Below are 115361 nucleotides of genomic sequence, written 5' to 3'. Positions count from 1 at the left end.
CCCCATACATATAGTGTCAGTCAGAAGGGCCTGATTGGTGATGAGCGAATTTCATATTTTGAAATTAGTTTGTGTTTCGTGGTAAAAGCAGAATTGCGTTATGGATTCCGTTACCACGGACCATAACGCAATTCCATGACGGAAAGCATAACGGAATGCCTTTAGAGGCATTCCGTCATAACAGAAGTCTATGGGCTGCAAAACGGATCCGTTCTGTTATGCAGGGGAGTCCTATCCTGCATAACGGAAACGGGACGGATCTGTTTTGCAGCCCATAGACTTCTATTATGACGGAATGAATAACTGAATGCCTCTAAAGGCATTCCGTCATGGAATTGCGCTATGGTCCGTGGTAACGGAATCCATAACGCAATTCTGATTTTATCACCAAACTAATTTCATGACATGAAATTCGCTCATCCCTAGTCCTGATGAAATTGGTGGGGGCATTTACAGTTGAAACCAGAAGTTTACAGACACTATATAAAAAGACACAGATACATGTTTTTCTCAATATCCGACATGAAATCAGAATAAACCTTTCCTGTTTTTGTCAGTTAGGATTACCATAATTATTATTATTTGCCAAATGCCAGAATAATGAGAGAGATAATGTTTTAAGGCATTTTTATTACTTTCTGCAATGTCAAAAGTTTACATACACTAAGATTACTATGCCTTTAAACAATTCTGGACTGCCCATATGATGATGTCATGTGTTTGGAAGCCTCTGTTAGGTTTGTTGGTGACATCTGGGTTAATTAGAGACACACCTGTGGATGTATGTAAATGCACACCTGATACACACTGCTTATTTGTGTAGCATCATGGGAAAGTCTAAAGAAATCAGCCAAGATATCAGGAAGAGAATGGTGGACTTGCACAAGTCTGGCTCAACCTTGGGTACAATTTCAAGATGCCTGAAGGCGCCTCGTTCATTTGTACAAACAATTATATGCAAGTACAAACAAGATGGGAATGTCCAGCCATCATACCGCTCAGACGGGTTCTGAGTCCCAGAGATGAACGTTCTTTGGTCCGACATGCGCATATCAACCCAAGAACAAAAGCAAAAGACCTTGTGAAGATGATGGTGGAAGCTGGTAAGATTGTGTCAATAACCAGTGTGAAATGAGTACTGGATCAACATGGGCTGAAAGGCCCCTCTGCCAGGAAGAAGCCATTACTCCAAAAGAAATGTTTATTAATGTTTGAAAATGCACCCAGGAACAAAGACCTACATTTTTGGAGACGTCCTGTGGTCTGACGAAACTATAATTGAACTTTTTGGCCATAATGACCATCGTTTGGAGGAAAAAGGGAGAAGCTTGGAAGCCTAAGAACCATCCCAACTGTGAAACACGGGGGGCGGCAGCATCATGCTGTGGGGTTCTGCTGCAGGAGGGACTGTCGCACTTCACAAAATAGATGGTATCATGAGGTAAGAAGATTATGTGGAAATACTGAAGCAACATCTCAAGACATCAGCCAGGAAGTTAAAGCTTGGGCGGAAATGGAATCTTCCAAATGGACCATGACCCAAAGCATACTGCCAAACTGGTTACAAAGTGGCCTATTGAAAATGTATGGGAAAAGCTGACAAGGCAGGTGCGAGGAAGGCGACCAACAAACATGGCTCAGTTACACCAGTTTTGTCAGGAGGAATGGGCCTAAATTCCGAACAACTATTGTGAGAAGCTTGTGGAGGGATATCCAAAACATTTGACCCAAGTCATACAGTTTAAGGGCAATGGTACCAAATATTAATGAAATGTATGTAAACGTTTGACTTTGCAGAAAGTAATAAAAATGCCTTAAAACACTATCTCTCTCATTATTCTGGCATTTGGCAAATAATAATTATGGTAATTCTAACTGATCAAAAACAGGAAAGGTTTATTCTGATTTCATGTCAGATATAGAGAAAAACATGCATCTGTGTCTTTTCTATAGTGTCTGTAAACATCTGGTTTTAACTGTAAACATTAGCTTAGGGGTTCATGCACATGAACAGGTTTTTCTTCCTTTTCGTTTTTTTACAGGTCCGTCTGCGGAACAATTCATTTTAATGGAGCTTGTCTATATGTTCGCTCCGCAAAAAAACTAGAACATGTACTATTCTTGTACGTTTTGAGGACAAAGACAGGCATTGTTACAATGGATTCACAAAAACAAAAAAACAGACGTCACATGGATGTCATCCGTTTTTCTTTTCTCCTATAACAGCAGTTTTCAGGAGAGGGTCTGGCATTTTGGATTTCAACACACCTGAATTTTTATTTTATTTTTTTAATCTCTCAAGAGTGATAAGACACTGGCAAAGCTATCTGGTAGCGGCCTATTACCCCCTCCCAATTGAGAACACATGCACACACGTCTGAGCCAAGCATGCATGTGTACAGGGTGAGGTCAAAGACAGTCGTTGACAGCTATTTTTACTAATCCCTCATGCACACAACTGTATCCGGTTTGCGGATTCCTGGCTGTGTGCACGCTATCATTTTCTTTTTTAATTCAATAGAAAGACCCTATCCCTTTCCGCAAAACAGGCGAGAATAGGACATGTTCTTTTTTGCGGGGCCGTGGAACGGATGTGCGGATGCGGACAACACACGGTGTACGGTCGGCACCTTTTGCAGTCCTATTGAAATGAATGGATCCATATCCAATCTGCAAAAAAATGCGGATCTGATGCGGACCAAACATTCGGTGGTGTGCATGAACCCCAAGGATAGTTTTAAACCTGCAGCTGTCCTCTCTGTTTCGGAACAGGACACCAGCAATTGGCCAGAAAAAACTGTTGCGTGCAGCCATTTATGTCCAACCAATTCCTGACATATTTTCCGGCCCACATTATAATCAATAGGGTCTGGCCGGCAGATGTGAAACTAACATAAGGTGTATGATCACCTTAAAGGGGTTTTCCATGTTTTTGGACATTTTAAAATCTGAAGCCAAGCATGCTGTACCTGTTGAAAAAAAAGCACCTCACTCGCTCACCGATGCTCCATTTTGTCTCTCTTCTGTAGTTTTCCAGTCCTTGTCTGTAAACTACCAGATGGATGAGGTCACGTGCGATGCTGGGATGGGAGCCGGAAAGGAGCGGCTGGAAGCTTTTTTTTTCAAACAGGTACAGCGGGCTCGGCTTCAAATTAAAAAAACTTGCAAAAACCTGGAAAACCCCTTTAAGAACCTCTAACCTCCCTTGTATCAGCATTTCAGCTCAAAAATCTCCTGGGAAGACTAAGAAGAGCACAATATAAGAAAAAGTCATTTGCAGCTTTTATATCTCATACTGGAGTAATACACAAACACATCACAAATTATAAAATATGCATCATATATATATATACTCCATTAGATAAAGGTTTTATTAAAAAACGATTCTCATCGGTCGATTTTATTTTCAACCCCCTGAACATAAAATACTGTCCAAATATAACAAGATGTCGGGTGCGTTGAAGACGACGGTGTGTGAACACACCAGAGTGCAATAATGCTGTAGAAGCCGAGCGAACACCGTGGAAATAGAAAAGAACTATGGTCGCGTCTCGTGCAAATATTGCTATATATTACTATTAAAAAAAAATTAAATATTTCTGATAAACGCCTATGTACGGTCAGTGCGTCCGCAGCGGGATAAATAACATTTAGAAAGCAATAACTTATTCACTAGCATAGGTAACAAAAAAAAAAAAAAGAAGGGTATATAAAAGTTACAGGCAGCATGCCCAGTATATGATCTCAGAGCCAGACGTATCAGGCAATCGTGACAATAAATATGTATGGTATGAACACGCCATGCTTCACCAGGGAGGAGAGAGAAAGCCATACTCCACATTGCGCATCGGTTGCCTTCATCGAACTGGGATTTGGTGGGAAGCGCGTGCATTTCTGCAAGCTCTGTTCAGATGAAGGGATACTCCGAGAAAAAAGTCTGCTATGAATCTGCTGCATGTGACTATACCCTAACACTTAAAGGGGATGTCCCATCGAGCTGTTTGGGACCAGGCATCGGAGTTTATGGAAACAGCCGAGCGGGCGGACGCTCCACCGTTTCCGTATCCCCCATTCTAGTGAATTGGAGCTACGCTAACATAACGTGCTTTTTTTATAACTCCCGGGAAGCAGCGAGATGGGTCGACCCCTTTTAAGGGGCTGCCCCAAATCCTATTCAAAAGCATTCTGCTTCCGACAACTGATCATCACCGGTCCAGTTGTCTGAACCCAATTAGCAGTAGGGGAGATGTGGGAAGCCGCACATAGGACGTCTTATTACATACAGTCCATTCAAGTGAATGAGCAACCATATTGGTTGCACCAAGCTAACTCAAGCAGGGGCTGCCCTTTCCACTGGACGGCTCAACTGTAGGACCCCCACCCCTCAACCAGGTTCTGTCAGAGACAACTCCTTTCAAAAAGTCTCCTCTCCTGGAACCCCTCCAAACAGCAGCCAGTCCTTGAAAAATAATATTTCAGATGAATTGGCGGCCCTCCAGCTGTTGCAAAACTATAACTCCCAGCATGCCCTAATAGCTGTAGGCTGTCCAGACATGCTGGGAGATGTAGTTTTGCAACAGCTGGAGAGACGCAGGTTAGGCACCCCCCCCCCCCCTCCCCTAAAAGAACAAATGGACGGGCGATGCTTCATGTGCAACCCCTTTGAGATGTTTTACATCAATTCTTGCTATTTTACATGGAAATACTAAACCTCTATATTTCCAAGCTCAGCGTCTCCCCCATTATCCTATGCTGCTTTCAGACAGGAATGTAGACGCTCACTTTGTAATTAGAGATGGTGCTCACCAGCAACTTTCCATTATTTCCCATTATGGATCCATACTTTAGCATTCGCTGTCTCAGATGGGGGAAAACATGGTCTCATAATAGAAAATGTGGTCGTGGAACAAACAGGTGATGCTTTCGTGCCTCGACGGAGGGTACACACATCTTCTACATTAATTGGCTCCCTAGGCACGCTGGTGACCAGAAAAGGTCTATTTGTCCACATTTACGGAGGACATTTATCACGCCAAAAGTGGTGTAAAGGTTTTGCAAGTCTTGGTGCATAGCTTTTGTGCGCCATAACTTGCAACCTTCCACCACGTGGTGTGGGTCCAGCTCCTTTATTATGTTCCACGCCGGTTCAGTCTGTCGACCTCTACATAACTTTGGTGTTTGATCCGGCAGCGAAGAGGGACGTGAGACCGGTGTGGAAAATGCTGGTCTTAATGAATGGTCCACCATAGTGCATCCACCGATGACAGACTTCTATGTAAATATGTCTTGCCCATGGACGTAATGTATGTAAAGAGACAGACCAGTACAGGAGGGACCAGAGCAATGCTGGAGATATTATACAGCAGCTTCACTTACACCCGGATAATCCCTTTAAATACTAGGGACGCCATTACAACCACTAACTCGACCCCAAGACTGTGAATTATGGTACTTGTGATTTTCTAGAAGTCATGGCGGGGGGACATTTGCATCGTGTGACTCCTCTCTACTCCTGAGTTTAGTGTTGAATCCACTTGTGCAGCACGATTAGCTCATTGAGGATTATTTTAGATTATAATGCATAGTCCTGGCAGGAGGAGTCACTTTTTTTACGCCGTGGGGAAGTGGAGGACTTTGTAGGAGAAGGTGAGGCGGTCCCAGACGACTCATTTCCACCGTCACCTGGCGACGAGCTTAAGTGAGGTACTTGAGAAACCTTCCGTCTGCTGAGGAACGCGCCTTCGAAGCCGCTTTTTTTCCTCGATTCAGACTTGAGTTCACTTTCTTCCTCCACGATCCTCCTCCTGACATCGGCGCTCTCAGGATGGCGGATGCACTCGCCAGCGCTCTCCATACACTTGGTCGGTTTTTGTGCCGTTGTGGCTTTCTTATCGAGGAGGCAGCTTTCGTGATCACTTGGTCGCATCTCATTTTTCGGAAGCAGATTCCCATTTTCTGGGTCACCCCTCTCGATGTTGTTTTTGTTGAAGCTAAAGTTTTGGAAATCCCGGTAGCTGTGGAAGCTTTCTGTACGCCGGGCTCGTGCCAACAAGGGGCTCTCGCGGTACGGTCTCACAGAGCCGTAAGTGGCGGTTTCATGTATCGTCTCATGATGAAGTTGTAAACTATAAAAAGTATAAAAATATAATTTTTAGAACAAAGTAACTTTATCAACTACAGAGAAGGACAAAAACTACAACAAATAGCGTGGGCCTCAAACTGATGAGAAGCAGTAACCTCCCAGAATCTCGCCCCCTCTCGCTCTTAAAAGGTTGTCTGCCTGGGATAATCCCTTTTTTGTTACAAGAAGCCCCAACAATATACTGACACCCTACTGTTGGGATGACCACCAATCACCATGAAAGGGGTTATCCGATATCTAAAATATCCCCCCCGTATGCCTGAGCCAAATGTATGGATTATACTTACCTGCTCCCTGGCGCCTGCATCGCTCCAGATCCGTGCACGGCCGCCGAAGGGAGGGAGCAGCCAATAGCAGGCCGCAACGGAGACGAGCCCCCATAGATCAATGAAGATCATTGTGGGTCACAGAAGGGGATACTACTACTGATCAGTTTGTTGTCAGACGGAATTCTAACATAGTGGAGAACCCCCTAAAGTAAACAATTTACAACTCTGCTTTGTACAACATGATGACATAAGCTTAAAAACATACCTGGAGCTAGAATCTCGTAGGCGACTTTGGTGAACCACAGAGGTGGCCGGGCTGATATTCGGTGTGGCGCAGCGGGAAGCACTCAGGTCACACTGGTCTAATAACTTTAGGAGCTCTTCCTCCGTTGGGCCTCCAACATCTAAAGAGAAACCAATAATTAAGTAAAAACGAAGGGATTCTGCTCACTGACCCACGACCTGCCTGTTCTCTTCCTGTACCTTTATCTTCCGTCTTTGTCACCATATCCATTGCGGTTGTAAGGTCCCACATTTGAATACTTCCATTCGAGTGTCCTGTAAAGAGATAGCGCCGGGGCCTGGAGCCCATCCGGCTCGATCCTTCACATTCCCGGACAGTAAAACATGTGATGGTCGTGCAGTCGACTGCTTGGATTTCACAGATTCTGCATGAGGAAACATCCAGTTCTTATATTCTTATTTATAGGCAATTATATCGTAGCAGGCAGATTGGAGGGACAATAAACTCAGAAAATGCACACAAAAAATAACATTTCACACTCTCTTCCTTTCCTTTGACTCTAGTTTATCTCGCATAACAATTAAAACTGGAAAAATATAAAGAAATCTTCTCGATGCGTTATAGGAGATCATCCATGTCTTGTGTCTGGCTGTAAGATAACTGACTGCAGTAGTAGCCTTCCCCTCTGCCCTGTCTGCAAGTAAGACAAACGTATCATTAATGAGGACATGCTGTAAATGTCTAATAAACGTGGGTCCCACCTGAGACCCCCACCTATCTCGAGAACAAGAGTCCACTGAGCCCAGTCTCACAACTGCTGTGAACAGATAGGTGGCTGCCCATATGCGCCTCTCTCCATTCACTTCTATGGAAGTTGCAAAAATAGCTGACTAAGCATGAGGATAAATGTCCAAGATGGGAATAACCCTTTAAGCCCTGACCTTTGTTTAAAGGGATTCTGTCATGACATTTGAGGCCTATAACCTAAACATATGGCCAGGTCCCTACTAATAACCCGAATCCGAAACTGACCTTATTAAATGTGCCTGTGGCTCTATTAGCACATAAAACAGGTTTTAATAACCTGTCAGTCACCTACCTAAGGTGCCCAAGGGGACGTCGCGTCATACAGGGTGCCCGGCTGCAGCCATCTCCGTCTGGTGCCCAGCGCCGCCTTCCCACTAGAAATCGCCGACCTCCGTTTCTATAGAGCCGCCTTCCTCACCTCAGCACCGCCTCCGAAATCGTCTGCTCCCTCAGCCAGATCCTGGGCGTGCGCACTAGGTATAACCTGATGCGCCCGTGCGGACTCCTGGCAGTGGCCTCGTTGAGCGAATTGCGCATGCGCCGTCCGGCGCACTTCGCTCAAACCTGCCTTGACCGCCCTTATTGCAGCCATCCTCTCACAGCCGCGCGGGATCTGGCTGAGGGAGCGGACAATAGAAAGGGAGGCGGGGATTTCTAGTGGGAAGGCGGCGCTGGGCACCAGACGGAGATGGCTGCAGCTGGGCACCCTGTGTGAAGCGACGTCCCCTTGGGCACCTTAGGTAGGTGACTGACAGGTTATAAAAACCTGTTTTATGTGCTAATAGAGCCACAGGCACATTTAATAAGGTCAGTTTCGGATTCAGGTTATTAGTAGGGACCTGGCCATATGTTTAGGTTATAGGCCTCAAATGTCTATAACCTAAAAAATGGGAAACTGGCCCTAGTGTCTGAGATAGGAAAATTTCACTGTGAGCCTCACTGGAGAGGGGCTGATGATGTGACGATCACTGTATAACACTGCGTAATATGCTGCTGCTACATAAGCAATGGAAAATAGAATACATTTTTAGGTTTATTACTTTTAAAAAAAAAAAAACACACAAAAAAGGTTCTGGTTACCTTTTTCCAGTTGAAGAAAGCCTAACAAACAACTTATTAGTTATAGGAACCACCTTCTGGATAAACACTTGCTGGTCGTCTCGTTCTCCAAAAGGCCCTGGAGGAATATTTGGAAATGAATTTACTTAAAGGTGTTATCCAGGAATTTTCTCGCCCACCTCCCCCAGGTGCCTGTGAAGAGAGCTACACTTACCTGCAGTTATATCCTGGGCTGTCTTCACTGGACTTCTGGTCTTAGCCTATCAACTCCTGCATGGAAGACCGGCCTCAGCAGCAACGGATCATGTGGATCATGTGACGCTTGGAGACACATCACTGTTGAGGCCAGTCATTAACTGCAGGAGGAGTGCAGTGAAGATAGCCTGGGAGCCATGGAGGGGGTAAGCATGCATCTCTTCACAGGTACAGCTTGGAGGGGGGAATTAAAAAAAAAATTATAATTCTGGACAACCCCTTTAATTATGAATAACAAATAGGAATAGGACCCCAAGCTATAACAGTGTGCACTCTGAGAACTTCATTTAATCTAACATCATAGGGACCTGATAAATGGAGGATTATCACAGATTATGGACCACGGCATGGCCATAGGAGCATTTCATATTCCTGACTTCTAAGGGTAGAGCCCAAATGAATACCCTGATATTATCACATAATCTGCTGCTAGCTATTTTATATTTAAATAGGTGTTCCAGGAATTAAACATGGATGACCTAGGTTATCAATATGTGATCTGTGGGGGGTCCAAGTACCACCACCTCCGCTGATCAGGTGTTTAGCGGGGGCGGGCCTAATCTGGATTTAAATGGGTTTTCCAAGACTTTACAACTGATTACCTATCATCAGGATAGGTCATCAGTATCTGATCGGTGGGGGTCCGACACCTGAGACCCCTGCCAATCAGCTGTTTGTGAAGGCAGTAGCACCACTGCCTTCTCTCGGCTTTTCCTAGGCCAAGGGACAAGTTCATCGGTCACATGGCCTAGGCGCAGCTTGGCCCCACTGAAGTGAATGGTGATGACCTGCGATACAAGCGTTATACAATGTGCGGCGCTGTGCTTGGTGAGCTGCGAGAAGGCCATGGCGCTCACAAGAGCGCTGGTGCCTTCTCAAACAGCTAATGGGCGGGGGTCCCGGGGGTCGGACCCCCATTGATCAGATACTGATGACCTATCCTGAGAATAGGTCATCAGTTGTAAAGAGTTGGAAAATCCTTTTAATACCTGTCCAGGACTCCATCAGTCCAATAGCGGTGATAACATAGAAATGAATGGGATCCCAACACTGCTGGATTTTTTTGCGACTCGCGCTGCGATCCCATTCATTTCTATTGGATTGCCGCTACTCGCAGATCCTGGCCTCGACCTGTGTAACCGTAACCCTTACAGTCTGTAATAAACATGTATTCATGCCGCTGCTTGCTAGGCAGCACCCGAACTTGCTTGGGACTGTCGCCTAACCATAACCATGCACCAGGAGCGTATGTAATATACAATATAATTACCACTGTACCTATATCATTGCCTGAAGAATAGCTGCCATGGCTCTCTGTCTCCTCCAGGGATAGGATTTTGAAGGAGGCGAGTGGCGTTGACCCAGGCTGGGTGGAGATCATTCCTCTGAAGCGAGTTACTGTCCAGGTCCGGACATGGTTATTGTCCGCACAAACTAATGTAAAACACAAGAACACATACATGACACTTGACTGCAGGGACTCCCCACACAGGATATATATATATATATATATATATATATATATATACACTGTACACAACCACCCACATTATATATATATATATATATATATAGTTTATACAATTAGTGCTCTGCTCCCTGTGATAACTGTACTTTTCATGTTATGGACATCCCATACTGTACATTACAATGGCAGATATCAGCCCTGTGGAAGCGAATGATAGTAACAAGGTACCTGACACCAGGTGTTTCTCTGACAGCATGATCTTCGTCACCGGGCTCCTGTGCACGGTAAAGGTCTGGAAGAGCTGTGGGCCGGAGCCTACGGTCTCTGGATGCTGCACAATCACCCGGACCGCTCCAGAGCTTGTGCCGTAAGCGATCTCTATCCAGTTTCCACTGACACCTGGCAGAAGTAGGAACAGATTTATTGTACGATTATCATGTGTCAAGATTGCATTAAAGGGGCTGTCTCACCTTAGACATTGGTGGCATATCGCTAGGACATGCCACCAATGTCAGATAGGTGTGGGTCCCACCTCGGGGACCTGCTCATCTCTAGAATGGAGCTCTGAAACGAACGGAGGGCAACCGCGTGGCCTCTCTCCGTTCATTTTTATGGGAGTACGAAAAAAGCTGAGCATCGGCTATTTCCGTCAGTCATAGAGGTGAATCAAGCGGTGCTTGCGCAGTGCGCTCTCTATTCATTTCTATGGGACTTTCGAAGATAGCCAAGCGCACTCGCTCAGCTATTTTCAGAACTCCAATAGAAATAAATGGTGAGCACAATGCACATGCGCAGAGTTCTCTCAGGATAGGTCACTAATATCAGATGGGTGGAGGTCCGACACCCCGCACAGGTCAGCTGTATGAGAAGGCAGGGCGCAGTTCCTTTCCCTTCACGGTTTATCTGCTCGTCGTCATTGCAGCAGGTGTAACTACAAGCTCTGTAGTATTCAAGTGTACAGGAACGAGCCGTCCTATAGAAGTGAATAAGAAGGCTTGTAGTTACACCTGCTCAGCGCTGTGATGATGGCGAGCAGGTAAATAATTAAGGGAAGGCTGCACTCACGCGGAGCGCGGCCTCCTCTTCAACCAGCTGATCAGCAGGGGTGCCGGGTGTCTGATATTGATGACCTATCCTGAGAATAGGTCATCAATAAAATAAAATCTTGGAAAAGCCCTTTAACTGTGAGGCATAAATAAGCCTTTCTTTCAGGGGTTCGAAGGGATGCAAATGAGCTCTTAACAAGCTCTGCCTCTGATGCCTCCAGAGGTAAGGAAGCTATTCTATAAGTCAATGTTCGACCCTTTAAACAGGCCTTGAGACATGACTCGGATATTAAATAAGCCAGCACCTCATCTGCAGACCGCTGTTTCGTGGAGATTCTACCCCTTTATTATTAAAGAGGTTGTTTTATCAGGAAAACTCCAACTTAGACCGAGGCTTTCCCAGTGATCGGGCCATTATCACAGGGTTTAGCTTCACGAGACTGTTTATTTCCCTTGACCACATACCAAATAATGGCCCATCATGTTGTGCATGGATTACAATGTCCATATGAGAAGACACTTGTGTACAGGGCTCAGAATAAAAAAAGCACATTGTAAATGTTATGCCCACTTCTGGCATCAGGTTTCATGACTGCATTATGGAGGAGATCTCAGAGCCTGGCCCATACTCACTCGTTTTCGGGGTGAGGTAGACACTCAGTGCAGTGATGGCATCGTTGGAGGGATCGTGGTACAATTCCGTGACCAGAAGATCATTGTCCTTCATACGTAGTGGGAACTTCTGCATATCTGTAGTGATAAAATAACCAGAGAAACCAAAGCAATGTCACAACCTTGACTAGAAAGGGGAAACTTAGAAGCCTTCAGAATCAAGTGCTCCTCGATGGAGCTCCTCTGCGTCCTGTTGCTTTCTTCTGAATGATGGAGGCAGAAGCCCAAAACAGTCCAGCTCCTGCATTCTAATGACCAGCAGAAGTCACGTCATGGCAGTACTGACCGATGAATAGGTCTGACCGGTGGCTCCCATTTATGTCACTGTATAGGCATGCGGGGCATAACTCAGACATGCAAAACCCCCATTTCCCCATCAATGGCGCAAAGCCTTCTTTCTATTAATTTGGATTCCTTTCCAGATTCTTTCCGAACAGTTATAATTCACATGATCATAGCAACCAGAACAAAAATCCAAACCCTCCCCCGTTATTGTGAACTCCGTTAACGACAATTGTCTCTATGAGATGATCAATGCCTCAGTCTCCAATAATCTAGTAAAGTCCGAGGCTAAGTGGCATAACTGGCTTAACCCCCATTTTAACAAAGTTTCAATACTATTGTGATGTCGAGCATACAACTCCTTGTCAATCTTCTTAGTTATTTTGCATTTTTGGTTACTATTTAATTTGGTCAAGTTTATCATATTGTAACGTTTCTTCATATTTCCTCCCTTTTACTGGGACTACAAAGGGTCATGCAAGATTAGACTGAGGTTTGGAAAAAAGTAATGCAATACACATTCTTGTATGTAATATTTTATTTTATTATCGGAAACAATAAAACAAGTTTAAATAAACAAACATACACAGCGTGGCCGTATATATCACGTCACATCCATCGATTACATGGTTCTGGTGCAGCTCAGTCCTGTTCAAGTGAATGGGATTGATCTGCAATACCAAGCACAGCCACTATACAATGTTTGGCGCTGTGGCTGGTATACTATGAAGAGGCCGCAGCCCCTTCAAACAACTGACCGATGGGGATACCAGGAGTCAGACCCCCATGATAACATATTGAGTGTGGATCACCGATATTCAACTCCTGGAAAAAGAAACTTGGTATACCGAAAAATATTGGTAACCAAAATAAAAAAAATCAATTACAGGTAGGAGTGTGTATAAAAAAGAAAAAAAAAACTATCACTCGCCTTATTCTTGCTGTAGCTCCTGGCCCCACTGGACCGGAAGGGGCAATGTTTTGTTCCCCTTCATGAGCCTGCTGCAGCTAACCATTGGACTCTGTGGTCACGTGTGGAAGGATGGCATGTGACCACAGAGGCTCAACAGTCACGTGATCTTCTTGCACTTGTGATGAATGGGAGCGGAATGTCATTATTCTGTTATGGCGGGGACGGAAGCAACGGCGCTGGACTTTCAAAAGGAGAGCGATAGGTTTTGATTAAATTTTTTTACATCCCCCACCTGTAATTGATTTTTTTATTGTGGGTGGACAATCCCTTTAAAGGATTTAAAATACAAATACCACAGAAAGGATCACACAATACCTGCTTACCTATATAATAGATTGATCCATTGTTACATCCCAGGAGAAGAAATGATCCAGCGGTGTCGTAGCTGGTGATAGGAACCACATCTTGTACCTGTGGAGGGAAGGATCTACATATAATGGTCCCCAGGAGTTACTGAAGGTCTGAGATGCAGGTGGTTCCTCAGGCCTCATGCACACGATGCATTGCGGCCCGCAAACAGTGGGTCCGCAATATACGGGCAGTGGACACTATCATGGATGCAGACCCATTCACTTGAATGGGTTCGCAATCCAGGAGATAAGGTGCAGAACAGACGCACGAATCGGAAGGCCACGGAAGCACTACAGAGTGCTTCCGTGGGTTTTCAGTCCGTGCCTCCGCACTGCAAAAAAGTAGCGCACACAGACTGTCAGATGTGGATCATGGACCTCATTCAAGTGAATAGGTCCGCTTTGCCGACAGCAGGCAGACAGTCAGTGCCCGTGCATTGCGGACAACAATTTGTGATCCGCATGGCGGGCAAGGCCGCCACATGGTCGTGTGCATGAGGTCTCAGAGAGTCTTTGACAATGGAGACTTTGAGATTATCACAGATCATCGTATTATCAGCTGCTTCCATTGTAAGGTCAGGAGACCAGGTATAGAAGCTCTCGTGTGAGAAGAAATCCAGAGGATGGGAAAAAAAATAACGACACAAGGGGCCGGAAAAGTAGAGGGCTGATCCCACCATCTCCTGTGGTGGAAACCAATCACCGAGGCCTCAATAATAGGGAGCGAAACCATATCATGGGCCTTGTGGATGAAGATGGTGGAACCATGAGGACCAAATGCTTTCTGCTGGCAACATGAGAATATGGAAAGTTACTCTGATTCTTATAACCAAAAAACTAGAGCCCCCATACATATATCAGGGTGTTGTGATCCGACCCAGCAGTTTGCAGCAGGACTGGCCAACAGTCTAACATGTATCAAGAAGTCCTGACTCTAGCGACAGATGAAGTCAGGGGGAGGATTGGGCGAGCTGAATTTTTGATCCTTTTGTTCTCGTCTGGCAGCAGGTTTCTCCACATGCTGTATGTGTATGGGGGAAGTCAGGAGAGAGATAGTCGTCTGTAAGGACGCCTTAAAGAGTAACCAAACTTTTATACTAACTTTTAATATGTTGTCCCTAACTGCCTAAAAAATAATTTTTCTAATATACTTTATTAATTTTCTATTCACCATACTTTTTCATCCCTAAAGCGCACTATTAACTGGTGCGCTAAAACTCTGTTCTCCCTACACTGCTGAGCTGTCAGCAGTGTACAGAGCTCTCATTTTATGAATGGGCCCGCAGCAGCGCAGGGAGTACGGGCAGGAGCGCATATTGGACTATCAGCACTGCATGTTCTCTTAGCTGAGCGGAGCAGGAAGAAGCAGGAGCCCGCTCCGCTCAGCTATTCCTGGCATAGTAAATGGGTACAGGGTACCCATGTGCTATGCCAGCAGTTAGTAATAGTCAGAGGAGCACGGGCAGGAGCAGCAATATGCGCTCCTGCCCGTACTCCCTGCGCTGCTGTGGGCCCATTCATAAAATGAGTACTCCGTACAGCGCTGAAAGCTCAGCAGTGTAGGGAGAACAGAGTTTTAGCGCACCAGTTAATAGTGCGCTTTAGGGATGAAAAAGTATGGTAAAAATAGAAAATTAATAAAGTATATTAGAAAAAGATTTTTTAGGCACTTAGGGACAACATATTAAAAGTTAGTATAAAAGTTTAGTTACTTTAGCTACTTTCACACTGGCGTTTTGAATTCAGTTTGTGAGATCCGTTCAGGGCTCTCACAAGTGGCCCAAAACGGATCAGTTTTGCCCCAATGCATTCTGAATAGTTAAGGATCTGCTCAGAATGCATCAGTTTGGTTCTGTTCCGCCTCCATTCCTCTCTGGATGCGGAGCCAAACGGATCCGTTCTGACTTACAATGTAAGTCAATGGGAGCGGATCAGTTTTCACTGACACAATATGGTGAAATTGAAAACGGATCCGCCTCCCATTGACTTTCAATGTAAGTCAGGACGGATCCGTTTTGATCCTGTTCTTCATAATGCAAAGGGATCCGCACCTAACGCAGGTGTGAAAGTAGCCTTACTCTTTAAAGGACTCGAAAGGTGAATTAGGGCTCGTGCAGACGACCGTATGTATTTTGCTGTGTGCAAAACACGGAGCGGAGAAAAAAAAAAATATATAAAAAATGTTGCGGATCCATTTTAAGAATACCTGTCCTTGTCCTATTGTTGTCTGTTTTGAGGACATGTTCTGTTTTCTATTAGGGTGAACGGACTTGCGGACATACGGATACGGAATGCACACGGAGTCATTCCAATTTATTTGCGGCCCCCATTGAAATAAATGGTTCTGTATAAGGGCCGGAAAAAATAAATTAAATAAAAAACGGAACGGACACAAACAAAAAAATACGTTTGTGTGCGTGAGCCCTTAGAGGAATATTAATGTATTACACAAACCAGTTTCATTTCTCGGGTGAATCAGTCATTTCTGTCATTATAAGGGATGCAGCAGTTCTACCGGGATTCCGCAGCGGCAAAATCAGCACCAAACAGTGTGGATTTTGTTGCAAAAATACAAGATTGAAATCTGTGGCAAAAACCTGCAACATTAATCTGAAATGAATTTTTTGTGGATCTGTGAAAATCTCATCCACTTTGCTGCTCTTGTTAACGCTCTGGATTTTGTCCATGCACTTCCTATATGGGAAAATCCATAGCGTTTTCGCTACCCTAACAGCATGGTGTGAACAAGTGCACAATTGTGTCAAGTGATGGCAGAAACACACAGGCGAGTTCAACGCGAGAAACTCGCAGCGTGTGTCATTGTGAGGTCCTGTTCTGACCTCCGCTCCTCTGACGGGATCGCACAGCATTATAGCGATTGATAAGGCTCTGTGACCCCGAGAGTCCTGGAATCTAGTGATTGACACTGACATAATGCTGTCAGTGTAATGCAATAGATTCCAGGTCTCACAGGGACACACAGCCTTATAAATCATTATAATGCTGCGCGATCCCGTCAGAGGAGCGGAGGTCAGAACAGGACCTCACAATGACACACGCTGCGAGTTTCTCGCATTGAACTCACTCGTATGTGTCTGGCCTAAGTGTTCCTCTCTGTGACTTACCTGCCAGTGCTGAGTGACGGCGTTCCACACCCCGACCTTCCCTGTATGACTGGTCGCAACCAGCTGGTTACCAATAAAGAACAGCGCATCCACTGGCACGCCAAGGTTGAACACACCTAAAGAAATGAATATACATGAAGAACGCCACACACAAAAGTAAGGAAAACACCCCAAATCGTCCCTTTCCAGACTGTACAAAAATATCTATACAAATGCTGTGTGTGAATATAAAACCGTACCAATAATCCGGCTCAGCTGGATTACCAGATATTCATCAGCCTATTCTACACATACACACACCGTACAGTTTTACCTGCTTCTTCACCAGCTCTAATACAATGCTGTTGGCAGTACCAGCATGGACACCAGAGCACCGCCACGTGCGCATCAATGGCAGCGCTTGCACTGGGAACACAAACCCTGAAGGGTCCTGGACCGATGAAGACCCAGAATATGCAACTGCGGTGGATACAAGCCATTTCCCAGCATTAGGCCTCTATCGCACATCAGTGAATCACGGACAGCACACGTAGCCACTGTCTTTAATGCGTGTTTTCACACATTAGTGGGTTAATGCGGATCGTGGATCTGTGCTGGCGCCATGGAAGCATGCCCTATTTTGTGCATCACGTACATTACAGTCTATAGGTCCATGAATCCGTGTTTGGTCTGTGGTTCTCACGGATCGCTTCTAGGAGATGTCATTTTCAGCCTAGCAGCGTCTGTGGAATACGGATGACATATGACACATGGAGAGCAAAAAAAACGGACACCCAGACCAAACACGGATCCTTCATGGATGAACCACTGACCACCTTGTCACGGAAATGTGAAGGAGGCCTTATTCGGCCTGAACTGTCACATTGCTGATAAACTCTTCTGCATGGCCGCCATGTAATACTCTGGAACTGGACGATCACTTTATGCGCAGGACACATTATGAAAGGCGTTGTCGCCGATAATACAACCTCCTTAACAAGCATTACAGGCTGCAGAAGGCACCGATAAAAAAAAAATAATAATAATCAGAATAATAAAAAGCAGATAAAACAAGGAGGAGAATTGATTACTCCAGTAAGCTGAAGGTTCAGGAAAATCAAGAGAGACAGCGGGAATGGGCAGAAGGAATTTAAAGTGTCACTCCTGCTTAGTCTCTTCCATCGTGACTGCTCTCCGCCGGGAGCAGGACGGTATAAGCAATGACATGCTCCTGTCTTAAGGGGCCCTCTCCGTAAAATACTGCTTATAGCTGCAATCTGCTGCTGGTGTCTTCGGTAAGTAATATTGAAGGGCCGGCTGCCTGGGGGACAGCTCTATCACAGAGATGCCAGGCTTTGTAATTTTCCTTCCAAGCCGTTCCCGAGGTCTGAAGTGTTTGTTCGCAGTCTGTAAAATAATCCATTTGTTGTGGAGGCGAGCACCTCGGGGCCCCCACGACGATCATTTCCAAGCATCACAATCAAATCCAAGTAAAAAGGCACTTCATTATTAAATAAAATGGAAACCTAATTGCGCTGGATACAAGCAATTTCCCGGCATTTCACCCTTGTGCCCACGGTTCTGATTGTTCTGCCAGCTCCAAAGAACTTTATTCCCTCTTACGTGGCTGAGAAATGGACCTGATATTAAAGCAGATGATCAATTTCTTTTTTATGTACTTTTAGGTATTGAAAGGACTTTAGTTATTGTGGTGTTGCCCGCTGCGTGGCTCAGCTGCCTGCTCCAGTTCGGGTGAATTAATTTCTTCTCTGAGGCCTCGGCGCAGACGGATAACGTCTGGAAACGCGACGACTTCTAGTAAACATGGCTCTTCTGGGGACGGCTAGGAATGTAACCACTCTGTCTACAAGGTGCGGGCGGGCGAACCAACACTCGGCTCGACTAGATGACTTTTTAATAGACGAATTCTCCGTGTTTGAGGGTAAGAGACACAATTATGTCTCATGCTGCAACTTACCAATACATTTCACTCCTTGATTTATGTGATCCTGGCTGCAAGATGGATGTGGGAGATCCCTGCATAGACGGGATATGTACTGGGCAGATAGGACTGTCCATGCAGAGTAGACAGGGCTTTGATTATACTAATAAATGAAGCTAAACAAAGCCTTGTGAAAAGTGATGGATCCTACCGTCTGCCAGTAACTGGTGCGACTCACTGAAATGATTGATGGTCTGTCCTTAGGATGGGTCTTTAGAGGAGTTGTGCTATCTAGGACTTTGATAGCATAGGGTTCCACCTCTGAGTGGCATAGGGTTCCACCTCTGAGTGGCATAGGGTTCCACCTCTGAGACCCACACATCTCTAAAACAGTCCCCCAAAAGTAAAGGAGAGCATAGCGTGCTCTGCATTCATTTCTATAGGAGTTCCAAACAAAGTTGTCCACTTTTGGAAGTCCCATAAAAATTATAGGGGTTGTCAGCAATGTCATAAATAAAAAATAAAGCACTGTAAATCTGATGGTCAAAAATATATCTATCTATCTATCTATCTATCTATATATATATATACACACACTAAACAAGTTTTAGGCAAAAAGTAAATAAAAAAAATATATTTTTTTTTTCCTCATTTCTCTCATTCTGGTCTGGCCCTTTGTTTACATTCAGTTGCAGAGCTATGGGGGCATGTAACAGCAATCTCTAAAGGTTTTCCTTATGAATATTTGTGGGTTTCAATAAAAACAGCCCTGTCCCTCACCCTGCTCTGTAAAGGGAGTGAATAAAAGTGCTCCCCTGTCTGCAGTCTGACTGCTGGGATACTCATGTTGTATGTGTGGGACTACAAGTCCCAGCTGTACAGTATAATGACATTGCTGATACACAAAGGATCTTTTCCCGACCTGTTCATGTGCAATGCTCTGCAGACACCAGAAGAGTACAAAGGAGAGAACTCCTCCAGTTTTTGTCAGCACAGCCTCCAGCCCTGAGTGTGTAATGCTGATGGTAGAAGGAGTTAAACTTTGCTGAAGAATCCAGTGGGAGGAGATACAGGGCAGACAGCTCAGCCAGCAGATCAGGACGTGCAGAGGGCGCGGCTTCTGGCTCCAACCAGCACAGTCTTCACAGTGACGCTATGTACACAACCTGCTCCCCAGGCTTGTGGCCAGAACGTCATCAGAGCAGGAAAAGAAGCCGACATCACAGGTTGTGTGACAGATAGCTAGGAGAACAGATGAAGTAAGTGAAGATGTAGATGAAGTAAGTGAACTGAAAACACCTTACATTTTCTTGGACAACGCAAGCACTCAGCAATTTTAGGAACTCCGACAGAAATGAATGGAGGGCAGCTGTGGCCAATCACTTCAGGGTTCCTGTTTTGTAGATTGGTGCGGGTCTGACACTGGTGGCATATTGCTAGGATGAGACAACCCCCTTTAATATCATATGACTGGGGGTTTGACTCCCGCCACTCCCGGTGATCAGCTGTATGAATGGGCTGTTGCGCTCCAGAACCTCGCAGGTCCATGCACGGAGTACTTCAGCCCTACAATTAGGGTTGTTTCGGGTATCGAATTTTCGATACTTTTGTCTGGTATCGACCTCGATTCCCGGATTTGCCTTTTTTTCGATACTAGGCTTTGCTATTGCGCAGCCTAGTATCGCAGAACATGGAGCGCGCTGCTCTCAGCGCGCTCCATGTTCTCCTCATCAGCACAGGGGAGAAGGAAGCAGTCTCTCCTTAACCCCTGTGCCTCTGCTGCCACCAATGAGGATAGAGGGGCGGGCGCACTGCGCCACCAATGAAAGTAAACATACAAATCCCGGAGGCGGGTGCTGGCGTGGATCTGCGATCAGCGGCAGTTAACCCCTCAGGTGTTAATTATCAAGTGCACCCCCTCCCCCCTAGTATTAAAATTATTGGTGGCACATTGCGCCCCCTCCCCTCAACCCCCCAGTATTAAAATCATAGGTGGCAAAGTGAGCACCTTCCCCTCAAACCCCAGTATTAAAATCATTGGTGGCAGTGGCATCAGGGTCCCCTCATCCTCATTGGTGGTGCAGTGGCAGCTTCTGATCGGAGCCCCAGCAGTGTAATCCTGGGGCTCCGATCGGTTACCATGGCAGCCAGGATGCTACGGGGCTCCAATCGGTTAGCTACTGAAGCCCTGGCTGCCATGGTAATCTCCCTGCTGCTGTGTGTACTATGCACTGGGCAGCAGGGAGAGTGTGAAGTCCTATTCACCCTAATAGAGCTCTATCAGAGTGAATAGGACAAGGGGTAAAAAAGATCCCAGGTTCTAGCCCCTAAGGGGGGAAATGGTTATTTAAAAAAAAAGTAAAAAAAAAAAAAAAACACCAAGATATGAAGTATAAATCACCCCCTTTCCCAATTTTACATAAAAAATATCTAAATATCGCCACGTCCGTAAAGTCCAAATTATTAAAATAAAATAAAAAATGTCCTATGCAGTTAACGCCGCAACAGAAATTTTTTTTAAAAATGGCGCGATTTGACATTTTTTTTTGTCACCTTTGCGCCCCAAAAAACAGGATCAGACTGTTCTATTATGGGCCGGACGTTCCATAAAATGCGGAATGCACGCGGATTTTTTTGGCGTTTTATTTTTTTTCTCGTGGTATCGAATAGTAATTGAGTATTGCAATACTTTATGGTATCGAAATGGAATCAAAATTTTGGTATCGAAAAAACCCTAGCTACAATACCATTAACATTCACCACTTAGCCGTACTGTTCCAGTACCTGTACTGGAGCACAGAAGTCTGTTCATATAGAGCAGGGGTGCACAACGTTTCCTGGTTGGGGGCCACATTGCCAGACTGAACCAATGACGAGGGCCGAAATTAAAATTTTAAGGTGTATTAACAACTGAAATATTGTACTTATGGCATATTGAACACACATTATATAACATTAATGTCTAGTTACACTTCCAGGACTCCCATCTAATGGGAGAAATATATGAAAAATACATGTGAGCAGCCACAAGACATAGGCATACATGTCTGTTACCAGATGGTTGGGGGCCGCACAGAATGGTATCAAGGGCCGCATGTGGCCCCCGGGCCGCAGGTTGTGCACCCCTGATATAGAGTGTGTCAGGAGTCAGACCCTGTCAGTCAAGAGATTTCCTAAGGATAACTCATTAGTATTAGAGTCTTGGAAAACCTCTTTAAAAGGGTTGTCTCACCAAAGAGTCCTGCTCCCGGCAAACAATTGATTTTGCCAAGAAGGAGGCTGGCCAGGAATTTTTAGGGGAAATGTAGTATTACACGGTGGCTGTTCTCAAGGATGGCTGGTCATGTAATGTAAGAATTGGGGATCTAAGGCCTGCTCCCTGTTTCTCATTGTCCAAGAAGGGAACAATCATGTCCAGAAGACTCTTCTGGAGAAAGCCCCCCATAAGAGCTTCAGTATTATGTATGACTGGTCCAAATATCATCTGTAGTAAAGAACTGTAGAGCGGATCTGTCACATTGAACATGCGGAGCAGAGAGGCCCACTCAAGACTATGAATGGGATCAGTGGTAGTGATGAGCGAACCCGAACTGTAAAGTTTGGGTCCGTACCGAACTTTACTATTTTTGGTACCCGGACCCGAACTTTGCTGGAAAAGTTTGGGTTCGAGTTAGGGCATTTAATAAAGCTTGTTGAAAGGCTGCAGGGCAGCCAATCAACAAGCTTTTAAGCTGTGTGACCTTAGAAGCCATCACAGCCATGCCTACTAATGGCATGGCTGTGATTGGAACCCTTCAAGTGGATTGCAGATAACGATAGGGAATTTTCGTCTGCCCAAGAGAAAATCTTCCTTGCCACCTCTCCTAGAGGGTTGGATCTTGTTCCCCCTTGGTGTTTTAGATATGCTACCGTTGTTATGTTGTCGGACAGAACTTTTAAATGTTGTCCTTTTAAAAGCCACTCTCCTTCTTTTAGAGTCTTGAGGACTGCGTATAATTCTCTGAAGTTGGATGACTTTCTATTTATGTTTTCTGGCCCGGTACCCTGAAAAAAAATTATCTGCAATTTTTGCGCCCCAGCCCAAGGCGCTGGCGTCCATTGAGCTTCCACCAATTGAGATCGGTTTTCACCCTTTGTGGTATCAGGATCTTCCTGTCCAAATCCGTCTGATTTCCGTTCCATTCTTTCAGGATTCTTTCTTGAGTGGCCCTGGCTCCAAGGAACTGAAATCAAACAGGCAGTTAGATTTCCCAACAGACTCATAGCCTCTCGTATGGAGCATTTGCGAGATCTTTGGAACCCTGCAATCTTCTGTATAAGACTATATTTTCTTCCTCTGACCTGCCGACAATCAGGAAGTCGTCGAGGTAGGGGATAATAATTATTCCTTCCCTGCGAAGGTAAGCGACCATTTCCACCACTAACTTTGTGAATATTCTGGAAGAGATGCCGAACGGAAGTGCAACGTACTGGAAGTGGTGTAGGGTACCTCTCGGATCTTTTATTGTAAAGCATAGAAATGTCTGTGAGAGCTGGTGAATGGGAATGTGATAATAGGCATCTTTGGGGTCTATTGAGGACATGAACGCCACTTTTGGTATAAGCGGGATTGTGGATCTGATGGATTCCATTTTGAATCTTCTGTACAAAATGGATCTGTTTAGCGGTTTTAGATTTATTATGGTACGGAAAGACTGGTCGGGCTTCTTTACTAGGAAAAGTTTGAGTAGAAACCCTTCCCTTTTTCTAAATTTGGGACCCTCTGGATTACACATGAGCTTAAAAGTCCCTGAACTCCCTGCCATATCTTGGGTAATTCTGACCTGTTTTGTGACGAGGTCAGTAATCTTTTGGGGGGAACTGAAGAAAATTCTATCCTGTATCCATGAGCGATGATGTTTAGTGCCCAGTGATTTGATGTGATCTGCTTCCACGTAGATAGAAACCTTATCAGTCTGCCCCCCACCTTGGCGTCATTGTTTACTAGACTGTCTGTTTTGAGGGTTAAGGATGAAGCCCCTTCCTCTTCCCCCTTTGGGGTAGCTCCATCTGCGCGATTTTCCTTTTCCCCTATATGATCTCTGATGGGGTTGAAACTGCCGAAAAGGGTTTTTTCTTTGCATCCCTATCCTCCGGAAATCCTTTTTTCTTGTCAGCGGCCTTTTCCAATATTTTGTCTTGTGTAGGGCCAAATACAAACTCCCCTGAGAAGGAGATTGAACATAGCTTCTTAGCCTTTGAAGCCTTGTCACCAGACCAGGCTTTCAGCTATAAGGCCCTACGGGCGGCATTTGATAGAGCCGCATCCTTGGCGGAGAAACGAAAAGATTCCGCAGAGGCGCCGGCTAGGAAGGCCGTAGCGGATCGGAGTAAAGGGATTGAGTCTCTAATCTCCTCTCTAGGGGCTTTGTTTTTAAGATGGTCATCTAGTTCCCCTAACCAGATGTACATGGCCCTAGCCACGGATGTTGCTGCTATGTTAGCTTTTACGCTGAACATAGACGACTCCCAGGACTTTTTTAAAAACCAGTCAGCCTTACGGTCCATGGGGTCACCTAGTTGGGAGGAGTCCTCAAATGGTAATGCTGTTCTTTTAACCACCTTTGCCACCTGAATGTCTACTTTGGGTGTCTCATTAAAGCTTTTACATTTCAACCTGGTCAAAAAAAAGTCTGTTTCTAAATTCCTTAGAGACCCCCAGTCTCCTCTCCGGGTCTACCCACTCGTCCATAATGATCTCTCTTATGTTTTCATTTATCGGAAAAACAATTGATTTCTTAGATCTAAGGCCTCCGAACATCTTGTCCTGGACTGTGCGTGGTTTAGGTGTGTCCTCAATCCCCATAGTGGATCTGACGGCTCTTAATAGTTCCTCCATTTGTTCAGATAAGGAAAAATACTTTTTATCCTCTACTATGACCTCTCCCTCAGATAGAGGATCTTCCTCAAGAACCTGTTTAGAGGAGACCGAAATTTCTTCAGCCTCGTCTGCGTCAGAGGAGGACTGGACAGAAAGCTTCCGCTTTTTTGGAGGATGAAGGGTACCACTGGGAGTAGACATAGATGCTAAGGAGGACTTAAAGGGAGTCGGTCATCAACATTTCACCTTTGTAACGCTTCCCATAGGTTTCTAGCAGCCTTACAGTTAATAAAAACGTTACCTTTAGCATCAATCCTGGACTTATAAAACCGGCAAAAAACATCTTTGTAGCATATGCAAATGAGGGCTCGCAAGTGCCCAGGGGCGGCGTTACCCTCATAGGTGCCCTGCTAGCTCAGCCTTTTCTTCGCTTCCCCCGCCCCTTCCTTGCCTCCGCCCGCCCATCCTTTCCCTCTGACCGCCTATCTACTAACTTGTTGTTTCGCCGAGATCCCGCGCCTGCGCACTCAGTCCGTCGCCCGGCGCGAGCGCACTGCCATGCCCATTCCTTGTACGGCATCACAGTAATTAATGCGCATGCGCCGATGGACCGCCTCCTTTGTGGTGTTTTCGCGCCGTTAGCCGACGCATGCGCATTAATTACTGTGATGCCGTACAAGGAATGGGCATCGCAGTGCGCATGCGCTGGACGACGGACTGAGTGCGCAGGCGCGGGATCTCGGCGAAACGCGGGCAGAGGGAAGGAAGGGGCGGGGGGAAGCGAAGAAAAGGCTGAGCTAGCAAGGCACCAACGAGGGTAACGCCGCCCCTGGGCACTTGCGAGCCCTCATTTGCATCTGCTACAAAGATGTTTTTTGCCGGTTTTATAAGTCCAGGATTGATGCTAAAGGTAACGTTTTTATTAACTGTAATGATGCTAGAAACCTATGGGAAGCGTTACAAAGGTGAAATGTTGATGACAGACTCCCTTTAATTTTTATCCTGAATAAAGGATTTCATCTCCGAAAAAATATTTGGTTGTTCCTCCGTCCATATCTCAGACAGACAAGACTTACACAGTCTTTTCTTATAATTTTCAGGGAGCTTCTTAGAGCATGCATTGCACTTTAGTATCTTTATTTTTGACCTAGAGTCTTTTGTGCCCTGGAATCAAAGGAACAACCAAATATACACCCAGTTAGCGAACAGAGCTAGTACACTTGCATAATAAGAAATGTGGTGTCTAGCACTTAAACCCCCGCAGGGGACTCACAGTACTGGCGCTTGCAGAGGGATCCGGGACCTCCTGACAAGGAGTAGGTGTCTCAGACATCGCGGAGTGACTGCAGGCAGACGCTGAGTGAAGTCCTGCGATTCTTCCAACTTCTGGCGTCTTATGTCATCAAGCTGTGCCCCGAGCTGTCGGCTTCTTTATGCGCCGCACAGGCCCTTATCTCCTGCGCCGCACCTACTCCCCTGCCGGTCACCTGGTAAAGTAGAAGAGGACGCTGGATTCGCGTGCGTACCTCTGAGTGAATCCGGCGCAGCTGACTGCTTCCCCAAGAGGAAGGAGGTCTGCTGTCTGGGAAGGACCGTAGGCTCCAGCATAAGCCAGAACGAGGGTCCTTGATGTTCCTGCTGCCCAGTCTTAGCCCCTGCCGCGGGAGGACAGATGGAGATCCGGTAAAACCGTAGGCTTCTTCTTTCTTTCCACCCTCCACAAGGAGGGCTCTCTTCATGTGTTAACCCCCGTAGGGACAGGAAAACACTGAGGGGGTGGAGGGGTGGGGGGAATTTAAACTCTCTCTGTGTGTTCCTGCCCCTACAGAGGTCAAGGGTCAATGTCAAGGTGGATGAGGTGGAAAAATAAATAAATGGGGAGGGGAACAAAAACAATCTTGGCTATCTCCTCCTCCTCAACCTCCTTCTCCACTTTGACCTCCGTCATTTCCCTATCCACATTTGTTTGCAGAGCAATTGTCCTGCTCTTACTCCTATTTTGCTTCCTTTTGCAGCCCTCTAGCCCCAAAGTTTGGATCCCCATTGACTTCAATGGGGTTCGGTGTCAAGTTCAGGTTCCGAACCCGAACTTTGTGGCGAAGTTCAGCCGAGCGTGGCGAACTAGAACTTCCAGGTGTTCGCTCAACCCTAATGAGTGGTTACAGACAAATCAATCACTTCCTTAGGCCTCCTGCACACAAACGTGTGCTTCCCGTTGCCGTATTGCGGACCGCATTTGCGGATCCGCAATACACGGGCACCGTTCCGTGTGCATTCCGCATCACGGATGCGGACCTATTCACTTCAACGGGTCCGCAAATTCGGAGATGCGGAATGGAAGCACGGAACGGAACCCTACGGAAGCACTACGGAGTGCTTCCGTGGGGTTTCGTCCCGTACTTCCGTTCCGCAAAAAGATAGAACATGTCCTATCTTTTTGCGGAACGGCCGGATCACGGACCCATTAAAGTGAATAGGTCCGCAACCGCTGCCCCACGGACGGTGTTCAGGCATTGTGGCCTGCATTTTGCGGGCCGCAGCACGGCCACGGGGCGCACACGTTCGTGTGCAGGAGGCCTTAATCTGTAGGAAAGTTGTTGAGAATTACATTAATAAATCCATATAATCCAAGGATCTCTCCTGCTTCCTCCTCACAAGGTCCTTCATGAGGTTCATACATGATGGCTATGATACAGATATGAACTCCACAGCCCATGCTCTAGCAAGAGGACTCAACACACCCCAAAGAGATTCTGCAAACAAACCTTACCTATTTCATTTCCGCTGCTTCCATCCTGTATGCTCCAAAGGATGATGCTGCTCTCCGAGGCGATGGCCACCATCTTATCTTTATCACCGTGGGGACCCCCCACAACTTTTGCATTGAGAGCCACCCTTTCAATAGTCCAGTCTAGATAGGGGCTTGAGAAAACCTGCTGCCAGCCGGAGGACTCCTTTATTCTGAAGAAGATAAATTAACGAGGGTCGTTACACTATACAGGAGAAAGCACCTGATCATACAGAGCCCGACTGCATAGCAAAGCGATGAACTTCAGGTGCAGACACTGTTGGTGCTGACAGGACAACAGCGCAGGCGCTGCTCCCTGCTTCATTAGAGTGCCTGCTAGTGAAGCGCATGCACCGGAAGTTCTCCGCTTTGCTATTGAGGATGCAGAGGATTGTAAGGCTATATGTCGCTATGACGTACCAAAAATAGTTTGAAAGCTCAGCGACACTTTAAACTTTATTAAAGGGGTTGTCCAGTTTAGAAAACCTAACTCGACACACTCTACTACTGGTCTCCTCTGTTCAGGACCCTCATCTCCTGACCAGGGTGCAGAGGGATTACAATGCGCTCTCCTGCTGGAAGACCTGTCCTGCATTACACAGACAATCCACTGAGGTGAGCGGACACTCTGTAATGCTCTATTTCCCCTGAAGTGGCGCTGTAGGGAAACCAAACACTGCCTGGTATACGGCTACAGATCACAGCTGAGCGATGGCGGTCCCATCAGGGAGACACTTTGTGATCAGCTTATTGTAAACGACACCTTCTAACAAGTAGGGATTTTCCAAAGCAAAGACCTTTGTATTTTTTTTTTTTTTTTTATCACCACCCCTGATCCATACGTTTACCTGCCAAACTTCCAGTGTGGGCTGTTTCCTACAGGGTTACTAAATAAAAAAATAAAATAAAAAAATCCCTAGCCTATTCCAATGTGACCGCCACCTGACAAAGACTGCCCCCTCCAACTTCCAGCGACATCTTATAAGCGTAGTAGTAGGATGATACTGCGCATGTGCTGAGGAAGCGCTGCTTCATCTCCAAAGTTCTTGGCCAGGAATGGATGTGATGTAAGTGAGGTTGCAGAAGAGAAGATAGTGGATCCAGAAGGGCACATCACAGGCTGCAGGGACGGAGGAAGGAGCGGCGCTTCAGAGGGATTTCTTCTAAAAGACGTATTTTCTCGGGTACTAGTGAACCCTTTTCCATACAGTTGGCAGAGCCTGAATTTCCATCAACTTTGCCTAATCTTGTACAAAAGTCTTATGCACTCTAGCATTTGTAGGGATAGTGGAGGAGATCAACCACGCGTCCTACAGTGATTAGTACACAAAACAGATGGCGAGTCCGTAGAGTTGTAGCTCTAAGGGTATGTTCACATGTTGCAGAATCGCTACAGACCTTTTGCAGCACAAAAAAAAACGCACCAAATGGCACGTTTAGGTCGCAGAAATGCTGCTCATTTGAACCCTCTTTTCACTGCGGAGGGGGAGATCCGCCATAACAATCAGCAGCATAGATTGACACGCTGCAATCTGCACCACAGGCGGATTTTTTTTCTGCAGTATGTAAAATGAGAAATACTAGAAACTCATTCCCTTTGCTGGTACTGCAAAATGCAGCGCGCAATTCCTGAACAGAAAAATCGGCAGGCTTTCCGCAATGCTTGAAGTACGCTTTGGGACTGTGCATATGGAAGATTTCATTGCGGAAACCGCATCAAGTCACTTCTCGATGTGGAATGTAAACACCATACCATATGAACAGCAACACTGATTCCCACTGCAAAACAACAGCATGGGGACTTGACATGAAACACGTACTGCCACGTAATCATCACTAAAAGTGGTCACACACCTTCACTATTTGTCAGTCCACAGCTTCTCTTCCCCAACCCCCCACCGCCATACACATGCATGCACAACTAAAGCTTATATTAAAGCTGCAGATAATTGTTAGGATCATCGCTAACAAGCGTTCATATGAACACTCGTTAACCCTTTCATGACCAAGGGTCATTGATGCCCCAGTGTCCAGGTCAAAATGTAAAAATCTGACATGCGTCACTTTATGTGGTAATAGCTTTGGGAGGCTTTTATTTATCCAAACCATTCTGAGATTGTTTTCTCGTGACATATTGTACTTCATGATAGTCATAAATTTGAGTCAATATATTTCACCTTTAAATTATGAAAAAATCCCAAATTTACCCAAAATTTTGAAAAATTAGCAATTAAAAAAATTTCAATTTCTCTGCCTCTAAAACAGAAAGTGATACCTCATAAAATATTTACTACTCAACATTCCCCATATGTCTATTTTATGTTGGCATCATTTTTTAAATGTCATTTTTTTTTTTTTTTTAGGACGTTACAAGTTTAGAAGCAATTCTTAAAATTTTTAAGAAAATTTCCAAAGCCCACTTTTTAAAGGACCAGTTCAGGTCTGAAGTCACTTTGTGGGGCCTACATAGTGGAAACCCCCCATAAATGACCCCATTGTAGAAACTACACATCTCAAGTTACTCAAAACTGATTTTACAAACTTTGTTAACCCTTTAGATGTTCCACAAGAATTAAAGGAAAATGGAGATGAAATTTCTAAATTTCTCTCTTTTGGCAGATTTTCCATTTTATTCCATTTTTTTCGTTAACACATTGAGTGTTAACAGCCAAACAAAACTCAATATTTATTACCCTGATTTTGTGGTTTACACAAACAACCCACATGTGGTTGTAAACTGATGTAAGGGCGCACAGCAGGGCACAGAAGGAAAGGAACGCCATATGGTTTTTGGAAGACAGATTTTTCTGGACTGGTTTTTAGACACCATGTCCCATTTTAAGCCCCCCTGATGCACCCCTAGAGTAGAAACTCCCCAAAAAAGTGACCCTATTTTGGAAACTAGGGGATAAGGTGCCAGTTTTATTGGTACTATTTTGGGGTACATATGACTTTTAATTGCTCTATATTACGATTTTTGTGAGGCAAGGTAACCAAAAAATTGCTGTTTTGGCACAGTTTTGTTATTTAGAATTTTTTACAAGATTCCTCTGACAGGTTAGATCATGCGCTATTTTTATAGAGCAGGTTGTTACGGACGCATTGATATCAAATATGTCTACTTTGTTTGTTTGTTTCAGTTTTACATAATAAAGCATTTTTGAAAAGGAAATTATGTTTTTGTGTCTCCATTTTCTGAACGCCATATGTTTTTTATTTTTCTGCCGATAGTCTTGTGCAGGGGCTCGTTTTTTGCAGAAAAAGTTGAGGTTTTTATTGGTACCATTTTTGGGTAAATAGGATTTTTTGATCATTCATTATTACACTTTATGGGGCAAGGTGACCAAAAAATTGTCTGTTTTGGAACAGTTTTTATTTATTTATTTTTACAGCGCTCATCTGAGGGGTTAGGTCATGTGACATGTTTTATAGAGCTGATCGTTGGAGACGTGGCAATACCTAATATGTATACTTTTTCTTATTTATTTAAGTTTTACATAATAATGGCATTTCTGAAACCAAAAAAATTATGTTTTAGTGTCTCCATAGTCTGAGAGCCATAGCTTTTTTATTTTTTAGGCGATTGTCTTAAATAGGGTATAATTTTTTGAGGGATGAGGTGCCGGTTTGATTGGTACTATTTTGGGGGGCATACGCCTTTTTGATCAATTAGTGATTTTACACTGTTTTTATTTTAAAAAAATGGTGTTTATCGGACGGGGTCGATCATGTGATATATTTAAAGAGACGGTCGTTACGGACACGGTGATACCTAATATGTGTATTTTATTTCTTCATTTCATCTTTTTCTTTTATAGGAAAAGGCAATTATTTTTTTTTAATTAACATTTTTATTTATTTTTTTATTTTTACTTTTATTGTTTAAATTTTTTTTTTTTATCAAGTCCCTCTTGGATCTTGAAGATCCAGTAAGGCTGATGGCTGTACTATACTTTGCAATGCTCTTGCATTGCAAAGTATAATACTATCAGATTTCCTGTAGGTGGCAACACCGGACGCCTTTGCAAAGCATCCGGTTGCCATGGCAACCATCGGGCGCTGCCACGGCAGCCCCGATGGTTTCTAAGGGGTTACAGCAGAGTGTCAGCATACAGCTGATACTCGCTGCTGATGGCGGCGGCTCAGGAATGGAGCCGCCACCATCAAACACAGCAGGGGGACCGCATCGGGGGCAGCGCTGGAAAGGAGGGGGGGTATAGATGGGGGCAGGATGAATATATGGGGCGGGGAGGGGGCGGACCGCATCAGGGGCAGGGGCACCAGGACACATTACCTGATTTCAACAGCCACTTTTTCACTGCCGCGAACCGATTGGTTGGACCAACCAATCGGGTCGATCTCCGGCAAGGGACCACTCTGATTAGTCCCTTGCCAGCATTACTGCACTGTATGATGTCCGTGACAGCAGCAGGGCAGGGGCAGCTTTAATCCAAGCGTTTTGCAGCGCTTGGATTAAAGAACTGCCTGACGTCTATACACGTGCTAGCTGCACGGGGCATGTGTAATTAGCACGTATATAGACGGATTGCAGTCGGGAAGAGGTTAAAGATAATCTGGAAACGCTCATTCATGGGGTAATTGAAATCTTTTAGCAGGCTTAAGATGGATTTAGACCAGGAATGCTCAACCTGCGGCCCTCCAGCTGTTGTAAAACTACAACTCCCACAATGCCCTGCTGTAGACTGATAGCTGTAGGCTGTCCAGGCATGCTGGGAGTTGTAGTTTTGCAACAGCTGGAGGGCCGCAGGTTGAGCACAATAATTGTCCACTTTTTTGGGAACGTGCGGTTCCGATAATCTGGCCATCTAAATGTGTCGCCGATCTTTTAACGTCCTCATTTGTCGGCAGCATATTGTGCCGTGTAATCACAATCTGCTGCCGGCAAACAACTAGTCAGTATGGGGACTAGCGATGGCATTAGCGACTGCTCATCCCCATACTGAGGAGGAGATCACTGCATGTAATAGCAGTGGTCTCCTTTGCTAGCGAGCCGGCGATTGCCGGGAAGGAACGCTTCCTCTCTGCAGGTATAATATAAGATTAAAACACTTCTGGTGACAGCTTATCTCCCATGAGAACAAAGATTGGCATATGAGATCCAACAAGCCTGACCCTTTCCCCGTCATGTGCCACTGCGGGAAGAGTTGGGATACTAACGCACACATTAGGTGGTCGGCCAGTCCAGCCAAAAACCATGACACCAATATTGGATCAGCAGGGGCTGAATGTTTTAATACACTGCAGTGCACGTGTCAGCGCTGCGTTGTCTTCACGGCTTACATGTACGCTGACAACATTGCGGCATTCCTCTTCTACTCACTTGAATGGGACGGAAAGCAGGCAAGCAGTGAAGAGAATGCAGTGATAGCACCAGCGTCCGGGTCTCTTTGAAAAGCTGATCGACAGGGGTTCCGGATGTCGGACCCCCAGTGATCTCATATTGATAACCTGTCCTGAGGATAGGACGGTCATCAATATAGGAAACCCTACATCCCCTTAAAGACTTTTTATACAACTGTTGAGAATACATTGTGCAAACTGACCCTACTACAGGACTTAGGGCTCAGGCACACGACCGTGCCGTGTTTTGGCGGTCCCGCAAAACACAGATGCCGTCCGTGTGGGTTCAGCAATTTGTGGAACGGACTGCCCATAATAGAAATGCCGATTCTTGTCCGTAAAACAGACAAGAATAGGACATGTTCTATTTTTATTGCGGGGCCATGGAACGAAGCAACCGGTGCAGACAAAAAAAAAAAAAAAACAAGCGGCTTCGATGTGGAACCAAACAACGTTTGTGTGCATAAGCCCTTAGACTGCCTTCATCTCCTGAAGCATCTTTCGTGCATCACGAGAGCCCACTTGGGACCCCCCTATATAAGCAGAGCTGTTTTACAAGGCCTGTCTGTGGTGACGGTGGACAGGACAGCTACAGCAACTAGTTTGGTCGGACACAAACATATAAAGTTTGGGATAAGTTAGGCTCCTGTCATTTTTCACCCGAATCAATACGTTTTTTAGATTTTGTTACTCCAGACATGTCCACAAATCAAAGACGTCTCCATTTTTTCTCCTTCTGCCAACCACTTGGGGAGAGAGAAAGAGAAAAAAAATGGAGATGCTGCATTAGCCCCCACGCTGTTACTACCATTAATAAAAGTTTTGTCAGGTGCAGAGTTTTCTATTTTTCTTGGAGTCACCACGAGGCTGCCTGACTGTGACTGAAACAATTTGAAACGGCGAGCGCGGACGGACAGGTAATCCATTTGAAAAGCATTAGAGCAAGATTTTTGACAAATTTCAATAAACCCCTCACTGTGTTCACTCTATCACAGTTAGGTATACGAGCGGCGCGCGGGAGCCACTAAAATGGCCAATTTCAGACTTATTAAATGCTTTGGCCAGTAATGACACTAAATGAAAGGGCGGCGAGGGCTTCACTGCGTCCGCGGGCAAAACTTTATACAACCATCGTTAAGGGGTGAGACTGCAAAAAGTGCCCAAAACAGAGACACCATGAAGTCCTTGAGACCAATGTCAAGCCTCTGTTTTGTAACCGGCCCTCCGGTCACTTTTTATGTTAGGCCTGGTTCATACTGTGCCGCGATTCAAAGCAGAAATATTACCAAAGGGAATGTGAGTATCTGGTACACAAGGAATGAAGCTGCAAATTCACAGCGCTTCTTACCCGGGAGGGACGGCGCTTCTTACCCGGGAGGGACGGCGCTTCTTACCCGGGAGGGACGGCGCTTCTTACCCGGGAGGGACGGCGCTTCTTACCCGGGAGGGACGGCGCTTCCTACCCGGGAGGGACGGCGCTTCCTACCCGGGAGGGACGGCGCTTCCTACCCGGGAGGGACGGCGCTTCCTACCCGGGAGGGACGGCGCTTCTTACCCGGGAGGGACGGCGCTTCCTACCCGGGAGGGACGGCGCTTCCTACCCGGGAGGGACAGCGCTTCCTACCCGGGAGGGACAGCGCTTCCTACCCGGGAGGGACAGCCTTTCTTACTCTGTTTTCTGTAGTTTCAGAAAAGCAGGACATATCAGAAGTTTTGATCACTGGGGGTCCCACTGCTGATGCTCCCGCCGAACAGAACTGGAGGGGCAGAAACACTGTGTCCCTTTTGGCTGTGATTCTCTAGGCCAGTGTTCAGCAACCTCCGGCTGTCCTGAAACTACAACTCAAAGAATCCTCATTTCACTTCAGTGGGAGTTACAAGAACAGCTGAGTAAATGTGCATGCTGAGAGTTGTAGTTTCACAGCAGCTGCAGTGCCGAAGGTTGCTGATCCCTACTCTAGGCTATCATCTCCAACCCTCCTTGCTCGGTTTGCGTCTCAATGGAGAGCCGGTCCCCCACTGATCTAACCTTCTGGACATTACACTGTGACATGGCAGAACTTTTCAGAAACTAGAGGTGCATACACATTAGTGTTTACAGGGGTTGTTTGGTGTCAGGAGATCAGCCTGCAATAAAGAATTGATAAGTACTTACCTGGCAGACCCCAAAATGCCGCTCTGGTTCTCCGAGCCAGGCTCTATTTACTCTGCTGCAGTGACGTCACGTCGAAAACACGTGGCTGCTGCAGCAGCTGAAGACGCCAGAGCCTAGCTGCAGAGACCAGCTCAAGTATTCTTTGGGGTGTATTAGAGAGGAAACTGGTAGCATCTCGCTGGGATATGCCACCAATATCGGATTGGTGCAGGTCCCAGAGGTGGACCCGCACCTATTTCTAGAATGCAGCCCCCAAAGTGAACAAAAGCAAACCGTGCATGCACGGCATGCCCTCCATTCACATCTATGGGAGTTCTGAAAATAGGTGAGTGAGCACTTTCAGCTATTTTCAGGGAGGGTGGCGCTGCCTCCGGGACCTACACCTATCTTAGCTATATGCCACTATTGTCTGAGGTGGGACAACCCCTTTAACCCCCTTAGTGACCACGCACATTTTTTAAAAATTGCATTACAAGAGCTATAACTTTTTAGTTTTTTCATCAATGTACTTGTATGAGGTCTTATTTTTTGCAGGATAAGTTATAGTTGTTAATGCACCATTTTAAGTACATGTAATGATTGTATAAAGCAAGCTGTTTGGCTAAAAAAAAACTTGTCTACGTAAGTAAAAAGGCATATTAGTGGTCACTAAGAGGTTAAAGGGGTACCGTAATTCTCGAAAAAATTTAAAATAAAAAAAATCTCCCATGGCCATCAAATGGTTTAAAAACATTAAGGGGAAATCCGTGTGGACAATGGGTGCGGATAGGATGCGTATTTTCAGGGTGCGGATTTTACTCTACGCATTGAAGTGAATGGAGAAAATCCGGCCAGGAAAAATAAAATACATTGACATGCTGCGGATTTTAAAATCTGCACGGGAAAAAAATTAAAAATAAAATCGGCATTGTGTACATGAGAATTTCAAATTCTCATAGAATACAACGTGCAAGACCTACGGCGCGGATTTCCCACACGCAAATCCGCACACAATCCTGCATTTAGCCTAAAAGATCTTCTATTCAGCTTGCCGACCCCTTTCTTGCTTCTCTCGCGACGAAGCCCAAATTGGTTTGGGATCGCCACTCAGCCAATCATTGGAAGAGGCGGGACATTTATTCACTTAGTATATATGAATTCCAGCCTGCCTCCCTCGCGACGCTAGCCCTATAGATGGGTCAGACTTGCAACACTGGAAGGGTTAACTGCTGGCAATGTCGTGTTCTCCGATCCCAGCAGTACACTACACTACATCAGGGTGCGGGTAAGGGTTAACACGCCATCAGTGAAACTACTGGGAAACTATTCCAACAGCAGGCAACTTTTCCTGGTCGGCAATATCATAAAGCAGCAGAAACTTCCTGGCGTGGCGGCTCATCATTCTGCCGGATTGTTCCCCGTCTGTAGGGAACGACGTTATTAACCGGACAAGTACATATACCTCTATCTCACCACAGACAGATTTTAAAGTAATGACTTCTTTACAATCTAATATAAAAAGTGAAGCGCTTGAACAGATGATCCTGCTCACGTTTTATGTTCATGGTGATCGCAGTCATACCAGCTAATTTCAGAAGAGAAATGGCTCCCGCCACCTGGAGCTCAGAGCATTCCCGGAAAAAAAAAAAAACAATCAGGGGGGATGACGAGAAGAGAAAAAAAAAAATACGGTAAAATAAAGGAAAGAAAATGATGAATAATTCATACCTGTAGCACACCACAAAATGAGCGTAGGCAGCGACAATCCAGTTGTGATGGCCCGCTACTATTAGTACTTTCCGGGGATCCACTGGGAATCCTACAAAAGCCAAGCGAATATATGTACAATATTAATGCCACTGAAAAATGACCGAGTCCGAGATTATTTGCAGCCTCTTAATCACCTGCAATTTACATTGATAATTTTAAGTTCTAGCTTCTTTTGTGCCGTTGCCATTTTGAAAGCCCTGGACAGAGAAAGAAATAGGATTCCCAAATGAGATTGGTCGGACGCAGTGGAATGAATGCAACCTTGGCACAGAGCGAGCGGGGGGTGGGGAGCGAGAGGGAGCGTGCGCGCTGCCTCCATTTATCTACAGGTCAGGTACGCGGCTGGCAAGTCCCGTAATTGCATCACCATCACTGATCCATCACTGCTTCTCAAATCTGAACTCATGAGACCATCCTCCGCTGAAATGGGGCTATTGGAAGTGACACTCTCACTAAATCATAAGTCTCTTAAGTAGAAACTGCCAGCCATACTTAATAAGCGGAGTTTTGCTCAAGCACGCCAATGTCTACAAGTGCGGCTCTTGCAAACACGGCATCCTGCATTTATCCTCTGCTCTTAAACGGAATAAAAAGAGCCGAAATCTGTCGCTGCGGAGCTCAAATGTCACGGGCAACGGAATATCTTCATTAGGATGACGATGGGGGCCTCCACTCCCCCCCCCCTCCCCTTGTTCGCTGCCAGCGGTGCCCGCGTTTTGCTAGAAAGAATTATTACAAGTCACAAGTGCAATGTGCAGATTTGAAGGGTTTGTCGGCGGCGGGGAGCAGCCTCATGGAGTGCGCAGTGATGTCTCTCCTGGATGTAAAACGACTGACGACGGAGGCGACATCACTGGAGGCCTGCGCTATGTATACAAATGCTTCATTGGCTCCGGCTGTACATATGTTCTGTTTAAACACCCAGCAGGGGCAGAGAGAGACGTCACAGTCAGTGCAATGATCGCTTCTCGGGGGTAAATCAAATGATCGGAATGGGGAGGAGAACTGGCACGTGCACCACGCATTTCGAGTCAATGTAAACGACAGGAGGAAGTGGTTAGAGGTTAACAAAGTACCAGAAACATCTCAGGGAAAGCACTGACATTTGGATTCTGAGCAGGCACCTAGTGAGGGGAAAGGAAGGCGAGGAGATTTGGATATATTTTATTCTCGCTCTTCACTACAAGTGCAACTTTTTTTTTTATTTCAAAGATACAAAAAATCTGCACCTATCTCCAGAACAGAACCCCGGCTGTGAATGAGAATGTGGCCATGGAATGCGTTCACTCCGACAGAGCCTGCTGCCGTAGTAGTGAAGGCAGGGAGCTGCGCATGTGCACGCTCCCATCTCCATCTGGATGCAGCACCCAGTGGCCGTCTCACCAGGTAGGCTGTAGGTTGGGGACCCCTGTTCAAGAGGCAGGTGCTGATACTAGAGATGGGGCAAATATGGCATGTCCTGTGATGGGAACATCCCTTTAAATATTGTTGTCCATTGCTGCAAGGATTTAACCCAAAATCATCAATAGTAAATCAGAGGCAGAAAACTATGACTTGATGCCGCCTCACCCCCAGCTAAGGACCATTTCCAGTTGCACACAGCGGCGATGCAATACCGTTACTGGGGATAGCGACAGATGCAGAATCGCCACATCCCATTGCAGGTCAGGATCATTGTAAAGTCCAGGCCCAACATGACTTGTATTTTTTATTATTTTTATTAAAGAGGTTGGCTTATCTCACACATTGGTGGCATATCACTGGGATATGCCACCAATGTCAGATAGGTGCATGTCCCAGAGGCGAGACCAACACCTATCTCTAGAACAGAGCCCCCAAAGTGAACGAGAGTGCACAGAGAACGCGCAGCGTGCTCTCCATTCACTTCAGCACTTGGCTATCTCATAGAAGTGAATGGAGGGTGACGCATGCACGGCGCACTCTCTTTCACTTTGGGGGCTCCGTTGCAGAGACCTCCACCCATCTGACATTGGTGGCATATCGTGGCAATAGGCCAGCAATGTGTGAGGTCAGACAACCTCTTTACAGCTTTATTTAAAGTTTGTAAGCATGGGCACAAATTAAGAAATATACCATACATAACCATCACATTGCTGCATTAGTAATACCTTAACGTGTACCTGTTGACATGTCACAATGGGGGGGGGGGGGTTCAAGTGCTGAGACCCTCACTGATCGCTAAAATGAGGAGAAGGAAGCGCTCGCATACAGCACTGTCTCTCTTCACTGCTGAACATGGGCTCAATAGAAAGTCTATGAGCCCATCTCCATTGAAGAGAGCCAGTGCTCCATGGTCAGCGTTTCAGCACTCGGCAGGGGGCTCAGCACTCTGACCCCCACTTATCGAAACCTTTCATATGTCATCATGAAAGTTCAAGTACCCTTAAAGGGGCTCTCTCACTTCAGCAAATGGCATTTACCAGGTAGAGAAGGTGAATACCAGGCACTTACTAATGTATTGTGATTGTCCATATTGCCTCCTTTGCTGGCTGGATTCATTTTTCCATCACATTATACACTGCTCGTTTCTATGGTTACGACCACACCCTGTAATCCAGCAGCGGTGGTTATATTTGCACCCTATAGGAAAAAGTGAGCTTGTCCACGCTCCTGGCCACCAGAGAGGCAGGCACTTTTTTGTGCAAGCACGGCCACCGCTGATGGATTGCAGGGTGGCCGTAACCATGGAAACGAGCAGGGTATAATGTGATGGAAAAATGGATCAAGCTACTGTAGCAAAGGAGGAAATATGGGTAATAAAAATACATTAGTAAGTGGCTTGTATTAACTTTCTCTCCATGATAAATGCTGTTTGCTGAGGTGAGAGTCCACGCCTTTACCATTAATGGCCCACCCTCAGGACTGACGTGGGTCCGACACCCCACCAACCAACTCTGGTATAATAAATAGCTCCTCACGCCTCTGACAGTCCCCATTATAGTGAATAGGGCCAGATGGACTTTCGGCAGCGCACAGTAGTTACGGATCCAGCAGGCTGTTCCTCTGCCGAAACCAGTAACGCCAATGTGAACCAGACAGTATGGAAGAGGCTTCGACAATTGAAATAACTTACCTAGTTTCACCGCCCCTTCTACACCGGAGAGGGTGGGCTGTGCGGCGCCCCCTTGGACAGATACCTCGCATGGTCTTGGAATCACCTTATTCTCGGCGGAGGAAGAAGCTTCGCAGGTCAACTTCCTGCTGGGAATAGCTAGAAACATAGAAGCACAAATATAAAATGAGAACATGGCTCTTACCATGAGGCTGTGTTCACACTATGGACTATAGCCTGACTGTATTCTAAAATGCGGAAATCTGCAGAATATTTCTATACAGGTGAACAGGGAGAAGTCGGTGTGCCAAAATATCCTCTATTAACCCCTTCGCACTTTAAAGATGGCGCCTGCACGCGCATAGCCACCGGGTTTCTGCTGTTTCAAACAGAAGAGGCCCGAGGCGATAGTATGCGATCAGCTATAAGGCTGAATGCACACATTTAACCCCTCATATGCCGCGGTCAATATGCCTGTTACGCGTCCGTAACAGCGTTCCCCAGCTAAGACCGGGGAAGCTGTAATATCCCAGAGGTGACCCGGAGCCACAAGCAGGCTCCGACACCCATCACTGGTGAATACCAATACAGGCCAGCAGGTGGCAGCACTGTATTGTAATATAGTGAATGGTGTGTTCTGTGACGGATAAATACTCATCACAGAACACAACTGGCAATGTAATGACTGACCGTTGTAGTCACCTAAAAAGTAAAAGAAAAAAAAAGTAAAAATATATGAACGTTCAAATCACCCCCCTTTCCCCAAAATCTAAATAATAACTAACAAAAAAAATAAAATAGGCATCGCTGCATCCGAAAACGTCCGTACCATTAAAATATAACTATTTATCCCAGTGATGCCCAAGCTACGGCCCGGATTTGGCCCACGCAGTGACCGGACCGCGCAGTGACCGGACTTTATCAGCGCAGGGCGCGCTGCGAACGGCACAGGCAGCAAAGCGATGCTGCCTGTGCCTGCAATCTCCCCGCCCAGCGCCGCCTCCTAGCTAATTTATTCACTGCACTTGCCTCTGTGAAATGGAAGAGAAGTGCCGTAATCTCGCACAGGCGCGCTGCCAGAGGCCAGGAAGACTGTGCATGTGCACTTCGAGATCTGTGTGGACGACACTTGGGGGGGGGGGGGGGGATCTGTCTCACTTGGGGGGGGGGGGGGGAGATCTGTGTAGACGACACTTGGGGGGGGGGGAGATCTGTGTGGACGACACTTGGGGGGGGGGGGGGGAGATCTGTGGACGACACTTGGGGGGGGGGGGGAGATCTGTGGACGACACTTGGGGGGGGGGGGAGATCTGTAGATGACACTTGGGGGGGTGAGATCGGTGGACGACACTTGGGGGGGAGAGATCTGTGGACGACACTTGGGGGGGAGAGATCTGTGGACGACACTTGGGGGGGAGAGATCTGTGGACGACACTTGGGGGGGAGAGATCTGTGGACGACACTTGGGGGGGAGAGATCTGTGGACGACACTTGGGGGGGAGAGATCTGTGGACGACACTTGGGGGGGAGAGATCTGTGGACGACACTTGGGGGGGAGAGATCTGTGGACGACACTTGGGGGGGAGAGATCTGTGGACGACACTGGGGGGGGGGGGGGAGAGATCTGTGGACGACACTGGGGGGGGGGGGGGGGGGGAGAGATCTGTGGACGACATGGGGAGAGATCTGTGGACGACAATTGGCGGGGGGGGGGAGCTCTGGAAGTGGTGGGAAGTCCAATAGGTATGTGGGGGTGGGAGATCCGGAAGGGGTGGCCCATAATTTTTTTTGCTATGGGGCCCAGTCATTTCTAGCTACGCCCCTGATTGTTAAGATTGGGCGGGCACTGGAGCGATAGAGCGCCCTGCTGTAGAAGCCGGCGGGAGATGAAAGGAGGAGGGGCCAGCTCCTGGTGGTGTCGGGCACACGGCGCAAGCATGGCGGTGGAGGATCTGACTGAACCCTAAAGACCAGACATCAAGGTAGACCTGCAGAAGAAGGTGACAGTGCAGTATGTGATGTATACATGTGTGTAATGTATGTAGTGCAGTGTGTGATCATCCCATACTGCACTACATACATTACACACATGTATACATCACATGCCCCCTCACAGTAATAATGCCAAGATATGTGCCCTCTTCACAGTAGTAATGCTCACACATGCCCCCTCACAGTAGTTATGCCCAGATATGTGCCCCCTCACAGTAGTTATGCCCAGATATGTGCCCCCTCACAGTAGTTATGCCCAGATATGTGCCCTCCTCACAGTAGTTATGCCCAGATATGTGCCCTCCTCACAGTAGTTATGCCCAGATATGTGCCCTCCTCACAGTAGTTATGCCCAGATATGTGCCCCCTCACAGTAGTTATGCCCAGATATGTGCCCCCTCACAGTAGTTATGCCCAGATATGTGCCCTCCTCACAGTAGTTATGCCCAGATATGTGCCCCCTCACAGTAGTTATGCCCAGATATGTGCCCTCCTCACAGTAGTTATGCCCAGATGTGCCCTCCTCACAGTAGTTATGCCCAGATGTGCCCTCCTCACAGTAGTTATGCCCAGATATGTGCCCTCCTCACAGTAGTTATGCCCACTCACAGTAGTTATGCCCAGATTATGCCCAGATATGTGCCCTCTTCACAGTAGTAATGCTCACTCGTGCCCCCTCACAGTAGTTATGTCCTGATATGTACCCTCCTCACAGCTCACAGTAGTTATACCCTGATATGTGCCCTCCTCACAGTAGTTATGCCCAGATATGTGCCCCCTCACAGTAGTTATGCCAGATATGTGCCCTCTTCACAGTAGTAATGCTCACACGTGCCCCCTCATAGCGTTTGCATTTCTTTCTGGCAAAGCTACCTGGTTCCGGCCCGCAAAATTTATACCAAGTCTAGTGCGGCCCTCAGACGAAAAATGGTTGGGCACCACTGATTTATCCCATATGGCGAATGCCGTAACGGAAAAAATAATTCAAAATGGCCACATTGCCATTTTTTGTCACTTCCGCTCCCCAAAGAAATTTAATTAATAGTGATCAAAGTCACACGCACTTTAAAATGGAGTCACTAAAAAGTACAGTCACTAAAAAGTACAAAAAAACAACAAAACTGCGGCAGAATGGCTCCCCACTATATTGTATGCTACGTATATTAAATAGTGCAACTTGTCCCACAAAACACAAGCCCCAAAAATTGCAGGGTCATCTAAGGCAATGGGCTGTTCGGGCTACATATACTGATGTCATCAGGACCGGTCATCTATATAAGTATGGGAGCTGAGCTACGGATTTGATGTAGATTTTTCGCAGATCTCAGCCTTCCATTGAAAAGGGTGAAATCTGCACAAGAAAAACTAAATTTGACACAATTTGACACGCTGCAGGTTTCAAAATCCGCACAGCAGGTCGATTTCCGCCCCTAAGAAAAACAACGAAACCTACATGAGATTTCTCTAATCTCGTACACTTTACGGGTGCTGTATAAGGCTACATGCACATGACCGTATGTGTTTTGCCGTACGCAAAAAAAAAACGGATGACATCCGTATGCCATCAGTTTCTTTTTTTTGCAGATCCATTGTAACAATGCCTAAAACGGACAAGAATAGGACATGTTATATATTTTTTGCGGGGCTACGGAACAGACATATGGATGCAGATAGCACATAGTCTGGTGTTCGCATTTTTTGCGGACCCATTGAAAAGAATGGGTCCGCATCCTATCCGCAAAAAAAAAAACGGAACGGACACGGAAACAAAATACGCTTGTGTGCATGAGGCCTTATGCTGCGGTTTTTCCGCACGTAAAATCCGCATGGAAAAAAACCCATGTAATCTGCAAAGTGTGAAGGCAGGTCAGTGAAGACACGAGAGACTGATGCAGGTGAATCACTTACCCAATTAACTACTGGGGAGGAGCGTCTGATATCTGGTATTTTAAGCTGCTCGGAATGCGTAGGAGTTGTTTGGATATTTCTGCAACCGCTTGTTATGTGATTTATGGATTCTGAGATGCTGGACTATTTTCCACTATAGAAAAGAAATTGTGGAAGGCATGAGCCACACCTGTATTCCGGGCAGTGGAAGGGTTAAAGAGAAGAAGATGTCCCCTCTCCTGACCTGTCCGTTTTAGTAACTACAGTGCGTGCTCAAGTTACAATATTAATTGTATGTTAAAACCATTGTAACTGGAGTCTGAATCTTAGATATTGGGGGAAGCTTACTAATAAGCATGTTGCGCCAGAATTATGGCATAAAATGCACCAAAAAGAAAGGTGTTATGATTTGCGCCAAATATATCAACCGTTTTCTCCAGGATTTTCACCATAAAGAATGCATCACACCAGAAACGAGTTATAAGTGTCAAAGTGGATGGGGCTATCACATTGGCCTCATTTATCATCCTGTTATCGACAAAAATGGCTCCAATTAAAGGGAACCCGTCATCAACTTTATGCTAACCTCACTGAGGGCAGCATAAATTAGGGACAGAAATGCTGATTTCAGCGGTGTGTCACTGATGAGCTAAAAGTAAGTAGTTGCCGAGAACCAGCATCACAATCATTGCAGCCCAGGCCTTAAAATGAGTCACATCTACCTGAGAAGAGTCCTGGTTATTCATAATCTCCTGCTCTCCCCGCCCATGTGCTGATGGTTATCAGTTCTCTCCTAGACAGAAAGGGAGAAAACGAGGTAGAAGACTGTCAGTCAGCAGCAGTTGGGCAGGAGAGCAGGAATTCATGACTTCTCGGGTGGCCGTGACTCCTTTCAAGGCCCAGTCTGCAATGATTGTGATGTTGGTTCTCGGCAACCACTTACTCTTAACTTATAAATGAGAGACCGCTGAAATCGACTCACCTGTCTCTACTTTATTCTGCCGTTAGTAAGGGTAGCATAAAGTTGATTACCGATTCCCTTTAAGCCAACTTATGTTGCAGTGTTTTGTGTAAAAAGTCGCATTTATGGCAGAAAGATGCGACTTTTTATCAAAAAGGCGCATTTATGAAAAGAAAAAAACAACTCCTCGTGGGAACAAGTGATAGGAAAGTACTAAAACAGGACGCACTTATTTTCATCTAATAGAAATGAGCCAAACAACAGGGTTCTGTCAGAAAACTGACATTCAACAAAAACAATAAAAAAAAAACGTCCCCGGTCTGAGACAAAAGTCGCAATTTGCCAGCGGAAATGTTGCAAATATGTGCGGTCAGGGAAATGTCAGTTTAAAAAAAAATAATAATAAAAAAAAATACTTACATCACAAATCAAAAGTGGTGATTTGTTTCACTTCAAATATCAAAAGGCGCGCGCCAATTTTAAATATAAACTTGATTATCCTCGATTTCTCTTGATTTGCGACATTTTACCACTAGCACTAAAATGCGACTTTTTAAAAATTTCAGCCAACCCTGCCAGACCGAACTTGTGAATTTTAAAACACATTTGCAACTTTTGAAGCATATTTGCAGTGGAAAAATTGCGACTTTTGTCTCAGACTCCGGATGTTTTTGTTAATGTTCGGTTTAGATAAAAATAAATCTGTCCTGTTTTATTACTTTTCTATCACTTGTTTCCACGACGAGTTGGTTTTCTTTTCGTACATGCAACTGACAGTTTTTCCATTTTAATGGCCTTTGTTGTCGTGTGAATGTATCCTAAATATGTTACCATTCTCCTTGTCAATAAATGTGTGTCCGTACACAGATCAGGCCTATTTCACACGTCGGTGAGTCACATACACATGATGTCCATGGTCTCCACTGACCACTCACGTATACATTGACTTTAATGTGTGCATTCACAAATCAGTGGTTTACCACAGACCGTGGGCCTGCAGCGACATCACGGAAGCACGTGCCAATTTATCCTTTGATTACAGATCCCTCACGAAAACCACAGACTCAACAAGGATGCCATCCGTGCTTGGTACGTGGTTTTCATGGATCGCCGCTAGAAGATAGAAATTCATTTTCAGCCTAGCGATGTATGTGAAACACGGATGACACACGGACTAAAAATCAAGGAACCACCGATCAAACATGGATCCTGCCATCACAGCCATACCATGGACGTGTGAATGAGGCCTAACTCAATTAACCCTTGAGATGACTCAGTCACAAGCGACCATGGCACCTGAGCATTTAGATAGAGGGAGGGTGTCATAGGATAATGGTAAAATCACTATGTGCTGCAATGCATAACTATTGCAGTGTATAGTACAAGTGATCAAACAATCACGGGTTCAAGTCCAATAGTGAGACTCAAAACAGGTAACAGTTAAAATAAAAGTAAAAAAAAAACACAAATATAAAAAAACAAATTCAAAACAGCCCCTTTTCCCATGTATCACAAAAAACACTTTAACCCCTTAAGGACCCCCGTCGTACATGTACGGTGCTGGTGGATGTTACTTAAGGACCCCCGCCATACATGTACGGCGCTGGTGGATGTCACTTAAGGACCCCCGTCATACATGTACGGTGCTGGTGGATGTTACTTAAGGACCCCCGCCATACATGTACGGCGCTGGTGGATGTCACTTAAGGACCCCCGTCGTACATGTACGGTGCTGGTGGATGTTACTTAAGGACCCCCGCCATACATGTACGGCGCTGGTGGATGTCACTTAAGGACCCCCGCCATACATGTACGGCGCTGGTGGATGTCACTTAAGGACCATCAACCGTACGGCAGGCTGATCGGGAAGATGCAGGAGCTGCGCCCGCCCGATCAGCGGCACGGACCCGGCAGTCACTGACAGACAGTCCCCTGCTGCATACGCCAGCATCGGTATTAACCCCTTGTATGCCGCGGTCAAAGCTGCAGTGACGGGGACCCGATTGCAGAGAAGGCAAGCTCGATTCCTTCCATAGGCATCGGGGCTTGCCTCCAACAGAAGCCTGTGAGATCCTGCCCTTAGGTTGGGTCTCACAGGCAGGCTGACAGCCAATGCATTACAATACAGGATGTATTGTAATGCATTGCAGAGGGAATCAAACCCCAGAAGTTGAAGTCCCAGAGAAGGTCAAGTCCCAGAGACAACAAAAAAAATAAAAAACCTAAATTAAATTTCCCCCCCAAAAAAAAACATTTTAAATAGAAAAAAAAAGAAAACCAGACATATTGGGTATTGCCATGTCCGTAACGACCGGCTTTATGAAAATATTACATGATCCACCCCGTCACTTGAATGCAGTAGAAAAAAAATTAAAACTGTGCTAAAACAAGAATTTTTTTTGTCACCTTACATCACAAAAAGTGCAACACCAAGCGATGAAAAAGGCGTATGCCCCCTAAAATAGTACCAATCAAACAGTCACCTCATGCCACAAAAAATGAGCCCCTACATAAAACAATCGGGCAAAAAAAAAGAATATGGAGACAATAAAACATGATTTATTTTGTTTCAAAAATGCTTTTATTGTATTATTAGGTATTGCCGTGTCCGTAACAACCAGGTCTATTAAAATATCACATGACCTAACCAGTCAGGTGAACACCATAAAAAAAAAATATAATAATAAAAACTATGTCAAAAAAGCCTTTTTTTGTCACCTTACATCACAAAATGGATAATACCAAGCGATCAAAAAGTCACACGCACCTCAAAATAGTACCAAACTGTCATCTCATCCTAATTAGACCCTACCTAAGATAATCGCCCAAAACATAAAAAAAAAAAATACTATGGCTCTCAGAATATGGAGACAATAAAACATGATTTGTTTTGTTTAAAAAATGCTGTTATTGTGTAAAACTTAAATAAATAAATAAAAAAAGTAGACATATTAGGTATTGTCACATCCGTAAGAACCTGCTGTATAAAAATATCAGATGACCTAACCCCTCATGTGAACACCGTAAGAAGAAAAAAAAGCTATTTTTGTCACCTTACATCACAAAAAGTGTAATACCAAGCGATCAAAGTCATATGCACCCTCATACCAGTTATCTCATACCTAAAAAAATGAGCCCCAACATAAGACAATCGCCTCAAAAATGCTTTATTATGTAAAACTGAAACAACCAAAACAAAGGACTCATATTTGGTATTGTCGCATCCGTAAAACAACCTGCTCTATAAAAATAGCACATGATCTAACCTGTCAGATGAACATTGTAAAAAACAAAAAATAAAAACGGTGCCAAAACAGCTATTATTTGTTACCTTACCTCACAAAAAGTGTAATATAGAGCAACCAAAAATTATATACCCTAAAATAGTACCAACAAAACTGCCACCTTATCTCGTAGTTTCCAAAATGGGGTCACTTTTTTGGAGTTTCTACTCTAGGGGTGCATCAGGGGATCTTCAAATGAGACATGGCAACTTAAAATTGTCCCAGTGAAATCTGCCTTCCAAAAACCACATGGCGTACCCTTCCTTCTGTGCCCTGCCATGTGGCCGTACAGCAGTTTACAACCACATATTGTCACGCTGGACAGGATACAAGATACCACAGAAAACCACAAACAAGCGTCTAGGCCAGAAGCTGGGGATAAAAGGTCACCTCCTTACAAATCCCTACCAGCTCTCCCTAGACTACTGTGCCCACGTTAAGACCCTGAAGGTGGGAATAAACGTGCCCCCGTGCTTAAGGCTGAAGATACCCTAAAATCCCTAAGATGGTGACAGGGGAAAAGAGACAGCCTGCTTCCTCAGGACCTGGAGGAGGCAGGCGTCTCCCTAACAGCCTAGACAGAACACACAAAAGAAAACCAAAACCAACTTCTCTTGTCACAGAGCAGAAATGGCAAATCCTTCCTTCCTTCCACAGAGCAAGATTGAAGCTATAACACGCACGGAACACTGGGAAGAGGCGTGATTTAAACTCCTACAAACAACCCCACCCAGAGCACCTGAAGGGAGGCGGATACAGCTCAACTCCAAAACAAAAACAAAAAACTACACACGTGCTGCTAACCTGGCAGACCTCCGCACATAATCTGAGCAGGGCATGACACATATGGGGTGTTTCTGTACACTACAGAATCAGGGTAATAAATATTGAGTTTTGTTAACCCTTGCTTTGTTAGCGGAAAAAAAATGGATTAAAATAGAAAATCTGAACTTACGAAGCTAGGGGTGTACTAGAAAGATTTGAGAAAATCTGGGATATTTGGCTGAGTGCAAACTCGGTCACTGTGTAATGGGACAGGAGTTTTTTTTTTTTTAGATGTCCAGGTCACTGCCAGTATGAATGTGTGTGTGGATGGAGACAGGTCTTAATGGAACAATTCGACTTCATGACAATTCTGCTGCTTTATGACTGATGTGAATTACATTATAATCTTTGCATTTGTAGACATGTTTGTCTATATGTAATCCTATTATTTTACCTGTCAATTGAATGGGAGGTTCAAGGTTATACCTTGTTGGGGGGGTTGTTCCCCTATTTAAAGTTTGTTTATTTCTGTGAAAATGGAAAAATAAAGCCTTTAAAAAAAATAAAAAAAATTGAAAATCTGCCAAAATTTTTTCCTTTAGTTCTTGTGGAACACCTAAAGGATTAACAAAGTTTGCAAAACCAGTTTTGAATACCTTGAGGGGTGTAGTTTCTAAAATGGGGACATTTATGGGTGTTTTCTATTATGTAAGCCTCACAAAGTGACTTCAGACCTGAACTGGTCCTTAAAAAGGGGATTTTGGAAATTTTCTTAAAAATTTTAAGATTTACTTCTAAACTTCTAAGCCTAAGGCCTCCTGCACACGAACGTGTGGGCCCCGTGGTCGTGCAAATTGCGGGCCACAATGCACGAACACCGATCGTAGGGCAGCCGATCGCGGACCCATTCACTTTAATGGGTCCACGATCCGCCCATTCCGCAAACAGATAGAACACGTCCTATCTTTTTGTGGAACGGAAGTCAGAGACGAAACCCCATGGAAGCAATCTGTACTGGTTTCGTAGGGTTCTGTTCCGTGCTTCCGTTCCGCACCTCCGGATTTGCGGACCCACTGAAGTGAATGGGTCCGCATCCCGCGATGCGGAATGCCCACGGAACGCCGCCGTGTATTGCGGATCCGCATATGTGGTCTGCAGCACGGGCACGGGACACATACGGTCGTGTGCGATAGGCCTAAAATGGCTACTACAGGAAGTTTCTCTTCCTATAACGACCACTGGAAGCAGAAACACAGGTATGGGCAACATTGGTGGCTGGGGGTCTGACTGTAGGGAACTGCATGACCACCGCTGCCTTATATCCATGGCTGAATTTAATGCTTGATTATTCCGGTCAGTCCCAGAGAAGTGAATGGTGCAGTGGTCCCGCATGTGTACTACTGCTCCATTTATCCAGGGGACTTGGGGACCCTTGTTATGATCGGTCATGGTCCCCGGGGATGATATATTTTTTACCTACCCTGTGGATAAGAGAGGGCCCTGGCGGTTGGACTCCAAGCAATTATTTATCACCTACCCTGTGCATCAGTGGGGGAGCCAGTGGCCAAATTTACAGTAATTAATTATCCCCTAACCTGTGGATCAGTATGATTCCCAGCAGCTAAAGCCTGAGATCACACATTTATCACTTACCCTGTGGATCAGAAGGGGGTCCCTGTGGTCATACCCCAAGCAATCATATAAAGTATTTATCACCTATCCTGTGGATCAGTCAAGATTCTGGTGGTTGGACCCCCAGCGATCATACAATTATCACTTACCCTGTGTATCAGTAGGAGTCCTGGCGGTCGGACTCCCAGCAATCATACAATTATCACTTACCCTGTGTATCAGTAGGAGTCCTGGCGGTCGGACTCCCAGCAATCATACAATTATCACTTACCCTGTGAATCAGTGGGGGTCCCAAGGAGTTGGAGCCAGCGACCATACATTTAGCACCTATCCAGAGGGTAAGTAATAAGTGTTGTTCATGGGTCAGGAAATGCTGAGATATGGGTAATCTCCACTGGAGTCCAAGGAGGCATGCAGTAAAAATTCACTAGATGCCCTAAAGCGGTATATATTGATGGCTATATGGTAAAGAGGAATTGTCTACCAAAAACTATACTTACCAGGGGGAGGCAAATAGCCATGGAACAGCACACTGCCACATGAGGAGCGCTCCAGTTCTTCACATAACAACAATCTTCTTACTACAGGATAAAGGAAAGACGACAGAATATAAAAATCAATTCCTCTACATGGCATCTGAGTAAAAATACAGGCCTAAAACATAAAGCCCATTACATATACTGCGCATGTTTATGCATATGTGAATTAATGAATGATTAATAAAGATTGGCTGCCGGCTCCTTCCCTCTCCGGGTTCCACTGTTCAGCTTGGCCCCCTGAATGTAAACTTACGATTTGGCGCTGCTGCAGCCAATCGCTGAACACAGTGGTGACCTGCTTCCCTTGCATCATGTCAAATGGTCACGGGGCGCAGGGGGAGCAGGTCATTGCTGCAGCCAGCGATTGGTTGTAGCAGCCCCAAACCAGAGGTTTACATTCAGGGACCCAAGCAGGGCAGTGGAAGCCGGAGAGGGAAGGAGCCAGCGTCGGGAAGCAGGTAAGTATGCTTCCCTTTGCAGGTCTGCCCAGAGAGGGGAAGGGGTTAAGCCGCCCAAAATGTGCCCACCCCATTTAAGGGTAAAAAAAGGGATTAATCACTAGTGTTGAGTAAAGCGAGCTCCATCCAAAGTCGCTTTGTTCAAAACTTTGGAATACTGTACGGAGATTCGTCTCCGTATAGTATTTGAATGTATGGGCTCCGACGAGCCGAAGACTAGTGCCTCGGAACCGAATCCAAGTTCAATTTCAAGTTTTAAAGTGGTTTTCCACTTTAAAAATCAATTACCAAAGTTATTCAACGAAGTCACGTGCGACGTTGTGAAGAACTAACTTTGGCTCATCGGAGCCCATACATTCTAATAGTTAACGGAGACGAATCTCCGTACAGTATTAATCCAAAGCGACTTCGAAGGAAGCATCTGAAGCTCGCTTCGCTCATCACTAGTTATCACATCAGGACAACAATCAAAGAGGTGACCACAGAGAAAACGAGCAGAGTGCAACGTCTTTTCTAAGACCACTTTGAGACGTGCTACTGAAGTGAATCAAGCGTGCAGTACATCCGCGGTCACCTCTTCACTACTGTCCGGGTGCGATGGGACCACGCTTTGAACACAGGAGCAGGTCCCAGAGGTGGGATCCGCACTTATCAGACATTTATGGCATATCCTGTGCATCTGCCATAAATGGCCCAGATGGGAATACCCCAACCCCTATAGTGACCCCCTAATACCCGGGCTCTCGTATACATTATACTTACCTGCTCCCCGGCACCCCCATTGCTCCCGATCCCTGCACAGCCGCTGCTGCATCTCCCTGTCACTCGGTTTAAAACATCTGACGATGGGGAGGAGATGGTTTATCAGCCTATAGCAGGCCGCTGCGGGGACGAGCCTCCCTAGCATCACCCGCTAAGCTAGGGAGGCTCGTCTCCATTGCAGCCTGCTATTGGCTGCTCCCCCGTCGCCGGGTATTTTGAGCTGAGAGACGGGGAGATGCAGCAATGGCCACGCAGGGATCTGGAGCAATGTGGGTGCTGGAGAGCGGGTAAGTATATTGAATAGGAAGGGCCTGGACATTGGGGAAGGGGGGGGGGGTCATTATAGGGGTTGGATAACCCCTTTAAAATAAGAAATTCCCTCTGCTATATCTTTATACTATACTGATGCTTCCCCCTAAAAGTGAAACCATGAATACAATTACCCAGAGGAGTAATTCCATAGAATTCAGCTTCATGGCGCAGAACATTCAGACTGACTCCTCTGGAAAACAATAGAGGATACATGTAAAAGTCAGGCTATTTACCAGATCACCACGCAGACTATTACTTCCTGCAAGCTTTGACAGACGGCTCCCATACACCCGCCGTGTGCATCACAGACCCATTTACTTTAATGGGTCCACAATCCGGGAGATGCGGAACGGAGGCACGGATCAGAAGCACACAGAAGCACTGCAAAGTGCTTCCGTGGGTTTACTGTACGTGCCTCCGCACCGCAGAAAAGTAGTGGCATGCACTACTTTTTTGCGGTGCAGACAGATCACGGACCCATTCAAGTTTAAAGGATCTGCATCTGTCCGCGGCAGCCGCACGGATGTTGCCGTGCATTGGGGACCGCAAATTGCAAACAGCCGTGTGCATGAGCCCTTAGTCCTGTACAACCGCTAACATTAACAATATATTGATTAGATACAGTGCTTTGCAAATGTATTCACCCTCCTTGACTTTTTTCGTGTTTTGGTGCCTCACAACCTGGAAGTAACATTGATTGTTTGAGGATTTGCATCATGTAATTTGCAGAACATGCCGACAACTTTGAAGATGTTTTTTTTTTTTATTGTGAAGCAAACAACAAATAGGACAAAATAACAGAAAAGGTCAATGTGCATAACTATTCACCCCCCTAAAGTCAGTACTTTGTAGAGCCACCTTTTGCGGCAATCACAGCTCCAAGTCGCTTTGGATAAGTCTCTATGAGCTTGCCACATCTTACCACTGGGATTTTTGCCCATTCCTCCTTGCAAAACTGCTCCAGCTCCTTCAAGTCTGACCATAGATTTTCTATTGGATTGAGATCTGGGCTTTGACTAGGCCATTCCAACACATTTACATGTTTCCCCTTAAACCACCCAAGTGTTGCTTTAGCAGTGTGTTTGGGGTCATTGTCCTGCTGGAAGGTGAACCTCCGTCCTAGCCTCAAATCACGCACAGAGTGGGACAGGTTTTGCTCAAGAATATCCCTGTATTTAGCACCATCCATCTTTCCCTCAACTCTGACCAGTTTCCCAGTCCCCCCCAGTATGATGCTGCCACCACCATGTCTCACTGTGGGGATGCTAAGTTACCTTAGGTCTCTGTGCTGCCTCTCTGATTAATGCCCTCCTTGCCCGGTCGGTGAGTTTTGGTGGGCGGCCGTCTCTTGGCAGGTTTGCTGTTGTGCCATGTTCTTTGCATTTGGTCATGATAGATTTGATGGTGCTCCTGGGGATCATCAAAGATTTGGATATTTTTTTATAACCTAACCCCGACTTGTACTTCTCAACAACATTGTCCCTTACTTGTTTGGAGAGTTCCTTGGTCTTCATGGCAGTGTTTGGTTAGTGATGCCTCTTGCTTAGGTGTTGCAGCCTCTGGAACCTTTCAAACAAGGTGTGTATATGTAATGACAGATCATGTGACACTTAGATTGCACACAGGTGACTTCACTTCACTAATTATGTGACTTCTGAAGGTAATTGGTTGCACCAGAGCTTTTTATGGGCTTCCTAACAAAGGGGGTGAATACATACGCTCATGCCAATTTTCTGTTTTCTATTTCTAAACAATAGTTTTATTTATATATTTTCTCATTTCACTTCACCGACTTAGACTATTGTGTTCTGATCCATCACAGAAGATTCAGATTAACAAAACATTGAACTTAAGGCTGTAATGTACCAAAATAGGAAAAAAGTCAAGGGGGTGAATACTTTTGCAATGCACTGTATATCATTACTCTCTGATTTGGGGGGTGTGGGGGTGGCGGTTTAAGCCCCTGATCAGACATTTATGGCATATCTAATATAATTAACTGGACAAAACAACTTTCAGAAAGCAGTTGCCCCTAAGACCGACTGATGAGTGCGGCCCCACATTTCCCCTGTAACATTTTATGATCCCCATTGACACATATTACATGATTTCATGAATATGTATATACAGTATATATGCTGCAGCCTCCCTGCAAAAACTAGTTTTTTGTACTTACCGTAAAATCTGTTTCTCTTCCATTCATTGGGGGACAGAGGCCTTGACCATGGGTATAGCTGTGGCCGCTAGGAGGCGGACACTAAGCACAAAAGTGTGAGCGCCTCCCTCTTCAGCTATACCCTTCCTGCAGGGACCAAGCTAATCAGTTTAGTGCAAAAGCAGTAGGAGAAGCCAGACATAAGAAAATCATATTATGTGCAAACCCAGAACCACACAGGCCCGAAAAGGCATAAACAAAAACTGGGTGGGAGCTGTGTCCCCCAATAAACGGAAGAGAAACAGATTTTACGGTAAGTACAAAAATCTAGTTTTCTCATCCGTCTCATTGGGGGACACAGGCATTGACCATGGGACGTTCCAGAGCAGTCCCTGGGGGTGGGCTCAACTACAACCCCCCTGACAATCAGAGAACCACTGTTTGCAAAACTCCACGCCCCAAAGAAGCGTCAGAAGATGCAAAGGTGTGCACTCTGTAAAACTTTGAAAAAGTATGCAAAGACGACCAGGTTGCCGCCTTGCACACCTGAAGGGCCGAAGCCCTGCTCCCACTGCCCGAGCCAAATGAGCAGTCAACCGGAAGGGCGGGGCCCGGTCCTTAACGCGGTACTCTTCCAGAATGGCCAAACAAATCCATTTGGAAATGGAAGTCTTTGACGCTGCCAGCGTCTCGGCCCCTCTGGAATCACGAACAGGGAATCCGTCCGCCTGAAAGTAAAGTTTGTGATGGGATTTGAACTCACAGGTTCTGTATCATAGCCCAGATTATGACAGGTTATGAAGCGCAGCCGCACTCAAAATATAAGGAGGGCCCGGCCGACGCACTTAAAAAAAAAAGCACTTGCGGGGTCGCGGGCCCTCCCCCCTGCCGGCCCCTGTACTGGCGTCTCCCCTCCTCTGTATTGCCGCAGCCTGGCAAACAATCTTCCAGGACCCGTTCCTGGGCCGCGGCACGGTGGTTGGGGAAGGCTGCTGTATAAAACTGCTCGGTCCTCTTCTCCCAAAACCCTCTTCTCCACCATTACAGAAGAAAAACTCTCCAGATCACATCTCACCACCTGTGCACTTGACCCAATCCCATCCCACCTCATCCCTAACCTCACCACAGTGTTTATCCCAGCCCTAACTCATCTCTTCAACCTACCACTAACCTCTGGTATCTTCCCCTCTGCTTTTAAACATGCTACCATTACACCCATCCTCAAAAAGCCTTCACTTGACCATCTTCTTTGTCCAGTTATCGCCCCATATCACTTCTTCCGTATGCCTCAAAGCTACTTGAACAACATGTCCATTCAGAACTGTCCTCCCACCTCTCCTCCTGCTCCCTCTTTGACCGGCTACAATCTGGCTTCCGACCCCACCACTCGACTGAGACTGCCCTTACCAAAGTCACCAATGACCTAACAGCCAAAACCAAAAAAACATTACTCTGTCCTCCTTCTCCTTGACCTGTCCTCTGCCTTTGACACTGTCGACCACTCCCTTTTGTTGCAAACTCTCTCATCTCTTGGCATCACTGACCTGGCCCTCTCCTGGATCACATCATACCTCACACACCGGATGTTTAGAGTCTCCCACTCTCACACCACCTCCTCGTCTCATTCCCTCTGTGTTGGTGTCCCGCAAGGCTCTGTCCTAGGATGCCTGCTCTTCTCTATCTACACTTTTGGCCTGGGACATCTCATAGAGTGCAATGGCTTTCAGTATCACTCTTATGCTGACAACACACAAATCTACCTCTCTGGTCCAGACATCACCACCTTATTATCCAGAATCCCACAATGCCTATCTTCCATATCATCCTTCTCCTCCTCTTGCTTTCTAAAACTTAATATGGATAAAACAGAATTCATCATCTTTCCCCCATCTTGATCAACCCCCCCCCCTCCAACAGACCTATCTATCACGATCAATGGCTGCACAACTCTCCAGGGTCAACCAAGTCCGCTGCCTTGGAGTGACCTTGGATTCTGCCCTCTCCTTCCGACCGCACATCCAAGCGCTTTCCACCACCTGCCGCCTCCAACTCAAAAACATCTCCCGCATCCGCGCTTTCCTAACTTTGAATCTGCAAAAATGCTTGTACATGCCCTCATCATCTCCCGTCTAGACTACTGCAACATCCTCCTCTGTGGCCTTCCATCTAACACTCTCGCACCCCTTCAATCTATCCTCAACTCTGCTGCCCGACTAATCCACCTCTCACCCTGTTACTCCTCTACCTCTCCCCTCTGCCAATCCCTTCACTGGCTCCCCATTGCCCAGCGAATTCAGTAAATACAAAAAAATACATACAAGGCCATCCACAACCTGTCCCCTCCCTACATCTTTGAGCTACTTTCCCGATACATCCCCACACGCACTCTCCGATTCTCACAAGACCTCTTCCTCTCCTCTTATCCCCTTTTCCCATAATCACCTCCAAGATTTCTCCAGTGCGTCCCCCATACTCTGGAACTTGCTACCCCATCATATCAGACTCTCACCGACAGTGGAATCCTTCAAAAGAAACCTGAAAACCCACCTCTTCAGACAAGCCTACAACCAGTGACCCTGCTGCCTCTATACCGCCATGACCAACCTCACCCGCACCTACTGTGTCCTTCTCCCATACCATGTAGATTGTAAGCCCTCACGGGCAGGGCCCTCTCTCCTGTACCAGTCTGTAACTCGTCTTGTTTATGCTTAGTGCAATTGTCTGTATTATGTATGTATACCCCTTTTCATATGTACAGCACTATGGCACTTTAATAATAATAATCACACCTTGCTGCAGCAGCGTGCGAATTGCCAGAAAAAAAGAATCTGCGGCTGCGGGAGAGGCCGGAGGAGACGACGGAAAAAAAACAGGACGGAGGGGAGGATTTGAAATCCAGCTTGTAGACCTCTGCAATGACCTCCCTCACCCACGCATCTGAGACGTGAGCCAGTCAAACATGCCGAAACACATGAAGCCGCTGGCCACCCGAACGGAGGGCGCCGGGAGCCGCCCGTCATGCAGTGGAGCTCCTAGGGTTAATGGACTTGGAGACCTGTTGACGGGAATGCCAGAAAGGCCACGGCTTAAAGGAAGGCTTGCACTTCTGGCCGACTTATCGGACACTCCCTTGGGGTCGGATTCCGCTTTTTTTACTTATTAGACCGCCCCCTGTTCGGAGGTAAATAGGTGCTCTTACCACCTGTAGCGTCCAAAATGATCTCATCCAGGCGCTTACCAAAAAGTCGGCCCCCGGTAAAGGGGAGGGTCCGCTTTTGAAGCATTATCTGCCGCCCAGCATGAGAGCCATAGGGTACGGGGAATAGCCACCAATAGGGCTGACGAGCGAGCCATAAACCTGGCCGCGTCCAAAGATGCTTCACAAATATGCACTAGCATGCGAGAGCTGCAGGGCCACATCCCGAATCGAGACCCTGACGTAAATTACTTGCCCACTCTCCCATAGCCTTGCTCACCCATGTAGAGGAAAACACTGGCTGCAGAGCTGTGCCCACTGCTTCAAAGGCAGATTTTGCAAACGCTTCCAGCTTCTTATCTTTGATATCAGAAAAAGAAGCCCCATCCGCCATTGGCAAAGTAGTATGTTTAGCCAAGCGGGAAACTGGCGGGTCCACTATAGGTGGAGCTGACCATTTCTTAGTCAAATCCTCCGGAAAAGGATGTTCAAGCGTTTTGGCAAATGTTTAACAGGGAAATTCCACTCCTTGGAGAGAGAATAATCAAACTCCTGGTGGCTGGGGAAACACTTGTGCGAATGACGTGACTTCCTAAAGGAAACACCCGAGCTGGCAGATGACGGAGCTGGATCCTCAACCTGCAACGTCTCAATAACTGCCGTAATTAAATTGTCAACCATGGAGGATAGTTTGGACGACTGACCCTCCGGTGAGACAACAGCCTCATCTGACCCTCTCTCCTGAGAACATGCCTCTTCAGCTGAGGACATGTCGAAGTGAGACTCTAGTAGGAAGAGGAGAGGCCGAGGAAATGGGAGACAGACACCCTTTGGGGGAGGGGGATGTTCTGGCCCGTTTTGTGGGACGGCCACGATGGGCACGCGCCTCATGATCCCCAGAGTCGGACCGGTCAGAGGACTGCCTCAAAGTCTTCTGCCTCCCTAGCTCCAGACGGATCGGTGTGCGGCCCCTGGTGGGGGATGCTACACCGGAACAGAGGGGACTTTCGCTGGGGTGGCCGTGGTGATGCGATTGCTGGCGGGAGACAGAGGTTTTTACGGGAACGAGCAGGGGGTTTGGGTGACCCCCTGGTCTCCCGTCTTCTACCGACAAACGACCCAATATATCCACAATAGCTTTGTTGGTATTGGAGACATCCTATACCACGCTAGACAGGGAACGCCCCCATTCCGGTTCTTCCGTAGTGGGAAGCAATGGGTCCGGAGCCGAGCCACTTGATGGCGGCGCAGCACACGCAAGGAGTCTGATTGAAGGAATGGAAATTTTGCGTGACATGATGCGCAGGCAAAATCACACACCAAAGGGACCGCATGCTTCAGGACCTGGGTTCAGCCATAATGACACCCCTGTCACCCCAATGAGGCAAATGGGAAGTTTAGGCCCTGCCAGAAGGGACAAACATTTACCCAGCCTGTGTACTTCCAAGCAGCCAACACCATCAGTGTCCTGCCAGGTGCTTTAAATCCCGGAAGTGGGCCGAGCCCACTCTCCCTCTGCCGCGGGGCAAACACAAGCCCCACCCCCAAAAATGACGTTGGCTCTCAGCGCCCATCAGGCCACGCCCCCTGCCAGAACACACGTCGGCATCTCCGGCTGAACCCAGACGCCGGCCAGGGAAAAATAAGCCCCAGGGAGGCCCTGCAGGAGTAGGCCGGGGCCTGTGGAAGCAGAGATGAGGACGACGACGCCGGACCAAGGAAGCGCCGCGCGTACGGCCACACAGCAGGAGCAGCCCCCTGAGCCCTGCACCAGGTACCATTTTAAACATTTACCGGCCTCCCATTAGCGCCCATAGTACAGGGCGAACACATGGGGACCATCACATGGGGGGGGAGGAGAGGGTACTGGAGGGGGGGCACTGTGGGCAGTCTCCTACTCACCTGTCTGAAGTCTTCTGCCCCCTGGCTCCAGCTGGATAACCACCTTCGGTGCGCGGCCCCTTGGTGAGGGACGCTTCACCGGAAACAGAGGGAACTTTCGCTGGGGCGACCGTGGTGATGAGATTGTTAGCGGGAGACAGAGGTTTTTACAGGGACCTCTGGTTCTCCTTTTCTTCTAGAGAGCGGGAACGAGTAGGGGGTTTGGGTGACCCCCTGGTCTCCCGTCTCCTGGGTGGGAGTACAGGCAGTTTTTACCCGGCCTGCGTGAAGCTTCCCGTAGAAAAAAAAAGAGAGACAAAATAAGTAAATAGGTCTGCCACCTACAGACACTAAGCTAAAAACTGATTAGCTTGGTCCTTGCAGGAAGGGATATAGCTGAAGAGGGAGGAGCTTACACTTTGTGTGCTTAGTGTCCGCCTCCTAGCGGCAACAGCTATACCCATGGTCAATGCCTGTGTCCCCCAATGAGACGGATGAGAAACAATTTTTTGAATGTAATCTTATAAACTGATTACAGTATAAGGCTTCATGCACACAGTCATGTCCGTATTTCAGGCCTCAAACAACAGATCCACAAACTACCAATACCTTCGGAGTGCATTCTGCAGTTTTCCACAAGTCGGACAAGAATAGGACATAATCTATCATTTGCGGAACGTGGATCCACACGCAACAAAAAATATGGCTGTGTGCAAGGCCCTAGAGAAATGAATGGGACAATGTCCTATCCGAAAAAATTCGGAATGCACATGGACGTAAAATAGGGTTGTGTGCATGAGGCCTAAATGTATGAAACGATGCATCAGCTGTGACCCAGCAAGACTCGGCCTCACCTTAAATCCAGTTCCTTTGTTCGAAGGAAATTCAATATGGGTGCAAATGCTGTCGGATCGCGATCAATAAATATCTATAAAGGAGGGGAAAAAAGCGACAAGATTCATTAAAATGATCAAGATCCTCCTGTTACTGCTTTGTTCAATACCCTGATCTGATATTTTTGGAATGTACATGATAAAGGAGTCGTCTCATCGCTAGGATATACCACCAGTGACAGACAGGTGTGGGTCTCAGGGGTGGGACCCGCACCTGTCTACAAAACAGGACCCCTGAATTGAACGGAAAGTGCACCGCGCACCACCGCGCTGGCTCGGCAATCTCTGGCAGTCCCATAGAAGTGAATGGACAGGTGGCCATGCTTGCCGTGCGCACTCTCTGTTAATTTTGTATGGGACTTCTGAAAATAGCAGAGCGCGCTTGCTCGGCCATTTTCGCAACTCCCACAGAAATGAATGAATAGCATGCTGCGCATGTACCGCACACTGTCCGTCAGTTTTGGAGGCCTCATCCTAGAGATAGGCTCGGGTCTCAGAGGTGGGAACCTATATGACTTTGATGCACATCCGAGTGATATGCCATCAGATGACACAACCCCTTTAAAATGCCCCCCAAAAATTTTAAGAATAGCCCCGGAGGGCAAAAGGACACTGTTTTTGCCCCTGTAAGATGAAAGGAGCCCTATGGACATATCTGACATATGTGTCGGGAGCTTTCCTGATACACAGGTAGAAAAAAAAAAAATTAAAAAAAGAGACATGAGTGTTAACAACTAGACAGAACTAGAGAAGTAGGAATTTTCTATGAAATTTCACACTTCGAATCAATCCCTTTAATAAAAACGTATCTAAATGTCAGTGGGGGTCAGAAGTACATCTGCAGAAAGTATAGACAGCGCCGCCGTCTGCAGTAAAATTCAGACAAATGTCCGCATTGTAAATCCCAAAGGATTTTTTCAGGCAAAATTGGATGCAAGTTATCACCATTCTGTGCAAAATCCAAACTATGTATAGAGCATGCCGAGGATTCGGCATCTGCAGAACTTCCTGAAATCAATGCAATTTTTTTTTTGCAGCATGTAAAAAAAAAAAAAAAAAAAGAATCAAGAAGGTGTGAACCCGGTATTAAAGTATTAGGGCATATGGACAACGGGGTTCCACACTCGGGACCACTTCATATTAACAGATCCCATAAAAGCCGACCACAGCTTCAGCAATGTCATGTGTGAACAGCCAGCCCCACGCTCTTTAGGGCTCATTCACACGACCTTATGAATGGGTCCGCATCCGAGCGCTGACCCAGTCATTTCAATAGGGCAGCAAAAGATGCGGACAGCACAACGTGTGCTGTCCGCATCCGTTCGTCCGTCACGCAAAAAAATATAGAGCATGTCCACAATCGCAGACAAGAATAGGCATTTCTACAATGGGCTGCCCGTTCCGTAAATTGCGGAGCGCACGTGGGCGGCACCCATGTTTTGCAGAACCGCAAAACACGGCGCGGTCGTGTGAATGCGCCCTCAGGCCCCGTGTTTTAGACGAGTCACATGGGGTATGAGGGGGAATATTACTCACTGCTCCAGTTTCATCCCGAAGTGTTGAAATCCTTCCGCTCAAGAGGCTGCAAAATAAGTCATTAGAGAACATGAACAGGCAAAAAAGGGATACATTCACACGAACCATTACAGTCTACGGGGCGAGACACATGGCTTTCTTTTTTTACGTCCAGTGAATAGCAGCTGTCAAAAAACAGGACAGGTCCTTTTTTTGGCCGTTTTCGCAGCCAGGCGGATCCTATTGAAATCAATGGGACAGTTTTCAGAGCCCGTTTAGACAGGAGTGCGCCCGTCTATCGGCTGTAAGAAACAGGTACAACTGGGTCTTTCAGAGGTTGAATGCAAAAATAATAATACTCCATCCGCTTGCACTTCACTGATGTTCCCAGCGTCATGACGTCACCATGCTGGGAGCACAGGTCCTTTCCTGCTGCGAAGGGCGAGTGTCCCTGCACAGGCTTATACTCAAGCAGAATGGGGGCTCATAATACTAGGAAGCACAAATGGGGTATTTTTGACCCCGTTGGCATTATGGGGGGGGGGGGGGGGGGGGGGGGGGGGGGGGGGGGGAGTAGGATTACAAAAAAAACAAAAACTCCAATTGATGGTTAAAGAAAAGCCCTGCTTTTGGCGCTAGCATTGGTTTTGCTCCAAAAGGGACTTTGTTGGCAATTTACTGGGGGCAGCTTCATCTACAAGCAGTAAAGAAAGTGACGGTATATGGCTAGGCTACGTCATCCCTTTATGAGGTGTTGGGCCCTGACCTCTGACCCCAGCGTTAGTGCAGCGTTGCCCCGTCTAATATTGTTGGAGGGGGCCACATTGTAGTTCTGATGTGCAAGAAAAAAAAAGAAAAGATGGTGCTGAAGTCCCTTTGTTGTCAGGAGGTCGGACCCCCACAGACATATCCTGGAGACAGGAATGACCCCTTTAAGACCTCTGAGTGCCCAGGAACACTGGCAGGACAGGACGACCTCACATAAGACGTCTCCAATGCTCAGGGGCGGAGGCTGAATCTAAAGACTGAGATTGATGGAGAGGCGAGACTGTTACCTGGAGAAGAAGGAGTCCGGGATCCACATGAGGGTTTGTCTTGATGTGCTGAATCTGAAGGACAAACAAAGGGTTAATCAACGCAATCAGGATTTCCCCCTCGTCACTATAGGACAGTTAAAAGGAACGCAATATAAAGAGTAGAATAAAGCTTAAGGGGGCTTCCAGGACTTATCCTCAGGATAGGTCATCGGTATCTCGTCGGTGGAGGTCAGCTGAATGACGAGACCATGGCGCTGTGCGACTGCTTTGTCTTCTTCCTAGGCCAGTGACATCACGTTCATTGGTCACATGACCTAGGCGCAGCTCAGTCCCGTTCAAGTGAATGGGGATCAGCTGCAATACCGAGCAAAGCCGCTATACAGTGTACGGAGCGGTGAGTGTCGGACACCCGCCGATCTCATATTGATGACCTAACACGTAAGTCCCGGAGAACCCCTTTAAAGGTGATGTGTTGTCATAAAATGAACTTTTAAATAAAATTTTAAAAAAATTGAATTCTTGCTGAGCTCTCTTTTTTTTGTAATTTTCTTTATTACTATTTATATTATAAAAAAATTATATAATCCTGAAATTCTCACACTGGCCACTAGGCCTAATATGGCATGATTTCTTGTCCTGTAAACTGGTAATGTCACTTTTCAGCAGTCATCTCATCATCACAGACAGGATTACAATGACAGGTAACACCAACACCATTGTATGGATAACACAGGACCCACCAGTTACAATAGGTGATGTCACAGCTTATCTGCTCCCTCCTGACCTCTGCAAAGAGCATGCCTAGAAAACTCTCCCATAGAAGTCAATGGAGCCCCCTCCCGACCGCTGTGTCTAGTGCCCTTGGGCAGCTCTTACAGGACAGGAAGTCTTAACATGTCTTAGGTCTAGTGGCCAGTGCCACAATTTTAGGATTTTTTTATTTATTTCTTTAACATAGATAGTGACATGGATTTTTTATTTTTTTTAAAAGGTATAAATAAATTATACACTGCAGCCACCATAGAGCCCAGCGCCGTTTTCTACAGTGTACAAGCACGACCACCGCTGCGGGATTGCAGGGTGGTCGCAACCCCTAGATACTACCCATGTATAATGTGATGGAAAAATGAATCCAGCCAGCAAAGGAGGCAATATGGACAATCACAATACATTAGTAAGTGGCTTGTATTTAGGGTTGCACTGGGTATCAAATTATTGATACCCAATCGATACTTTTGTACCAGTGTCGATTCAATACCGGGATTTGACATTTTCCGATACCCATTAATACAAATACATTAGGCGGGTGCCGGCAGCAAATCACATAGCCAGCACCCAACCTCTATGACAGGGCGCTGCGTTCTGCAGGTGTGGCACCTGAGGGGTTAACTGTCGTGGATATATAAAATATTTCCTATGCGGTGAACTGAAAAAAAATATATACCTATAAAAACTGCGCGATTGGCCATACATAGTCACCTTGTCCCCCCAAAATATAGGATCGGACTGTTCGATTATGGGCCGGACGTTCCACAAAATGTGGAACGCATGCGGCTTTTTGGGAGTTTTATTTTTTTCGCGTGGTATCGAATATCGCGATACTTTTTTATGGTATTGAAATCGAATCAAAATGTTGGCACGGTGCCCACCCTACGTGTATGAACTTTCTCTACATGATAAGTGCAACTTACTGAAGTCAGACGCCCCTTCAAGTTATCCCCTATCCACAGGAGACGGGATAACTATCAGATTGGTGGGGGTCCCCACCGATCACAAGACAAGCCCCCCAGACCCCCCTTGAAATGTAAGGAGCGGCAGGTCGGGCATATGGGCAGCTGCGCCATTCATCTCCATGGGAATTCCTGAGAGAGAGGACTTCAGCGCTCACCTATATCCGGATGGAGCGGCCGCACACAGTTCATTACGGGGGAGGGGGGGCTGCAGGTGGTCTTGGGCCCCCGCCAATCTGATAGTTATCCTCTATCCCAGGGGTCAGCTCCAGCTTTTGTGAAACTACAATTCCCAGCATGCTCCATTCATTTCTTTGAGAGTTCTTAGAAGAGCAGAGCCAGTATGCATGCTGGGAGTTGTAGTTTACAGCTGGAGTGCCGGAGGTTGCCGACCCCTGCTCTATCTAAGCGGAATACCCCTTTAAGGTATAAGTACACTGCAGTACTGGGGGCCCCGTTCTAATGATCCCCTGGGCAGGTGAGCAGGGGCCCATAGTCCCCGTATTCAGCTCTTTCCTACAGCCCCCTCCCCCGAGGTCTAGCGCATGCTGGGGGGGGGTTAAGGTTCTGTTCACATTAGAGGTCTCCGTCTTTCCTGCCGCATGCCGCCATGCAGTCATAGACCCAACGTTTGCCAAAATAACGCCCTCTTCTGGTAGGTGTCGTGTGAACAGGGCCCGGCGGCGGAGGTATCTACATGACAGGTACTGCACCTCCGCAGTGTGAGCACAGCCTGTCTACTGATCAGGGGCAGCTCTGGTTCCATTTCTGCTTGCTGTCAGTGAATAGCAGGGTCTGGTTCACGTTCAGAGGCAGAAATCCCTCACACGGTATCCAGCCCACCGAGAGTACAGAGAACCCGGCAGAAGAGCGGCACACAAGGGGTCAATGTACCTGGTGCCCCCCACATTCAGCTGGATGATCTCCCCGGTGCCCGGGCTGAAGTTACTGCAGCTCCCGGCCATGGCAGCCGCGGCCTCCGCTCCACCCAGCGGTCCCGGGGCTGGCGCTGCGGGGTTATCCCGGGAAGCCTGTCAGGAAGGCAGGGACGGGAGCGGAGCTGCTCCTGGTGGGCATGACGTCAGCGGAAGAGGCGGGGCCCCGTGGGCTAGTGGGCGGGGCCTCTGAGTGTGTGTGTGTGTTGGTGTGGACTGTGGAGAAGAGAGCAGCGGGATGCTGCAGGCTGAGGGGGGTATTTACATGGGACTGTGTGTTGGAGGGAGAAGAGTGCTGTTATTTACATGGGACTGTGTGTTGGAGGGAGACGAGTGCTGTTATTTACATGGGACTGTGTGTTGGAGGGAGACGAGTGCTGTTATTTACATGGGACTGTATGTTGGAGGGAGACGAGTGCTGTTATTTACATGGGACTGTATGTTGGAGGGAGAAGAGTGCTGGTTTTTACATGGGACTGTGTGTTGGAGAGAGAAGAGTGCTGTTATTTACATGGGACTGTATGTTGGGGGAAGGGGGGTGATGTTATTTACATAGGACTTAATGTTGGGGGCGGAGTTCCTCTGGATCGGTATAGAGTTGGGTCCCTGATGACTGTGACTTTATTCTATGGAAGTGGTCGGTGACCCTGATGGAGGCCTGATGTGTAGTCACTGTCCAGCCCCCCCCCCCCCCCCCCATTATTGTCGCCCCCTTGTAGTAATATTTTTAATTGTTGCTAATTTACATAGTAGCTCCAGTTTACAGGTTTATACTGACAGAGCACCTCTCACCAGGATCAACCCTATAAAGGGATTCTCTCACCATTAGGAAAAAGTCCTGATCCGGACTCTTTACCCGCAGCGCTGCTCATGTATTACCGCAGATAATAGTCCAGGACCGCGCTGACAGACCCTCCTTACAGCGGGCGCACCTCCTGCTACGGCTGATCATGGTGCTTCAAATGAGCCTCTTGTATACAGTTGCAGCAATATTTGGGGGTCTGGCCTAGCCCCTTAGAGCACCACTTCTGCTCGGTCACCATTCCCCTCATGGCCTGATTGACATTCCAGGCATCTACGCTGTTTGGATGCCTGGCCCTGAAATCTCATTTTTGGGCCTCTTTATAGAGCGGGGAGTCGGACCCCCACCAATCTCATATTGATGACCTATCCCGAGGAGAGACCATCAGTATGAAAATCCCCCCAAAACCCCTTTAACTTTTATATTTTAATATATCTCTAGCATTGCGATGTGTCCTATGTTGTAATAAAGTTGGATGTGAAAGTTTCTGGTTTATAGCGTTTTATTTGATTTTCTTAGCAATAAGGGCTCATGCACACGAACACCTGCGGTCCGCAATGTACAGGCGCCGGCTGTGTGCGCTCCGTATCACGGATGTGGATCCATTCACTTGAATGGATCTGCAAGATGCGGAATGGAAGCGCTCGCGCGGGACTTCGGTCCGTGCCTCCGCACTGGGAAAAAAAATAGAACGTGTTCTATCTTTTTGCGCTGCGGATTGAATCTTGCAGATTGTGGACCCACTGAAGTGAATGGGTCCGCAAAACGGGTCACATGACTTTTAACGCCTTTCCTGACAGGGGGGGTGCCCTAAATGTGACCCTGTCATTTTGGCACAGTTGTGGAGTAAAAATATAGCTGGTGTAAACTTACACTAGACAGTTTTCTGGTGCATGGACAGAGTTCTAGCGTAAATCTGGCGCAGGATTTACGACACAATTTACAGGGGTCTGTGCACCAGAATAGTAAATTAGTCTATTATTAAGGGCTCATGCACAAACGTATTTTCTTTCCGTGTCCGTTCCATATTTTTTTTGACCGTATGAGGAACCATTAACTTCAACGGATCCGCAAAAACAACAGAAGTTACTCCGTGTGCATTCTGTTTCCGTCTGTCCGTTCTGCCGAAAAATAGAACTTGTCCTATTACACCGCGCAACAATGATTTTGCTACGGAGAGAAAAACATGGGATTTATACTAAAATGAGCCTCTGACTCCAAATATGAATTCGGAATTTGCCTGACACGTCTAGATTTTAAGGTATACATGCAAAGCCTATTCAGTTATAATATTAATGCATTATATTGGAGATATTCCAATGGACATGTCCAGACCTGTCCGGACGCACTCAGGCTGTCAGCAGTAAGTAGATAAGGCAAGCTGAACAGATTTTGATAAAGTGATCTGTTATAGTGCTATCAGTTTTGAAACTTAGGATGGATAAATGCAAATGTGTTAACGATCCAGACAATTTCTGCTACATATGTGGCAAATACACTACTTATGATCAGCGCAAGAATCCGACAAAGCGAGTGCGTCTTGCAGCTTGGGATGCATTTGTGCTAGTAGTGCAGAACTTTCTTGGGAACAGACGAGCTGCAAACTGTGCTGAATTAGTAGACAACGTGCATCGCGCTGCCTTCCGGTGAGGAGCCTGTGAGTACCAGCCCCCTGGATCTCACCGGCCGGAAGCTGTATGAGTAATACACACAGTATTACTCATACAGCCAATGCATTCCAATACAGAAGTATTGGAATGCATTGTAAAGGATTAGACCCCCAAAAGTTCAAGTCCCAAAATGGGACAAAAAATAAACTGAAAAAATAAAGTTTCCCCCCCCCCCCAAAAATTAAAAGTTTCAAGTAAAAATAAGCAAAAACGTTAATTTTCCCAAATCAAGTTTTAAAAAATTGGTTAAAAATAGGAGGAAAAAAAAAGTATACATATTAGGTATCGCCGCGTCCGTATCGACCGGCTCTGTAAACATATCACATGACCTAACCCCTCAGATGAACACCGTAAAAAATAAAAACTGTGCTAAATAAACCATTTTTTTGTCAACTTACATCACAAAAAGTACAACAGCAAGCGATCAAAAAGGCGTTTGCCCACCAAAATAGTACCAATCTAACCGTCACCTCATCCCGCAAAAAATTAGCCCCTACCTGAGACAATCGCCCAAAAAATAAAAAAAACTATGGCTCAGAATATGGAGACACTAAAACATCTTTTTTTGGTTTTAAAAAAGCTGTTATTGTCTAAAACTTACATAAATAACAAAAAAGTATACATATTTGGTATCACCGCGTTCGTATCGACCGGCTCTATAAAAATATCACATGACCTAACCCCTCAGATGAACACCATAAAAAATAAAAACTGCTAAATAAACCATTTTTTGTCACCTTACATCACAAAAAGTGTAATAGCAAGCGATCAAAAAGTCATATGCACACCAAAATAGTGCCAATCAAACCGTCATCTCATCCCGCAAAAAATGAGCCCCTACCTGAGACAATCGCCCAAAAACTGAAAAAACTATGGCTTTCAGATTATGGAGACACTAAAACATGATTTTTTTTTTGTTTCAAAAATGATATTATTGTGTAAAACTTACATAAATAAAAAAAAAGTATACATATTAGGTATCGCCGCGTCCGTATCGACCGGCTCTATAAAAATATCACATGACCTAACCCCTCACATGAACACCGTAAAAATTTTAAAATAAAAACTGTGCTAAATAAACCATTTTTTGTCACCTTACATCACAAAAAGTGTAATAGCAAGCGATCAAAAAGTCACACGCACCACAAAATAGTGCCAATAAAACCGTCATCTCATCCCACAAAAATCTTACCCTACCCAAGGTAATCGCCCAAAAACTGAAAAAATTATGGCTCTCAGACTATGGAAACACTAAAACATGATTTTTTTTTTTTGCTTCAAAAATGAAATCCTTGTGTAAAACTTACATAAATGAAAGAAAGTATACATATTAGGTATCGCCGCATCCGTGACAACCTGGTCTATAAAAATATCACATGATCTAACCTGTCAGACGAATGTTGTAAATAACAAAAATAAAAACGGTGCCAAAACAGCTATTTCTTGTTACCTTGCCTCACAAAAAGTGTAATATAGAGCAACCAAAAATCATATGTACCCTAAACTAGTACCAACAATACTGCCACCCTATCCTGTAGTTTCTAAAATGGGGACACTTTTTAGGAGTTTCTACTCTAGGGGTGCATCAGGGGGGCTTCAAATGGGACATGGTGTCAAAAAAAATTATGGCTGTTAACCCTTGCTTTGTAACTGGAAAAAAATTATTGAAATGGAAAATCTGCCAAAAAAGTGAAATTTTGAAATTGTATCTCTATTTTCCATTAATTCTTGTGGAACACCTAAAGGGTTAACAACGTTTGTAAAATCAGTTTTGAATACCTTGAGGGTGTAGTTTATAGAATGGGGTAATTTTTGGGTGTTTTCTATTATGTAAGCCTCCCTAAAAATTGGGTTTTTGAAAATTTCAAGATTTGCTTCTAAACTTCTAAGCCTTGTAACATCCCCAAAAAATATAATTCCCAAAATGATCCAAACATGAAGTAGACATATGGGAATGTAAAGTAATAACTATTTTTTGGAGGTAATACTATGTATTATAGAAGTAGAGAAATTGAAATTGAAATTTGGAAATTTGCAATTATTTACAAATTTTTGGTAAATTTTGTATTTTTTTATAAATAAAAATGATAAATAAAAATGATTTTTTTTTTAACTTCATTTTACCAGTGTCATAAAGTGCAATATGTGACGAAGAAACAGTCTCAGAACGGCTTGGATAAGTCAAAGCGTTTTAAAGTTATCAGCACTTAAAGTGACACTGGTCAGATTTGCAAAAAATGGCCAAGTCCGTAAGGTGAAATAGGGCCGAGTCCTTAAGGGGTTAAACTCAAAAACGAGACTTTTTGAAATGTTGTTATTCCATTACATTTTCATACACTGTTTACTACCCGAACTTTGATGCAGATCAGGTAATTTTTGGAGTAAACCTCGTTCTGTTCAAAACTATTCAATGCTTTCCAAGTGCTTAATTCTTTTAGGCAGACTTATGAATAGCAAAATTTCGTGCCGTGTTACAACAATTCTGACTTCGGATTTGTAATCCGCACACTCGATTTAGTATAGGACAAATGGTTTTTGCCCAGTAGCAGACGAAAAGTTTTTTTGTTGTTGCGTGGTGTTATTGTCCACATTACGGACAAGGATAGGACTGTTCTATTAGGGGTCGGCTGTTCTGCTCCACTAAATACGGAATGCACACGGACATAATCCGTATTTTTTGCGGACCACAAAATGCGTTGGTGTGCATGAGCCCTAAGACTGTGATTCATATCCTTAGACAGTGTAAAGTGTGACAATATTAGTAAGGGCTCATTCACACAACCTTTTTTTTTTTTTTTTGGCTGCCTTTTTTGCGGGGCGGATGCGGACCCATTCACTTCAGTGGGGCCATAAAAGATGCACACAGCACACCGTGTGCCGTCCGCATCCGTATGTCCGTTCCGCAGCCCCCGCAAAAAAAGAAAGAGCATGGGACTGTCCTATTACGGTCCAGACGTTCCGTTCCACAAAATTCTGAGCGCACGCGGTCGGTATCCGCGTTTTCCCGGATCTGCAAGTTGCAGACTGCAATGCAGGCTATGCTCCTGTATATGAGAGCTAAATCTGCCCCAGTGTGCTTTACCACTGGGGTTTTCTGCAGGGCATTTTTCAAGGTGATGTGAAAATGTCCAGAGCTCCAGCATGACGCTTTTACAAAGAAGACAGAAAGGACTCATGCACATGACAGTGTGCTGGCCGGGCCCGTGCTGCGCTCCGCAATGCACTGGCACCGACTGTGGGGCAGCCGCATGCGGATCACGGACCCATTCACTTGAATGGGGTCCGCGTTCCGCATCTGACGGTGAGCACTGCAAAAAAGTAGCGCATGCACTACTTTTTTACGGTATGGACGCACGGCCAGAAACGCCACGGAAGCGCTCCGTAGTGCTTCCGTGGGGTTCCGATCCCTGCTACCGCACCGCATCTCTGGGTTTGTGGACCCTTTCAAGTGAATGGGTTCGCATCCAAGATGCAGGGTGCACCGCGTATTGCGGACCCGCCGCTTGTGGGCCGCAATACAGCAACGGCCGTGTGCATGAGCCCAAAGGGAAAAAAAAAGCCAATTCATATTTCCCATAGACTTTCAGCTAACATTGGGAGCTAGAGGCTCTACCACCAAAAATGCACAAAATTGATTTTGGCTTCAGAAACTGCATAAAAAAAACGAACATCTAGCGGCACCCTAAGGCAACCTGCGTATGTTGCGGATTCCTGCACGGAAAAAAACTGTGCATTACAGTACCAGCAAAGTACACTAACCTGATGCACACTTTTGTAGAATTTTTACGTGCGGAAATTGACCTGTCGCACAGATTTTAAATTTAATAGCACGTCAGTTATGTTTGCGGTTTTAGCTGCGGATTTCATTCTTTTCAATGGAGAAGCCAGATCTGCGGCAAAACCGCATCAGATCCGCAATTAGACATTATGCTTCAAAAATCCACACGGAAATTTGTGCGGATCTTATGTGCGTTTACTTTCATCGTGTGCAGGTGACCTAAGGGTATGTTCGCATGGAAAAAATTTGGCGCGGATTCCGCACTAAAAAAATCTGTGCCAAAAACGCAGGCAGATCTTCACCACTGATTTCAATGGGGAATCCGCATTTTCATTCAAACATTGCCTTAAAAAACCGCACCATGAAAAGAAACTAGCTTCTTGGTGCGGATTCTGCGTGGAATCAGCATCCAGAGTTCATGTTGAAAATGGGAAAGAATGAAAAAAAAACGTATCAGGAAAAAAATATATATCCATAAAAACCTGATGCGGATTTCTACAGCATCGGAAATCCTCCGTCCGAACATTTACTAAGGGTACGGCCACACCGGGAGTGGATCATATAAGGAGAGAAAGTATAAAGGGTTACATTAACCCTTACAGTAGAGGGTTGCATCATGCCATGTATAAAGTACAGAGACTGAACCCATTGGCAAGGACCAGGTAAGTACGATCACCACCGCGGCTCGGCCACTCTGGGAGGTCTTTTTTTAATCTTGCAGGGTGATCTCATAAAAGCAGTTTCTTCTTTGTTGCCGCATCCACAAAGGTGCAGTACAAAATACAGTGACCTGGGACTCGCTTACATGTTTTGGATTAAAAACATCCTTAATCATAGCCGTGATGTGATGTAGTATTTAGTAGGAGATTACATTATCCTATGTATAATTTACACTGCAGGGTTACATTATCCTATATACAATATAAAATCATCAGAATTCTTTCTTCCTGCATTCTGCTCTTTCCCCACTAGATGGTGCACTTGTTCTGTGTTTGGAGGTGATTTGAGTTTTCATTTGTTCACTGTGCACAGTTGTTATAATGACCATATTTGTGCTATGGAACCTACTCAAGAGAGGTGGGGGACCTCATGCATAGCTCTGCTGGTGGTAGTAGTCGCATTTGTAACCATGGTGGTGTTAGGGGCTATGGTAGCTGTGGCACTTGGGGCAACTACAGAGCAAGGAATCGGGAGAGGGGCCAAGAAGCCCACAATGACATATCGCAGTCTGATAAAAGTGGCAGGGAAGGTGAGGACTATGATGTGATCACCGTGGTGATGGACCATGTGATTGGACCATGTGATGTGACGTTACCACAGGTCCTTTAGCCGGCAGCTCATGATTAAAGAAGTAAGAAGAGACCGGCAGCTACGCGATCAAGAGGAGGAGGTGAGTTAATTATTTTTTAACCCTCAATTGACCACCTACTAAGCATTCTGTATTAAAGAGTGCTATTATTTTCCCTTATAACCATGTTATAAGGGAAAATAATAGCATCTACACAACACCGAACCCAAACCTGAACTTCAGTGAAGAAGTTCGGGTCTGGGTACCACAGTCAGTTTTTTATCACGCGCGTGCAAAACGCATTGCAACGGAACGCAATCGCAGTCAAAACTGACTGCAATTGGGTACCTACTCGCGCGGGTTTGCCACAACGCATCCGGACCTTATCCGGACACGCTCGTGTGAAAGAGGCCTAACGGAATGAGTTGCAGGCGGTGCACTTGCTGCCGTACCACTTAGTGGATTCTGCTGCCTTTAAGGAACTGATGGTGTGTACTTAACTTTGCTGGAAGATAACAAACTAATATAACAAATTAATAGCAAATACAGGTGCACTCTGCGGTCTTACTAAACCCTCAAACTGATTTTAAAATTGAGAGATTAGTCAACATGTCCTACGGTGTAGAACATGTCTAAGCTCGGGCACCACGCCAAGGTTTCTCAAGTAGCTCGGGACCTAACACTCTCCTAACTGAGCCGTATGGGCATTACCAGGAGCCAGTGGGCAAATTACAGGAGCATGAGGCCGACTCACAAACAACTCACCAGTTACCTCCAGCATAAAACCATGCTTGCAATGGGAGGAGGGAGGAGTCTGCGAGTCCCACTCAAGACTGGCTGATATAGCCCAGGCCTCACAGGTGCACCTAAATGTGGCCTGTAGATGGAAAACAGGCACATTTAATTTGAAGTTTATACACCTCCAGGAATCTCTATATATACAAACTGAAAAGACTAGCGTGGTATTAGCAGGAGGTGCTCAAACCCACATGCAGTCGTGCATATATATAGGGGAGCAAATCCTGCACTTGTGGCCCATTGCTAATGGCGATCCCCAGCAAAAATGCATACGGTGGAGGATGCCCGCAGCGAACCACAAGTACCACAATAGACATCCTACACAAGGTAGCAATTGTGTGGATGTCATAATCAATATAACAATATAACAAATTAATAGCAAAGACAGGTGCACTCTGCGGTCTTACTAAACTCTCAAACTGATTTTAAAATTGAGAGATTAGTCAACATGTCCTACGGTATCAGCCAGTCTTGAGTGGGACTCGCAGACTCCTCCCTCCTCCCATTGCTAGCATGGTCACATGCTGGAGGTAACTGGTGAGTTGTTTGTGAGTCGGCCTTATGCTCCTGTAATTTGCCCACTGGCTCCTGGTATTGCCCATACGGCTCAGTTAGGAGAGTGTTAGGTCCCGGGCTACTTGAGAAACCTTGTCGTGGTGTCCGGGTTTAGACATGTCCTCCACAGTAGGATATGTTGGCTAATCTCTCAATTTTAAAATCAGTTTGAGGGTTTAGTAAGACCGCAGAGTGCACCTGTCTTTGCTATTAATTTGTTATATTGATTATCACATCCACACAATTGCTACCTTGTGTAGGATGTCTATTGTGGTACTTGTGGTTCGCTGCGGGCATCCTCCACCGTATGCATTTTTGCTGGGGATCGCCATTAGCAACGGGCCACAAGTGCAGGATTTGCTCCCCTATATATTTGCACGACTGCATGTGGGTTTGAGCACCTCCTGCTAATGCCACGCTAGTCTTTTCAGTTTGTATATATGAAGATAACAAACCACCATTATTTCTCCAAAAAAGCCATCCTTGTCTTGTACTCTCACGTTGCCGAGAATGTGGGCCGCTCCTTGCAATTGTTGCTGTGCGACAAGGTGCACGTCATCGTGGATGTCTGGAGCAGGTGTTATGGGCAGGGACAGTACATGTCTTTCATGGCACACTGGGTCAATTTTTTTCATGCCAACAGCAATGCTGCACTGCAGCAACATGGCCATGTCCTATTGACACCTCTACGGAGGTGCGACTCACCTCCTCCATAATGGACATCCTTCCGTGCCCAACAGAACCAGGGCAGGACGTTGCTTCTATTCCCCCCCTCTCCTATCATATGTGTAAAGTGAAGAGCTGCCATACTGAATTAGAGCTGATGAGACTGGATGAGAGTAGCCACACAGCCGATCAGCTGCTAAAGTGCATCAAGAAGAAAACAAAGTTAAGGGGGCGGGCTGCTGTAGAGGTCACTGTTATGGGGGGATACTGTTGATATCTTTAAACGACACACACAAACATTGAATGAAATAGATGAAATATACCCGTGCAAAGCCGGGTCCTTCTGCTAGTTAACAATATAAACCACCAAATCCTAAAAATAACACAATTATTTTTCTTTTCTATAAAATGCCATTCAAATCCATAAAAATGTTAAAATATTTAATGCTGCAGTCTCGCTCTCTTTAACCCCTTCCTGCCCAGCGCTGTACATGTACAGTGCTGGCCGGAACTTTAAAGATGTCAGGCGCCATAGCGGCGGTGTGCCTGCTGTCTCATACAGCAGACACCTGCGGCTAATGTGACCGTGGCATTTGTATTCCCTAAAATCCAGAAGCGCATGCTTCCTAGTGCGCTCAGCAAAGATCAGGGGAGACAGATGCAGTGTGCGGCAGCCCCTGTCCTCCTGTGTGACAGGAGGCTGCTGTACACTAATGGTAGGGCGCCACAGGAACACAGTATAATTCTCAGATGTAAGAAGCAATCTAATGATTGTTTGTTATAGATCCCTATGGGAACTATAAAAAAAAAAGTGTTAAAAAAACTGATGTTTTTAAAAATATAAAAATTCAAATTACTCCACTTTCATCAAAATGAAAATAAAAAAACAGGGCGTTGTCTAAGTGAATCCCTCAATTCTTCACAGTACCCCTGATGGTGGTGGATAGACTTTCCCGAGGGGAACACCAGGTCGCTACCTCTTGAGGAGGATAGGCACACGAGGCAGCTGGACCAGGCGGACCAGGAGGTACCTGAGAAAGGTACCAGAGGTACAGGCGTTGTCAGCAGGCCGAGTCGTTACCAGGAGCAACAGTGCAGGACCGAAGGATGAGGCAGAGGCGAAGTCAGACAGGCAATAGGTCAGGGCAGGCGGCACAGGTACAGGTCAGGCAATCCGGATCGGCAACAGGAGAGTCAAGGCAAACAGGTAGGGATCAAACAGGTACCAGAGTCCAGGAACACAAGCGGATATCAGGAACCTTAGCAGGACACAAGGACCTTGACACTGAGGCATCTGGGAAGGGGGCTGAGCCACTTACATATGTGCAGGAGGGCTAGGATTGGTTGGCGAGGTCACATGATCCAACCCATAAACCACAGGAAGTGACGCACGCCGGCCCTTAAGGAAGTGCTGCAGGAAACAAGCAGCAAGCATGCTGTGGCCAGGGCTAAAAGGAAACACTGGTAGCAGATCATCGCTGAAGACAGCGCACGGGACCGTGGTGGTAAGCAGGGGAACAGCGGCGCACAGCAGCCGCTGTTACAGTCCTACTCTGTCTTTTGTCTCAAATACACATGGCCGCCACCCACCCACAGGCCATAGCACTAAATGCGCACCTTTCCAAATTGCTGGCCCTGGAAATGTTGCTATTTAGGCTTATGGACACTGAGGCTTTCCGCAGGCTGATGGCGGCGGTCCCTCGTTACTCAGTCCCCAGCCGGCATTATTTTTCCTGGTGTGCCATCCCCGCCTTACACCAGCATGTGTCCCATAACATCACCCGTGCCCTGATTGGGAAGGTCCACCTAACGACTGACACATGGACAGGTGCTTTCGGCCAGGGACGCTACATTTCCCTGACGTCACACTGGGTAAACGTTGTGGAGGTCCGGGAGCGAGTCATACCCTGGGATGGCACAAGTGCTATCGACGCCAAAGATTGCGGGCCCTATTTCCATCAGGATTTCCGCCACTACATACATTAGTGGCTGCAACCCCCAACCCCCCCCCCCTCCTCCTCCTCCACTTCCACCTCTGCATTCTCATCTTGCAGCACCAGTCAGCCATCAGTCAGTAGCTGGAAGCAGTGTAGCACTGCAGTGGGAAAGCGACAACAGACCGCGCTGAAACTAATTAGGTGACAAACAGCACACCGCCGCAGAGCTGTGGTAGGGTATTAGGGACCAGACTGAGCTGTGGCTCTCGCCACTCAACCTACAACCAGGCATGGTTGTGTCTGATAAAGGCTGTAACTTGGTGGCGGCTTTGGAGCTCGGCAAGCTCACACACATCCCATGCCTAGCCCACGTGTTCAACTTAGTGGTTCAGCGGTTTCTCAAAACCTACCCCAATTTGCCTGAGCTACTGGTGATGGTGCGCTGTATGTGTGCCCATTTCTAAAAGTCATTTACAGCTGCCGCCGGTCTGGCAACGCTGCAGCAGTGCTTGCAATTTCCAGCTCACCGACTGTTGTGCGACGTGAGCACGCGCTGGAACTCCACGTTCCACATGTTGGCCACGCTTTGTGAGCAGCAGAGGGCAGTAGTGGAATACCAGCTGCAACATGGTCGTCGCCTTTCCAGTCAGCTTCCGCTCTTCACAAGAGACGAGTGGACATGGATGTCTGACCTCTGTGAGGTTTTACGCAACTTTGAGGAATCAACACAGATGGTGAGCAGCGATGCCACTATTATCAGCGTAACATACCACTTCTGTGTCTACTGAAACACTCGCTGCCCACAATAAATGCGGACGCTTTGCATGTGGAAGAGGTGGAAATGGAGGAAGAAAGTACACAGGGTGATAGCCAGACCACCTTCAGTTTGTCTTCTCTTGGATGATGATGAGGAGGAGGAGGAGATGCTGGGGACGGTTGCCTCCGCTACAGAGGGTTGTACCCATAGCAGGTTTATTCCATCTGTTCAGCGTAAATGGGCCGAAGAGGATGAGAAGATTGAGTCATCCTGCTGATAAGGACAGTAAAGTCTTGTCTGTTGGGACTCTGGCACACATTGCTGACTTTATGTTAGGCTGCCTTTCCCGTGACCCTCGCGTTATACACATTTTGGCCAACACTGATTACTTGGTGTTCACCCTTCTCGACCCCCACTACAAAGAGATCTTCTCATCTCTCATTCCTCTGGTGGAGAGGACTAGCAAAATGGTGCAAAAATTTCCAGCTGACAACGCTGACAGCAGAGTCCGTAGTCCCTTGCGCAACTGAGGAGGGGAGGGGAGGGGAACACACAGCAGTTCCAACAGAGGCAGGGCAACACTCTCTAAGTCCTGGGACAGTTTCATGACACCCCGCCAGCACCCTCACCCTGATGCGAGGCCTAGTGTCACAAGGAGGGAAACGTTTTGGAAGATGGTGGAGTAGTACGTAGCAGACCATGTCAGCGTCCTCAGTGATCCCTCAGTGTCTTACAACTATTGGGTGTCCAAGCTGGACACGTGGCACGAACTGGCGCTCTACGCCTTGGAGGTGCTGGCATGCCCCGCCACCAGCGTTTTGTCAGAGCGGGTATTTAGTGCTGCTGGGGGCATAATAACTGATAAGCGCATCCGCCTGTCAACTGAAAATGCTGACAGGTTGACTTGAGTTATAAAAATGAACAAGGCCTGGATTGCCCCTGACTTCTCTACTCCACCAGAGGAAAGCGGCTGAACATAAAGGCACTTTAAATGTTTTTATGTATAATGTACTGAATACACTGTATTCCCATGCACCCCTTTCATCACAAAAAAGGGTATATGGTTCAATCTTTCTTTTCTCGTCCTCCACCATCATATCAACATGCTAATTAGGCTGCCCTCACCACAAATGTTTTAGAGGGTCAGCTCAGCAGCAGACCCTAACCCCTAAATTTTTAGATGGTCAGATCAGCAGCAGGCCCTCGCCCCTAATCTTATAGATGGTCAGCTCAGCAGCAGGTCCTCGCCCCTAATGTTTTAGAGGGTCATCAGCAGGCCCTTGCTTCTAATGTTTTTGAGCGTCGCCAGCAGGCTATCAAAATTTTTCAAGGTTTTGTATGATGCCCTCTTTTATGTGTAACAAAGGGTGTATTGGAGAGGCGGTTCCTTGTAATTATTGGCAGCAATTTTGCTTAGTGCATAGGCTTTATGCGTGTAGGAGTCCCACTACCTGAACAATTGTATCACAATGTGAATGGGACCCTCCTTTATGTGATATACAGGTTGTATCGGAGTGCCTCTTCCTTGTAATTTTTGGCAAAATAACCGTGGAGCCCCAGTTATTGGTCTTCAACACAGTGAAAGCCAGATATCCCTCAAAGGAAGGAAAAACAAAGCAAAGGGGTGTCCCCATTACAGAGATCACCAAATCCACCATATTAAGTGGCCCCTATGTCAAGATCCCGCTCTTTTACAAACTTTTAGGATGTGATGGGGAACACCTAAGCCAGTTATCCATCCACAGACAGCTGTTTTGTAATTTTTGGCAGCTTGCACTTTATATACAAGTAAATATACAGGAGATTTTTCCTCTAAAATCGATGTTATCTTCGGTTTGGTGCATATTATTGGCAGTCTGTAAAAGTGGCGTACTACTCGGACAACATCATTCCCAGCAGCGACCTGGGAGTCCAAGATACATCCAGATATCCTCCCCATGCTGTTCCTGAACCATTTCGGTGGTGTTTCCATCAATTTCTGACCTTTTCCTATGAACCAGACACCCTCCCCTCTTCAGAGCAGGGAGTGCCTGGTTTAATGCTCTGGTTCTTCCACTGACTTCCATTAAACTCGGGTGCTCTGTAGAGCCCCAGCATCCCAAAGTGTTCTACTCGAGCACCCGAGCACTTTGGTGCTCGATCAACACTAGTGGTTTGATCTGACATGTTTTCCGTTTGGATCAAATGACGTCTGTGTTGTTTCTGGTGCGTGCCATACCTTTTTTCCCCAGGTGTGGCTATTATGGTCATTTAACTTTCTCTCTATGCGGTTTATAGCTTCTGTTGGAGTTGTGGATTGCTGGTGTGTGGATCTCGGCTGAGTTCCTGGTGCTGCCATAGCCACTTAAAGTTAAATTTTTTCTTTCCCTTTTGTATTTTGTTTGGTTTTTTTGTGTGTTGCCTTTCCCTGTCATTTGTATTAAGGCCTGAGGGAGACTCCTGTTCGTCCTTTATTTCGGAGGAACAGGTAGTCTCAGTCCTGACATTAGTACCAGGGTCCTATAGGGTTAGTTAGGACACTAGGTATTCCGGTGTATGAAGTCACCTACCTCTGGGGTCTGTTCATACTGGTAGTTAGGACTTAAATTAGGGTTTTCTAGTATGTGTCCATCTCCTTTCCCTAGTTTCCAGGCCTTATTCCCTCACCCCTTTCCCTCCTATGTTCGGTGTTTTCCTCCCACACACAAACGTGACATTATAAACCGCCGAAACCGTCATTATTTTTTTTTTGCTTGTTTCAGTACAGCCATGGATTGTCATGCCCCACTTTGACGATGTGCGGAGGTCAGCCAGGATAGCAGCACGAGTTTAGTGTTGCTTTGGAGCCGTGCTGGATCCGCCTCTCTTCAGGTGCACTGGGTGGGGTCTTTAGTTTAAATAGCACACTGCCCAGTGCCCTGAGCGGATTATACTGGTCATTCTGGTCTGGGAAGTTTCGAGGGAAGGTTGGCTGTCAGTTCCTGCTCTCTGAGATAAGTGTTATTTCTAGTTCGGTTGTTTGTGTCATCTATCCCATCCAGGTTCTGTGCGAGCAGACTGCTCCTATCTCCCCACTTCACCATCTTAGGGAGTTCAGGGTTTTGTTAGCCCAGGTTGGAGGACACTAGCACACCTACCTTCAAGGTCTGCTGTGGGCTGAGCAGGGCAGGGAAAGAGGTCAGGGATAAGCTAGGAGGTGACCCTTCCACTGTCTCTCGTCCAGAGCCTGGTTGGTGTGTTATCTGTTATACTGTGCACGTCCGTCGTGACATGGATCCAATTGCTGCACTGGCCGGACAGCTGCAGGGGCTGTCTTTGGAGGTAGCTGACCTCCGCACGACGGTCTCGCAGATCCAGAGACTACAGGCTGCTGGTCCTAGGGGTGTTGTGGTTACCAGGTCTGTCTCGAGTTGCCCACCCGGACAGATTCTTTGGGGGAAGTGATAATTTCATTTTGTTTAGGGAGGCGTGCAAATTGTATTTTAGGCGACATCCACACTCATCTGGGGATGAGATTCAGAGAGTTGGTGTGGTTATATCGTTGCTTAAAGTGGATGCTCAGTCATGGGCTTTTTCTCTGCCGACTGGATCGCAGTCTCTCCGGTCGGTGGATGAATTTTTCAAAGCTCTGAGTCTCATCTATGAGGACCCGGATTGGACCTCCCTGGCCGAGATCAAGCTATGTGGCATTCATCATGGAGAGTGTTCTGCTAAGATCTATTGCTCTGAGTTTAGGAGATGGGCTACGGATACTGAGTGGAACTATCTGGCTCTCCGTAGTCAGTTTTTTCAGGGATTATCAGAGAGGTTGAAGGACGCTTTGGCCTTTCATGAGAATCCTGAGTCTCTGGAAGCCGCTATGTCTCTTGCAGTACGCATTGATAGACGCCTGAGAGAGAGATCTAGGGGCCCCCACTCTCAGGACGTACTATCACATAACGTATCGTCTTCCTCTGACACTTTGGGTGAAGATACTCTTGGGTTTATGTCTGGGGAAGAACCTATGCAATTTGGGGGAGATAGTCCTGGATCTGCTTTTAAGCGTATTAGTCATAGGATGAGAGTGTGTTTTTTCTGCAGACAAAAGTGACATTTTATCGATGTATGTCCATGCATTCAGCGTCAAAAAGAAAAAAAAGGGGACGTCTAATCCCCGTCTGTCTCTTGGAGGGGTGAGAGGAGAATCAGAGAACATGCATTTGTCTTTGACTGGTAGGACCCTGTGACGAAACTAACCTTGTCACTGGGTTTTGGAGGGGCCTGGTTGCCAGCCTCTTGCCCCAGGATTATGGGCCCTCTCATCAGCCATGCTTCCTTTGTTCACAAAGGACTTTTACTAACTTTTGAACCCCTGGTCTAATTCGTGCCATTTTGGGATATGTTAAATGTCTATGTGTACTGTAAAGGGTGGGACATTGTATGTTTGAGTGGTGATGTCTGTCCTATTGTCTCCACATGTGTATTGGCGATTTCCCTTTGTCCTGAGAGATAATTGAATTACTCCTCGGTTGTCTCCAGGACAGAGGACATTGTGTATTCTCCTGCCTGTGATAATTACATCAACCCATTGTACCATAATTATATTACATGCAGAGGGGAGTGTTTTACTGTATTGTACGTGGTTATTGGTTGTTTTTACAAAAGCCTGTGGGTGGTACTGATGTGAACCAATGTTATATAAGATCAATAAAACGCACAGCTCTGGGTGACCACTGCTTGACCCTCAACACGGAGCCTCGTCTCGTTCTTGGGGGGATTTACTGTATGCTGTTAGAGACTGATTGCTAGGAGTGTAAGCCGCTTGGGTGCGTTTCCTATTCGTCTGCTAGCAGCTATTCGTGAGGTTCCGTTCGGAGTTTGGAGCATTCCCTTGTATGCCGTTACAATTGGTGGCAAGCGGCGGGATCGTTCTCACAGCCCAGAAGGACAGCTACAAAGAAACATCATTTGCTGGAATTACAATTTGAGGGCAACGCATGTCCCAGTACAGTGTCCCTGACAGCAGCAGGATGGAACCAGCAGTGGCATACGATGAGGAAGACCTGGATGGCTGGGATGCATTAAGGAAAGGCATCTGGTACCAGGCCCTGGATAATGTACAATACCAGCGAGGCGAGAGTCTCCCCAGTGAAGAGCAGCGATTGCAGAAGCAAGTGGCCCTGCGGATGCCCTTCCTGGGAGAGCAGCCCCTGGAGGAATAGGTGAAGGAACTAGAGCACCGGGTATGGCAGGAGCTATGGCTGGAGGATGCCTACCAGGCACCCTGGTGGTATATGGCACAGTATATACCCTGGGCAGCTGAGTATGACAAGCCAGAGGGAGAGGAGTTTGATGGTCCTGGCTTGTTATGGGAGTCCTTTGCAGAGCCTGACTTCGGGAGCCCTGCACAGTCCAGACTTCAGGACATTTTCTATGAGAGGGAGGCTAGGCAGGATTGGAATGACCCCCATGAGGTAGAGAAAGACCTGGCTCACCTAGCAACCCTGGAGTGGGAACTGGAGCAGGACTACCGAGATCTCTTCCACTCCATTGGGAAGGCTCAGCAGGACAGCAAGATGACAGACCCAGGTCCAAAGCCCTTCAGCTGGGAGGATATTGTGGAGATTTACTGGGAAGAACCCCAGGTGGCTGGTGGAGATGGGACCGAGGTCTATCCACCAGTCCTGCAGGGAATTGGGAGCCCAGTCTCCATTCCCCAGCGGCCGTGTGATGTACAGGGAATTGGGAGCCCAGTCTCCATTCCCCAGCGGCAGTGTGATATGCAGGGAATTGGGAGCCCAGTCTCCATTCCCCAGCGGCCGTGTGATATGCAGGGAATTGGGAGCCCAGTCTCCATTCCCCAGCGGCAGTGTAATCTACAGGGAATTGGGAGCCCAGTCTCCATTCCCCAGCGGCCGTGTGATGAACAGGGAATTGGGAGCCCAGTCTCCATTCCCCAGCGGCAGTGTGATATGCAGGGAATTGGGAGCCCAGTCTCCATTCCCCAGCGGCAGTGTAATCTACAGGGAATTGGGAGCCCAGTCTCCATTCCCCAGCGGCAGTGTAATCTACAGGGAATTGGGAGCCCAGTCTCCATTCCCCAGCGGCCGTGTGATGTACAGGAAATTGGGAGCCCAGTCTATATCCCCCAGCGGCAGTTTAACGCACCAGGGGGAGACAGTAAGCCCCACAACCGTGCAGATGGGACCGTGGTCTCTGCACTCACAGCACAGGGGGTAGGGACAGTCAGTCCTGTCCCCCAGCAACAGGGCTATTTAGCCAAAGGGGAGACAGTCGGTCTCCCCCCACAGCAGCATGGTGGTCTATCTAAAGGGGAGACAGTCGGTCTCTCCCTACAACAGCAGAGCGGTGTATCTAAAGGGGAGACAGTCGGTCTCCCCCTCCAACAACCAGGCTCCTTCCGTGGTAGCGCTGGCACCAAGGCAGAGTACTGCTGGTCTCTGCCCACTCAGCAACCCACCAAGGCAGTCTACCAATCCCCCACACAGCCGTGGTGAGGCACCTGGACATGGACAAGTTTATCCCTTGCTCAAGTGTAGTAACCATTTATTGTGGGTGTTATATCTGATTTTGCCAATGTATTTTCTGAAAGTGGATGCCAGGATTTACCTCCGCATCGGGAATATGATTGTCCTATCAACCTTATTCCCGGAGCTAAGGTAATCTAGGTTGTATAACCTTTCTGGACATGAAAGAACGGCCATGAGAGAGTATGTTGCTGAGAGTTTGCCTAAAGGACAAATAAGATCTTCTAAAAAGGACGGAACTCTTAGGCCATGTCTGGATTTCTGTGATCCGTCCGTGATCCTTACCCCCTTCCTTTGATTCCTCATTTGCTTAACTAGATTGTTGATGCCAAGGTGTTCTTCAAGTTGAATTTAAGGGGGCATATAATCTGGTCAGGATCAAGGAAGGGGATAAATGAAAGACGCCTTTTAATACCCCAGAGGGTCACTTTGAGAACCTGGTCACGCCTTTTGGGTTGACCAATGCTCCTGCGGTTTTCCAGCATTATGTGAATGACATTTTTCATCACCTGGTGGGGAGGTTTGTTGTGTATTTGGATGACATACTAATTTATTCTCCAGGATCACGTTAGACAGGTGTTACAGATCCTAAGAGATAAATTGTATGCAAAGTGTGTTTTTGCTGTACATGAGGTGCAATTCTTAGGCTACCTGCTGTCCTCTTCAGGTTTTCGAATGGATCCAGAAAAAGTCTGTGCTGTATTGGACTGGGATTGACCCGAAAATCTGAAGGCTCTTGTGTGGTTTTTGGGGTTCACCAAACTATTACCGAAAATGTATTCAGAACTATTCGACAGTGATGAAACCCTTAACGGACAGGACTAAGAAAGGGACGGATGTTTCAGTGTGGTTGGATTCGGCGTTGAGAGCCTTTTCTGTAGTTAAGGAGTGTTTCTCTTCTGCCCCTATATTGGTGCAGCCAGATGTATCATAACCTTTTATTGTGGAATTTGACGCGTCCGAGTTGGAGTTAGAAGCAGTCTTATCGAATGGGCCTGTCACCTGGTAAGTGGCGCCCATGTGCATTTTTCTCTAAAAAAAACTCTCTGCCGCAGAGAGAAATTACGTTCTAGGTAACAGCGAGTTTCTGGCTATTAAGTGGCTTTTGAGGAGTTGTGTCATTGGTTGGAAGGGGCGATTCATCCGATCACGATGTTCACAGATCACAAAAATCTGGCTTACCTGGAGTCGGCTAAACAACTGAACCCGAGGCAGGCAAGATGTTTTTAACCAGATTCAATTTCATTGTCACGTATCGTCCTGGGGTTAGTAACGTCAAAGCAGATGCCTTGCCACGTAGTTTCCCTGGAGGTGGTGATTTTGAAAATCCGAGTCCAATACTGTCGGAGGGGGTGGTGATATCCGCTCTATACCCTGACCTAGAGGTGAAGGTGTTAGAGGCTCAGGAAGATGCACCAGAGTCTTGCCCCTCTGGAAAATTGTTTGTTCCATCAGAATTGCGTCATAAGGTGTTTGAGGAACATCACTGTACGATTCTTATGGGACACCCGAAACGACGTTTAGCTTAAGGCCGGATCCGGATTAATGCCTTTCAATGGGCATTAATTCCGGATCCGGCCTTGCGGCAAGTGTTCAGGATTTTTGGCCGGAGCAAAAAGCGCAGCATGCTGCGGTATTTTCTCCGGCCAAAAAACGTTCCGGTCCGGAACTGAAGACATCCTGATGCATCCTGAATGGATTTCTCTCCATTCAGAATGCATTAGGATAAAACTGATCAGGATTCTTCTGGCATAGAGCCCCGACGACGGAACTCTTTGCCGGAAGAAAAGAACGCAAGTGTGAAAGAGCCCTAAGCCTGGATGCTGGGATCAGGGAACAGGTCACCTCCTAAAGCATCCCTAAATCTGGCCCCAGTCTCCTAGCTGTATGAGCCGACCCTGATGGTAGGAGGGCCCATAGGCCGGAACCTCAGAACCCTGAATTACCCTGAGGTAAGGAGAAAGGGACAAGAGACCAACTGGTTCATCCACGACATGTTACAACAAACAAGACGTACAACAAACCCTGAACATAAACCCACACTAAACAAACAAGTGAGGTTGGGTACATAGAAGATACAAGGGAGACAAAGGAATGACAATGCTAAGAGACCTCGATGTCCAACAAGGTGGCCCTCAAGGACTGGGCAGATGGAATAGCCACAGAATGGAGCATAGCTTCCAGCCCACAGCAAGGCTAGAGCACAGCTAACCTCCAAGCTACAAGCAAAGGCTAAATAGCTAGAAGAGACCGCACCCTGATCTAACCAAGTTAGGATATTAACCCCACGCACACCACACAGAAGGGAGACACAACTTAAAGGGGAAGTGCATGTGCAAACCACACGTTGCCACAAGCAACGAGTCTGCACAGCAACTCGTCACGGTCAAACACCAATATGACCGTGACAGCTGCACTTAGGAAATGTGACCAATGAACGTCATGTCACTGGCCTAGAAAGAGGCCACGGTGCCTGAGGAGTCTGACCCCACACCGATCATATAACGATGATCAATCCTGATAGGGCATCAGTATTAAACACTCGGCCACCCTTTTTAAAGGGGTTATCCAGCGCTAGCAAATGCCCCCCCCCCCCCATATGCTGGGCCACTCACACTGATTCTACTTACCTGGCTCCCTGCGCCGCTCCTGGTCCTCGCACCGCCACTTCTCCCTGTGTGCGGATGAAAACATCCAGTGTTGGGAGGGCAGCCAATGGCAGGCGGTGATGGGGATGAGCCTCCCTAGCATCGCGGGTGACGCTAGGGAGGCTCGTCCCTGTCATCGCCTGCCATTGGCTCCCCCCCCCCCACGACAGCGGGGAGCCAGGTAAGTATAATCAGTGTTAGGGGCCTGGCATATGGGGAGCATTTGTTAGTGTCAGTTAACCCCTTTAATGTTCTCAAGAGGATCAAGTCCTAATGGCCAGGTTCTCAATTGCAATAGCAAATAAGGATGAAGACATCTCTGGCGAGTTCCCTATTTCAGGAAGTAGCGGGATAGAGTTATAGAGTGCTATTTACACAGAAACTGCAACCTGAGGAGTATATTGGAGAGATTCTCCAAGAATTGTTAAAATGATGAAAATAACATATTTACCGTTCTAATATTAACATAATAGTACATTGGACCTGTACTGATGTTGCCACATTCATAGGACCGTGGCAACTGACAAACCACCTATTCCGGCTGAAATAACATGAAATAAAATCATTTAATTATCACCTACAAAGGAGTGCTGTCTAAATATTTGTGACACGTTGCCACATTCATAGGTCCCGTGACTACAACAGCCAATCAGTGAGTGACCGCTATTTGTTTGTATACAAACTTACACAGAGAATGCTATCAATCACTGAGAACATCTCCCTGTGTACAGGTATCAGTGACTGACAGCTATTTCTATATACACACTTACACAGAGAATGCTATCAGTCATTGATAACATCTCCCTGTGTACAGCTATCAATGACTGACAGCTATCTCTATATACACACTTACACAGAGAATGCTATCAATCATTGATAACACCTCCCTGTGTACAGCTATCAGTGACTGACAGCTATCTCTATACACACACTTACACAGAGAATGCTATCAATCATTGATAACACCTCCCTGTGTACAGCTATCAGTGACTGACAGCTATCTCTATACAGACACTTACACGGAGAATGCTATCAATCACTGATAACACCTCCCTGTGTACAGCTATTAGTGACTGACAGCTATCTCTATATACACACTTACACAGAGAATGCTATCAATCACTGATAACACCTCCCTGTGTACAGCTATCAGTGACTGACAGCTATCTCTATATACACACTTACACAGAGAATGCTATCACTGATAACACCTCCCTGTGTACAGCTATCAGTGACTGACAGCTATCTCTATATACACACTTACACAGAGAATGCTATCAATCACTGATAACACCTCCCTGTGTATAGCTATCAGTGACTGACAGCTATCTCTATGTACACACTTACACAGAGCATGCTATCAATCACTGATACCTCCCTGTGTACAGCTATCAGTGACTGACAGCTATCTCTATGTACACACTTACACAGAGAATGCTATCAATCACTGATAACACCTCCTTATGTACAGCCGAAGTCTGAAATAGCTGATATTCAAATTTATAAATTATATATTTTACTGAATCTTTTCACACAAAAATGTATATATCAAACTGTTCAGCTGCTCCTGCTCTATAACATGCTGCCTGCAGATTGCAATGCATTTTGTGGTGACAGATACTCTTTAAAAATAGGGAAAACAGTGTTTTGTCAATTTTTAATACATAAATGTAAGCCACATAATTTTAACACCAAAAGAAAGTACAAAATAAGATAATAAAAAAAAGAAAAAAAAAAGGAAGAATTATTAGACATAGAAAAACCTGACTTAACCCCTTGACGACCAGCGCCATAAATGTCTCTTCAAATATGGCACCCGTTTTCGCATTTAACCCATCAGATGCTAAAGTAAATTGTAACCACGGCGTCTGAAGTGCAGCACTCCAGAACAGCTCCCCCATCCAGTGATCGGGGAGCCGTTGGTTAGTTGTGATAGGCCCGTGCCTACTGGAGACTACTCGGCCTATCACATACCGTATTTTTCGCCCTATAAGACGCACCGGCCTATAAGACACACCTAGGTTTTTGAGGAGGAAAATAAGAAAAAAATAATTTTGAACCAAAAGGTGTGCTTTTGAACTAATGGTGGTCTGTGGATGACACTATTATGGGGGATCTGTGGCTGACACTGTTATGGGGGGATTTGTGGCTGACACTGTTATGGGGGGATTTGTGGCTGACACTGTTATGGGGGGATTTGTGGCTGACACTGTTATGGGGGATATGTGGATGATACTGTTATGGGGGATATGTGGATGGCACTTTTATATGGAGGCATTTGTGGATGGCACTTTTATGGGGGCATTTGTGGATGGCACTTTTATGGGGGATCTGTGGATGACACATATAGCATCTTATGCTGTGTCATCCACAGATCCCTCCCATAATAGTGTCCCTGTGTAGTGTGAATGACCCCCAATACAGGGGGTGGGGGCCGGCATCTAGTTTTGTAATGGCAGTGGGGCCCGGTGCAGTCACTGTATTCTATTGCAGCGGGCCCCGCTCACTGTAGTAATCCTATCTATAACTGTAGGCATTGTTTAACTATAATAATCTTCAATACAATCCATTAATCTTCACTTACTAACGTCCGTATCAGGCAGGAGGGCGGGCGGACACTGGCAGCGTCACTCACTACGTCACGCGCCGCCTGCTTCATTCATAAATGGGCGGAGCAGGCGCGTGACGTAGTGAGTTACGCTGCCAGTGCCCGCCCTCCTGCCTGATACGGACGTTAGTAAGTGAAGATTAATGGATTGTATTGAAGATTATTATAGTTAAACAATGCCTACATTTATAGATAGGATTACTACAGTGAGCGGGGCCCGCTGCAATAGAATACAGTGACTGCACCGGGCCCCGCTGCCATTCAAAACTAGATGCCGGCCCCCAGCCCCTCCTCCCTCCCCACTGATACACCCGCCGTCCGCTCTGTGCTGCATGCGGTCGGCGGTGTATCAGTGTAAACTGCAGCATTCGCCCCATAAGACGCACTGCCATTCCCCCCACCCCACTTTTTGTGGGGGGGGGGGGAGTGCGTCTTATAGGGCGAAAAATACGATATATATTCCAATGTAGGCCTGCAGGTGGCACCACTGCATTGGAATATACTGAAATTCCTATTCAGTAATGTAATAAATCCCATTACTGAATAGGAATTACAATCTAATGACTTAAAAAATAAAATAAAATTGAATTGTGGTTTTGTTTTTCCAAAAATAAAAACATGTCTCTAGGAGGATAGGGGGTTAAATATGAAAACAGAAAATTACGTTAAAGAGGACCTTTCACCAGAATAAAGCATCTAAACTAACTATACAGACGTGTAGAGTGGCGCCCAGGGATCCCCCTGCACTTACTGTTATCCCCGGGCGCCGCTCCGTTCGCCCGGTATAGCCTCCGGTATCTTCATAGTTAGGCTCCACCCAAGGGAACCTGCCAGCGTCTCTTTCTCCAAAGAGACGCCGGCAGGTTCCCCTGGGTGGAGCCTAACTATTAAGATACCGGAGGCTATACCGGGCGAACGGAGCGGCGCCCGGGGATAACAGTAAGTGCAGGGGGATCCCTGGGCGCAACTCTACACGTCTGTATAGTTAGTTTAGATGCTTTGTTCTGGTGAAAGGTCCTCTTTAAGGGGTTAATGCGTAAGAATATGTAACTTGTGGGTAAGTCGTTAACCACATTTTGGGCATGAAAATATTGTTTCGTGTAAGTTCTTTGATGTGCCATTAGTGCTGACTTTTGGTTAGAACTAGGGATGAGTGAACTTCTGTTTTCAAGTTCAGGTTATCTAAGAATTTCGTTATGGATTCCGCTACCACAGACCATAAGTTGATTGTCAATGCATGAAAAATGGCTTCTCCCCGTGTGAATTCTCTGATGTTTATCAAAATCGGATTTTAGGTTAAAATATTTCCCACATTCTGAACACCAAAATTACTTCTCCCCCGTGTGACCCCTGCAATGTCTAACAAGACTTGCTTTCTGGTTGAAAGATTTCCCACAATCTGAACAGGAAAATGGTTTCTCCCCTGTGTGAATTCTCTGATGTGTAGCAAGATGTGTTGTATCTGTAAACCATTTCCCACAATCTGAACAGGGAAATGGCTTCTCAGCATGAATTCTCTGATGTGCAACAAGATGTGGTCTATCTGCAAAACATTTTCCACATTCTGAACAGGAAAACGGCTTCTCCCCCGTGTGAATTCTCTGATGTGTGACAAGATAGGATCTACGGTTAAAACATTTCCCACATTCTGAACAGGAAAATGGTTTCTCCCCTGTGTGAATTCTCCGATGGTTTACAAGGACTGATCGAGAGTTAAAACGTTCTCCGCATTCTGAACAGGAAAATGGCTTCTCCCCTGTGTGAATTCTCTGGTGGTTAACAAGGTTTGATTTGATTGTAAAACATTTTCCACATTCTGAACAGGAAAATGGCCTCTCTCCTGTGTGAATTCTCTGATGGCTTATAAGAATGGTCTGATCGTTAAAACTTTCTCCACACTCTGAACATGAAAATGGCTTCTCCCCTGTGTGAATTCTCTTATGTTTTACAAGACTGGATTTAATGCTAAAATGTTTCCCACATTCGGAACATGAAAAGGGCTTCTCCCCTGTGTGACTTCTCTCATGCATAATAAGATTTGATTTACTGTTAAAACCTTTCCCACATTCTGAACAGGAAAACGGTTTCTCCCCCGTGTGAATTCTCTGATGTGTAAGAAGATTTGATTTACGGTTAAAACGTTTTCCACATTCTGAACATGAAAATGACTTCTCCCCTGTGTGAATTCCCTGATGCGTCACAAGACCTGATTTAACCCTATCGTATTTCCCATATTCTGTGTGAATTCCTTGATGTTCAGCACTCCCTTTGTGACTAACAGTCTGTGATGAATCAGAAGATCGGAACCCATCCCAAGGATCAGATGATCCATCTTTGCCATGAAAGGCCGAGGGTACATCTAGGATTATGACATGCTCTTCATATGTATCTTCATGATCATCTGCTTTAAAGTCTGAAGATATCAGATGTTCCTCTGAGCTCCTGGTACAGTCATCTGCCAAGAATAAAAATATGATTTTTATAAATATTTTAAATAATATACCCTTATGATTATATTTGCAACATTTCTATAATAAAGGGGTTGTCCCCCGAATTTTCTTTTTCTATTTTTCAAACCAGCCCGTGGATCGAAATACTTTTGTAATTGCATGTCATTAAAAATGTATTATTTAATAAAATGTATCTGTATAGCACCACTTACTATTTGCCCTTTTTATAATTTCTCTGTCCTGCTTATCGAGATGGTCGCACATGCTCAGTTCCATCCTTCAACTGCTAGTCAGAACTCAGATCAGACCCCCAAAGTTATTCAAACTTCAGACCAGACCGCCACAGTTATTTGGACCTCAGATCAGAACCCTATGATTAAAGGGAATGTGTCAACCCCAAAACACCCTCCAAACTAGAGTAAGAGGTGTGTGGTGTAAGTAACTCAGAGTCCGATTATGTAATTTTTTTATCGCCATACTCACTTGCATTCCGAAGCTGTGCTCCCACAAACCAGTAGTATAATGCATTGAGAGGACTCCCGAGCTCACGCATATAATGGAGAGGACTCATCGAGGAGTCCTCTCAGTGCATTTTACTGCTGGTTTGTAGGAGCACTGTGTTGGAATGCAAGTGAGTATGAAGATAAAAATTATATATCCGGACTCAGCGTCACTTACACTATACACAGCTGACTCTAGTTTAGGGGGTGTTTTGGAGCTGACAGATTCCTTTTAATCAGACCCCCCATGATTTTTGACTAAGATCATTCAAAAATAAAATAAATCACCTCTCCTACTCTAGACGCCGCTGCCGCCACTCAGGAGATCCAATCCTCTTCCTGCCATGCTGTGATCTGACTTTGTAGTGTGAGGTTACAGAGCGCTCCTACGTCCTCACACTGTGTGCAGGTCACAGCACAAAGCGGCACCAACAGAGAAAACCAGGGAGAGGCGAGTAAAGCAAGCACAAGGAGCGCTGCATTCACCACTCCCGGTCCTACTGTACTAATGAGTGCTTTCATTATGGAAGCGCCCATTAGTATTAGCCCAATAAGTGAGTCTTATAGGGAGAAAAAAAGGGTATATGTTGAAGTCGAAAGAAATTTAATCTAGCAGTACTGAACAGGTTTAACCCATAAAATCTTGTATTAACTGTACACACAGACATTATGTACAGTCCTGATCAAAAGTTTAAGACCACATGAAAAATGGCAAAAAATCATATTTTACATTATTGGATCTTAACAAGGTTCCAAGTAGAGCTTCAACATGCAACAAGAAGAAATGGGAGTGAGACGAAACATTTTTTGAGCAGTTGCCTGCGGTTTGGTTTTGTTTTCAACCACATGGTGAGGGCTGCTGGCATGTTGCCTCACGTGTGGTTGCCGCTGGCAACATGGTTGGTACTTGGCAGCGTGGCAGTCTGAGCTGTTGCTGGGCAGCCTGCTGTCAAGTGCATGCGGTTACACCTGGTTGGGTGTGTGTTGTAGGTATGCACTTTGTATGTCTGTTTGTTGTGCACGAGGTTATGAAAAATAAAACTTATGTCTAGTGGTGTCTTTATGTTTATTGCAGCGTATGGTCCTGGGTTCCTGTGGGATGTTTGGTGTGTGCTGTGTCCGTCTATGTTGTTGTGGACTGCAGCACTTGAGCACGGGTCCCAGGCTGTGTGTCTGTGGCAGGTAGGTGTGATACTAGTTTCAACTACCTGTCATTGCCATATGACTGTATATGTGTCCCATTTCTTTATAGCTTGGCCAGTGAGACTCCTGTTCGTCCGTATCCTGGAGGAACAGGTAGTCTTACCCTTCTCCTAATCCAGGGCCACCCTGAGGGCAAGTAGGAATTACAGGTTCCAGTGTATGAGCCCTCCCACCATCAGGGTCGGCTCATACGGCTAGGAGACAGGGTCAGAATTAGGGATGTGATAGGAGGTGACCTGCTCCCTGATTGCTGTCCTGGCCTAGCAGTTATCATTCATATTGACACTGCACGGCTGAGGGTTTCCCCCATCCTCAGCCGTGACAAACAGGCTGTTTTTCAGCTGATCAAAAGTTTAGGACCACACCTCCCAAAAAAAACTAAACCCCCCCAAAACAGAAATCCAACTTCCAAACATGAACTCAGTAATGAGTAGCTCCGCCGTTATTGTTTATCACTTCAAAAATTTGTTTCGGCATGCTTGCTGCAAGGGTTTCCATGAGGTGAGTGGGAACATTTCTCCAAGTGGTGAAGACGGCCGCACGAAGGCCATCTACTGTCTGGAACTGTTGTCCATTTTGTAAACTTCCCTTGCCATCCATCCCCAAAGGTTCTCAATTGGATTTAGATCAGTGGAACACGCAGGATGGGCCAAAAGAGTGATGGTATTCTCCTGGAAGAAGTCCCTTGTCTTGCGGGCAATGTGTACTGTAGCGTTGTCCTGTTGAAAAACCCAGTCGTTACCACACAGACGAGGGCCCTCAGTCATGAGGAATGATCTCTGCAACATCTGGACATAGCCAGCGGCCGTTTGACGCCCCTGCACGTCCTGAAGCTCCATTGTTCCACTGAAGGAAAAAGCACCCCAGACCATTATGGCGAGCGCTCCACTGTGGCGCGTAGAAAACATCTCAGGTGGGATCTGCTTGTCATGCCAGTAACGTTGGAAACCATCAGGACCATCAAGGTTAAATTTTTTCTCATCAGAGAATAAAAAAATTTCCACCTTTGAATGTCCCATGTTTGGTGCTCTCTTTCAAACGAGCAGTTCTGTGGCGTTCAAGGAGACGAGGTCTTTGAAGACGTTTTTTTGTTTTTGAAGACCTTCAGTCTCAGAAGCCGTCTGATGGTTATGGGGCTGCAGTCAGCACCAGTAAGGGCTTTAATTTGGGTCGAGGATCGTCTAGTGTCTTGACGGACAGCCAATTGGATCCTCCGGCTCAGTGCTGATGAAATTTTTTTGGGTCTTCCACTTGACTTTTTTGTTCCATAACACTCAGGATCATTTAAGAAATTCCAAATTACTGTCTTACTGCGTCCCACCTCAGCAGCGATGGCGCACTGTGAGAGACCCTGCTTATGCAGTTCAACAACCCGACCACGTTCAAAAAGGGAGAGTTTTTTTGCCTTTGCCATCACAACGTGTGACTACCTGACAGAAAATGACAATAAATCCACATCTTTGCACAGATTTGGCCTTTTAAAGGCATGTGGTCCTAAAATTTGGATCAGCTGAAAAACAGCCTGTTTCAGTTTAATCGTTATTTTTAATTAATTTAATGCTCAAAAAATGTTTTGTCTCACTCCCATTTCTTCTTGTTGCATGTTGAAGCTCTACTTGGAACCTTGTTAAGATCCAACAATGTAAAATATGATTTTTTGCCATTTTTCAAGTGGTCTTAAACTTTTGATCAGGACTGTATTTCTATTGAATGTCTGCTTTTTTGTCTTTTTGGGTTTTATGTAATTAAAAATAAGATAATGGATGGCATCAAAAGGGGCATAGATGCCCGTGATGAGAACATAGTCCTGCCACTTTACAAATCACTAGTCAGACCACACATGGAGTACTGTGTACAGTTCTGGGATCCTGTGAACAAGGCAGACATAGCAGAGCTGAAGAGGGTAGATATGCCCTCTTTTGAGCTGGAGAGGGTTCAGAGGAGGGCAACTAAAGTAATAACTGGAATGGGTGGACTACAGGTCCAGGAAAGATTATCAAAATTAGGGTTATTCACTTTAGAAAAAAGACAACTGAGGGGAGATCTAATTAATATGTATAAATATATCAGGGGTCAGTACAGGGATCACTCCCATCATCTATTTATCCCCAGGACTGTGACTGTGACGAGGGGACATCCTCTGCGTCTGGAGGAAAGAAGGTTTGTACACAAACATAGAAGAGGATTCTTTACGGTAAGAGCAGTGAGACTATGGAACTCTCTGCCTGAGGAGGTGGTGATGGTGAGTACAATAAAAGAGTTCAAGAGGGGCCTGGATGTATTTCTGGAGTGTAATAATATTACAGACTATAGCTACTAGAGAGGGGTCGTTGATCCGGGGAGTTATTCTGATTGCCTGATTGGAGTCAGGAAGGATTTTTTTTTCCACTAAAATGAGGAAAATTGGTTTGTACCTCACAGGAGTATTTTTGCGCCTTTCTCTGGATCAACTTGCAGGATAACAGGCCGAACTGGATGGACAGATGTCTTTTTTTAGCCTTACAAACTATGTTACTATTTTTTACTTAAGTATTATAACAGTTTTATGTACAACACTAGCGATAACTCAAGGGTTAATGGCATTTGCAGCAATTTGCTTTTAATTGTGTTAACCTGCGCATAAGGGTAATATGTTCACACGGGAAATGCCGTATTAAGGAATGTTAGTAGTTACATGACATGTAGGCCATGAGGAAGGTTGAGACATTCCACCCAAAACGTGTAGCTTGTCTTCTTGCTGCCATGCACATTTGATGGTTTTAATGCGTTTTTAAATAAGGGATTGATAATTATTTTAAAGATGCGAGTGCCAGGGGATTATTCAAGGTCCACAAGAGTTAGAACCTTCTGATCAATACTGTGGTACCCCCCCCCCGTAGTGGTAACCTGTCAGAAAGCATGTGCCCTCAAAACTGCCACCAGTACCTGACAGTGGAATCAGTCATCGCTAGCCAATAAATGAGTGGAATCTGCAACTCTTCTTCACTTTATTTACAGGGAGTGCAGAATTATTAGGCAAATTAGTATTTTGACCACATCATCCTCTTTATGCATGTTGTCTTACTCCAAGCTGTATAGGCTCGAAAGCCTACTACCAATTAAGCATATTAGGTGATGTGCATCTCTGTAATGAGAAGGGGTGTGGTCTAATGACATCAACACCCTATATTAGGTGTGCATAATTATTAGGCAACTTCCTTTCCTTTGGCAAAATGGGTCAAAAGAAGGACTTGACAGGCTCAGAAAAGTCAAAAATAGTGAGATATCTTGCAGAGGGATGCAGCACTCTTAAAATTGCAAAGCTTCTGAAGCGTGATCATCGAACAATCAAGCGTTTCATTCAAAATAGTCAACAGGGTCGCAAGAAGCGTGTGGAAAAACCAAGGCGCAAAATAACTGCCCATGAACTGAGAAAAGTCAAGCGTGCAGCTGCCAAGATGCCACTTGCCACCAGTTTGGCCATATTTCAGAGCTGCAACATCACTGGAGTGCCCAAAAGCACAAGGTGTGCAATACTCAGAGACATGGCCAAGAAAGGCTGAAAGACGACCACCACTGAACAAGACACACAAGCTGAAACGTCAAGACTGGGCCAAGAAATATCTCAAGACTGATTTTTCTAAGGTTTTATGGACTGATGAAATGAGAGTGAGTCTTGATGGGCCCGTGGCTGGATTGGTAAAGAGCAGAGAGCTCCAGTCCGACTCAGACGCCAGCAAGGTGGAGGTGGAGTACTGGTTTGGGCTGGTATCATCAAAGATGAGCTTGTGGGGCCTTTTCGGGTTGAGGATGGAGTCAAGCTCAACTCCCAGTCCTACTGCCAGTTTCTGGAAGACACCTTCTTCAAGCAGTGGTACAGGAAGAAGTCTGCATCCTTCAAGAAAAACATGATTTTCATGCAGGACAATGCTCCATCACACGCGTCCAAGTACTCCACAGCGTGGCTGGCAAGAAAGGGTATAAAAGAAGAAAATCTAATGACATGGCCTCCTTGTTCACCTGATCTGAACCCCATTGAGAACCTGTGGTCCATCATCAAATGTGAGATTTACAAGGAGGGAAAACAGTACACCTCTCTGAACAGTGTCAGGGGGGCTGTGGTTGCTGCTGCACGCAATGTTGATGGTGAACAGATCAAAACACTGACAGAATCCATGGATGGCAGGCTTTTGAGTGTCCTTGCAAAGAAAGGTGGCTATATTGGTCACTGATATGTTTTTGAATGTCAGAAATGTATATTTGTGAATGTTGAGATATTGGTTTCACTGGTAAAAATAAATAATTGAAATGGGTATATATTTGTTTTTTGTTAAGTTGCCTAATAATTATGCACAGTAATAGTCACCTGCACACACAGATATCCCCCTAAAATAGCTAAAACTAAAAACAAACTAAAAACTACTTCCAAAAATATTCAGCTTTGATATTAATGAGTTTTTTGGGTTCATTGAGAACATGGTTGTTGTTCAATAATAAAATTAATCCTCAAAAATACAACTTGCCTAATAATTCTGCACTCCCTGTAGTGGTTACTACTCACCTGGGTGGTTATCTGTAGGACTGTCATCTATACTCTGCTCATCACCCCTCACATATGTCTCTTCAGCCTTGATATTATTCAAAAGCTGTGAAATAAATGCAATGAATGTCATTGGAAGGTTGTTGAGAAGTTGTGTGGAACTTTTAGATGACCAAAAAAGATCATTAATTATCATGACAACCAATGATGAAATGACTAGCAGGAGTTACTTGACCCAAATATCTTGTGTTGAATATGTTTCCGACGAGCAGTGCCCATAACAAGACTATTGAGAGAATATCCTGAGAACATGCAATGTCTATGGTCAACTGTAGTCCTGACATCTCCACTTTATCCATAATACATGTATAAAAGGGTAAATTACTGTTACCAGTTATTGTTTTTTCAAATAGCCTCCACAACGGCACTTACAGGAGGGCGTCCCCGCCCCCAGGACAGTAAACAACGCAGAAGCACATGATTTAAAAGGCCTCCTCCCCTTAGCTATTCAGTCAATAAGAGAGGACACGGAAGTGATGCAAGAACAAAAAATATGTATTAAACATAAGCAAATTACATCATTTGAAGACAAAAGAAAATAAAACGGTGGGAAATCCCAGTGCCATTGTGGAGGCTATTGGAAAAACCAATTACCAGTAATAGTAATTTACCCTTTTTCCCAGCGCCTCCACAACGGGACTTACAGGAGGATTAACAGAGAAATCCACTCTAGGGGGGACTATGGCTGAAAGAATTCTGCGGCCAAAAAATAAGTCCTGGTTTTTGAGGATATCTAATTAGTAATGATTAAAGAAAGTCATAGGGCTAGCCCAAGTGGCTGCCCTGCAAATCTGGTCCAATGAGACGGATGCAGACTCCGCCCAGGAGGAAGACATTACTCTAGTAGAGTGAGCTCTTATACCGGTTGGAGGATGAAGATTCTTCTGGACATAGGCCAAGGTAATCATATCTCTTATCCATCTTGCTATGGAGGATTTGCTGGCTGCTTGTCCTTTGTTAGGACCCTGGTATTGGAGGAAGAGATTATTTGATCAACTGAAGCTATTGTCATATTTGTGGGATATCTGGAGAAAAACATTACCTGAAAAGGATAAAAAGGCGTTCCAGGTTCTCAGGTAAATTTTTGATGTTATGGGCTTTCGACTTAACATCATCGTGGAAATTACAGCATCTGATAAACCTTTCTTTTTTAAGGCGAGGCGTTCAGTCTCCAGGCTGTCAAATTGAGTTGGTTTATTTTAGGATGATATATTGGGCCCTGGTGGAGAAGACGGAAGAGTCCAGGATATTGCTGCAGACAGCCTGAGTAGGAGGGGAAACCAAGATCTCCTTGGCCAAAATAGAGCAATGAATTGAGCCCCTTCTTCCTCTACCTTCATAAGAGCTCTTGGAATCAAACTGAAGGAAGCAAAGGCATAAAGAAGCGACTTGGGCCATGGCTGGGAAAGTGAATCCACCCATAACGGCTGATCCTGTCGGGAGAGGGAGCAAAATTTTTTGGTTTACCTGTTGTTTTTCGTGGCAAATAGATCTAGATCCGGAATTCCCCACTTTTTGCAGATCTGTTGAAATATTTAACAATTCAGGGACCACTCTCTTTCCTTCAAGGTCTGGCGACTGAGGAAGTTGGCTATTACATTGTTTTCTCCCCTCACATGGACCGCTGTCAGTGATACAAGATTATTTTCTGCCCAAATAAAAATGTCTCTTGACACTGCCTCTAAAGAACGGCTTATGGTTCCCCGTTGTTTGTTTAAGTAAGCGACTGCCGTGGTATTGTCTGAAAATACCTTTACATTTTTTGGAGATGAGGATGTGTGAAGGGAGACAATGACTTTGTAGATGGCTGAAAGTTCTTTCAGATTGGAGGAAGCATTTAGCATATCTTTTCCCCATCTGCCCTGTGCTATCCTTCCATCTGAGTGACCGCCCCAACCTGAACTGCTGGCGTCTGTGGTCACAATCATTTGTTTTCAATGGCGCCAATAGACTCCCGTTTGCAGATTTTTCTCTATTCTTCATCACATCAAAGATTATTTTACTGGCCTGGGGATGAGAACTCGTTTTTCTAGAGTGGAGTTTGTACCGTCACAGGAGGACAGAATAAATGCCTGAAGGATTCTCGTGTGACTCTGAGCCCATCTGAACGATGGGATTGTTGCCGTCAGGAGACCTAGGGTGGCCAGGATATTCCTTACAGAAGAGACCCTCTGGCTGCAGAACTGAGAGATTTTTTGAAGTAAACAATTCTGTTTCTCCAGTGGAAGAAAAGACATTAGACGATGACAGTCCAGAAGCACCCCCAGGAAGAGCTTTCTTTGACCTGGACTTAGGTCTTATTTTTTTAATTTCTCACCCATCCCAAAGTGGTGAAACATCTTTGGACTTGGGAAAGGTGGGATTGTAGGACTTCCTCCGACGGTGAAGCAATCAGGAAGTCGTCCAAGTATGGAATAATTTGAATCTCCTGTAAGTGAAGGTACTTTGTGAGTTCTAACATGATTTTTGAGAATACTCTCGGGGCTGAGGAGAATCCGAATGGGAGGGCTCTGAATTGAAAATGGTGTGACTGATCCCCTATGAAGATAGCGATTCTTAGATATTTCTGATGGCTCTGGTATATTGGGATGTGATAGTATGCGTCTTGAAGGTCCATAGTCGCCATGAAACAATCCTGAGGGTGTACATTTATATAAATGTTATATTTAAATGTTTTGTAGATGATGGATTTGTTTAAGGATTTTAGATTTATTATCAAATTGAAGGATCCATTTGTTTTTTTCACGAGAAAAATTGGAGAATAGTAACCTTCGCCGTATTGATTTTCTGGGACTGGAAGGAGTACTTTTTTGGATACTAGAGAGAAGATTTCCAATTCTAGACAAATTAGTTTTTCTTTCTGAGGCAGTTTTTTGTTTATGAAGAACCGGTCTGGGGGATGAGACAAAAACTCCAGTCTCAAGCCTTCTTTTAAGGTAGCTACAACCCATTGGGAGGCTCCCATCTTTTCCCAGGCAGGAATGAAGTGTTTTAATCTGCCTCCCACATGGTCTATGGCGTCATTGTGTGGAACGGGAGGAACTTTTAGGATTGAAAAGGAATCCTCTCCGTCTGCCCCTGGACGGCTGCCACTTTCTTGACTCCTCTTTTTTTCTCTGGTCCAGTCTCGTTTATTTCTGATTTTAAAAGGAACGTCTTTGATAAAAGTAATGATCTTCGAGTGGAAATCCTTTTTTTTTGTCTGAGGCCTTGACAACAATGTCATCCAAGGTCGAGCCAAATAATCTGTCTCCTTCAAGGGGATTAAGCACAGTTTTTAGAACTTGCGTCACCAGACCATGTACAAAGCCAGATCGTTTTACGGGTCGCGTTAGATAAAGCTGCAGACCTAGCAGAGAATCTGACTAAGTCAGCAGAGGCATCTGCCAGAAAGTTGGATGCTTTCTTCAAAGTAGGCAAAGAGGCTAAGGTCTCATCCCTAGGTGTACCTGCTGCCAGGTGTTCTTCTAATTGATTAAGCTAGACAGATAGGCCTCTTTCAGACGGGCGTTGCGGGAAAATGTGCGGGTGCGTTACGGGAACACCCGCGATTTTTCCGCGCGAGTGCAAAACATTGTACTTGCGTGAGAAAAATCGCGCATGTTTGGTACCCAAACCCGAACTTCTTCACAGAAGTTCGGGCTTGGGTTAGGTGTTCTGTAGATTGTATTATTTCCCCTTATAACATGGTTATAAGGGAAAATAATAGCATTCTGAATACAGAATGCATAGTAAACTAGCGCTGGAGGGGTTAAAAATAATAATAATAATTTAACTCACCTTAATCCACTTGATCGCGATGCCCGGCATGTCCTTCTGTCTTCTTTAGGCTGCATTCACACGGGCGAGATTTCCACGCGGGTGCAATTCGGTAGGTGAACGTATTGCACCCGCACTGAATCCCGACCCATTCATTTCAATGGGGCTGTGCACATGAGCGGTGATTTTCACTCATCACTTGTGGGTTGCGTGAAAATCGCAGCATGCTCTATATTCTGCGTTTTTCACGCAACGCAGGCCCCATAGAAGTGAATAGGGTTGCGTGAAAATGGCAAGCATCCACAAGCAAGTGCGGATGCGGTGCGATTTTCACGCACGGTTGCTAGGAGACGATCGGGATGGGGACCCGATCATTATTATTTTCCCTTATAACATGGTTATAAGGGAAAATAATAGCATTCTAAATACAGAATGCATAGTAACTAGCGCTGGAGGTGTCTCCTTTGCTGAACAGGACCTGTGGTGAGCATTCATTACAGGTCAAGGACCTGTGGTGACGTCACTTCGGTCATCACATGATCCATCACCATGGTAAAAGATCATATGATGGATCATGTGATGACCGGAGTGACGTCACCACAGGTCCATGACCTGTAATGAATGCTCACCACAGGTCCTGTTCAGTAAAGGAGACAGAAGGAGATACCGGCATCGCGATCAAGTGGACTAAGGTGAGTTAAAAAAAATAATTAACCCCTCCAGCGCTATTTTACTATGCATTCTGTATTCAGAATGCTATTATTTTCCCTTATAACCATGTTATAAGGGAAAATAATAATGATCAGGTCTCCATCCCGATCGTCTCCTAGCAACCGTGCGTGAAAATCGCACCGCATCCGCACTTGCTTGCGGATGCTTGCCATTTTCACGCAACCCCATTCACTTCTATGGGGCCTGCGTTGCGTGAAAAACGCAGAATATAGAGCATGCTGCGATTTTCACGCAACGAACAAGTCATGCGTGAAAATCACCGCTCGTGTGCACAGCCCCATAGAAATGAATGGGTCGGTATTCAGTGCGGGTGCAATGCGTTTAACTCACGCATCGCATCCGCGCGGAATACTCGCCCGTGTGAAAGGGGCCATAATGTTCTGGCTGTACAGGTAGATGCAATACTAGGACGCAGCATGGCTGTATTTGTTTCCCATGATTTCTTCAATAAATGCTCACACTTCTTGTCCATGGGATCTCTTAAGTGACCCATGTCCTCAAACGGGAGGGAGTTTTTTTTTTAGAAATGCAGGCAACTGGAGCATCTATTTTTGGCGTCTTGTCCCACAGATTAGAATCGGATTCTGAGAAGAGATATTTCCGTTTAAAGGAACTTGTCACTGCTGTTCTTTTTTCCGGATCTTTCAATTCCCTGGATATTAGGGCCTTGATATGGTTATGGATGGGAAAATTCCTTTTCTTTCTCTCACCCAACCCCTGGAACATCTGATCCTGGATGGAGTGGGTCTCCCTCACTTCTTCTATATTCATAGTGGCTCTTATGGTTTTTAGAAGCCCTTCTGTCTCTTCAGGGAGAAACAAAGGTTTTCCAGGACTGTCATCAGAGGAAGAAGAGTCGGATAGATCGGATACTAATTCCCCCTCATCCAGATCAAACGCTATATCAGAAGCAAGAGATCTATGGGGCGTGGATGGGCCTGGGGATTGTGGCGTCATTTTTGAGTCCACTGCTGCATTTACTTCTTCCTTAATCATGGTTCTCATAGTCTCAAGGAAGGAAGGTGACTCCTCTGTAACCACTTTTTCAGTGCGCTCAGGGCACAAAGGTTTCTTAGATTTTGAGGAAAAGGATTTTCAGCAAATAGCGCATTTCTTGCACCCCGAGTCTGAACCTGTTGGCTTAGGCATCATGGTCTCTCTGCCCTAGATGGATTAAAAAAAAACATTTTATAGGGCCAAGTAGAGAGAGACCAACACCTACACCAGGGGTGGATTTGATGATAAGACACGACTGACACCACGTGATAATTTTAGGGGAAGCAGGAATTCCTTTAACCCAATAAAAGGTACATACAAATATCCAAGAAGGACAGAAAAGGCCCCACCGGGGAGGAGGCTTACCGGGCTGAGGCAGCGGGATCTCCAGGCTTCTTAGTGGTGTCAGTGTCCACTGGGGCAAGCATGGTTGCAAGCGGAGAGCAAGGACAGAAAGTGGATTTCCTCCCTCTGTTTAAATTTTGAAGGCAGCGCCACCGGAAGTACCACTTGATCGCGAGATTCTCTTGCCCAAGGAGAATCCCGCCTGGTGACGTCATCACGTCGGATCCGGCGCGAGTTTCCCTTACCTGGCAATATCGCGAGCCCGGTAAGGCCTGCATGCAGGGCTTATTCCGATGAACGGGTAAGGGAGGCAATGTGTCCCCGGGGTTCCCGTTCCCTGCTTCAGCCCTCCCACACCGTGGGTAGAAGAGAAAATCATGGGCGATAAGATAATGTTCCTGGCACTCCAGGAGAGGCTTCTGCGCATACCCGAGGACAGGAAACAACAACTGAATAGGTAAGAGGAGGAGGCCTTTTAAATCATGTGCTTCTGCGTTGTTTCCAGTGCTGGGGCCGGGGACACCCTCCTGTAAGTGCCGTTGTGGAGGCGCTGGGGAAAACATATAATACTGGTAGATAAAACAAAACTGAACACAAGATCTTCACAGACTTCTACAAATCATAGGGGACATTTTATGAGAACGTATCTCCATCTACCTGATCAACCTGTGGGACATTATGATGTTCTTCTGAACCATCCTCTTGAATAAGAGGACTGGGACATCTCTCTGGTGTTGTTCTCTCTTCCTTAACTGTAGGAAACACATCTAGTGACTGAATTCATTCCTGATATACAAATAATAAGAGGAAGTTTGTATTTAGTCATGTCCATTACCTTGTGATCTGAGGGTTTGGTGATCCTCCATCATGACATCCTTGTACAGATCTTTGTGTCCTTCTAAATACTCCCACTCCTCCATGGAGAGATAGACAGTGACATCCTGACACCTTATAGGAACCTGACAACACAATGATACAGTCATCATCCTTCATAGCGTTACTGTATAATGTCACAGCATTCCTAGTAGTGTCACCTCTCCAGTCAGCAGCTCAATGATCTTGTTGGTGAGTTCTAGGATCTTCTCTCTATTGACTTCCTCCTCTATCAGAGGGTGAGGTGGAGGTCCTGTGACTGGGCTCAGGGTTTTACCCCATTCTCCAGACACAGGGGCCTGACAGCGCTCACTAGAGGTCTTCTTCACTACTGTGTAGTCCTGGTTATAGAGAGACACAGTAATAAATATCACTCCATACATTTCCAGAGTCCCTCACCAATCCAGTCATGTCCATCTGTTAGTAACATAGAGAAGATGATGTAATGTGACATCATCAGAATCTCTCACCTCTCCAATAAGCCGGAAGAGGATCTCTAGGGTGAGATTTATTATACTCTCTGCCATCTTGTCCCTGTCCCTATCCATCCGTGACGGGTCAATCAGCAGAAGGATCTTATATAGAAGATATCTAGATATCTACTGAGCGGATCCTATATTGTAGGAACCTAAATGGAGAGAAGATGAGATGATGTAAAGTCCTACAAAATCCCATGTAAAAAGACGATTACTGGAAATAACAAGCAACGCTTTTGTGTTTTCAATCACTTTTTTAAAAAAATGCGGCATGCTCTGGGGATGGCGTTTTTTTTACCCATTCGCTTTTGTATAAGAAAAGGGTGTATGTGTCCATGTGGTGTTCACCTTCACTCCAGGAGACTGACATAAATACAAAGAGCAACAAACTCGAGGGGGGATCCAGGTGAGAAACCATAAAGGGTAAATGCACACGTTCAGGATTTCTGGGCGGAGAATCCACACTGAAATCCGTGCGGATTTACATGCGGATTTGATGCAGATTTTCCGCATGCGGATTTTACTCTCCCCATTGAAGTGAATCAAGAAAATCTGGTCAGGAAAAATAAAATAAATTGACATGCAGAGGATTTTAAAATCCGCACCACAGGTCAAAATCTTTTTTCAAATTTTCATAGACTACAACGTACATGACATACGGTGCGGATTTTCTGCGCGGAAAACCTGCACGCAATCCTGACCGTGTGCATTTAGCCTTAGGGTACTTTCACACTAGCGTTATTCTTTTCCGGTATTGAAATCCGTCACAGGGGCTCAATAGCGGAAAAAAAAAAAAACGTTTTTTGTCCTAATGCAATACCGGAAAAAAAACGTCAGTTTTGTCCTAATGCATTCTGAATGGAAAGCAATCCGTTCAGTATGCATCAGGATGTCTTCCGTTCCGTCCCCCTTTTACGGTATTTGGCCGGAGAAAATACCGCAGCATGCTGCGTTTTTTTTTTTTCCGGCCAAAATCCCGGAACACTGCCGCACTTGCCGAAGCCGGCATTAATTTCCATAGAGATGTATTAATGCCGAATCTGGTACCAAGTGTTCCGGAAATTGGCGCATCGGCGGATCTGGTTTTCTGGTCTGCGCATGTGCCGGGACATAGGAGGGGAGCAGGTTTTGCATTTGATGTTTGAAAAAAACGGATCCGGAAAAAAAGGAAATCAGTTTGTACACGGTATTCAGGATCCGACAGGCAGTTCCTTAGGCCCCTTTCACACGAGCGAGTTTTCTGCGCGGGTGCAATGCGTGACGCGAACGCATAGCCCCCCGCACTGAATCCTGACCCATTCATTTCAAAGCGTCTGTGTACATGAGCGTTTTTTTCACGCCTCAGTTCTGCATTGCGTGAAAATCGCAGCATGTTCTATATTGTACGTTTTTCCCGCAGCCCTGGCCCCATGGAAGTGAAAGGGGCTTCAGTAAAACGCATTACACCCGGAAGCAAGTGCGGATGCGATGCGTTTTTCACTGATGGTTGCTAAGAGATGTTGTTTGTAAACCTTCCGTTTTTTATTACGCGCGGGAAAAATGCATCAAAACGCATTGCCCCCACGCGGAAAAAAATGAACAACTGAACGCAATCGCAAACAAAACTGACTGAACTTGCTTGCAAAATGGTGCGAGTTTCACTGAACGCATCCGGACCTAATCCGTCACGCCTTAGGCCTCTTTCACACAAACTATACGGATTGTGTCAGGATCTGTTCAGAAAAAAATTATGGTTTTACATGCAAGTGAGTCAGTCTTGTCTGTGACCGTGTTCAGTGTTTCAGTTTTGATGCGCTTTTCATGCGCAGGAAAAAAGACTGAAGAATTACAAACTACTTCTCCTACCCATCATCAGTGAGAAACGCTTTGCATTCGGACTGCATCTGGATGTCTTCCGTTTTTCACGCAAGCCCCATTCACTTCTATGGAATCAGAGCTGCGTGAAAAACGCACAATATAGAACATGCTGCGATTTTTCCGGAATGCAGAAGTGATGAGTGAAAAATGACAGTCACGGGCACAGACCCATTGAAATGAATGGGTCAGGATCCATTCCAGGTGCGATGTGTTTGCCTTAGGCCTCTTTCACACAGGCGAGTTTTCCGCCAGGGTGCGATGCGTGAAGCAAACGCCTAGCATCCAGGCTCATGCAAACGACTGCTGCTGTTTTGCGGTCCGCATATATCTGATATGCAAAACACTGATATCGGCCTTGTGTATTCCCCATTTTGCAGAACAGAACGTCCTATCTTTGTCTGTAATGCGGACAATAATAGGACAGATTTAATTTTTTCGCTGCCCCTTTGAAGTGAATGGTTGCGCATACAGGCCGCATAAAAAAAAAAATGGACACGGACAAAAAATACGTTCGCGTGCATGAGCTCTTAGGCCTCATGCACACGACCGTATGTATTTTGCGGTCCGCAAAAAATAAGGATGACGTCCGTGTGCATTCCGTATTTTGCGGAACGGAACAGCTGGCCCCTAATAGAACAGGAACTATCAGGAAATCAAGGAGATTGGCTGAGCGTGGAGGAATCTAACAGCCTCCTTGATTTCTCTTGATTCAGTGTGGATAGGGTTAATGACCACTTCCCTTTCTCAGCTGTTGCTCAGTGGTCATCACTTCTACCCTTTATAGTCTCACCCCACCCTTCTCACTATGTGGTAGACAGCTTCATTTGGGTTTGGCTGAGCTGGTGTGAGGTCGTCTCTGGTGTTCCTGCTCATCTGTTTCTACATAAGTAAAGTGTCGTGTTTGTTTGTTATATTCCCTGTTGTTTGTATCTGGGCCTGAGACAGAGACTTCCATTCATCCATCTGGGGAGGAATGGGATGTCTCTGGTCCTAAACCTATTCCAGGGCCTTATAGGGAAATCAGAGCCTAGGTATCCTGCTTATGAATATTCTAACCTTCAAGGTCTATTTATATTGATAGGTAGTCAGGGCCCGGATTAGGGTTGTCTAGGAGGTGACCTGTTCCTTCCCTAGCTTCCAGGCCCAGTTACTGTTCCCCTTCCCTCCTGTGTTCAGTGCGGAGTCCCCCCCCCCCCCCCCCCCACACTGATCGTGACACTATCCATGTCTGTAATGCGAACAATAATAGGACATGTATTGATTTTTTTTTTTTGCGGAACGGAAATATGGACATACGGAAACTGAATGCACACAGAGTACCTTCCAGTTTTTTGCGGACCCATTGAAATGAATGGTTCCGCATACGGTCCGCAAAAAAACCTGAACGGACACGGAAAGAAAATACATTTGTGTGCATGAGCCCTTATTGTGAGCCAAAACCAGTAATGAAGCTGACTCCGGGATAAGGGAAAGATCCGCTCCGGTTCTGTGTTTTTTGACCCACACAAATAACTGATCAAAACTGAAGTGGGAACTTGGCCTAAAATTGACAGGGTGTTTTAACAGTCCCCCCCCCCCCCCCCCTCACTAATTTGTGTGAATGTAGCCTAAGGCTACTTTCACACTCGTGTTTTGGCTTTCTGTTTGTGAGACCCCTCCCCCCCCCCCTCCCCACAGACCTATCTATCACGATCAATGGCTGCACACTCTCCCCGGTCAACCAAGTCCGCTGCCTTGGAGTGACCTTGGATTCTGCCCTCTCCTTCCGACCGCACATCCAAGCCCTTTCCACCACCTGCCGCCTCCAACTCAAAAACATCTCCCACATCCGCTCTCTCCTCAACTTTTGAATCTGTGAAAATGCTTGTACATGCTCTCATCATCTCCCGCCTAGACTACTGTAACATCCTCCTCTGTGGCCTCCCATCTAGCACTCTCGCACCCCTCTAATCTATCCTCAACTCTGCTGCCCGACTGATCCACCTCTTCCCCTATTACTCCTCTGCCTCTCACCTCTGCCAATCCCTTCACTGGCTCCCCATTGCCCAGCGAATTCACTTCAAAGTACTAACAAATACATACAAGGCTGTCCATAACCTGTCCCCTCCCTACATCTCTGAGCCACTTTCCAGATACATCCCCACACGCACTCTCCGATCCTCACAAGACCTCCTTCTCTCCTCTCCTCTTATCACCTCTTCCCACAATCGCCTCCAGGATTTCTCCCGCACATCCCCCATTCTCTGGAACTCTCTACCCCATCATATCAGACTCTCACCTACATTGGAATCCTTCAAAAGAAACCTGAAAAGCCACCTCTTCAGACAAGCCTACAACCAGTGACCCCGCTGCCTCCATACCGCCATGACCAGCTTCACCCTCACCAACTGTGTCCTTCTCCCCCGATACCATGTAGATTGTAAGTCCTCAGGGGCAGGAGCCTCTCTCCTTCTGTACCAGGCTGTAACTCGTCTTGTTCCTGCTTAGTGCACTTGTCTGTATTATGTATGTGCAGAGCTATGGAATGAATGGCACTTTAAAGGGAATCTGTCACCAGCATATTATCAAAAATTATTTTTCATGAATCCATGTGTAATAAACTACCTCATATCCAGATGTCTTGTTCTTTTTATTGCCAGTCTTGTCATTTCTTCATAAAAAGGCTTTTTGTGATATGCAAATCAAGCTGTAAGGAGCCCAGAGGGGCGTTCTTCTTTCTCCACGGTGCCCAGGAACGCCCCTCTGAAGGGCTGTGCCCGCCGAAATTTGAAAACGAATACCTCCTACAAGTTCAGCTAAATCGCCTCCCAGAGGTGCGGCTGAGTGCTCAAACCCCCTCCCCCCCAGCGCCGCGCTCTGCGGCAAACACCCCGAACCTCCTCTCGCCGCATCCTAAATCCCGCGCAGGCGCAGTGCCGGCGATTTCCTGCGCAATGATAAAAAGACTGAGGGCAACAGCGTCACTGGGACCGGCGCATGCCCAGTGACGCTGTTGAAGCTGTTGCCCTCAGTCTTTTTATCATTGCGCAGGAAATCGCCGGCACTGCGCCTGCGCGGGATTTAGGATGCGGCGAGAGGAGGTTCGGGGTGTTTGCCGCAGAGCGCGGCGCTGGGGGGGAGGGGGTTTGAGCACTCAGCCGCGCCTCTGGGAGGCGATTTAGCTGAACTTGTAGGAGGTATTCGTTTTCAAATTTCGGCGGGCACAGCCCTTCAGAGGGGTGTTCCTGGGCACCGTGGAGAAAGAAGAACGCCCCTCTGGGCTCCTTACAGCTTGATTTGCATATCACAAAAAGCCTTTTTATGAAGAAATGACAAGACTGGCAATAAAAAGAACAAGACATCTGGATAGGAGGTAGTTTATTACACATGGATTCATGAAAAATAATTTTTGATAATATGCTGGTGACAGATTCCCTTTAATAATAAAATAGTAAAGCTCAACATAACGCCCCCTAGTGGTAATAATTCTCCTTATAATGTGACAGTAGAAGAATGTCCCCTAATAATGTGCCGGACCAGTCCCTACAGCCTCGAGGCCGGCGGCTATACGGATGAATGTAGAGAGATGAGCGCACTCATTACACTTATCTCCAGGGCCGCGCCGCCTGAGGCAATCGCCTAACTGGCGGTGTGGCCCTGGGGTCTCTGGCACTTGCCCGGGTATGGCGGGTGCTGCTCCATAAGAGACCAGTAATTGTCCTGGAGCCAGCGCCGCCTCCATTGTAGAGCAGGAGCCACGTACAGGACTCCAGACCCCTCCTCAGTGAGGTCTGAGCATGTGAAGAGCAGAGCGGTGACAGCACGTCCGCCCCTCACATAACGCTCCACTGCAGCAAGCTGGACTCTGGTCCATCACTCCAGAGATGTAAAGCTGAAGACTTCCCCAGTCCTGTCACCTCTCCATTGTCCGTATACAGAGAGTGAACGGTCCTGGCAGAGGTCAGCGCTGCACCGTCCCTGCAGGGAAGACTGGAGGGCAGAGGGGAGCCAAGGCACAGAGCCGGCAGCGAAGGGGTTAATGACAGCTGTGACTACACACATACCTGCGTTATACTGACTAGAATGTAGCCTCTCCTGGTAGGTGTGATGTCACCGGAAGAGGTGGGGTCTCGCGGTCTATAGGGCGGGGCCTATCAGATTACTGAGGAAGCGTCAGTGCGGGTTGCTGTGGAGATGAGAGCGGTCACGTGCTCCAGGTCAGCGCCGGGTGTGGGAGGAGCCGGGGGTTCTCTTCACTGGGAGTCTGGGACTGGTTGTTATTGGAGATGACAACAGTGTAATGTAGAGAGCTGGGGGGGGGGGTGTTATTTACATGGGACTGTATGCTGGGGGAAGGGATGTTAGTTACATGGGACTGTATGTTTGAGGGAGGGAGGTTAGTTACATGGGACTGTATGTTGGAAGGAGGGAGCTATGTTATTTACATGGGACTGTATGCTGGGGGAAGGGATGTTATTTACATGGGACTGTATGTTGAGTGAGTGCTGTTGTTTACATGGGACTGCATGTTGGGGGCGGAGTTCCTCCGGATCGGTGTAGAGCTGTGGTCTCGGGGTTACTGATGATTGTGTCTTTTCCTCCCGCAGTCATCACGTTGTTACGTTGCCCCCCGGCTGCCCGAGAAGTGGTCGGTGACCCCGATGGAGGCCTGACGTGTAGTCACTGACCAGCCCCCAATTATTTTAATGCAGCATTGTCCCTCCTTGCAGTAATATATTGTCACTCATTTACATAGTGGCTCCAGTTTACAGGTTTACACTGGTAAAGGGGCTCTCCGGGTTTTTTTTGACGACGTGTATTCAGGTTAGGCCATTGGTGGAGTCCGGCCCCCCCCCCTCCGATCCCCTGGTCTGTGTAGTTCCGTCACTATAGGGGTGGGAGCTCACCAGAACAGCGCTGTAGCTCCGAGCTCCCTCCACTACAGTGTGGACAGTGCTGTGTAGCTCCGGGCACCCCCCACTACAGTGTGGACAGTGCTGTGTAGCTCCGGGCACCCCCCACTACAGTGTGGACAGTGCTGTGTAGCTCCGGGCACCCCCCACTACAGTGTGGACAGTGCTGTGTAGCTCCGGGCTCCCCCCACTACAGTGTGGACAGTGCTGTGTAGCTCTGGGCTCCCCCCACTACAGTGTGCACAGTGCTGTGTAGCTCCGGGCTCCCCCCACTACAGTGTGGACAGTGCTGTGTAGCTCTGGGCTCCCCCCACTACAGTGTGGACAGTGCTGTGTAGCTCCGGGCTCCCCCCACTACAGTGTGGACAGTGCTGTGTAGCTCCGGGCTCCCTCCACTACAGTGTGGACAGTGCTGTGTAGCTCCGGGCTCCCCCCACTACAGTGTGGACAGTGCTGTGTAGCTCTGGGCTCCCCCCACTACAGTGTGGACAGTGCTGTGTAGCTCCGGGCTCCCCCCACTACAGTGTGGACAGCGCTGTGTAGCTCCGGGCTCCCCCCACTACAGTGTGGACAGCGCTGTGTAGCTCCGGGCTCCCCCCACTACAGTGTGGACAGCGCTGTGTAGCTCCGGGCTCCCCCTACTACAGTGTGGACAGCGCTGTAGCTCCGGGCTCCCTCCACTACAGTGTGGACAGTGCTGTGTAGCTCCGGGCACCCCCCACTACAGTGTGGACAGTGCTGTGTAGCTCCGGGCTCCCTCCACTACAGTGTGGACAGTGCTGTGTAGCTCCGGGCTCCCCCCACTACAGTGTGGACAGCGCTGTGTAGCTCCGGGCTCCCTCCACTACAGTGTGGACAGTGCTGTGTAGCTCTGGGCTCCCCCCACTACAGTGTGGACAGTGCTGTGTAGCTCCGGGCTCCCCCCACTACAGTGTGGACAGTGCTGTGTAGCTCCGGGCTCCCCCCACTACAGTGTGGACAGTGCTGTGTAGCTCTGGGCTCCCCCCACTACAGTGTGGACAGTGCTGTGTAGCTCTGGGCTCCCCCCACTACAGTGTGGACAGTGCTGTGTAGCTCCGGGCTCCCCCCACTACAGTGTGGACAGTGCTGTGTAGCTCCGGGCTCCCCCCACTACAGTGTGGACAGTGCTGTGTAGCTCTGGGCTCCCCCCACTACAGTGTGCACAGTGCTGTGTAGCTCCGGGCTCCCCCCACTACAGTGTGGACAGTGCTGTGTAGCTCTGGGCTCCCCCCACTACAGTGTGCACAGTGCTGTGTAGCTCCGGGCTCCCCCCACTACAGTGTGGACAGTGCTGTGTAGCTCCGGGCTCCCTCCACTACAGTGTGGACAGTGCTGTGTAGCTCCGGGCTCCCCCCACTACAGTGTGGACAGTGCTGTGTAGCTCCGGGCTCCCCCCACTACAGTGTGGACAGTGCTGTGTAGCTCTGGGCTCCCCCCACTACAGTGTGGACAGTGCTGTGTAGCTCCGGGCTCCCTCCACTACAGTGTGGACAGTGCTGTGTAGCTCTGGGCTCCCCCCACTACAGTGTGGACAGCGCTGTGTAGCTCCGGGCTCCCCCCACTACAGTGTGGACAGTGCTGTGTAGCACCGGGCTCCCCCCACTACAGTGTGGACAGTGCTGTGTAGCTCCGGGCTCCCCCCACTACAGTGTGGACAGTGCTGTGTAGCTCCGGGCTCCCCCCACTACAGTGTGGACAGTGCTGTGTAGCTCCGGGCACCCCCCACTACAGTGTGGACAGTGCTGTGTAGCTCCGGGCTCCCCCGACTACAGTGTGGACAGTGCTGTGTAGCTCCGGGCTCCCCCCACTACAGTGTGGACAGTGCTGTGTAGCACCGGGCTCCCCCCACTACAGTGTGGACAGTGCTGTGTAGCTCTGGGCTCCCCCCACTACAGTGTGGACAGTGCTGTGTAGCTCTGGGCTCCCCCCACTACAGTGTGGACAGTGCTGTGTAGCTCCGGGCTCCCCCCACTAAAGTGTGGACAGTGCTGTGTAGCTCTGGCATTAGGGCTGCAACGAGTACTTGACTAAATCGAGTAATTCGACACAATTTTTTTTTTTTTGCATCGAGGATTCGTTTGTGTCACGTGACCACTGAGTGGGAGCGAAGCGCTTGCTATTGCTACCGCTGCACGCGGAATACTCGCCTTTCCAGCAGGGCCCTCCGGACACTCCACAGCACGTCCATGGTCCCGCGCTGCACTGACCTCCTGACGCAATGTGTGACATCAGGTGCAGAGCAGCGCGGAACGATAATGTCCGTGGCGCCCCTGCTGGAAAGGTAAGTTGGTGCGACTAAGGGCGGGCGCCCGGAGTGCACAGCTTCATAGCAACAAATTACACTGTGCACTCCGGGTGTCGGGGGGGGGGGGGGGGGGGGGACGGAGCTGATGGCACTGGGGGGACGAAGGTTGTTGGGGACTGATGAGTTTTTATAAAGGAAAACGTTCTAAAACTATACATTCATTTTTTCTTATTAGATTAATCGTAAAAAATAATCAATAGAATACTCTATTTCTAAAATAATTGTTTACTGCAGCCCTATCTGGCACTGACTTCTGTCTATAGAGCTACATAGACCAGGTGATCAGCAGGGGGACCGGAGCCCACGCCGACCAACTAGTGATGGCCTAACCTGAGGAGAACCCCTTTAAAGAGCCTGTGTCTCCTTGATCAACCCTATTAAAGGGAATCTGTCACCATGATTATGGACTACTCCTGCAGTACTGCGGATCAGGAGTCCAGATTGCTGTTTTTTCATTTTCCTACAGCCCCTTGTTCCTCTGCTGTCAGCACCCAGAGCTCCACTGACGTACACACTCAGTCCGGACAGTGCGGTAATGGGGGACATTGGAAAAAATCGGCAGCGCTGCTCAAAATAGTCCAAGATTGTGCTGACTGCCTTTAAAGAAGGCATAGTGCCTGGTAGGGTTGATCAAAAAATGTGGATTAGACATATCAGGTATCTCCTGTGCAGTGTATGCCGTAACGGAAAAAAAATGAAAACCATATGATTCACTATTTTTAGATTTTTTATTTATATATATTTTTTTTTTTCTGGCATGTTTTTACACATAAAGACAGAAAAAGCGCTGGATGTCTATTTATTTATTGTTTTTTGTTTTTTATTCT

The 115361-nt window shown here is 46.5% G+C and overlaps 2 protein-coding genes across 4 annotated transcripts; both read right to left on the bottom strand.

Moving 5' to 3' along the window:
* Positions 1-4634: 4634 nt before the first annotated feature.
* Positions 4635-65672, bottom strand: KCTD3 (potassium channel tetramerization domain containing 3). 3 transcript variants are annotated; one of them, XM_040430430.1, is made up of 19 exons: positions 65493-65672; positions 62887-62940; positions 61853-61898; positions 60278-60351; positions 52323-52381; positions 50621-50701; positions 39621-39758; positions 36485-36575; positions 36309-36341; positions 27244-27434; positions 16693-16808; positions 13541-13628; positions 11924-12040; positions 10473-10643; positions 10055-10210; positions 8543-8639; positions 6895-7079; positions 6677-6815; positions 4635-6125 (listed from the first exon to the last, which is right to left on the bottom strand). In XM_040430430.1, exons 1-19 carry the CDS (start codon positions 65561-65563, stop codon positions 5573-5575), a joined length of 2460 nt encoding a protein of 819 aa, XP_040286364.1. In that variant the 5' UTR covers positions 65564-65672; the 3' UTR covers positions 4635-5572. The 3 variants fall into 3 exon arrangements, with proteins under 3 accessions (XP_040286364.1, XP_040286365.1, XP_040286366.1); XM_040430431.1 differs by lacking the exon at positions 36309-36341; XM_040430432.1 differs by lacking the exons at positions 60278-60351; positions 61853-61898; positions 62887-62940; positions 65493-65672 and adding an exon at positions 54368-54426.
* A 24906-nt stretch (positions 65673-90578) lies between these two features.
* On the bottom strand, positions 90579-104806 carry LOC120999508 (oocyte zinc finger protein XlCOF22-like). Its single transcript, XM_040430429.1, has 3 exons — positions 104768-104806; positions 98240-98324; positions 90579-92001 (listed from the first exon to the last, which is right to left on the bottom strand). Exon 3 carries the CDS (start codon positions 91574-91576, stop codon positions 90875-90877), a length of 702 nt encoding a protein of 233 aa, XP_040286363.1. The 5' UTR covers positions 91577-92001; positions 98240-98324; positions 104768-104806; the 3' UTR covers positions 90579-90874.
* Positions 104807-115361: the final 10555 nt, after the last annotated feature.

The sequence above is a fragment of the Bufo bufo genome, chromosome 4 (assembly GCF_905171765.1).
Source record: "Bufo bufo chromosome 4, aBufBuf1.1, whole genome shotgun sequence".
Lineage (NCBI taxonomy): Eukaryota > Metazoa > Chordata > Amphibia > Anura > Bufonidae > Bufo > Bufo bufo.
The sequence above is the reverse complement of the archived record's forward strand: the minus strand, read 5'-3'. Positions and strand labels throughout refer to the sequence as shown.

Excerpts from the sequence above, each read along its gene's own strand:
- KCTD3 (XM_040430430.1), bottom strand. The coding sequence starts at position 65,563 with ATGGCCGGGAGCTGCAGTAACTTCAGCCCGGGCACCGGGGAGATCATC. Across the intron at positions 52,382-60,277 it reads ACAAAGGAACTGGATTTAAG|AGGAGTCAGTCTGAATGTTC; the intron begins GTGAGGCCGAGT and ends ATTGTTTTCCAG. Across the intron at positions 36,342-36,484 it reads CATTTTGTGGTGTGCTACAG|CTGGTATGACTGCGATCACC; the intron begins GTATGAATTATT and ends TTCTGAAATTAG.
- LOC120999508 (XM_040430429.1), bottom strand. The coding sequence starts at position 91,576 with ATGCATGAGAGAAGTCACACAGGGGAGAAGCCCTTTTCATGTTCCGAA.